General features: G+C 35.4%; 6 protein-coding genes, 1 long non-coding RNA gene and 1 other non-coding gene across 10 annotated transcripts; 4 read left to right on the forward strand and 4 right to left on the reverse strand.

Moving 5' to 3' along the window:
- The first annotated feature begins 6996 nt into the window (after positions 1–6996).
- On the forward strand, positions 6997–7656 carry LOC141691208 (uncharacterized). Its single transcript, XM_074495946.1, has 2 exons — positions 6997–7192; positions 7307–7656. The coding sequence occupies exons 1-2, from the start codon at positions 6997–6999 to the stop codon at positions 7654–7656; spliced, it is 546 nt and encodes a 181-aa protein (XP_074352047.1).
- Positions 7657–13635: 5979 nt separating this feature from the next.
- Positions 13636–59436, reverse strand: LOC141691209 (uncharacterized). Its single transcript, XM_074495947.1, has 5 exons — positions 58917–59436; positions 16045–16233; positions 15870–16001; positions 14632–15176; positions 13636–14382 (listed from the first exon to the last, which is right to left on the reverse strand). Exons 1-5 carry the CDS (start codon positions 59434–59436, stop codon positions 13702–13704), a joined length of 2067 nt encoding a protein of 688 aa, XP_074352048.1. The 3' UTR covers positions 13636–13701.
- A 1909-nt stretch (positions 59437–61345) lies between these two features.
- Positions 61346–63592, forward strand: LOC141691210 (uncharacterized). Its single transcript, XM_074495948.1, has 5 exons — positions 61346–61909; positions 61991–62170; positions 62257–62531; positions 62643–63111; positions 63245–63592. The coding sequence occupies exons 1-5, from the start codon at positions 61346–61348 to the stop codon at positions 63590–63592; spliced, it is 1836 nt and encodes a 611-aa protein (XP_074352049.1).
- Positions 63593–65573: 1981 nt separating this feature from the next.
- Positions 65574–66913, reverse strand: LOC141691212 (target of rapamycin complex 2 subunit AVO2-like). The gene is made up of 3 exons (XM_074495949.1): positions 66520–66913; positions 65729–66276; positions 65574–65609 (listed from the first exon to the last, which is right to left on the reverse strand). The coding sequence occupies exons 1-3, from the start codon at positions 66911–66913 to the stop codon at positions 65574–65576; spliced, it is 978 nt and encodes a 325-aa protein (XP_074352050.1).
- Positions 66914–72751: 5838 nt separating this feature from the next.
- LOC141692839 (putative flavin-containing monooxygenase 1) lies at positions 72752–74083 on the forward strand. 2 transcript variants are annotated; one of them, XM_074497787.1, is made up of 3 exons: positions 72752–73264; positions 73341–73416; positions 73627–74083. In XM_074497787.1, exons 1-3 carry the CDS (start codon positions 72782–72784, stop codon positions 73860–73862), a joined length of 795 nt encoding a protein of 264 aa, XP_074353888.1. In that variant the 5' UTR covers positions 72752–72781; the 3' UTR covers positions 73863–74083. The 2 variants fall into 2 exon arrangements, 1 of the variants encoding a protein (XP_074353888.1); XR_012562925.1 differs by having other exon boundaries at positions 73388–74083.
- Positions 74084–82515: 8432 nt separating this feature from the next.
- Positions 82516–82622, reverse strand: LOC141694703 (small nucleolar RNA R71). The gene has a single exon (XR_012563988.1). It is a non-coding gene; the product is annotated as a small nucleolar RNA R71 (small nucleolar RNA).
- An 18336-nt stretch (positions 82623–100958) lies between these two features.
- LOC141689211 (uncharacterized) lies at positions 100959–112972 on the forward strand. 2 transcript variants are annotated; one of them, XR_012562289.1, is made up of 3 exons: positions 100959–101118; positions 101204–101261; positions 112620–112972. It is a non-coding gene; the product is annotated as an uncharacterized LOC141689211 (long non-coding RNA). The 2 variants fall into 2 exon arrangements; XR_012562288.1 differs by lacking the exon at positions 112620–112972 and adding an exon at positions 104124–104288.
- Positions 112973–130164: 17192 nt separating this feature from the next.
- Positions 130165–132621, reverse strand: LOC141689044 (ABC transporter G family member 6-like). Its single transcript, XM_074493204.1, has one exon. The coding sequence runs from the start codon at positions 132570–132572 to the stop codon at positions 130350–130352; it is 2223 nt and encodes a 740-aa protein (XP_074349305.1). The 5' UTR covers positions 132573–132621; the 3' UTR covers positions 130165–130349.
- Positions 132622–136554: the final 3933 nt, after the last annotated feature.

Raw genomic sequence — 136554 nt, forward strand, 5'->3', positions numbered from 1 at the left:
AAGCTTTGCTTCATAAATGTTACCACGCCTGTATCCTTTCAGAACAACTTTGCCTGTAGATTTACTTACAACTTCACAGTGTTCTTCAAAGAAATCCACATGATAACCTCTGTCACAGATTTGACTTATACTCAGCAGATTGTGTTTAGGTCCTGAGACCAGAGCTACTTCTTTAATGATGACATTCCCAAGTTTGATATTGCCATATCCCAATGTTTTTCCAATGTTGCCATCTCCATAAGAAACACTTGGGCCAGCTTTCTCCACAAAGTCTGATAGTAGGGCTTTATTTCCAGTCATATGTCTTGAACATCCACTGTCCAGAACTAGGATATTTTTCCTGTTGCCCTGCAATCACAAAGACCACTAATGATTAGTTTTAAGGACCCAGACTTGCTTGGATCCTTTGGCCTTATTAAGTTTGTTAACATTTACAGCGGATTTAGCATCAGAGTTTATGTTAACATTTTTCTTATCAGAATTTACACTATCAGACTTTGAATCAGAATTTACACTAGAAGGAACAATGGAAACTTTCTTTAAAGAAGGTTTTATTTGATAATAATTATAGTACAAACTATGATATTCCTTACAAGTATAAATGGAATGCCATAAACTACCACAATGAAAAACAAGGATTTTGTGGCTTATATCTAACAGACTGACTCTTAACTCCTGACTTTGAAGGTAAGGAGTTTATGTTCTTATTCTTCCTGCAAAAAGAAGCCAGATGGTTAGAACTTCCACGGTTATGATACATTTTCCTAGGAGCTTTAGGAACAGGCATATAATCATTGCTTTTATTCACACCTTCCTTTCCATTCCTATTTTTCCTAGGTGATTTTACCTTGTTTGCATTCTTAACATCTTTCAGCTTATGCTTAAGCTGCTTCTTAGTCATTAAGCCTATGTTTACATCACCTGTCTTTTCCTGTTTTAATTTGTCAGAAGTTAATTCCTTTTTAACTTCTGATTTTTCATTATCAGACTTTACAGCTACAAACTTAACAGGTTTTAACTTTGGCTTTTGCTTAACAACAACATGCTTAATTTCTACAGTTCCTTTATTATTCTTCTCCTCTCAATAACCTAAGCCCTCTTTCCAGTTTTCACTACTTAGCAAATTTTGAGTTGTTCTGCCGGAGTTAATCCAAGTGCTAATAACTTCTTTTTCCTTTTCTAACTCAGTTTTTAGAGATTCATTCATTTTTAGCACTTCATCCCTAACATAAAAAGCATAATCTCTATCTTTCTAAGTTTGATGAAACATAACTAACTCATTTTCTAAGAAATCATTTCTTTTCTTAAAAGCAAGATTTTCAGAAGTTAATCTTTCACATGTTAAAGTTTGATCTCTATAACTAACAAACATGGTTTTAAGATATCTTCTCAACTCATTAATATCATCAGTATGAAAAGCATAAGTAGTTTGAGGTACCTTTGATTCAGCAGCTTCAGTACTGCTTTCAACACTTGCCTTATCAGCATTTGCCATCAAGGCATAATTCTCCTCACTTTCAGAATCTGAGGTGTCTATCCAGTTTTTCTTCTTTGTGACAAGAGCCTTACCTTTGTCACTCTTCACTTTCTTGCAATCAGGAGATATATGGCCTTTTTCACCACAGTTGTAGCATTTAACATTTGTATAATCTCCTCTGTCAGACTTTCCTCCTCTGCTCTCAGATCTTCTGAAATTCTTCTTATCAGAGTTTGTGCCTTTCCTGGAAAACTTCTTTCCCTTCCTGAACTTCCTGTATGCAATCTTTCTGATCCCTTTCACCATAAGAGCACACGGCTTCATCATCTCTTCATCAGCATCCATCTCAGGCAGCCTTTCAGATTCTGAGTCATCATCACTTTCAGAACTTGATGACTCAGTATCAGACTTTGTGAAAAGAGCTTTACCCTTATCTTTCCTTGAGGTAGGTGCTTTGGGGGATTCTTCTTCAGCCTTAAGAGCAACTGTCCTTGACTTTCCACCTTTCCTCTTGCTTCTTTGTTCCATCTCAAGTTCATGAGTCTTGAGCATTCCATAAATTTCATCAAGAGTTGTTTCATCAAGATTGTAGTTGTCTCTTATTGTTGTTGCCTTCAAATCCCAGCATTCAGGAAGAGCTAACAGGAATTTAAGGTTTGAATCTTCAAGATCATACTCCTTATTAACCAGTGACAAATCATTCAAGAGTTTGACAAATCTATCATATAAATTAGTCAATGACTCATTAGCCTTTGAGTCAAAGTGTTCATACTCTTGAGTGAGTATTGGCTTCATGTTCTTCTTAATTGTATCAGTTGCCTGACACCTTATTTCCAGAGCATCCCATATCTCCTTTGCAGTCTTGCAGTTAATTACCCTGTTCGACATTACATTATCAATGACACTATGCAGTAAGTGTCGTACCTTAGCATCCTTAGCAATTGATGCGATATCTTCAGCAGTGTAATCACTCTTCTCCTTTGGTACAGTCTTTGCTGCTTCACCTGCAACTGCAACAACGAGCTTGGTTGGTTTGTGAGGTCCTTCCTTGATTCTATCAAGATATTCTGGATCTGTAGCTTCCAGAAGCATGGTCATCCTCACCGTCCATATGGCATATTCAGATGGTCTTAATATGGGAACTCTGATGGTCTCATACCGACTTTGAATTTTGTCTTTGGAGGTTCTTCAATTTTGGTGGGCTTAGTTGGAGTTTCTGTTTCAGACATGATTGTGTTTGGATCTTAAACAGTTTGTGTGTTAACAGACAGGCTCTGCTACCACTTGTTAGGTCACACACACACTGTAGAGGGGGTGAATACAGTGTATAATACAATCAAATCGAACTTTTATAACTCAAGTAACAGAAAACAAACTTTATTGAAACAATAAACTCTGTTACAGTATGGAACTGTTACCTCTCAGTGATGAACAAATATCACGAGAGCTGCTAGGGTTACAATGAATAATCTTCTTGAATATGATAACACTTATAGTGTAAACCCTATGTCTGTGTTTATATACTACACAGTTACAAGATAATCGCTAATTGATATGGAATATAATTCTGCTTCCTAAAATATATCATTCAGATATCTTTTCTTCCAAGTATTCTATTCTTCATAGAATTCCTTCTTCATGCATATCTCTTCTTATGTTTATCTCGATCTTCTTTCCTTTAATCAGCTGCTGTCCTTATCTGAACGTCCTTCAGTACTTAAGTTCTGATATCCATCTTCTGATGATTATCTTCTGATAATATAAGTACTGATATCCTTAAGTCCTGACTTCCAGTAAGTACTGATCTATCCTATTTAAGTAAGATCTGAAAACTAAACATAAATCATATTAGCCATAACATTATCAAATATATCTAACAGTTACCATACATTATCCTTTTCAATTTCATGCCACATTAGGCAACATTTTTTGCGGCAACACCATTTTTGGATGTTGATAAAGACCATTTATGTACTAGCAAGAGTTGGCATAAAGAAATATAGGTTTTGAGGTAGTGCTCATTTACCTTACTAACACACATGATACTTATAAGTGTACAAATGAAGACACATTCAAGAACATGTTCAAGACTATATTTTGGCTGGCGATACCCTTTAAAGACTCAGTTCATAAGAAGTTGAAGTGATTTTTGATTACCCCCCACTCGAGCACTTGGACTAGAGGAAAAAAGCTCCATGTATTTGTTAGAGTATATATATATATATTTATATTATTATTATTATATTATATATATTAGGGGGCATTTTCGGTATTTAACTTATATTAATTTTTCATATAAGTTTAGACTTGTTAATAATTCTATGTTGATTGTAATAAATTTTTTTGTTTGCATTATATCTCTAAAGCTAACATGGTATCAGAGCTCGATTTAAGGAAGGACTCGGGTCCGAGTCCTCTCATCCCCATTTTTTTAATTTAATATTTGTTATTGGTATTGAGTATTCATATTGATTGTATTTATTATTGACAATCGTAATGAAACATATATTAAGATTGAGGCGGGGGTGTTGAAGAATATAATATCCTGTTGGGGCCTTCTTGTAATACCTTACGATTTTAATGGGATCGTACATCCACAACAATTTTTTGTATTTTCGTTGGCGATTCTCTTATTTCATGGAAAATTAAGAAACAAGATGTTGTTTCAAGATCGTCTTCAGAAACTGAGTATCGTGCCATGGCTTTCACTACTTGTGAGATTGTTTGGTTATGTCACTTACTTATAAATTTGGGTGTTAGCCTTCCGAGTTCCACTCTGTTATATTATGACAACAAGAGTGCAATTCATATTGCACGTAATTCGGGGCCTTCCCGTGACACCTTAAGTTTTTAAAGGGATCGTAAATCCATAACAGATTTTCGTATTTTTCTTTATGGTTCTCTTATTTCATGAAAGAGTAAGAAACAAGATGTTGTTTCGAGTTCGTCTTCAGAAACTTAGTATCGTGTCATGGCTTTCACTACTTGTGAGATTGTTTGGTTACGTCGCTTACCTGCAGATTTGGGTGTTAGCCTTCCTAATTCCACTCTGTTATATAGTGATAATAAGGGTGCAATTCATATTACACGTAATTCGGTATTTCATGAGCGCACTAAATATATTGAGATTGATTGTCATCTTACTCACCATAATCTGCTGCAATTTATAAAAGCTCACTTTACTTCACGATTTCCTTTCTTGTCGGACAAACTCTCAAATCTCATTACTGCAATATCGTGAGTTTGAGTGAGAATGTTAGAATATATATATTTTTATTATTATATTATATGTATTAGAGTATTTTCAATATTTAGCTTATATTTATTTTCCATATAATAAGTTTAGACATGTATAATAAACTATATATTGATTGGTTGTAATAAAGTTTTATTTTCTCATCTCTAAAGCTAACAGTATTGCAATTATTGGTCCTCAGAGCAACTCCAACGCAGGTGGATCCTGTTTGGTTTGTTACCGTTTGAGTTGAAAGAAAAAATTGGCCAGGCTCGAGTAGGTGGGTTGGCCAATTCCTGTCTCTTTTTGTTTTTTTGTCCCTTGAATATAGTATTTTATTATTTATCTTATGCTACTTATATATCAATCTTCCACTATAGTGTATTAAAGCTGATAATAATTTTTTTTTTCTAAAAATTAAAATTACCCTTCTGAAAACTGTAACGTTAAAAATATAAACGTTAATCTAAACGTTGAATATTTTAAAAATCCTAACCTTCTAAAATTTTAACACTATAAATATCAACCTTGTGATTTTATTGAGTCCAATTTCACTTCTTCAAATAAGTTTGTATTATCCTATCAAAAATGAATCCAAATTATTATTCACCATCAAACTCACAAAACCCAAACCCCCAAAATTCTCAATTCCCGAATATTCAACACCCATATTTTTCCCGTATAGTCAAAATTCAAATATAAAAAATTCTCAGTTTTCTAACCAACAAAATTCAAATTATAATTCTCAAACTCCAAATTCTCAGTTTTCATTTCCAAATCCGTATTTTCTGTATCCGCAAAATTCTCAATTTCCTTTTTTCCAAAATTTTCAAAATGCACACCCACAATTTGAAATCCAACAAAATTCGATTACTAATGAAAATTCTCCACTATCAATTCTACTAACATTGTTGATCTCAACTATGATGTTATTGAAGTCGAAAATAAGCGAGATGCTATAACCCAATGGAAATGGAGTGAAGATAAATTGTTAATTAGTGCATGGTTGAATGTATCTACTGATCCCATAATCAGTGCAAATCAAAAAATTGAAACTTTTTGGGATCAAATTCGCCAATATTGTGAAGTGGGTAATCTCAGACTTATCAAAAGAGGAGCGATAGCTATAAAAAATTATGGCAATTAATAAATGAAGGGGCTCAAAAATATGGAGCGTGTTCCGAAAAAGCTGAAGAAGTAGTGGGAAGTGGTTCAAACATGGCCAACATAATTGAAGCAGCTCATGATCTCCATAAAACTAGACACAAGAAGAAGTCAGATTTCAAATTAAATTGGAACGAGTTTTGAAGACAACCTAAGTGGAAAACTCCAACGTCAAGTCGTGGAAGTGGGAAGCGCACAAAATTAAGTGATTCTGGAGCTTTTTCAATATTTGGAAATGATGATACACATGAAAATATCGTGGAATCTCCAGTTCGTTCTAAAGGTGAAAAAGCGGCTAAAAAGGGAAAATGGAAGGCCAGAGCAAAAAAAGATATAGAAGCTGAGTATGAAGAGTTGAAGGCCGATACGACTATAAAATTAAATCTAATAGAGAAATTTAATGATGTTCGACAGAAGGACATAGATTTAAGGATTATGATGGTTGATACAACTATAATGAATGTAACTGAACGTGAGATGCACGCCAAGTTGCTTGAAAAGGTGAAATCAAGGATGATGTAGCTGTTGGAAGCTAGTATTTTTTTTCTTGTTGTAATGTAACCGTTGAAATTTAGTGTTTGTTTTATTTCTTCTTATAATGTGACAGTTGGAGTGTAGTATTTGTTTTTTTCTTCTTATAATGTGATCGTTGTAATGTACATGTTGGAATATATTCCTTTTATCAGTATAACATGGTTCTTTTAGTATCATTTTTATAAATCATTATCATACTACACAATCTTCATCAAAATTACAACTCTTTCAAGTATGGATTACAACTGTGCAGAGGCCGAAGAAGTCATTGAACAATTGTTACTTGACAATTCAATGGAAGAACGTCGATTAAAACTCCTGAATCAACTTTACGGAGAAGGCTCATCATCCACGCAAAGGAGGGTGATAAGCAGAGATCGTGAATCAGCTCACGATCGCCTAGTGAAGGATTATTTTGCATAAAATTCAGTATATCCTCTTGAGATAATTCGAAGAAGGTTTCGAATGGGAAGATACATTTTTCTTCGTATTCTGGAAGTGCTTTCAAATTTAGATCCATATTTTCAGCAAAGGGTTAATGCATTGGGAAGAAAGGCTATCACCTTTACAAAAGTGTACGACAGTCATGCGTATGTTGGCATATGGAATATCTGCAGATGGTGTTGATGATTATGTGCGTATTGGTGAGTCCGCTGTAATTAAATGCTTGAAAAGATTTGTCACTAATGTTATTTTGATATTTGAGAGTGAGTACTTACGAAATCCAAACTCAAATGATGTACAACGTCTACTAAAGATGGGTGAAGATTACGGATTTCTCGGTATGATGGGAAACATTGATTGCATGCACTGGAAATGAAAAAATTATCCTAAAGCATGGAAAGGAATGTTTATGAGTGGAAATAAAGGAGTTCTGACAATTTTTCTTGAAGCAGTTGCCTCATCGGATGTATGGATATGGCATGCATTTTTTGGAGTTGCTGGTTCTAACAATGATATAAATGTGTTAGATCAGTCAACGGTATTCGATGAAGCTTTAGAAGGTCGTGCTCCTGAAGTAAAATATAATGTTAATGGTAAAGACTATAATTTGGGATATTATTTAATAGATGGAATATATCCAGAATGGGCAACCTTCGTTAAAACAATTCCTTATCTTCAAGGTGATAAGATAAGATTGTTCTCAAAATATCAAGAAGGACAACGAAAAAATGTAGAACGAGCATTTGGTGTGCTACAATCACGATTCGCAATTGTACGCGGTCCAGTACGATTTTGGGACTGAGAAGATCTTGCTAAAATAATGAGAGCATGTATCATATTACATAATATAATTGTCGAGGATGAAAGAGATAAATATGCTACGCCATTCGGTCCGCTGCCAATTTACGATGATGGAACAAATGGTTTATCACAATCGAACCTTGAGGAAGAAACTTTTGCCCTTTATGAAAGATATATTCAAAATACTGTTTGAATTCGTGATAAGCAGAAGCATCGTCAACTACAAGCTGATTTGATCGAGCATATCTCACAATTTCATAATAATCGTTAATTTATTTCATATAAAATGTTTTTCATTGCACTTTTTCCTTATTCTTGTAATGTGTGTTTTTATTATGTAATTTAATTTAATTATGTCTTTTATTTTTAAATATTTTTTTATCATTTAAATAATATGAGTATAATTATAGGAAAGCAATATTATTTAATCCATAATTTTTATTAAAAATAAAAACATAAAGTAAATAAGTGGGACATATTAAATGGTGGACTTAGGCTTTGCATTGGAGGAAGTTGGATAACTTTTCTTAAAAACCAACTTTCACTTATATGGCATGTAATTGGGTACCAAAAAAGTTGAACTTGGGCTCTTGCATTAAAGATGCTCTCACGGGGAATACATTGAACCATGCAGAGCAGAGATCTTGTTAAAATTCGGTATTTCAGCATATCCATTCACTCGTGCAAATCTGGTGATTTCGGAGACAAAAGACGTTAAGGACCTAAAGTTGGAGATGATGTATAGTCCAACCACTGTTTTTAAAAGAAAAGACGGGTCTCAGGTGAAGTTTTAAAATTTTATGATGCATGTATAGAGCTCTCTTTTGTATACAGTGTTTTTTATATGTCTCTTTTTTCTTCTTTTTTATGCTTCTTCACATTTGGCTTAGTTTCTGATGCACTTCGCCATTACAGGGGCCTTAACATCCCTTATCTTACATTAAACTCTTTACACGTGTAGCGACTATAAGTATTTGGTCTGATATTAGTTGCGTAATTTTATTTTTTATTTTTACTTTTACATGATTGTTTAATTATTATATTTCACTTCGTAGGTTCAATTCTCCCACTCTGTGGGGAAGAAAGTAATTTTCTATTTAGAGAGTGCATATTGGGATGAAGTTGAGAAACCAGCGAGGGTAAACGAACCCCAGTTCCTGAAGATGTTAAAAGAAATGGAGTTCCTAAAGATGTTGAAAGAAAGCTACCTGGATATGAAGGGCACATGTTACGATTTTGAAGTGTCCACAATTACTGCAGTACATCAGATTCATTGAATCTCTTAAATATTTTGGGAAGATAACAACTACAAGTTCATGAATCAATTATATATCAGATACATGTGCTTGAATTAAAGTGTCCTTCCAGAAACATCTAGCTTATACTTCTAACAGCCCCCCTTAAGCTAGATAGCCCATAACACCAAGTTTTGTCTTTAATTCACTGAATACTTCCGACTTTAATGGCTTTGTAAAGATATCGGAAATCTATTTTTGGCTTCTGCAATATATTACTGAAATTTCCCGGTTCTTGATTAAGTCATGGATGAAATGATATTTAATCCGAATATGTTTATTTTTGCCATGAAACACTGGATCTTTACTCAGAGCAGTTGCAGATTTATTATCATAGTATATCTTTGGACAATCTTTAAAAGGTTGCTTTAGTTCCTGCAAGACCCATGCAATCCAAAGAGCTTGACAACCTGTAAGAGCTAGAAAGATATACTCCGCTTCCGCGGTAGAAAGCGCCACAACAACCTATTTCTTTAACATCCATGAGATAGCACTAGATCCAACAAAAAATCATTTCCTAATATGCTTTTACTGTCGTCCTGATCTCCTGCCCAATTGCAATCACAATATCCGATAAGTTTGGGATATTGTACTTTCTTATAAAAAATTCCTTCTGAACATGTTCCTTGAATATACCTTAAAATCCTTTTTCCAACTTCCCAGTGAGATTTTCTTGGACTTTTCATATATCTGCTAATCAAACTAACCCATAAGCAATGTCAGGTCTTGTAGCAGTTAGGTACATTAAACTCCCAACAAGACTCCTAAAAAGTGTTGGATCAATAAGCTCTGATTTAACATCTTTGCTCAATTTTAAACCAACCGCAACACGTGTAAGAACATAATTTGCCTTTTGCATTCTGAACCTTTTTAACAACTCTCGAGTATATTTTTGTTGAGAGATAAAAATTCCAGTACTGCTTTGTTTGATCTCCAGGCCAAGAAAAAAATGCAGCAACCCCAAATCTGTCATCTCGAAATCTTACTTCATATTTTCTTTAAACTCATCAATGTCCTTAACATTATTTCCAGTGATAATTAAGTCATCAATATATAAGGAAATGATAAGCACATCACCTTTCGATCCTTCTCTTACATAAAAAGTGTGTTCAAATGGACATTTTTTGGAAGCCATTCTTCAATAAATAACCCTTGATTCGGATGTACCAAGCTCTTGGAGCTTGTTTCAAGCCGTAAAACGCCTTTTTTAAGCGACAAACTTTGTTTTCTTCTCCCTTTTTGATGAAACCTGGTGGTTGATCTATGTATACTTCCTCTTACAATATACTGTACTATTTAAAAATGCTGACTTGACATCAATTTGGTGAACAACCCAATTATTTTGAGCAGCAAGTGCAAGCACTAACCTAATAGTTTCAAGGCAAGCAGCAGGGGCGAAAACCTATAGATAATCAATTCCAGCATTCTGTTTGTAGCATTTCACCACTAAACGGGCTTTATGCTTTTCAATTTCACCATTTGCATTATGTTTTGTTTTAAACACCCACTTAACTCCAATTGACTTCTTTACGGAAGGTAAATCCATGAAATCCCGGGTTTTATTTCTTTCAATTGCTTCAATTTCTTGTTGCATGGACTCCCTCCATTTTCCTTCTTTGGAAGCATCTTCAAAAGTGACAGGGTCATTTTCCACAAATAAAGCAAAATCCATAAAGTCTTCCTCCAATATACGTCTTGTTTGATCATATATTTCACTTATACTTCTTGTCTTTCGAGGAGGTGAATCTGAACTTTCAGATGATGATGATGGTGCTGGTGTCGGTGGAACAAGCAGAGTGATCTCTTCTTCAAGTGGATCCAACAAATTAATATCAAAAGAAATGGTTGAAATTTCTTTCTCATCTTTCCACACCCATACCTTGTCTTCATTAAATATTACATCCCGACTAATAATAATCTTTTAAGTATCAGGATTATATAACTTATATGCCTTTGGATTCTCAAAATACCCAACAAATATGCATTTTTCAGATTAATATTCGAGTTTACCTCGCTTTTCAAAAGGTATGTATGAATAGCATATGCTGCCAAAAATTCTGAAATGAGAAACACATGGTTTATTGCCACTCCATTCATCTTCAGGAGTCTTTCCTTTGACGCTTTTAGTTCCTGCACGATTTAGGATGTAGCTTGCTGATGCTACAGGCAATTTTTTTATTTTTAACATGCTACGCACCAACTCCATAATAATCTGATTCTTCCATTCTACTACCCTGTTTTGTTGAGGACTGTAACGAACAGTAAGCTGGTGAGAAATTCCATTTTGTTCAAGATATTGTCCAAATTCTTTGGCCATATACTCGCCTCCTCGGTCAAATCGTATTGCCTTCAATTGACAACCACTTTGCTTCTCAACTAAAGCTTTAAAACTCTTGAAATTACTAAATACTTCTGATTTCTCTTTCACAAAGTATATCCATAATTTCCTGATGAAATCATCAATTAAAGTGAGGAAATACCGATTTCCTACGAGAGAAGGAACATGCATTGGACCACACAAGTCAGAATGCACCAGCTCTAACAGCTGATTTGCTCTTCTTGCTTCCCCGCTGAGAAAATTATCACGATGATGTTTTCCAAATATACAATATTCACAGATCTGTTCTTGTCGGTTAATATTAGGAATGCCTCTAACCATATGTTTCTTGCACATTTTAGACAACGTGCTGAAACTTAAATGATTATACCTCAGATGCAATATCCAATATTTGTCTTTGACAATTGTAGCAAAACACGGAAGAGGCTGATCTTGTAATCTCAAAGGAAACATTTTATTTTCTGTCATCTTTACTTTTACAATGAGAACATAATTTTTGTTTCTTATTTCACATTCATCTTGTTTGAAAGATACATGATGTCCTTTTTGTAAAAGTTATCCCACACTCAGCAGATTATGTTTCAATCCAGGAATATAGTAAACATCAGGAACACGCTTCGTACCTTGTTTTGTTTGTATGGATATGTCACCACATCCTACTATCGTTTGTCGTCTCCCTTCTTAACTTCGCGCTGGACAGAATCACCATATGTTATAAAGCTCCCACGATTCCCCGTCATGTGGTTGCTGCAACCACTATCAATATACCAAACTTTTTCTAGAGAATCTTCTTGCACATTGCAAGCAAGAAGAACAAATTCTTCATCTATCGTTTCAGAATTTTCATGTAAGAAATTAGACTCCTGATTTTCTTTTCTAAGTCTCTTATAGCAATCTTTCCTTCCATGGCCAAATTTGTGGCAGTAGTGACACTGAACTTGTGATTGCGTGATGCTTCGTCCTCTTCCGGCTTGTCTTCCACGACCTCTGCCCCTTCTGTGAACATAATTTCCTTTATTTTCATCTCTTGAGTTGGCATGAAAAATCTCAGTTTGGCTTCTTCCTCGTCCTCTTCCACTGCTGACTCTTCTTCCACCTCGACCTCTGTAACCTCCACGATGGAACTCTTGCATATGAAAAGCTTGTTCAGAGGATGAATATTCAAATTTTTAATTCTTAATTCATGAGATTGCAAGGAGCCCAATAGAGATTCAAGAGAGAGTTCACTCAAATTTTTTGATTCTTCAATGGCAACAATATGCTCATATTTCTTGGTCATACTCCGAAGGATTTCCTCTACAATCCGTTTGATCCTTTAGTTCTTCTCCATTGACCCTGAGTTGATTTGAGATAGAAACAACTCTGTTAAAGTACTCTCCCACGGACTCCGTCTCTTTCATCCTTAACAAGTCAAACTCGCCTCTTAAAGCCTGCAACCTAACCATCTTTACTTTATCTTCGCCTTTGTATGCAGTATTGAGAATGTTCCAGGCTTCTTTTGATGTTTCTGCTGCAGAAATCCTTTCAAATATTGCTTCATCAACTGCCTGATATATAAAAAAGAGTGCATTTTTATCCTTCTTGCGATTCTCCTTTAAAGTTGTCAATTGTTGTGGATTGAGTGAAGTCTGATCAGCTGATTCATCATATCCATTTTCGACTATTTCCCAGAGATCCTGAGAACCAAATAATGCCCTCATCATAATATTCCATTGGCTGTAATTCTTTCCATTCAGACGAGGAAGCTGGGGTTGTATTCCATTGCTGTTGGTGGCCATTATTTTGGACTGGTGTTTGGATAATTTATGGGTTGTTTTTAGGACTGTCTAGATGGTTTTAAGGACTGCTTATAACTGGCTCTGATGCTAATTTGTTGGAAAACAATATGCAAATAGAAGAAACTTGTTCTCTGAAATTTTTTCTAATAATATTATAGCTTAGGCTGATAGAATTTATATTACTGCAGTACATCAGATTCATTGAATCTCTTAAACATTATAGGAAGATAAAAACTACAAGTTTATGAATCAATCATATATCAGATACATATACTTGAATTAAAGTGTCCTTCCAGAAACATCTAGCTTATACTTTTAACAAGTCTCCCTTACCAATTTCATCAAGCCTAACTCCCAACTTACCCATTTTTTTAACTAACTGCAGAAGTTCCCTAAAATTTTAAGACAAGGCTTCTTGGTTTCATGAAATCAAAAGAGTGGAGATAAGGAGGTTCAAGTGTAAAGACACATGCAAAGGGAAAAATTAAAACATACTCTGTTGACACCGAAATTTGTATTATTATATGATTCTTACAATGTCCTGGAAATAGATTGAACATCATATCATAAAAAGATTTAAAAATACACCAAACAGTTCAATATAACAATGGGCGATCTAGCTCTCACTTCACACTTCACACTTCATGCATCATTTCTTGTTTACGATCATATCTCCACTTGATCAATAGACCAATAACCACGAGAAGGAAGAAAAAGCAAGAGATGACAATGACAGTATAGGCCAGGGCTCGTGAGTGGGATAACACTACATATGTTCCAGTAATAAAAGTCAACATCATGGCAATAACTGAAACAATGTTGAGGACAGTTGATGCATCATTGAGTTTTGAAACACTGCGGGGATCTTCATACATAGATGCAATGAAGTATAGAAACAAAGAAGATGTCGATAGAAGCAGAGCTAACGCATCTGACACCATAAATGCAATGAAAGATTTCTTTTCGGAAAGTATTACCATTCCTTTCAGGTCTCCATCTTGATTGTATCCTCCTGGCATTGTAAATCCCACTGTAAAAGTTACAGTAGTTATGAGTGCCGTGACTATTATCTGAGTGTTGGTCCTTTGCCTGTACCGATCAAGCTCATCCTTCATCTGTATCAGATTTTCTTTCATCAACAATTTCTTGGCTTTCTTAAATTCATTGTCCTTTGTAGTCCTTTTACTAGGGGGAACTAAACTTTCCAGCATTTTCGATTTCTTCTCCATGCTTCCTCGCCAAAACCTGAAGTACTGCCAAATAATTTTGGGGTGCTGATCCGCTTGGAAATCATCAAGTGCTTTCTTAATTTTAACCTATAAATGGAAGGAAGTAGATTAATTAGATATCAAATACTCACTATCTTGGTTTGAAAACATATAATATGTAGATAATCAGAGGAAAAAAACTTACATTATAGGTTACTTAAAATCAATATCATGAGTTTGTCCAAATAATTCTAATAATTTCTTGCTTAAATATTTTGTTTTCTGAAAGAGAGATGGAATCAGATACTTGATTAGGTGAAGATAAGAATGAAACTATTGATTGATTCAAACACGTACCTGATCGGCAATAATTTGGTCTTTGAAATATAACATGTCGAAAGAAGTCCAATATTGTCCGTTTTTAACCATTCTATCAATCTCCTTATGTTTTATTAGTTCCGGAACAAAACAACCATCACGGATAAGCAGATGAAGTGGTGTATCGCCATTGACGTCCTGCTGATTTAGCATCTTGTCAATATGTTCTTCTGGACACTTCTTTATAACATGCACTATCATCTCTTTTTTGCTTGAAAGTACAGCCAAGTGCAGTATATTTTGATGAGTAATGCTATCAGCAGCAACATATAAGTCAGCCGGTAATAATTCCATAAGTTTAATCAACGTACAAGTGTATCCTTCTTTAGCTGCCACATGAAGTGGTGTTGGTACCCACCATATTTGGTTGGCAGATAGGTATTCTTGGGGTTTATATCCAATATGTGTTGCTTCAAGTATTGAATAAAAATCGTAATATGCGGCATAGTGTAGTGGCGTCCAATATTCAGAATCAGCCTTGCTTACAATCTCGTCGTCTTGTCTCAACAGTCTAAATACAGATTCTGCCAGAAAATTCAAATTTTTCCACATAATAATTTGTCATTATATAGTTAGTAAGATTTCGAACCCTACCCCTTAGTATTTTTCTGTTATTTTCGTTCACTCCTAGAGCTAGGATATTTATTCTTTTAATACATTAGTCAATATCTAAATGATTTGCAAACAAGGGTACGTGCAGTACTTGAGTTCATATATCTCTCTGCGAGGGGTCAATACTTCGACTCCTGGTGTGAATAAGTTAGCAAAAATGAGAAAATTACATTTTGCACCCTTAAATTTGGCCAAAAATCAATTTAATATACCTACTTTTAAAAATTGCAGTTTGCATCCATTTTCTTTGAAATTTGATCCATTTTGTTCCTTTTTTGTCAAATTTTGTCAATATTTTAGCTCAAAATATTATCTTTAACAACATATATAATCTATTCGTGAAGAGAAAAGATGCAAAATATTGTAGGAGACACCAATTAAGGCTAAAAATTTAGGCAAAAAAAGTGCATGTTTAATCGAATTTCAAAATAGGGAGATGCAAACTGCAATTTCTGAAAATAGATATACAAAATTTAGTTTTGGCCAAATTTAAATGGTGCAAAATACAATTCTCTCAAAAAATATATATAAAAGTTTTTACCGTATTTATTTTCTCCAAAATACTTTTGTATTAACTAAGATCCATACAAGTTGGGGTACCTTACCTTCATCGCGCTTTATAATAGCCGTATGCAGAGCAGTTTGATCTGCATGTCCAATGTTCTTGCTGGCTTCGTAACTTTTTATGATGATCTGGTTAATCTTATATGTTAACCCTGTTTCCAGCTTTTCAGCAGCTGGGGAGATAATTAAAGACTTGAGATCTTTACTTTTTCTTACATTTATACGCGGGGTCCTCAGCTAATATTGTCGTCACCGCATCTGGATTATGTTTTCGAACTGATAGACTCAAGACATCGTCATAGTTTTGGTCGGTGATGTCAAATATTGCATCGAAACCGGAATATATTTCCTTATTCTTTCTGCGTGCAGCTATTAAGTATGAAGTCAAATATCCCCATCTTCCTTCTGCAGGAGAAGTGCATGACTTAATTATACTTTGAAACTAAACAGTTGTGTAAGTAAATATAATATAAAATTTATTTATATATCAGTATTTTCTAAATATTTAGTTTACATATAATTTTCATATATTTTAATTTAATTTACTAATACTATGTACATAAATTAGAGTATAATTACAACATATTAACAATCAACTCAAATTTTTATTTAGAAGGTAATTTGATATTTGTAATATTATATACACCACACAACACAAAACCATAATTTGTAATCATAACTTATAGATATATATTAGAATTTTTATATATGAGCATGTATGGGATCGAAATTATATGTCACTTATGACTTATAAGTCCGTAACAACTTATCGACGAATGTTTATCGACTCAATTTATAAGTCGAATTTACAACTTATAAGCTAATAAGTTGCATGTTAATAACGACGTATTTTTTCTTAACTTATTTAGATTTTTATCTTTTTTATTAACTTTAGTTTTAAAATGTATGTTTTTAAATATTAATCTAATTTAAAAGTCATGAATTAAGATGACTATATATTAAAAATTATTTATTTTAGTTCATTTAAATAAAAATATTTTAACTTATAAATATAATTATCCAAACACATTATGTAACTTATACATATTTATCTACTTATCACTTATAAGTCACTTATTCATTTTAAGTTAAGTTACTTATTTTAAGATGTTAGATATATTTGATAATGTCATGGCTAATATGATTTATGTTTAGTTTTCAGATCTTACTTAACAGGACAAATCAATACTTAACAGTGAATCAGTACTTATACTGGAAGTCAGGACTTAAGGATATCAGTACTTATATTATCAGGAGATAATCATCAGACGTTGAATATCAGAACTTAAGTACTGAAGGACGATTAGATAAGGAAAGTAGCTGATTAAAGGAAAGAAGATCGAGATAAATATAAGAAGAGATATGCATGAAGAAGGAGTTCCGTGAAGAATGGAATACTTGGAAGAAAAGATATCTGATTGATATATTTTAGGAAGCAGAATTATATTTCATATCAATTAGCGATTATCTTGTAACTGTGTAATATATAAACACAGACATAGGGTTTACATTATAAGTGTTATCATATTCGAGAAGATTATTCATTGTAACCCTAGCAGCTCTCGTGATATTTGTTCATCACTGAGAGGTAACAATTCCATACTGTAACAAAATTTATTGTTTCAATAAAGTTTGTTTTCTGTTACTTAAGATATTAAAGTTCGATTTGATTGTATTATACACTGTATTCACCCCCTCTACAGTGTGTGTGACCTAACAAGTGGTATCAGAGCCTATTTGTTAACACACATACAGTTAAAGATCCAAACACAATCATGTCTGACACAGAAACTCCAACTAAGCCTACCAAAACTGAAGAACCTCCAAAGACACAAATTCAAAGTCGGTATGAAACCATCAGAGTTCCCATACTGAGACCATCGGAATATGCCATATGGAAGGTGAGGATGACCATGTTTCTGGAAGCTACAGATCCAGAATATTTTGATAGAATCAAGGAAGGGCCTCACAAACCAACCAAGCTCGCTATTGCAGTTGCAGGTGAAGCAGCAAAAACCGTACCAAAGGAAAAAAGTGATTATACTGCTGAAGATATTGCATCAATTGCTAAGGATGCTAAGGTACGACAATTACTGCATAGTGCCATTGATAATGTAATGTCAAACAGGGTAATTAACTGCAAGACTGCTAAGGAGATATGGGATGCTCTGGAAACAAGGTGTCAGGGAACTGATACGATTAAAAAGAACAGGAAGACAATACTCACTCAAGAGTATGAACACTTTGATTCAAAGGCTAATGAATCATTGACTGATTTATACGATAGATTTGTCAAATTCTTGAATGATCTGTCACTTGTTAATAAGGAGTATGATCTTGAAGATTCAAACCTTAAATTCCTGTTAGCTCTTCCTGAATGTTGGGATTTGAAGGCAACAACAATAAGAGACAATTACAATCTTGATGAAACAACTCTTGATGAAATTTATGGAATGATCAAGACTCATGAACTTGAGATGGAACAAAGAAGCAAGAGAAAAGGAGGAAAGTCAAGAACAGTTGCTCTTAAGGCTGAAGAAGAATCCCCCAAGGCAGCTACCTCAAGGAAAGACAAGGATAAAGCTCTTTTCACAAAGTCTGATACTGAGTCATCAAGTTCTGAAAGTGATGATGACTCAGATTCTGAAAGCTTGCCTGAGACTGATGCAGATGAGAAGATGATGAAGCTGTGTGCTCTTATGGTGAAAGGGATTACAAAGATTGCATACAAGAAGTTCAGGAAGGGAAAGAAGTTTTCCAGGAAAGGCATAAGTTCTGATAAGAAGAATTTCAGAAGATCTGAAGGCAGAGGAGGAAAGTCTGATAGAGGAGATTATACCAATGTCAAATGCTATAACTGTGGTGAGAAATGCCACATATCTCCTGATTGCAAGAAGGTAAAGGGTGACAAAGGCAAGGCTCTTGTCACAAAGCAGAAAAGCTGGACAGACACCTCAGACTCTGAAAGTGAGGAGAACTATGCATTGATGGCAAATGCTGATAAAGAAAGTGCTGAGAGCAGTTCTGAAACTGCTGAAACAAAGGTACCTCAGACTACTTATGCTTTTCATAATGATGATATTAATGAGTTGAGAAGATATCTTAAAACCATGTTTGTTAGTTATAGAGATCAAACTTTAACATGTGAAAGATTAACTTCTGAAAATCTTGCTTTTAAGAAAAGAAATGATTTCTTAGAAAAAGAGTTAGTTATGTTCCATCAAACTCAGAAGGATAGAGATGATGCTCTTTATGTTAGGGATGAAGTGCTAAAAATGAATGAATCTCTAAAAACTGAGTTAGAAAAGGAAAGAGAGATAATCAGGACTTGGACTAACTCTGGAAGAACAACTCAAAATTTGCTAAGTAGTGAAAATTGGAAAGAGGGCTTATGTTATGGAGAGGATAAGAATGATAAAGGAACTGTAGAAATTAAGCCTGTTGTTAAGCAAAAGCCAAACTTAAAACCTGTTAAGTTTGTAACTGAAAAGTCTGATAATGATAAATCAGAAGTTAGAGAGGAATTAACTTCTGACAAACTAAAATATGAAAAGACAACTGAAGTAAACATAGGCTTAATGACAAAGAAGCAGCTTAAGAATAAGCTGAAAGAAGTTAAGAATGTAAACAAGGTAAAATCACCTAGGAAAAATAGGAATGGAAAGGAAGGTGTGAATAAAGGCAATGATTATAAACATGTTCCTGATGCTCCTAGGAAAACATGTCATAACTGTGAAAGTTCTAACCATCTGGCTTCTTTTTGCAGGAAGAATAAGAACATTAACTCCTTACCTTCAAAATCAGGAGTTAAGAGTCAGTCTGTTAGATATAAACCACAAAATCCTTATTTTCATTGTGGTAGTTTATGGCATTCCATTTATACTTGTAAGGAATATCATAGTTTGTACTATGATTATTATCAATTAAAACCTTCTTTGAAGAAAGTTTCCATTGTTCCTTCTAGTGTAAATTCTGATTTAAAGTCTGATAGTGTAAGTTCTGATAAGAAAACTGTTAACATAAACTCTGATGCTAAATCCGCTGCAAATGTTAACAAACTTAATAAGGCCAAAGGATCCAAGTAAGTCTGGGTCCTTAAAACTAATAATTAGTGGTCTTTGTGATTGCAGGGCAACAGGAAAAATATTCTAGTTCTGGACAGTGGATGTTCAGGACATATGACTAGAAAAAAGGCCCTGCTATCAGACTTTGTGGAGAAAGCTGGCCCAAGTGTTTCTTATGGAGATGGCAACATTGGAAAAATATTGGGATATGGCAATATCAATCTAGGGAATGTCATCATTAAAGAAGTAGCTATGGTCTCAGGACTTAAACACAATCTGCTGAGTATAAGTCAAATCTGTGACAGAGGTTATCAGTTGATTTCTTTGAAGAACACTGTGAAGTTGTGAGTAAATCTAAAGGCAAAGTTGTTCTGAAAGGATACAGGCGTGGTAACATTTATGAAGCTAAGCTTTCAACAAGTACTGATGGTTCTGCAATCTGTCTGATGAGTAGAGCATCAATTGAAGAAAGCTGGAATTGGCACAAGAAACTCTCTCATTTAAATTTCAACAATATAAATGAACTGGTCAAGAAAGATCCTGTGAGAGGACTGCCAAAGTCAGTATTTGCTCCTGATGGCCTTTGTGATTCTTGTCAGAAGGCCAAACAAAGAAAATCTTCATTCAAGAGCAAGACTGAATCATCAATTCTTGAGCCTTATCATCTACTACATGTTGATCTATTTGGTCCAGTAAATGTCATATCTATTGCAAAGAAGAAATATGCATTGGTCATAGTGGATGAGTTCACTAGATACACATGGGTATATTTCTTGCACACAAAAAGTGAAACTGCATCTATCTTGATTGATCATGTCAAACATCTGGATAAATTGGTCAAAAACTCTGTGAAAACCTTAAGGAGTGATAATGACACTGAGTTCAAGAATTTGATAATGGAAGAGTTCTGCAAAAACCATGGAATAAAGCAGGAATTTTGTGCTCCTGGAACTCCACAGCAAAATGGAGTTGTTGAAAGGAAGAATAGAACTCTCATTGAAGCTGCACATACAATGCTTGAAGAAGCAAAGCTTCCAACCTATTTCTGGGCTGAAGCTGTGCAGACTGCTTGTTTTACTCAAAATGCAACACTCATTAACAAGCAAGGAAAAACACCATATGAGATGGTGAAGAAAAAGAAGCCAAATCTGAAGTACTTTCATGTATTTGGATGCAAGTGTTTTGTTCTCAAGACTCATCCTGAACAGCTATCCAAGTTTGATCTAAAAGTTGATGAAGGAATCTTTGTTGGATATCCACTTTCCACAAAAGCCTTCAGAGTCTATAATTTGAGAACAAAAGTGGTCATGAAATCTATCAATATCTCATTTGATGACAAGAAGATTACTAGTCTTGAAGATTTTATTGATCATGATCAGCTGAGATTTGAAAATAAAGACTCAAATACTGATACTGAAAATCCTGACAGTCTAAGTCCTGATACTGATGGATTAAACTCTGATGTCATTGAAACTGTGGTGACTACGCCAAAGGAAGATGCACCTGTGCAGGGGGGCATACTCAAGATCTTACCACATCTCAAGAAACATCAGAACATACGTCTGGATCTTCAAGTTCTGATTCGTCAAGTTCTGATAAGCCAAGTTCTGATAGTGCTGAAAATCTAAATTCTGAAGAATCCAACTCAGAGAGCATAGTTTCAGGGGGAACATCAGAAAATGAAAATGAAGACAGCATGGATCATGGGGGAGCATCCAGTTCTAGAGAAAACCTTCCATCTGCAAGGAAGTGGACAAAATCACATACACCTGATTTGATAATTGGAAATCCTGATGCATGTGTCAGAACTAGAACAGGTACTTCAAACGAATGTCTTTACAATTCTTTTCTCTCTCAGACTGAACCAAAGAAAGTGGAAGAAGCTCTTCAAGATGCTGATTAGGTGCAAGCAATGCAGGAAGAGTTAAATGAATTTGAAAGAAACAAAGTCTGGACCCTAGTGCCAAGACCAAAGAATAGATCTGTTGTTGATACAAAGTGGGTATTCAGAAACAAAACTGACAGTGATGGCATAATTACAAGGAATAAGGCAAGGTTGGTTGCAAAAGGATATTCTCAACAAGAGGGAATTGATTATGATGAAACATTTGCACCAGTTGCTAGGTTAGAAGCCATAAGGATATTTTTGGTTTATGCTGCTCACAAAAAGTTTACTGTCTTTCAAATGGATGTGAAAAGTGCTTTTCTCAATGGAGAATTGGAGGAGGAAGTATATGTTGAACAACCTCCAGGCTTTGTAGACTCCAAACATCCAGATTATGTCTACAGGCTTGATAAAGCACTTTATGGACTTAAGCAAGCTCCTAGAGCATGGTATGAGACTTTAACTCAGTTTCTTCTGGAAAGTGGATTCAACAGAGGAACAATAGACAAAATACTGTTCTACCTCAACCATGGAAATGACTTACTTCTGGTCCAGATTTATGTTGATGATATCATTTTTGGGTCTACAAATGACAGACTTTGCAAGAAGTTTGCCAAACTGATGCAGTCAAGGTATCAGATGAGTATGATGGGAGAACTTAGCTATTTTCTGGGCCTTCAAGTCAAGCAGAATGAAGAAGACACTTTTATTTGTCAAACTAAGTACACCAGAAATTTGCTGAAGAAATTTGGAATGCAAGATTGTTCAAGTGCATCCACTCCCATGGCCACTGCAACAAAACTGGATAAGGATACTGGTAAATCAGTAGATATTACTGATTACAGAGGTATGATTGGCTCTCTACTCTATCTAACTGCTAGTAGACCTGATATCATGTATGCAACCTGTCTTTGTGCAAGATTTCAAGCAGATCCAAGAGAACCTCATTTAACAGTTGTGAAAAGAATTTTTAAGTATCTTAAAGGAACAGCTGATCTGGGATTGTGGTATCCTAGAGAATCAGATTTTAAACTAATAGGTTACTCAGATGCAGATTTTGCAGGTTGCAAAATTGACAGGAAAAGCACAAGTGGAAGCTGCCAATTTCTTGGAGGCAGATTGGTTTCTTGGTTCAGCAAGAAACAAAAGTCAATTTCCACATCAACTGCAGAAGCAGAGTATATTGCTGCAGAAAGCTGTTGTGCACAGATTCTTTGGATGAAGAATCAATTACTGGATTATGGGTTAACATATTTCAAAATCCCTATTTACTGTGATAATCAAAGTGCTATTGATATGACAGGTAATCCGGTTCAACACTCTATGACAAAGCACATCAGCATCAGGTACCACTTCATAAGGGAACATGTGGATGAAGGTACAGTAGAATTGCACTTTGTTCCAACAGATCAACAACTAGCAGATATCTTCACAAAACCATTGTGTGAAGCCACTTTTACAAGATTGGTAAATGAACTTGGAATGGTTTTAGGTTCTTTCTCTAAATCTGCTTAGTCTTGTTATGTTATATCAGACTTTATGATCAGTATTTACAGAATTTACTCTCTTTGTGTATTCTGTGCTGAATTGACAAATGTGTTTAAGTACTGACTGTTGTCTGATATATGTTTCTAAACTCTGATAAGTGATATGTCTGTTTAAGTAACTATTCAATCCTATGAGGATAACTGTGCTAGATGCTGACCTAGTAGTCTTCAATAAACAAAGGATCCCATATAAGAAGTAATTAATTTTGTGGACATTAAATGACACAAGCAAATTCTGATAATTGAGCTTAGTTAAGTTTACTTTGTCTATCTTATTACTAAGTCACAAACTAGAATCATGCTACTCATCTGTTAAGTTCTGATGCTAGTAAATCTGTTGAATGCACTAAGTGCTGATAAACCTCACTTATCAAAAGAAAAAGCGAAAGGATCAAAGAATAAAATCAGGTACTCCTTTGAAATCTAGAGTAAAAATGTGGAAGGGACGACCCAAGTGCATTGCTGGTATTAAGTAAATATGCATTAGAAAAGCAAAATATTTTCTTGGTGACTTTTCACACTCTATGATTACTGGAGAAATACTCTGATAATAGCATAAATTCTGATAAGCAGTCGTGACTCACTTACACTGAGAAGCCACTGTGAAATGGAATTTAAAAAGATGCATAAAATTAGCACAAAATAGTTGAGGTGGACTCAAGCATGAACTCATTCAACAGTAGGTTTCAGAATAATGACAGCTCTTTAGCAAAGTTTTAGTTATGCCTTATTTCTAAGATGTAGTGAAGTGAATTAGACTTTACTCTTTGTTTGACATTCAGCTTAATGCACACACTAATCACTCCATATGAATGATGAAAATTACTGTGGTGATCTATGTTGTTTTAGATAAACAGTCATTGTGTCACATTGCACAAATTCTGAGGACAAGTTCTGGTTGCATGCTATGATGATTAAGTTCTGAAGAATATAACTCAGAACTTGTAGGAGGACTTACTAAGATAGGCATTCCTTTTTCGAGTTAAGAAATTATGTTCTGATGACTGTTAAGTTCTGATATAAGTCTAAGTTCTGATATTACAGTCTAATTCTTTACTGGACTTATCTGTGGATAAAATTTGATAACAGTCTCGGTTCAAACTAGAATATGTTGAAGTGGAAGATTAATAGTCACTATGGTTAGGGTTAATGGTACTCGTACTTGAACAGTCAATTTTTACTTGCTTCTTGTGCGCATTAAACCATGTTTTCTCTTTCCAATGAATGTTCTTCTTTTTTAAAGTCTGGGGAGACGAGGTAGAATTAATTCTACCTGTCAGCATTAAATTCCTTTGCGTCTCCTGACATTCTCTTGCCTATATAAGCAACCACTTCACATCAACCTTCCCATCAATTTTTTTTTCACAAACTCACCTTACCTTCATACTTTTTCTTTCAAAAACACCATGGTCAGATACAACATGTTTTTGAACTACGAAACCTTCAATATGGAGCTAAGTTGTGCCGATTAGCAGCAGGAATGGCACGTCACTGCCATTACTGATGAGATATGGGACTCTGTCCCACAGGAGGTACTCACCCACCTCCTGTTCTTCTATATGGACTACCATCGCCATCTGGAGCGATTGGAGGAGGAAAGGCTGGAAGCTCTCCGCCAGCAAGAGCGAATCATTCGACTCGCCATTCTGTTTGTCGAGAGTAGGAAGAAGAAATGATTTATTTTCTTCTTCCTGTTTTTCTTCATCATCAGCCTTGCCCTGCTTCTTGAGCTAGGACTAAGGCTGTTGATGTTAGGTTTAGCAGCTTAGGGAAATCTTGTATAAATTCTGATGTAATTTCAATTTCATGAATGTATTCTCTTGATATATTAATGAAATTTGTTTTTGTTTCAAGATTTTGTCTCTGAGATATTTTGTAATGCATTGATAAATCCTGATAAATATTCATATTCTGATGACTATATAAATTCTGTTTTAATTTAAGTTCTGATTTTCCCTTATCAGTACTTACTCATCTGATTTATCCTGGTCATTTTCACTTGATTTATTTTCAGAATATTAATGATGCAGTGAAAAATAATTAAATAAATGGGAACGGTTTCAATTTTAAATTAAAACTGTTTCACCTTGATTAATGGAATATCTGGGTAAGTGGAATGGTTTTTTCCTTGAAAAACGGCAAGTGGGTAAGTAATGATTACTGTTTTCTCGAGCCCAGTAACTATCCGTTATTACTGCATGTCTGACAGGTGTCCAACGGTACCATTTTTTTCAGAGTATAAGTAAGAAAGAGAGAGGATTTTTTTTAATCTTTTATTTCCCTTCATATTTTTTTCTCTCCTTGCTTTTACTCTCTTTCTTCTTCTCACGTTGGTTTTTCATACAGACATTTTACCAAACACCTAACAGGCACTCTTAAATCTCAATTTTTCACATGGCACCTAACGATTTAATCATTGATGGAGCTAAATTTGTTCCAAACAACTATGCTGCAATTCTTGATCATGCTGAAACTCCATCTGAATTGCATTTTATGCAAGATCTTCTTGCACACAGTGAGATTGGGTATGCATTGACCCAGCCTTCAGTCTTTTCGAGCCAACAAGTTCTGACATTTTGGCGGACTGGGCACTTTGATAATGGTGGTATACATGGCACTCCTAGTATTGTTTTCGAAGTGGGTGATTCTTCATATGCAGTTACTCCTGGTACAATACGCAGGGCTCTACATCTCCCAGAAGGATGTACCTTTTCAATTCCAGAGGAATCAGCTCTTTAGGAGTTAATGGCCAATTTGGGGTATGAACAGAGTTTGGCAAAACTTGGGCAGTTGAAACGGGCTCATATCAGAAGAGAATGGAGCTTCTTCTTCGACTTCATCACTAAAGCTTTTGGAAACAAGTGTTCGAATTTTGATGCTATCCCAATTATGAGTCAGCACATCGGGTATGCTGTTATAAACCAAACTCATTTTGATTTTGCAACTGCTATAATTGGTTTTATTGGGGATAGGATGACAGAGGATAGGAATGTTGTTTACTTTACTAGATTCTGTCAACTTATATATACTTTTTGTACTGATGAACCTCAATTAGTCAGTTCCTCAACTCCACCTTTTAAGGTTGCAAAACGCTACTTTAATGACCTAATAAATGCTGATACTAAGAAATCAGTGGTTAGACCTTTACAGATTCCTCAGTCTGTAAAACAGATCTTAGTAAATGCTGATCCTGATACTTATAGATCTGTTTATTCTGATGTCCAACCAACAACAACCACCCAAACATCACAACAACCATCAGCACCTACCACTCATTCTACTCAACCTACCCTCAGGAAATATCTCAAATCCTATCTCTCCACTTCACAGACAGTTCAACCCTCATCCTCAGCACCTACTGTGAAGCCTTCATCTTCCACACCTAAGAGGACAAAGACTGTTCCTCAAACACTTCAGAAGAAAAGGAAGATTACTTTGAGAGATGAATCTGATACTAAGGAACAGATTCCTTCTTCAGAACCTGTTGTTGATGAAGCTGAGAAAGAGACTTCTCAGAAGGATTCTGGAATTGGGGGATCTAGGCTTCTCAAGAGGCTTAGAAGAATGACAGTTCCTGAAACTCCCAAGGAATCCATATCTACAAAGAGATACAAGAAACAGAGGGCAAATAGGCCAGTTTCAGATGATGAAGAGGAAGCAGCTAAGGAAGGGGATCAGGAATCTCTGATCTCACAAGAAAAGAAATTTGCTAAAGTTACTTCTTCTCCATCAACTCCATCTAAGGAAGCTGTTTCTGAAAGGTCAACACACCATCTGTATCTCCTGTTGATCCAGGCACAAGTGCTGATATTGATGTTCTAAACTTGGTTGTGCCTGAAGTAATTCTCTTAGAAGCTCCAACAGCAACTAATCCTTCAACAACACCTGTTATTGATGATGTTCAAACTCCAGAGTTATCTACAACACCTTCTCTAAATCTAGATGCTGATGATCAGACTTTAGGTGAGCATCAGGATATGGCTGTTGATCAGAACTTAGAACCAGATCAGCAATTCGAGGATGCTGAAGCCTCCATTTCTACTCACACTGTTGTTTTATCAGAAGATACTGATTCTGTAAGTTCTGATGCTGCAAATGCTAGAGATACTGGTGATGCTGCTCCAAATGCAGATGCTGATGCAGTAGGTCCTTCAGGACATACTCCTCAACAAACTACTCTTAAGTCTGAACTTGTTAAGAAGTTTGTTACCAGAGAAGCACCAGTGCCTTGGAGTGAAACTCCTGTCGGACAGGAGTGGACTAAGGAATGGAATTCAGTTTCCTGTGTTCCAACTGAAAAGCATCTTGCTGAGCACTTGACTAAAGCTGATGAAATGTTAAATTCTGATGATTTCAAAACCCAGCTTAGAGTCACTGCATTGAGTACTAAACATCTACAAGGTCTTCATTCAACTACTCATGCAGAGCTACACAAGATTCAGGAAGAATTTATCAAACAGGAACAAGTTCAAAAGATTGATAAGAAAAAGTTCTTCCAACCTACCTTTGACAGGATTGCTTATATTGAGAAGACTCAAGATAATCAACAAGCTCAGATTGATGATATTCTGAAAAATCAAGCTTCTCAGCAATCACAACTTAATGAGATCCAAGCCTCAGTGGAATTGCTTGTCTCTCTTCTACTACCTGCTGATGCCAAAAAGGGGGAGAAAGTAATTAAGTCCAAATGCAAGACTGACAAGACACTGAAAGGGAAGGATGATGAAAAGGATGATCTAGGAAACTCTGGAATGGGTAGAGGTCATAGTCAAGGTAGAGGTTTCACATCAAGAAAAGTTAAAATCACAAGTCACAGGACAAGTTCTGATACTGGGAAAAGAATAAGTTCTGCTACTGGTAAAAGGATAAGTTCTGATGAACTTTTAGATCTTGATGAGGAAATGTCAAGACAGTTATTTCTTCAGGAAAATCCAGGAATGGACTTGGAGAGTTTAATGGAAGAAGAAGCCAGATTTAAATCAGAGAAAGTCACATCTAAATCTGAAGTTTCTGGTAAAAAGCCACTTCCAAAACTCAAAGGCATTGTGATCAAAGAAAGGACACATACTGAGACAACATTGGCTAAATCACAACCGCAGATAGATCCAAGATCCAAGGGTAAAGAAAAGGTTGGTGAACCTATCAAGGTTTATGTGCCTCCTGAGGATGAAGAAATTACTGATGAAAAGGATGATCTTGCTCTGACTTCAAGAAAAGTTCTTAAAACAACCTCTGACATGGCTCAAGTTGTTCAGAGTCAAGAAACTGTAAGTTCTGATATTCAGAAGAAGCAAGTAACCTCTGACATAGCTCAAGTTAACTTGATATCAGAAGATAGACCAAAGAAACTCCTACCAGGATTCACTAAAGCAAAACAGACTCAAACTTTGAAGACTACTGCAAGTGGTTTTGAAGCTAGAGTAGTTACTGGAAAGGAAGCAAGAGATAAAACTGGATTGGGAAGTGCTGATGAAAGAAGAATACATAACACTACCAATGATCCAACTTCCTTGAGTGAACCAGGTATTGGAGCAACTCCTGAGAGATTGAATCAACTGGAATCTGTACAAATGGTTTATCATACCTACTTGAAAGAATACATCTTGTTGTATTCATGACAGATGGTAGGGTTTATCATATAAGGCAAAATGTCATTCCATTGAAGTATTTTGAAGAATTGGAGCATTAACTATTCTTACTTCAAGTGGATGATAGATTGATAGGAACTACTGCAAACTATTTGAAGGATCAGATTCAGAGACAGAAAAGACTTTATTCTGTTAAGTCTGACAGCACATATGTTCCAAAGTACAGAGATCACAAGGGTGATATAGTTGAAATGAAGCCCAATTCTGCTCAAATTATAACTACCTTTCTAGGGTACAGGGCTGTGGAATTCAATCTTGAGTCTGATAAAGCTTATTTGATCAGACTGGATCAGGATATAAGAAAAGCAAAGATTAATGATCTCAGGGATGCAATCTTTCAAATTGGTGAAGATACCGCAGAGCTTAAAGATGCCAAAAGGAGAATTATTGATGAACTTAGATATGCTGAGAGATGTGTGTTGAAGAACTATCTCAGAACAACTCCTGACATCAGAGAGATCAGAAGATGAAGCCAAGTCAAAGATCTACAACTGCTTGAATTCTGATATTTGTACAGACTGAAGTTGTTATCAGAAGTTAAATATTGGTAAAGCTTTAAGGACTGTAAGTTGTAGTTATCTAGTCTAATTCTCATGCATTTGTACTTAATGTTTTTGACATCATCAAATATCTGTTAAACTTGTATATTATGCTAATTTACAAGTTGGGGGAGATTGTTAGATATATTTGATAATGTCATGGCTAATATGATTTATGTTTAGTTTTCAGATCTTACTTAACATGACAAATCAGTACTTAACTGGGAATCAGTACTTATACTGGAAGTCAGGACTTAAGGATATCATTACTTATATTATCAGGAGATAATCATCAGACGTTGGATATCAGAACTTAAGTACTGAAGGACGATTAGATAAGGAAAGTAGCTGATTAAAGGAAAGAAGATCGAGATAAACATAAGAAGAGATATGCATGAAGAAGGAGTTTCGTGAAGAATGGAATACTTGGAAGAAAAGATATCTGATTGATATATTTTAGGAAGCAGAATTATATTCCATATCAATTAGCGATTATCTTGTAACTGTGTAGTATATAAACACAGACATAGGGTTTACACTATAAGTGTTATCATATTCGAGAAGATTATTCATTGTAACCCTAGCAGCTCTCGTGATATTTGTTCATCACTGAGAGGTAACAGTTTCATACTGTAACAGAGTTTATTGTTTCAATAAAGTTTGTTTTCTGTTACTTAAGATATTAAAGTTCGATTTGATTGTATTATACACTGTATTCACCCCCTCTACAGTGTGTGTGACCTAACATAAGATTTCTTAAACGGGCACGTTATTATATAACGGTCCGGTTTGATTTAAACGGTTTTAATTTATTGGAAACCATAACCAAACCATTTATGAGTAAACGGTTCGGTTAACCGAATCATTAAAAACGGTTTTAACGGTTTCAGTTTTTTTTGTTCAGATTGCTATAGTTCGGTCCGGATTCACGGTTTGACGGATTTTTTGAACACCCCTAATGTATACCCTTGATTATTGTACTCACTTCGTTTCAAATTACATGTCTTTTTGAAGAAAATCACGCGAGTCCACCTATCTCAAATTATTACTTTCAATATAAGTTTATGGTTCCAAAGTCGACTCTAGTCCACATATCTCAAATTTATGTTTCCAAGATTAATTCATATATTACATTCATTTAATACAATTAATATATTTTTTTATCAACTTCCACTTTTTAATATGTGTGATTTTTAAAGTGCACATGTAATTTAAAATAAAGGGAATATTAAATATTGAGTTAATTAGATGTGTGTGTATTAGTTACGAAGTCAAACATTGAAAATAGAAATATATAGGTAAAAATGAAAAGACCTGATAAAAAGTGTATTGAAACAAAAATGAGACAACTATTCAGGAATAAAATTTTTTTAGAAAGGACGGTAGGAGTAATATTTCCCGGAAGAGGCCAAAGTCTCACGGTGGAATCTTAATATAATTTGACAAAGTAATTTACATTTTAATTAAATCGATCTTAATTTATAAATTATTTAGTTCAGATATTATAACAATGAAAATGAAAAATGATACGACGAGTAAAAAGAAAAAAATATGACACTCAAATTAAAGTAACTTATCCTCGGAAACATTAAATTTTGGTGAGCATACACGGATTTTTTATAATATGTACATGGGTCTTCTGGGTGATACTTTTTTGTTTGAGCTTGTCAAGTTAATAATGATGGGCGCTTATTTACAAAAATTGTCATCAAATCAAAAGTGCATAAAAATTGAGTATTTAGATTGTGTGGCCGCTAGAAAAACCTGCATATAATTGCATACCTGGGTGAAATATGATGATAGCAGCGTGTAAAACAGTTGTAAAACCACGAGGACCATCTAAAGGTACACGACCCCTCCAAGATTCCGACCTACTAACGAGTATTCAATTTCCAAGTTATTATTGTTGAGTGCTAGGTGTAAGGCAGTGTCCTGAAAGCGATTAGGATGCCAAATAAAATTATCTAATAAACTTATTAGATGAGAGGGATGAATATCATCAGCTGAGTCCAGAAAAGCGGAAGATAATTGTTTAGCTGCTTCAACGAGGATCCAAATCACTTGGTAGTGTCCCCGTCTGGCGGCAAGGTGGAGTGCAGTTTCTTCATCACCATTCACCTTGAACAAAATATCTTCGTTTGCAAGCTTACTCTTAATGAATTCATTATGATCAGGATACATGGTAACAATATGATGAAGAGCTTGATAGTAAAGCTCTAGATCAGCATCAGCTAGCTTCTCCCAATCAACTATAGCATCCCTATCTCCGGCAGTAGCAGCTAGAGCCGGCCAAACGGTCGGGCCGACCGTGCCGGGCCGAATTTCCGGCGGTCCGGTTCATCAGCCAGTTAATTCATGAACGGCCCGTAAAGCTACAAGAACCGAGCCGTGCCGTGCCGATTTGACGGAAAGTTAACTCTTGAACGGCTCGCGAATCAGGCAATTTTAGCGGTCCGCCGAGTTTGGCGGTTCGCGAATCAGGCGAATAACCGCGTGATGTGTTGATTTGTGGTTTCTATTTTTATTTTACATTTTTTATATTGAATTTTTTTTGACAGTGATCACACTTCAATTTTTAATTTTTTAACTTTGTATAAACCGACTTAGGCTTTTTCAATTTTTAACATTTTAACATTTCAACATTTTTATTTGATTAAATAAGTGACTAGTTTATTTTTAAAAACATTTTTTTTGTATCTTCAATTTTTCTTTTTAAAATTGTATTTTTTTCGAATTTATAAAACTAACATGTTTATAATGAAAAGAGGACGGTACCTCTATAAATTTAATTAATTAAAAAAATGTTACAATTGATTTGAGAGGACTCCTCTCTAAAAAATGGAACAAACTGTGTTTGCATTTTAAATAAAATACAAAACATATGCATCTAAATATCTCTAAAATATTCACAGCATTCCATATTTTAATATGATTGAACACAAATTAATGTAAAAAAAAAGGTAAAATTGAAATATGATCAAATATTTTATAGTAGTGTAAGTGTGTAACTAGTGTTTACTTATTTATTTAAATACTGAAATGTGCTTTTCTTTCCAGTTTATACTATTCAAATTAATTCACTTTCAACAAACTACATTCTATTATATCAAGTTATCTGAATGTGCCGAATAACGTGCCGAATAACGGGCCGAATAACGACTAATCCGGTTCTTATTCATTTACGAATCACACGGGCCGGTTCGCGTGCCGTGCCGGTCCGTTCGCGGTTTCTGTACTCCTGATTCGTGTTCGGTTCGCCTCTAAAACCGGTTAGTGCCGAATAATTAGCCAGCACGCAACGAGCCGAGTCAAGCGAGTTTTAGGCGAGCCGGTTCACGGGCGGGCTGACTCAAACCGGCCGTTTGGCCACCTCTAGTAGCAGCTGCATACGTCGATTCACCATCATCCATATTATATTATATTATATTATTGTACGGGGACTGGCTAGCTATGAGTATGTGTGTGACTCTGAATGGATCGACTCACTCAAGAAATCAATGAATTGATCAAGCTTTTGATCACTTGCGTGTGTCTAAATGTGTTTATGTAAATGTACAAACGGTTGACTGACACATTATTGTTTGCACAGGAACAGGTTACCTCAGAACTATAAACCAGATCTGTCATCAAAGACAACCTGTGAACTTGCATCTCACCCAAAGAATATCCTCTTCTTTTTTTTTTCTTTTGCTTATTCACCCAAAGAATATCTTTAGAAAAATTATCTTTAAATTTTTTTTTCCGCAAAAATATGATTATTTTAAAATCTTTGCAAAACACTCCACTAACAAAATAGTATCCGATAAGGAGTATTATGCGGGGACTCCATTGAAACTGATGTATCATATTCTATTCAGGACCGCATATTTCAATATGGGTATTCTGGTGAAGGAACCTTCAAAAAAAGTTATTTTGATCATTTTTTATTAAAATATTACTTAATTTTGTCATATTTATGTTGGTGTAAATACATAAATATGACGTGAAATTATAACACAAAACAGAAAATTAATTTTGCATTTTGTCCAGGCCAAATTTGAGGCGTAGGTGACCAATAACAATCACTTTGACAACCGTTATGCTATTTTTTTTACATGACCAATATCAACAAGCGTCTTAATGTCACTTGATTTAACTACGTATTTTTTTTATCGAAAACTCTACCATGACTATAAACTAGCTTGTCATTTAAAATTCATTTACCTGAATTGTGTTAGAAAAATTGGATTTTAGATCATAATTTTATTATGTTATTGATTATAATCCTAAATCTAATGATTGAAAGTTGTTCCATGATATGTGAACTTAAACTTTCAAGTATGGTTTTATAAATTTTTTTTAATGAAATTCATGGAGAACTAGAGTTAAACTTAGTGGTTTGAAAGAGCTTAAAAAATGAGAATGTGTTTTGTCCTACACTGAAAATAAATAAAGGGGGTATTGGCTCTATATAGTATCACACACATAGGTAGTATACAACTACTAAGGTGTGTGATGGTTGTTAGGAATATATGTGCATTAGTTTGATGATATGTTTAACAAAACACTTAAGTAGAAGTTTAGTGTTTGCAGCCTCAACGGATAAGACCATCTTGGCTATCCGTTGATGGTGCAGCTTTACTTAGAAATAAGTCTAGTGTTGTAGCACATTTCAGTCTCTGTATTTAAGATATAATTCTTAGAAGTTGAGAGAAAATATAAGTCATGTTGACTACCAGAAGATATGCAAATAGGAAGGCCAATTGTAAATATTTCATGCCTTGTAATTTTGTATAAATGAAGTGGTATCAACGGATATCTTAAAGACCTTCAACGGATGAGAAACAAAGCTTCAACGGATGTCTCTAAAGCTTCAACGGATAGAGCTTCAACTGCTAACACATCAACGGATAAAGCCATCAACGGATGAAGGCTTCAACGGATGTTCTGTTAAATAGCAGTTGATAAGTGGTAGTTGTAACAGCAGACAGAGGCACATGGGTTGTCAGAGATAACTGAAATGTGGAAGCCTAATTTCAGGAACATCAGAAAAAGCAGCCGTTCTACTCTAGTACAAAGAGGCAATAGTCAACAAAGTACTTGAGTGATATGGAGAAGAAACAAGTGGAGAACTTATTTTATTATTGTATTTTTATCTTTGTCTTTACTTGTACACTTGGTGATATATAAACCAAGTAGCAGCTAGTAATTAGAAGGAAATTTTTTTCCAGTGCTGTTTAGAAAAATCTTGAGAGAAAAATTATCTAGTTTGTACTAGGATGCAGCTGTGATCAACATCCTGAATCACAGATTTTCTGAAATACCATCTCTGGTGGAACAACAATCCACCAGAAAAGTTTTTAAGGCCTGTTGTGTTCTTTACATTAGTGCTTGAATATATATCTATCTGTATTAGCTTAAAGCAATTCACACACTTGTTTATCTTGAACACAAAGCCTTTAAAACTGCTCAAAACTTGAAAAAGTTTTGAGATTTACATTCAACCCCCCTTCTGTAAATCTCATTGTTAGTCCACTAGGAATAACAATTGGTATCAGAGCAAGCTCTTGACACACAAAGAGTTTAAAGATCTTGGAAACTAACAAAGATGAGTAAGAAGGATATTGGAGTAAAAATCCCAGTTCTTGACAAAGACAGTTATCACCATTGGAAGGTGAAAATGCACCTTCATCTACTCTCCCAAGATGAAGGTTATGTAAACTGCATTGAGAATGGTCCTCACATTCCCCACAAAGTAGCCACAGTTGCTACGGCCACAATTGCTGTTGGTCAATCCATTCCAAAACCTAGAGCAGAATGGACAATGGAAGACACAGAAGAAGTCCACAAGGATAAGAAGGCTATGAACATTTTGTTTAATGGTCTTGACAAGGATATGTTTGATAATGTGATAAATTGCACAACTGCCAAAGAGGTTTGGGACACAGTTCAGCTACTGTGTGAAGGTACAGAACAAGTAAAAGAAAACAAAATGCAGCTTCTCATTCAACAGTATGAGTATTTTCATTTTGAAGAAAATGAATCTTTAAATGACACATTCAATAGATTCCAAAAGCTGTTGAATGGACTGAAGCTGTATGGTAGAGTGTACCAGGTGAAGGATTCAAATCTTAAATTTTTAAGATCCTTGTCAAAGGAATGGAAACCCATGACTGTCTCCTTGAGAAACTCTCAAGATTATAAGGACTTCACTCTTGAAAGATTATATAGAATCTTGAAGACTTATGAACTAGAGCTGGAACAGGATGAGGTATTGGAGAAGGGAAGAAAGAAAGGAGGTTCAGTTGCCTTGGTAGCTGAAAATGAGAAAGAATGCAGACAAGAAACTGTGAGATCTACATCAAACTCCAAAGATGGCACAAGCAAATCAGAATCAAGCAAAGGTAAGGAGCAAGTTGCTGAGAATGAAGACAACTCCAGCCAAGATGACTCTGATGGTATTGATGAGCATCTTGCATTTCTGTCCAGGAGATTTGCAAAGATGAAATTTAGGAAAAACACTAGAGCCACTAAACCTCATAAGAACATGGTGGACAAATCCAAGTTCAAGTGTTTCAATTGTGGTATAAGTGGACACTTTACAAGTGAGTACAGAAAGCCAACTTCTGAAAAGAAGAAATTTGACCAAGTAGATTACAAAAAGAAATATTTTGATCTGCTCAAGCAAAAGGAGAGGGCTTTCATTACTCAAGAAAAAGACTGGGCAGCTGATGGAGAAGAAGAGGATGAAGATGTGGAATATGTCAACTTGGCTCTCATGGCTGATTCTGAGGAAAATGAAGTTAGTTCATCAAGCAACCAGGTAATCACTACTGATTTAACACAGCTTACTAAAGAAGAGTGCAATGATGCTTTTAATGACATGTCTACTGAATTGTATCATTTGCGTGTGTCTCTTAAATCACTTGCTAAAGAAAATAGTAGGATTAAAGAGAACAATCTGTTTTTAAGTAATAGAAATGCTGTGTTAGAAGATAAGTTGATTGACCTAGAGAAAACTAAGCTATATTGTATATCTGTTAAAAATGAACTAGCTGAATCTGTCAAGAAAGTAGAAATACTTTCCAATCAATTAGAGAGAGAGCAAGAGGTGATTAAAGCCTGGAAGACATCTAGGGATGTTAGTGCTCAAATTTCCAAAGTCCAAGGAATTGAATCATTCTGTGAGACTGCCTGGGATAAAAACAAAAAGAAACTGGAATTAATTGATGGGCTGTCAACGGATGTGGAATCAACGGATGATGAAAGTTATCCGTTGAAGGAAGAAAAGGAGCATCCGTTGAAGGTTCCTCAATTAAAACAGGCAGATGTTTCTAAAAGTGAAAATTTAAAGAAACTCAACAAAAAGTTTGGTTCACCTTCCAAGAACTTTGTCAAAGGAGAAGCAAGCACATCCAAAGATTTCAGTAAGGTGAATATAGGACACATGACCTTAGAACAGTTAAAGAATAGGCTCAAAGTGGTTGAGGATAAAAAGGAAACTAAAAGGAAATCTAATAGAAATGGGAAGGTAGGGGTTAACAAACATAACAATTACACACCTGATAAGTATGCTCCCAGAAAAAGCTGTGTGCATTGTAGTAGTGTTAATCATCTATCTGCTAATTGCAAATCTATTAAGAAAACTCCCATACCTGTACCCTCTTCCATGCCTAATATGTCTGCATCACCTCTGCATGCTATGCCTGTTATGTCTCAACAGAATCCTTATGCACATTTTGCAAACATGCCATATTTTAACAATCCTTATCTAGCTGCATTTAGTATGCCTCAAATGCCATACAATATGCCAATATGGAATAACATGCTTGCACAATCCATGTCTTATCAAATTCCAAATGTGCTAAATGATTCTGTGACTAACCCTACACCTCAACCAACTACATCTAAGATCAAGGTTGACTCAAAGTTACCTAAGTCTAAAGATGCAGGAGGAATGAAGTCTAGGAGAAAGGCTAACAAGAATGGACCCAAGGAAACTTGGGTACCAAAATCAACTTGATTGATTTTATGGTGTGCAGGGAAAAAGAAGAAATCTATGGTACTTGGACAGTGGCTGTTCAAAACACATGACAGGAGATTTCTCCCTGCTCACTGAGTTTAAGGAGAGAGCTGGCCCTAGCATAACCTTTGGAGATGACAACAAAGGGTTTACTATGGGATATGGATTGATTTCAACAGGGAATGTCATCATTGATGAAGTTGCATTAGTTGATGGTCTCAAGCACAACTTACTGAGTATCAGTCAACTATGTGATAGAGGGAATACAATTTCCTTCAATTCAGAAGCCTGTGTTGTCACCAGCAAGAAAGACAACAAAGTGGTTCTAACTGGAGTTAGAAAAGGGAATGTGTACTTAGCTGACTTCAACTCTACAGATGCAGAATCTATTACTTGTCTCTTCAGCAAAGCGAGTCCAGTTGAAAGTTGGCTATGGCACAAGAAGCTATCCCATTTGAATTTCAAGACAATGAATGATCTAGTCAAAAAGGACTTAGTTAGAGGAATTCCTCTAGTTGAATTCTCAAGGGATGGTTTGTGTGATGCTTGTCAGAAAGGCAAACAAAGGAAAGCATCATTCAAAAAGAAGCTTGAAACAACAATTGATGAACCATTACAGCTGCTGCATATGGATTTGTTTGGACCAGTCAATGTATTGTCAATTGCAAGAAAAAGATATTGCTTAGTGATTGTAGATGATTTCTCAAAGTTTTCATGGGTCTATTTTCTTGGATCAAAGGATGAAGCAAGTGAAATCATTATCAATCACATCAGGCAAGTCAATAATCATCCTGACTTGAAGGTTAGGAATATCAGGAGTGACAATGGAACTGAGTTCAAGAATTTGTCAATAAGGCTGTTCTGTGAAGAAAATGGAATCATGCATGAGTTCTCAGCTCCAAGAACACCTCAGCAAAATGGGGTAGTTGAAAGAAAGAACAGATCTTTGATTGAGGCTGCCAGAACAATGCTTGAAGAATCAAAGTTACCCACATATTTCTGGGCTGAAGCTGTTAATTGTGCCTGCTACACTCAGAATATTTCTTTGATCAATCAAGCTAAAGGCATGACTCCTTATCAGTTGTTCAAGAGAAGAAAACCAACTCTAAACTTTCTTCATGTCTTTGGATGTAAATGCTTTATACTGAGGAATCAATCTGACCATAAAGGAAAGTTTGATGCAAAGGCTGATGAAGGGATATTTGTTGGTTACTCAGCGGGAAAATCTTATAGGGTCTACAATCTAAGAACCAACATAGTTATGGAATCTGTGCATGTTGTGTTTGATGATAAAAAGATTGATGGACTAACAGATGAGGGACACCATGAGAGACTCAAATTTGACAACATTGAGATATATTATGATGATAGTGAAGAGGAGATTGATGGAGATGACACTTCAAAAGGGATTCAATATATGCCCTTGGATAATGCACAAAATTCTGCATCCGTTGATAGAGGCAATGCAGTATCCGTTGAAAGACATAGTGCATCATTCGTTTAAGTACAAAATGAAGCATCTGTTGATCATAGTTCATCAACGGATAATCGATTTACATCATCAGTTGATAGAACTCCAAATTCCCTGCAAAGAACCAACAACTCAGGGGGAGTTTCAACTAATCAACACTCTATCTCACATCATGACAATACTGAGGCCACCTCATCTAGAGCACATCTTCCACCCCAAAGGAAATGGACCAAGAATCATCCCTTTGAACTGATCATTGGTGATGCATCATCTAAAGTGCAAACAAGAAAAGCTACTCAAGATGAATGTCTGTATAGTAGTTTTCTATCTCAGGAGGAACCTAAGAAAGTGGAAGAAGCTTTATTGGATCCAGATTGGATATTAGCTATGCAGGAAGAGCTGAACCAATTTGAGAGAAACAAAGTTTGGAAGCTGGTACCCAAACCAAAGAACAAGAGTCCTATTGACACAAAATGGGTATTCAGAAACAAGATGGATGAAAATGGCATTGTCATAAGGAATAAAGCCAGATTGGTTGCTAAAGGCTATTCTCAACAAGAGGGAATAAATTTTGATGAAACATATGCTCCTGTTGCAAGACTTGAAGCCATCAGAATTTTTCTAGCCTATGCAGCCCATGCCAATTTCAAAGTCTATCAAATGGATGTCAAGAGTGCATTTCTAAATGGGAAATTGGAGGAAGAAGTCTATGTAAGTCAACCTCCAGGGTTTGAAGATCCAAATTTTCCAGACTATGTGTATTATCTGTTGAAAGCACTCTATGGACTGAAGCAAGCACCTAGAGCCTGGTATGAAACCCTATCAAAATTCCTTTTGGAGAATCACTTCACTAGAGGTACTGTTGATAAAACTCTCTTCTTTAGGAATGTTAATGGCTCTAGTATACTTGTTCAAATTTATGTAGATGACATAATATTTGGTTCTAAAGATAATAAACTTTGCAAAAAGTTTGCTAAGCTAATGTAAAGTAATTATGAAATGAGCCTGATGGGAGAACTAACCTATTTTCTTGGTTTACAAGTTAAACAAGTTAGTGATGGAATTTCATTAGTCAAACTAAATATATTCATGATCTTTTAAAGAAGTTTGACTTAATGGAATGTTCATCTGCAAAAACTCCCATGGCCACTATCACCAAACTTGAATTAAATAAGACTGAAAAGTCTGTGGACATTACAAGTTATAGAGGCATGGTTGGTTCACTTTTATATTTAACTGCTAGCAGACCAGATATAATGTTTGCTACATGTCTGTGTGCTAGATTTCAAGCTGATCCTAGGGAGTCTCACTTAATTGCTATCAAGAGGATTTTCAGATATCTCAAGGGTACACCAAATTTAGGTATTTGGTATCCTAGAGAATCTGGCTTTGATCTAATTGGTTATTCAGATGCAGACTATGCAGGTTGCAAAATAGACAGGAAAAGTACAACAGGCTCCTGCCAATTCCTGGGAAACAAGCTTGTATCATGGTTTAGCAAAAAGCAAAATTCAGTCTCTACTTCTACAGCTGAGGCTGAATACATTGCTGCTGGAAGTTGCTGCTCTCAAGTGTTATGGATGAGGAATCAACTCCTTGATTATGGACTTCATGTTGACAAAATTCCTATCTTTTGTGACAACACAAGTGCCATAGCCATAACAGAGAATCTTGTGCAGCACTCAAGGACCAAGCACATTGATATCAAGTACCACTTCATCAGAGAGCATGTCATGAATGGTACAGTGGAACTACATTTTGTTCCAAGTGAACAACAAATTGCAGACATATTTACCAAGCCACTTGATGAATCAACATTCACAAGATTGGTAAGTGAGCTAGGTATGCTTAATTACTCATAAAATTTATGTCCTTATTGCAATTTGAATTGAAGCCTGAAATGTATTAGTTGCTAGAACAAATTTGACTTTTTAACACAGATTATTCCATCAACGGGTATTTCCTATCCGTTGAAAGTCAAAATTGTTCCATCAACGGATGTTCATTATCCGTTGAAAGACATATACATTTCTGGAATTTTTATCCGTCAACGGATAAAACTGTAGTACTTTTCAACGGATGACAATTTACTTTATCCGTTGAAATGTCACATCAGTCGATTCAGGTGTCTTACAGCCGTTGATTCTATTTTCTTAACCGTTGATACTCATACATACAACTGTATGTATTTGTTTTAAAGGTAGTTTTTAGAATACTTACAGTTTATTCTTAAACGGCTGAAACTCACTTACTTATATTAATTGTTTAATCTTTTATTTTATGCTTTTTAATTTGAGAAAGTATAAAAGCCCTTCTGATTTTTCATTTTTACTTTACGCTTTCTTGAAATTTCAAAGCTTTTACCATTTTCTCTCTGCAAATCCTTCAAGTTATTCTCTGCAACTTCTACTTACAACAATGGCACCAGTAGTAAAAATTATGTCTCAATCTGGGTTCATCTATGAGAAGAACAATTTCATAGCTTTGGTAGCAAAGAATGAAGCCCACTCAGATTATCATAAAATGATGGACTTCATCAAAAATTGTAAACTTAGCTATGCAATGCTGGAAGCCCCAACGATTTACTGTGAAGTAGTTGAGGAGATTTGGACAACTGCTGAGTTCAACTCCATAGATATGACCATCTCTTTCACTCTCAAAGGTAAAAATCACTGTGTTAACTGTGATGATTTACTAGCATGTTTTAAATTGCCTGAGAACAATGCCATGACACCACACACTGATAATGATGTATCCAACATGTTAGATTCCATAGGTTATTCTCTTAACTCTGCTAGTTTAGGGAGTATTAAAAGAAAAGGCCTTAGGAAAGAATGGAGTTTTCTTGGGGATGCCTTTATCAAGGTTTTCTCTGGGAAAATTAGTAATTTTGATGTCATAACTTCATCTCTTGTTAATATGCTCTATATGCTTGTTTCTGATAGGTATTTTAACTTTAGCAATTATGTTATGCTAGAATTGGGTACTAGATTAGGTAACAAAGCTAATAGACCTAATAACATCTATTATTCTAGATTCTTTATGTTATTGGCTAACCATGTTGCTGAAGGTTTGGTCATAACCAATGAGAATAATAATCTCAAGTGCTGGGCACAAGAGAAAAGAGTTCTTGCAGATTTATTGAGAATGGATCTCAACAGCAGTGTACCATTGGTATATTTACCAATCATGGATGCACCTCAGGTGAGTGAGGTAATTGTTTCTACAACTCCTACTTCTTTCAACCCCTCTATTTCTTTATCTTCTAGTGTGCCCATGGAATCTATGACATTGCCCCAACAGATTCCTACCAAGGTCACCAAAACTAAACTTTCAAAATCAAAGACAAAGAAAACCACCTCTGTTGTTTCTCAAAAGACAATAGTTGTAACACCTACCCTTAACCCTGAGGGGAGTGAACAGGGTGTGAGTGGTGAGGGGAGGGGTGAACATCAAAGAAACCCCCAGGATAAGGAAGGAGAGATAAGTGCTTCCCAAGCTAGCCAAGCCACAGTTTCTCAAAAAGCTGTGGTGGTTGAAAAGGTCTCTAGCATATCCCTAGCTGCATCCTCCCAAAAGAATGTAACTATTGAAAATAGTTCCCAACCAGGAACACAGAACAAACTAGGGAGGGACACTGAAGCCAAACACTCGCCAACAAAAGCTTTTATTAGAAGAAAGAGGGCTAAAACCCAATCTTCTACACAGGGTGCACACACTGCACAGATACATCCATCTGTATCTATGCCTTCTCAAACTCAGTTTGATGTGGCTCCAACAAATGTGGAGTCACAACCCCATTCTCTCACAATTAACATACATCAATCACCACACACTTCATCACCATCTCTGGATGTGGATATGTTATTCCCATCAATTCCTGATTCTCCCTCTTTACAACTCAGGGAGGAGCCCCACTCAAATACAGGTGATCATCATCTTTTAGATGATTTGTTGGATCACCCGCAAATTCTTTCAGATGTAATTGAAGGATCTGTATCACCAAAACTCAAATCAATCCACACAGATTCAACAGTTATATCACTTTCAATTTCTACTTCTTTTTCTTCTTCAACGGATATCACCCATCCGTTGACAAGTGGTTGTTCTTCAACGGATAAGCTTAACAGCAGTTATCCGTTGATACCATCAGTGTCACCTTCAACGGCTATTTCATATCCGTTGATAGTCTCTACACACACAACTGAAACAATTCCAAGTGTAGAAGACATGATTACTGTACAATCACTTTTAGGATTGAGGGAAGGGAGTGACAATTTGAGTGAGAGGCTGGGTTGCTCCCAGGCAAAAGGAGAGATTGAGAGCTCAAATATGCATGCTATTTCTTCCAGCATGGCAAAAGTAAGTGAGAGGAGTACCACCTTAGTAGGTGAAGGTGAGGAAGTGAGGAGTGTGAGCCAGGGGGAGCCCCTGATGCAAGAATATAGAGAAAAAGAGCGAAAGGCAGGTACTGCAGATATAAGGGTGGATCCAGGCATTGCTAATAAGTCAATGATTGTGGATGATGCTGAAAAGGAAAGACAATTTCAGCAACATTACAAAGCTATAATTGATAACATTTTCTTGGATGCTGACACTTTTACTCATCCTGTGTCAGCCTATCAGTTGTTGGCTGCTCAGGGCAATGAGGAGGCAGAAAAGACACTACATCTAGTACATACAACAGAATCTCTTCAAAGGGATAAAGCTGCTATTAACAAGATGCCTTCTACAGCTGGTGAGTCATCTGAGGAATTTGGAGTAAATTCTGATGATGATGACTCTGTTTCTTTTGATGGAAGCATGAACTTAGGGGGAGATGAAAGCCCTAGTTCTATTCCAAATTTACCTGAATGGGCCTTGACAAAGGAGTCTACACCAGGGCAATTCAATGTCTCCTTAGTCAAACAAATCAGTACTATCCAACAGGCCATTCAGAAAACTTCACATGCTTGTACCAAGGCAATCCTTACAGCTCACCTGGACTCACTGCATCTCATGAAGTTGCAGCAAGTAAGCCAGACTCAGAGTGTGGATGAACTCAAGAAGGATATTGCTGACTTAAAATCCTGTAATTCTGAAAAATTGGATTCAGTCATGCCCTATGGTACAATGAAGGACTTATTGTTGAGATTGAAAAATGATTCAAATACTGAAAAGAGGCTGGCTAAGTTAGAAGACAGAATCCAAGTTATTGAAAATTCTTAGGCCAGCATTCTTCACAACCAATAATCTCAAACAAGTCTACTTATGCAGCTGGCAAAGGCACAAGGCTTGACCCCTCTCCTTGATGATAACAAAAAGGGGGAGAGAAAAAGGGAAGGGGAAGGAGAGCCATCTACAAAAATCCAGATATCTAAAGTGCTAGTTCCTGCCATCACTACTTCTCCAATTATGCAAATCAAAGGAAAGCCTGATGGAATTGACCTAATTCAGCTAGCAGCAGCTGAAATTCAAGTGAAAGAGCAAAGGAGGAGAATTGATGAAAGGGTGCAACAAATGTTTGGCTCAACACAAGATAAATCAATATCTGTGAAACATAGCACAAAGGTTGAACCAATCATTATGGAGCACAAGCCAGAAAGGAGGAATAAGGTGGGAGAGACTTCTTTCCAGAATCTAAAACCTATGGTTCTCAAGCCCAACACTAGATCCAGCAAGGACTCCACAAAGAACCCCCTAGACTTTGCTCAGATGAAAGAAGTGGACTTTCCTCTTCCAAAGCCTGATGAAGACAAAGTTTTGGTTGCTAACATCATAAAGTACAAGGAGACCAAGAACATAGTTGAAAGAATGAAAATGGCCATTATCTTTAGAGAGGGAAAGAGTATCTGTGTGATGCAAGGACATCCCAAATTTCCAAAGGCCAAGAGGGAAGAAACCAAAAGGTTAAAGAAAGAAGCTGAAAAACTCAAGGCTGACAAAAGAGCACAAGCAAAGCTTGAACAACAGCTAAAGTCAAGTCAAGTTGAAGGAGAGAAAGGAATTGAAGTCAGGGGTGAAAACAAAATTGCAAACCTAGATGAGGTCTTTGGGAGTATATTTGGTGAGAGTATGGAGGAAAGAGAGGAATGGCAGAAGGGAAACAGAAGAAAGGCCAAGGCACATAGAAGGAGTGAAGATAACACTGAAGAAACTAAATCAATATCTAAACCACTACCTTCCATACCTGAACCTTGTGTTGCTGATCCCACTATAAACATCCATAGTGAACTAATCATCCCAAAAGAGGAACCTATTGATTGGGACACCATCAAATTGCCTACCTTTTTAACCACTCTTCCACTACCAAAGAAACAGAAAAGAAAATCCAAATCTACACCTCCCCTAACCTCTAAGAAATTCACTCAAAAACAAAAACCTAAGCCTATGCCACCCATTTCTAAAGATGATTATGTTCACATCTGTGACATAAAAGAAATTTCAGACATTGAACTCTATCTGGATGAGCTGGAGGATGTAAGGGGAATAGCTGCCTACAGACAGCTACCAGAGAGATTGGTGTTCAGATACAAAGGAGCTGGGGAAAGAACATGACCTCTCTACAGGATTCTGAATGAAGGCTACTCTACCTTGATCAGAGTCTTTTCAGCCATACAAAAGGATTCTGGCTTTACCAGGACTGCCAAGACTGAAATTCTCAACAAGATTGCCAACATAAGGAAAACTTGGAGGGAGCCCAATGCTTTGCCCAGAACTTTACTCATTCAAGAAAGGGGAATTACAATCCACAAATCACCTCATTGGTTGATGGAATTTAGAGATGATAAAGGAGTCAGAAGATTTTTCAGACTTGAAGACCAACTCAAGATTGCCAGCAATGAAACTCTCAAGGAAATGCAATCTAAGTTGGATATCAGTGATGAAGATGAAGCTGAATTCTACAGACAACTCCAACTCCAAATTGAGGAAAATGACAAAGGGCTAGGAAAGAAAACAAGGGAACAAAGAAGAAAAAGATGATTTGCTCAGACTAGAGGAGCACCCTTGGAAATTCTGTAAATCATCAATTACCTCCTAGTACATACACTTTTGCAGCACTTTTAAATTTCTACTTAGTTTCAATTCATATATTTGTTAAGTGTTTTGTTATCATCAAGTTAACCCTGAATTTATGTCTACAATTCTTATAGACATAAATAGGGGGAGATTGTTAGGAATATATGTGCATTAGTTTGATGATATGTTTAACAAAACACTTAAGTAGAAGTTTAGTGTTTGCAGCCTCAACGGATAAGACCATCTTGGCTATCCGTTGATGGTGCAGCTTTACTTAGAAATAAGTCTAGTGTTGTAGCACATTTCAGTCTCTGTATTTAAGATATAATTCTTAGAAGTTGAGAGAAAATATAAGTCATGTTGACTACCAGAAGATATGCAAATAGGAAGGCCAATTGTAAATATTTCATGCCTTGTAATTTTGTATAAATGAAGTGGTATCAACGGATATCTTAAAGACCTTCAACGGATGAGAAACAAAGCTTCAACGGATGTTTCTAAAGCTTCAACGGATAGAGCTTCAACTGCTAACACATCAACGGATAAAGCCATCAATGGATGAAGGCTTCAACGGATGTTCTAGTTAAATAGCAGTTGATAAGTGGTAGTTGTAACAGCAGACAGAGGCACATGGGTTGTCAGAGATAACTGAAATGTGGAAGCCTAATTTCAGGAACATCAGAAAAAGCAGTCGTTCTACTCTAGTACAAAGAGGCAATAGTCAACAAAGTACTTGAGTGATATGGAGAAGAAACAAGTGGAGAACTTATTTTATTATTGTATTTTTATCTTTGTCTTCACTTGTACACTTGGTGATATATAAACCAAGTAGCAGCTAGTAATTAGAAGGAAATTTTTTTCCAGTGCTGTTTAGAAAAATCTTGAGAGAAAAATTATCTAGTTTGTACTAGGATGCAGCTGTGATCAACATCTTGAATCACAGATTTTCTGAAATACCATCTCTGGTGGAACAACAATCCACCAGAAAAGTTTTTAAGGTCTGTTGTGTTCTTTACATGAGTGCTTGAATATATATCTGTCTGTATTAGCTTAAAGCAATTCACACACTTGTTTATCTTGAACACAAAGCCTTTAAAACTGCTCAAAACTTGAAAAAGTTTTGAGATTTACATTCAACCCCCCTTCTGTAAATCTCATTGTTAGTCCACTAGAAATAACAATGGTGCATTGTGTTCTTGTGTACTTCACGCGCACACACGCGCGCCGCTACGCGAGATGACCCGGGTGAGGATTATATTTATTTGTGATTTAATATTTTAATTAGAATTTATTTATCAGTTTGGGCTGGTTTATTACTGTTGGACTGGGTTCGGTTTCTGAATTGGGCTGAATCACTTTGTAAGTGGGCTTAGTCAGAGCTATTGAACCTGGACATTTGTGAGAGATTAATGAATAAGTTGTTATAATTTTATAATAAATTCAAAATTATAAGTTTCGATTTATCCATTAATTATACAGTTTAATTCTGATATTAAAAGGGGTGGTCAGTTACACTTAGCCTCTACTATAAATAGAGGACTAAGGTGCTGAGTTTTATGCACCACACCCTACATTCTTCTTCTCCTCTCTATACTCTCTGCTCTCCCATATTCAGATAGTGGTTTTTCCAGGGAAGTGAGGTTCCAGTCGAAGTTGAGCTTTCGAGGTGCTGTCAACTCAAAACTCGGAGTTGTTTTATCCTGGAGGAGTTGTTGCAGAGTATCCCAACGCGGCATGTGGGGGCAACTATCTCTTCAAGAGCAGTCAGGGCTTCGAGTAAGGCCTGGCGACTCAGCTGTTTCTTTACATCCTGCATTGTACCTGTTGCACACCACTGCTTTTTGTTCTTTCTTTCCGTGTTAAAGCTATGGTTAGTAGTACGTTCTCTTGTTTTTCTTTGTTCTTACAGTTTCTGATTTACATGCTGTTTACCTCCATGTTTTGTTTTGTTAACTGTTATCTTGGCCTTGGCTTACTAAATACGTTATATAATTGCCTTTATGTTGCTGTAATAGTCCTTATTTCCAACATTCTTGAAGAGATAGTTTGTTATATAGTATTTAGCATAATGGTTAGCGAAACTGAGGTTCCCGTAGATGGTAGTTCGAATACAACTGTTGGGGTTGGACCACTTGTAGCTTTTCACAAGCTGTTGAATTAACTGGTTTACCAGAGAAATTCAACGGTGGCATCGGCTTTTCTCGCTGGCAGAAAAGGATAAAATTGTGGTTGACTATAAAGGGTTTGTGGCCGCTTATGGAATATGAGAACCGGTTGTAGATCAAGAGAAGGCTGACACGGTTAAGGCTTTTGCGAAGTGGGCTGAGAAGGATGGGGTGGCTAGGGCGGCCATTTTGGCTGCTCTAACAAATACTTTGTTTGATGTTTATTCTTCTGATGCCTACTTCGCAAAACTCTTATGGGAGAAGCTGAACCAGACACATAATATTGACTCACAAGGTCTGGAAAAATATTTTGTGGCAAGATTCCTTGAGTTCAAGCTGGTGGATAATAAGTCCATGACTGAGCAAGTGCATGAGTTCGAGATGATAGTGCATGCTCTGAAGGAGTCTGGAATAAACCTCCCTGAGAAGTTCAAGGTTATGAGCGTGATTAAAAAGCTCCCGAAGTGTTGGGAAGAGTTCTGTTTCTCCCTGAAAAGAGAGAAAGGAGAGATCATCTGGACCAACCTTATGATGGACATCTCGGTCCAAGAACAACACAAGTCCAAACAGGGACATGTGATGCCAACTGAGCACGGTACCTTGAAGGTAAACGTAGCAACTGTAGGACAAAAAAGAAGGTTGTTGCTACGAAAATTAATTGTAATAAACCTAAGAGTGACAATAACAAGGCCAAAAAACCCAAGGCAAATAAACCATGTTGGTCTTGTGGGAAGGTTGGGCACTGAAGTAAGGACTGCCCTACAAAAAAAGCGAAGAAAGCCGAGGTGGTAGCGCAAGCGAATGCTGTGCTTGGAACTGCAAGTGGTCCCGTAGTGAATATGGTCGTTGGTGAGGCTACGGCTTCTGAAACCGACGTTGACCGGTATGTATCCTACAACCCTATAATATTTTCTACCTATCTGTCAAATGAATGGTTGATAGATACTGGAGCTAATGTGCATAATTGTGCTGATATTAGTTTATTTGTATCTTATCAACAGAGTCATAGCTTGACTGTGAAAATGGGGAATGCTAGTACCGCTCAAGTACTTGGAATAGGAAACGGGGATCTGAAGTTCCCTTCAGGACATATACCATCTCTAACTAGAGTGCATCATGTTCCCGACATGCATAGAAATATAATAAGTGGAAGTTATTTAGTTTCTAGGGGTTTTGAAATTTCTTTCAAGCGTAATAAAGTAGTTCTTATTCATACTGGTACATTCTTTGGCAAGGGTTACTTGTCAAATGGTTTATTTATTATTAATGCTGAACCCGTTTTGGGGAATTTGAATAATGATATTATTCCTTCTGTTAACTGTATTGAATCATCGAATATATGGCATGCTAGACTAGGTTAATTAAACTTTGGTGCTATTAAGAATATGATGAACTTAGAGTTTCCAAAACATACCATATAAAAGAATTCTAAATATGAAGTATGTGTGTCTGGTAAACAAATAAGGAAACCTTTTCATAACATTGTTAGGGATTCAGACTTGTTAGATTTAGTATACACTGATATTTATGAATTTGGTGGTGTGTTGACCAAGGTCCAGTTTAGATACTTCATTACTTTTATAGATGATAGTAGTAGATATTGTTATGTTTATTTACTTAGACATAAGGATGAAGCACTTAGTAAATTCATTATATATAAAACTGAAGTAGAAAAACAAACTAGTAAGGTACTTAAACGATTGAGATCTGATAGAGGTGGTGAGTATACGAGTAATTCTTTTAATGAATTTTGTGCAAACAATGGTATAGTTCATGAAGTTACTCCACCATACACACCTGAGTCCAATGGGGCTGTTGAGCGAAAGAACAGAACATTTAAAGATATGATTAATAGTATGCTTATTAACTATGGGTTGCCTAAATACATGTGGGGAGAGGCTCTAAATACGGCGTGCCATATTTTGAATAGAGTCCCTCTAAAACACATGGATAAAACACCCTTAGAGTTATGAAAAGGCACGATGACTAGTCTTAAGTATCTTCGTGTGTGGTTGCCTTGCTAAGGTGCTTGTTCCTGAACACAAGAGAAAGAAACTAGGTTCGAAAATTGTTGACTGTATCTTTCTGGGCTATCTTGAAACCACTACAGCTATGAGATTTTTGGTATTAAAATCTGACATAGATGGTAATGTGGCAAACACGATAGTTAAATTTCGAGATGCTACATTCTTTGAGGATATCTACCCTATGAAGACTGGAATACCTGAAATGACTTCTGAGGAAGATCCTACTCACACATCAAGTTCTATTCCTGATCATTTGGAAAAGATCACAAATGCGGGGGTGGAACCTAGTATCAGCTCTATTCCTAAGGAAGTAGAGGAACCAAGTAGAAGTAAGCGTGCAAAGGTAATTAAGGACTTTGGAGGTGATTTTATCACTTACAATGTCGAAGACGAACCTTTAACTTTCCGACAAACTATGGATTCTTTAGAGTATAGGCATTGGAAGGGCGCTGTAAAGAGTGAAATTGACTCTATTATTTCTAATGGAACGTGGGAGTTGGTTGATCTCCCTCCTGGGTGTTCTACTATTAGGTGCAAATGGGTCTTTAAAAGGAAGTTGAACCCTGACGGCTCAATAGATAAGTACAAAGTTAGACTGGTAGTTAAGGGTTTTCACAAGGAAGGAATTGATTACTTTGATACATACTCTCTGGTTGCAAAGATGGTAACAATCCAAATGCTTATAGCATTGGCTTCCGTCCATGGTCTTATCATCCATCAGATGGATGTAAAGATCGTTTTTCTTCATGGTGAACTTGAAGAAGAGATTTATATGGACCAGCCTGAGGGATTTGTTGCATCTGGAAATGAAAGGAAAGTATGTAAGTTGATCAAGTCCATCTATGGCTTGAAACAAGCTCCCAGGGATTGGCATAAAAATTTTGATGAAACTGTATTGCCATTCAGTTATATGGTTAATGAAAGTGACAAGTGTGTCTACACCAAAGTTAAAGGTAGTGAGTGTGTTATCCTGTGCCTATATGTGGATGATATCTTATTATTTGGAACCAATATTGAGATTATTAACGAGACAAAAGAATTCTTGAAAAGGCATTTTGAAATGAAGGATATGGGTGAGGCTAGTGTGATTCTTGGAATCAAACTGATTCAGTCGGCTGAGGGAATAACCTTGACTCAATCTTATTATATAGAGAAATCTATACTTGAGAAATATGGTTATTCACAGTGTAGAATCACTAGTGCACCCTATGATCCTAAAGTTGCCCTTGTCAAGAATACTTCAGGAGTGCCTGTGTCTCAGTTAAGGTATTCTCAGATTATTGGGAGCTTGCAGTATCTTGCTAACTGTACTAGAACAGATATTTCATATTCTGTGTCTAAGTTGGCTAGATATACAAGTTGTCCAAACAGAACTCATTGGGATGCTCTTGATAGAGTACTTAGATATCTAAAAGGCACAATGTACCTTAGTTTACACTACATGAGATTTCCTGGTATGCTTGAAGGGTACAGTGATGCAAGTTGGATAGCTAAGAAGTATGGTTCCAATTGAGTGACTAGATATGTGTTCACCTTGGCAGGTGGAGCAATATCCTGGAAGTCAAGCAGACAGACTATAGTGACTCGGTCTACATTTGAGGCTGAGTTGTGTGCACTAGATGCCATGAGGACGGAGGCTGAATGGTTACACGGACTTATGTATGCGATACCTATAGTAAGCAGACCGCTTCCTGCTATTGCTATTCATTGTGATAGTCGAACAACTATCGATAAGATAAGCAGTAAAAAGCATAATGCTAAAACAAAGAGACACATCCAAGTTAGACTCAAGTCTATAAGGGGTTTAGTGTCTGATAGGATTATAGATATAGAGTTCTGTTAGATATATTTGATAATGTCATGACTAATATGATTTATGTTTAATTTTCAGATCTTACTTAAACAGGACAAATCAGTACTTAACTAAAATCAGTACTTATACTGAAGTCAGAACTTAAGTCATCAGTACTTAAGGTTCAGGAGATATTTATCAGGAGATAATATCAGGACTTAAAGGAAACGTTCAGATAAGGAAGGCGGCTGATTGAAAAGAAAGAAGATCAAGACAAACGTAAGAAGAGATATGCATGAAGAAGGACTTCTATGAAGAATGATATACTTGGAAGAAAAGATATCTGATTGATATATTTTAGGAAGCAGAATAATATTCCATATCAATTAGCGATTATCTTGTAACTGTGTAGTATATAAACACAGACATAGGGTTTACACTATAAGTGTTATCATTATCGAGAATATTATTCATTGTAACCCTAGCAGCTCTCGTGATATTTGTTCATCACTGAGAGAGAACAGTTCCATATTGTAACAGAGTTTATTGTTTGAATAAAGTCTGTTTTCTGTTACTTGTGTTATTTGAATTCGATTTGATTGTGCTATACACTGTATTCAACCCCCTTCTACAGTGTGTGTGACCTAACAAGTTCATAGGAACTCAGAATAATATAGCTGATCCATTGACTAGGGACTGGAACCTGTAGTGGTCCTCAAGTCAAGGTTGGGGATGGGACTGTCAACCCATCATAATTCATCAACAGTGGGAACCCAATACACATGAGAGGAGATCCCTCGAAGTGTATTCAATGTGGTAATAACAAGTTGTAAGGATGAATTAGTAGTACCTTTGCTACATAGATGATACTATTGTATCTGGATCTATCCCTTGTAAACCTAGAAGGTACTGACACTGCTAGAAAAGTAAGAGTGTTAAAAACTCTGAATGGGATCAAGTCATTTGACGAGATAAAGGCAGTATATCTCTGGAGATGCCCAGCTAAGCGAATGTAATTGTGTGGTCGCAATTAGAGGAAAAAGTTATTCCTTGAAGCATTCGACTAACAGGATCGAGACAAGATCATTAATGTCTCAAAGCCGTAGATTGGCATCATAGCCGTTGACTTGTCGTCTATGGAACATGGTTATACTAGACGGATTAAGATTCAAGGTAAAACATTCCATCTGAATCCGGTAGCCATTGAAGTAGAAGACTTAGGAGGGTTCAAACCTGGAAGGGTACCGACTCTGAAAAACAAGTCATGATGAAAAACCTGATCGCATTTCTGTATGGATTTGTGGGGGATTGTTAGAAAAATTGGATTTTAGATCATAGTTTTATTATGTTCTTGATTATAATCCTAAATCTAATAATTGGAAGTTGTTCCATGATATGTGAACTTAAACTTTCATGTATGGTTTTAAGAATTTTTCTTAATGAAATCCATAGAGAATTAGAGTTAAACTTAGTGGCTTGAAAGAGCTTGAAAAATGAGAATGTGTTTTGTCCCACATTAAAAATAAATAATGGGGGTATTGGCTTTATATAGTATCACACACATGGGTAGTGTACAACTACTAAGGTGTGTGATGGTGCATTGTGTTCTTGTGTGCTTCACGGGCGCCGTCACCGCCCCGCCCCGCTCCGCCACGCACCGCACTGCACCGGACCGGACCAGGTCGAAGGGCGATTTGGGCAAATGTCTCGGCGTCTCGCATACGCGAGGAAACCTGGGCGAGGATTTTAATTATTTATGATTTAATATTTTAATTAGAATTTATTTATCAGTTTAGGCTGGGTTATTACTATTGGGCTGGGTTCGGTTTCTAAATTGGGCTGAGTCACTTTGTAAGTGGGTTAGTCAAATTCATTGAACCTGTACATTTGTTATATAACATTGTAACTAATATAAGTGGTTTTTCCGGTGAAGTGAGGTTCCAGTCGAAGTTGAGCTTTCGAGGTGCTATCAACTCAAAGCTCGGAGCTGTTTTTATCCTGGGGGAGTTGTTGCAGAGTATCCCAATGCGGCAGGTGGGGGTAACTATCTCTTCAAGAGCAGTCAGGGCTTGGAGCAAAGCCTGGTGACTCTGCTGTTTCTTTACTTCCTGCATTGTACATGTTGCACACCACTGCTTTCTGTTCTTTCTTTCTGTGTTAAAGCTGTGGTTATTGGTACGCTCTCTTATTTGTTTTTGCTCTTACAGTTTTTGATTTTCATGCTGTTTACCTACATGTTTTGTTTTGTTAACTGTTATCTTGGCCTTGGCTTGCTAAATACGTTATATAATTGCCTCTATTTGTTGTAATAGTCCTTATTTCCAACAAATTATTCCATAGTCGATTGCACTCTCGGTTTAGCCTTGACATGTATGTTGAGTCTTGACACGCCTTCAACTTCTCCTTGACACGTATCTTCTTAAAAATGAATGCAAAATCAAGGTTGTGAGTCCTGGAAAAGGGATGAACAGAATGTTCAAGTGTATACTAGGACGCTGGAAGCACAAATGCTCTGATGTTCTAGTTGAAGTCCCGTACTACTGTAACGATTCTCTAATATTTCAAAATGTGCTCTATTGTCACCCTCAACCAAACTTAAATTAGAATTGGTAAAATGCAAGGGCTTTATCTTATATTTGAGTAGAGTAGTCAAATTTTGTCGCTGCTATTGATTGAGTTTTGGGAATCAGTACCGGAAGGTATGCCTGGTCCTCGAAACTTCCTTGATTATAATATTGGTTAATGTTAGCTGAAGTGTTTTTTTTTAAGTTTACAAACTTGTTTACATATTTTCTTTGAAATGATTATGTTTTCTTACAAGTGATGACAAACATACAAGAAGTCACAGCAAGACAATATAAACGAGACAATCACAGAGATCTTAAAACATAGAAAATGCAGAGATGCTTTAAAGATGCATATGAGAAAATAGTTTCTCTAATATCAAAATAACTGCATAGTCCTTTTAGTACAGAAAGATAGACATATAAAGAAAGTAATGGGACTGCTAGTCATGTGATTGTACTATCAGAACACGTAACCCTATAACGGACTGTTGTGACAGCTGATCATGAAGAGCATGAAAACATTAACTTTTTTGAATCTTCTGAGTATGCTGTTGGTCCCATTAATTTAAGTAAGCTCCCCTTAATACTCCCCCTCAAGCTGGTATGAACTCGAACAGGAAGATGCCATCTTGCGAACATGAGTTTGATGAAGTGGAACTGGTAGGATCTTGGTAAGTGTATCTGCAACTTGATTTATGGAAGCCACTTTCTCAGTGATGATGTGGCCAGCCTTGACTTCATCTCGAACATAATGGCAGTCAATGTCAAAATATTTTATTCTTTCATGTTGAAATAGATTCGCTGCTATGGCCAGGGCAGCTTGATTATCACAATAGAGGATTGTTGGTGGTAGATCTGTTAGTCCTAGATCTTTGAGAAGACTCTTCAACCAAGTAACTTCACAAGTTGTCATTGCCATGGATCGGTACCCAGCTTCTGCAGAACTACGTGCCACAACAGTCTGCTTTTTTGACTTCCAGGAGATGGGTGAATCACCCAGAAAAATGTAGTAGCCAGTGACTGATTTTCTGGTTATGGGACAAGTTCCCCAGTCACTGTCACAGTAAGCTTGTAGTTATGCAGCACTTGTGGAAGCTAGCAATATGCCTTGAGATGTTGTTCAAACAATATATCTTAAAAGCTTCTTTGCTACTTAAAAATTGGTTTTAGTAGGGGATTGCATGAAATGGCTCAGGAGTTGAACAGAAAAAAGCAATGTCTGGCCTGGTTATAGTTAGGTAGATGAGCTTGCCAAGAAGTCTCTGATAAGCAGTTGGGTTGGGAAGAAAGTCGCCTTGATCATTTGTCAGTTTGAGATGAGAGTCGAGAGGCAATTTGAGAGGTTCGGCATCTTGAAGTTTATATTTAGAAATCTTCCCACTGGCTCCACTGTCAATATCACTCGTACGGGTACAGTTACTATCTCAAACACATTGTCTTTGAATGATGTCTTATGTGTTCCAAATTTTAAACACAACTTGCTATCGGTTCAGAAATTGATTAAGCATAGTAAGTGTGAAGTGAAGTTCTTACCTAATCACTGTATTATCTTGGATAGTGCATCTCAAAATGTTATTGCAGTGGGAGAGGCCAAACATGGCCTGTATTATCTTGTTGACACTACTGATCATGTCAAATGGTTGTCTAATATACAAACTCCTAATGCCTGTCTTGCAAACAATGGAGACCCTGTTAGCATTTGGCATCATTGACTTGGTCACATGCCAATGACTAAACTTCATCTTATTCCTGAGATTCCAAAATCTATCAAATCTGATATGTTGTGTGTTACCTGCCCCATGGCTAAATTCACCAAACTGCCCTTTGACTTGAGTGAATCCCATGTTTCTTAAATCTTTGATCTTATTCATCTAAATATCTGGGGACCCTATAAAGTACCCACTAAAGGAAATTTTAGATACTTTATCACTCTAGTGGATGATCATAGTCAATACACTTGGATTACCTTATTGGAATACAAGTCTGATTTTCTATCCGTGTTTCAAACCTTTTAGAACTATGTTCAAACCCACTTCGCTAAACCCATCAAAACCATTCGATCAGACAATGCAATGGAATTCCTGGATACAAAATGCACCGAGTTCTTTTCTCTTCACGGTATAGTCCACCAACAATCATATTCTCATCGACCACAGCAAAATGCTCGTGTCAAACAAAAACATCGATACATTCTTGAAACAGCCAGATCAATCAGATTTCACTCTCACCTGCTGTGGTCTTTTTAGGGGTATTGTGTTGAAATTACGGTGTACCTCATGAATAGGATTCCGAGCTCTGTTCTCAATAACACCACACCTTATGAAAACTTGTTCGGAGAACCACCAAAATACTTTAACCTCAAAATAGTAGGTTTCTTAGCATTTGCAACAAACCCAAATTTTAACCTTAATAAACTGAAAGCCAAGGCATACCCTGCATCCAAGAAAGGCTACCAGTTACTAGACTTAACAACTAAAAATACATTCACCTCAAGAGATGTTCAGTTTCACGAAACCATCTTCCCTTATCATCCTGACTCCATCAACAACTACATGGCTCCATTACCTGTACCTTAAGATACTTTACAACCATATACACCCAATACTTTCTTTGATGACAAGCATACAAGAAGTCACAGCAAGACAATATTATAAACGAGACAATCATAGAGATCTCAAAACATAGAAAATGCATAGATGCTTTAAAGATACAGAGGAGAAAATAGTTTCTCTAATATCAAAATAACTGCATAGTCTTTTTAGTACAGAAAGATAGACATATAGAGAAAGTAATGGGACTACTACTCATGTGATTGTACTATCAGAACATGTGACCCTATAACGGACTGTTGTGACAGCTGATCATGAAGAGCATGAAACCAATAACTTTTTTGAAATCTTCTGAGTATGTCGTTGGTCCCATTTATTTAATTAAGCTCCCCTTAATAACAAGTTATAGGATGTACTGGTGAAATTTTGCCGAAAACTTATTTTGGATGTCTGGAAGCGCTATAACTGTAAGATGTTAAACTTAGCTTGTCACTCTTGATCATGAATCAGAACGATGATCAAGTAGCATGCCTCAGTGCAAGTCGCATCTAGTGTCGTTGTCCAGCGATGCATAAGTTTATTACATATTTCAATTAGCATTAGTTACATGGTCCGGTGTACTTTCTTCTTCAATACCCTCCAACAAAGCTTGTTTTTTAAAAATTAATACAATTATGGTACATTACTATTAATAATTTTTATAAGTTGTGTATGCTTAGTTCATAGAAGACGACTAATGGCCCTGATTTTCTCAGCTGCAACCCGTAGGAGTTATAGGCTAGTACCCGGAGTCATCATCGGAAGATTTTGTTGTGTTGTTATTTGTATCTGAATCCATTTTTCTTTTCTCCTCCCTTTTTATCCATTCTCGGGACACCTCCTGCTTGCATGCCCTCTTACGTGGCAGTATGAGAAGAAGCCTTGTGCTCATTTCGTCACCAGGTAGCTTTCCTTATTATTTAGTTCCAATCCAGTTTACAAATATTTGTAGGTCGTATTTGGACTAGGCTATTTTCGGTCATGGATCTCAATTGTGGGCCTTGGACTAATTAATTTGGTATGGGATATTAGTCAAAATCCGTAGCCATAAGAACTTGTAGACAACAAACTTCATTTTTATGGAGTTGGTGACGCATGACTCATGAGGCTCCTATAGCAGCAGCTGGTTGCTAAGTTTGGAGGCTTTACTTGCTCCACTTTAACATCAATCACTCATATCAGTTATTTAAACCAAAAGGGTTACGGGTATAAGCCATAGCAGTATCAACTGATTTTTAGGTCCATTAACGAGAAATGTTGATCATTAGGGATACGCAAAGATGGTGATACAATAACAAAATAATTTGAAGAGACAAACATCACAGTCACAGGCATTTGCAGTGGCGGGGTTTTGAGGAGTGCTATTTTAACATCACACTACCCTTAAAATAAGTTACTATCTTGAGCATACATTTCTGAAATCCGCGGTATATAGCAAACAGTAATCTAAATCTGTAAAGAACGAACACCAACCAGAAAGGTATGATGTGCTAAGTGCAGAACTTGCCTAAACTTTTAAGATTAAGGCTTCTTAAAAGTTTCCAGAAACCAAAGGAGGTAAGATAAGCAGGTACAAGTGTAATTCTACTTGCAAATTGAAGAAAACACAATCTGTTGACGAAGAAATTATAAAGGCATATGATTCTTACAATATCATATGATCAAAATAAATTGATTTTTACATCACAAAATTTGAAAATACATCAAACAGATCGGCATAACAATGTTCCAACTCACACTACACTTCATGCATCTTTTCCTATTTACGATCATACCTCCACTTGATCCACAGACCAATGACCACGAGAAGGAAGAAAAAGCAAGAGATGGCAATAACGGTGAAGGCCAGGGCTCGTGAGTGGGATACCACTACATATGTCCCTGCCATGAAAGTCAACATCATGGCAATAACTGAAACAATGTTGAGGACAGTTGATGCATCATTGAGTTTTGAAACACTGTGGGGATCTTCATACATTGATGCAATGAAGTAAAGAAACAAAGAAGACGTCGATAGAAGCAGAGCTAATGCATCACATACCATAAATGCAATGAAAGCTTTCTTTTTCAAAAGTATTACCATTCCTTTCAGTTCTCCATCTTGATGCAATCCTCCTGGCATGGTGAATCCAGCGGTAAAAGCTACTGTAGTTATGGGTACCGTAACTATTATCTGAGTGTTGGTCCTTTGCCTGTACCGATCAAGCTCATCCTTCATCTGTATAAGCTTTTCTTTTATGAGCAATTTCTTGGCTTTCATAAATTCTTTGTCCTTGGTCGTCCGTTTACTAGGGGGCACTAAACTTTCTGGCATTTTGGATTTCTTCATTATGCTTCTGCGCCAAAACTTCAAGTGCTACCAAAACTTCTGATTCTGATCAGCTTGAAGATCATCAAGTGCTTTCTTAATTTTAACCTATATATAATTGAAGGGAAATAGATTAGTTACATATAATTCATACTAAGTTAGTTTGAGAACATATTACATGTAGATAACAGAAAAAAGAAACATCCTCTTTAAAGTTAAACATCAAAGTTTTAAATATCTAATTTTGTACCACAGGGGAGATAAAATTCAATACTTGATAATAAACTATAAGTTAAAAAAATTATACTACAATTACCTTTTGTATGTCAAGTACTAAAAGGTCACGAGTTAAAAGCATTTTGTGTACCTGAACTATTGAATATATGCACTTTGTGTACCTGAACTACCATATCTAGCAGAATGCATGCTATACTATCAAATATCCTGCAAAATGCATGCTGCCGTTAGTCTGGGGTTAACACCGTTACCCTGTTTCTAAGCATGGGGTAAGACAGAGGGGTATTTAGGATATTTCATTGAGTTGCTTGTGTGTGTATATGGCGGCAAACAGATACAATAACTATACCCTAATTGATCTTCATTAATACATTCTCCATTTATTTTCCCTCTTTAATGTTCTCTTTTCTTTGTCCTAATGCCTTGGATTTTGAGAGAATCACGCTTTAATGAAGCTTATCTGCCGGCTGAAGGACCCGATTACAAGAGTAAGCTCTGTTTTCATTTTTTTTGTTCAATTTTGTATAGGCTTTGCATGATATATGTTTAAGTGATAACGTTTTTGTGCTTTGTATGTGTATCTATCAGTCATATTTCATGGGTTGTCCATTTTTTGTTTGAAATCATATTTATAGGATTTGTAATCGATTGTGTGCACAGGTGATATGGACTTATTTAGCATAAAGCTTCATGTTGGTGGTCAGTTCAGTGTAGAATCTGGATTATATATTGGTGGCACGTATAGGTATGTTGATAATTGCGATGTTGACGAGATGTCTGTGTTAGAGCTTTGTACCATATTAGAAGAGGCATTTGGCCATCTTGGATATTATGAATTCTCGTATAAATTTCCAAATGTTAGTTATTTAAACTCAACAAATAGGGATGATGATGTACTTACAATGTGTGACAAACTTGATGAATCTCGATTAGTTTATGTGTATGCTTTGATAGTCGATGTAGAACAAACACAAGACTACTGTCCCTCTCAACAAGTAAATTTAGATTTTTTAAATCTTCCTAATCTTGATGGATATGATGAAGAGGAGATAGAAAACATTTTACTTAAGAATCTAGCTCAGAAATATAATAACAATTCACAAAATGAAAATGTTGTAGTGGGAAATGTGTCCGTTTCAAATGATGAGATTGTGGAGGTGCTTAGTGATGTTGATGGACAAAGTTTTCATGATGATTCTTCTAATATAGATAGTACTGATGATGAGGTGTGTGCTTCCAAGGAAAAGAGGAAGCAAGTTAAAGAACAGAAGGAAGCTGGTTGTGACATAGGCCATGATTTTATTGAGGGATGTCTTTCAGAAATTAGTGATAATGAGTACAATATGAGGAGGAGAGGATGGCTGCCAATAGTACTGATGAGGAGACCATTTCTTTTCCTGTATTTGATGAGAAAATATATATGAAGGATCCAAAATTCTGCATTGGCATGTTGTTTTGCAGTGGCAATAGTCTTAGAGTAGCTGTGAAGAAACATGTCATAATGCATAGGAAACAAGTAGTTCAATGTAGAAATTTTGGCAAGGGGATTAGGTTTGTTTGTAAGGGAGAGGGATGTGCATGGAAAATCTATGCAACTCCATTGAAAGACACAAAAACTTTTCAAGTAAAGACCTTTTTAGGCACCCACACATGTCCACCAACATTTAAATAGAAATTTATGACTTCTAAATGGATTACAGAGTACTATGAAAATGATATACGCATGAACCCCACCTGGCCACTTGGTGCATTTAGAAAGAAGGTTGTGAATGATTGGGGATGTGAGGTTAGCATTTATGCTATTGGCAGGGCAAAAAACAAGGCCTTAAAGGTGATAAGGGGAAATAATGAAGCACAATATGGACAACTGTGGGATTATATGGGTGCAATTAAGAAGGCAATGCCAGATAGCACAATTGAACTTATGCTAGATTCTGAAGAAGCTGGACTGCAAGGCAGGAGATTCAAAAGGATATATGTATGTTTGGGCCCTTTGAAAAAAGGCTTTACAGTTGGATGTAGACCTCTTATAAGGTTAGATGGTTGCCACTTGAAAGGTCCATATGGTGGCCAACTTCTAACTGTTGTTGGATGTGATAGTAATGATGGAATGTACCCCATTAGTTGGGCTATTGTTGAAGTTGAAAACACTGAAACTTGGAATTGGTTTTTAGAATTGCTAGTACAAGATGTTAATGTAGTAAACTCTGGTGGTTGGACATTTATATCAAATAGACAAAAGGTAACAAATTACAGTTTATTTAAATATGACATATTAACCAGATTTAATAATCTTTAATATTATTTTATGCTTTTACTGCAGGGGCTTGTAAATGCTCTAACAACACAAGTACCAAATGCAGAGCATAGATTTTGTGTTATGCATCTCTACATGAACATGTACAAAGATCATAAGGGAGTTGGTTGCAGATCATTACTATGGTTGGCAGCTAGAGCTACCACAGACTACATGTTTAACAAACACATGACTGAGCTGCAAAAGGTTAATTTATGGTTTTTAAAATGTTTTTTTATTTTGATGCAATGTATGTTCCTGGAATGTAATTTAATTTTGTGCTTTTTTGTTAGTTGTCCAAGAAATGTCATAGTTGGTTAATGGAAAAACCAATATCCCAATGGACCAGATCAGCTTTTAGGACATCTTCACTGTCTGATATGTTTGTGAACAACCATTGTGAGGTGTTCAACAATAGTATAAGGGAGTATAGGGATCTTCCCATTATTGGTCTACTGCAAGGTTTGCACAAGAGTGCAATGAGAAGAATTCAAACCAGGAGAGACAAGATGGCAATAAGTTATGCTTTAAATCATATATGTCCAAATTTTATGAGAAAAGTGCACAAGTAAGAGAATTAGTCCTAGATCAATTTACTAATTTTTAAGTAAATACAAAATTGTATGAGAAAAGTGCATATGCATGACTATGACTAATGGATTTCCTGTTTTTATTTTAGGGCAATGACTATGAGTAATGGATGTGTTGTTCAATGGTCTGGTAAGAGAAAATACCTAGTTACAATGACAGATGGGGGCCATGAAATTGTTGTTGATCTTGATGCTAGAACATGTGCATGTAGAAAGTTTGATCTAACAGGCCTCCCATGTTATCATGCATGTGCATGTATCAATTGGAAAAACTTGAACATGGTAGACTACATTCACAGGACATATAGCAAGGATATGTACTTGTCTTGCTATGAACACACACTTGAGCCCATTACTAGTGATCAATATTGGGACAAAACAGGCCTTCCTCCTCCGCTGCCACCTGTGCTAAAGGTACAACCTGGGAGGCCAAAAAAATTAAGAAGTAAAAAGAATGATATTCCCCTTGATCCAACTAAACTAACAACGCACAATACCAAGATGTATTGTAGTTATTGCAAGGAAGGAGGTCACAATGCTAGGACATGTGCATCTAAGGTAATTTTTTAACATTATTTATTTTGACTAGTGCATAACTTGTGTCATATTATTTATTTTGTATTTTTTTACAATATATATTTTGACTAGTGCATGACTTGTGAAACATTATTTATTTTATAATTTTTTACAGAAAATTGATCAAGGTAGTAATGCACCTAAGCCTAAGAAAAAGAATAAAGTGCCTACATCAAAGGGGTCAAAGAAAGACAGTGCTAGTGCTAATCCGGGTGCAATAAACACACCTACTACTCCTGCACCTAGTTCAGTTGATATCACTCCTCAACATGTCCAAGGGTATAATCAAGGAGGTGTTTTCACATCTTATACTCAGCCTGCTAGGATGGACAACATAATTTTAGGTATACAACCACAAAAAACTATGGTTAGGGGACAATTTGTGACAACCTTGCAGCAGATAGAAGCAGAAGCTAATTCCAGGAAAGCAGCATTGAGTACAAGGCCTCCATGGAGGTTGTAGTCATTTGTAATAATGCTCATTTGAAGTCATGTGGTAGAAACTGATATATTTTTTATAGTCATTTTGACTAGGCTAGTGCATTACATCTTTTGATTTAGTAAGTGTAATGGCAGGGTATTTTTTGTACAAATTATTGTACACAACTATATTTTTGGTACCCAAAACTGTCAGCTAATGTAACAGTTTCTACTGCATTATTAATATAAATTAAGTGGCATTAATCCACCAGTTTCCATTTATCTCTTCTCTTATTGGCTTTGGTGGTAAACTTCAAACTGCCTTGGTAATGGATCTTTGAATGTCTTGGGACTTATGGCCTTGACTGTTACAGCCAATGCATGTCAAGAGTGTTTGGACCAAATTTATGTTAACTGCACTATTTAAGCACACACTTGTCCACACTATTTCTCACACAAATTCATCCAATTACTCTATACACTCTTAGTTCAATTTGTGCTAGTAATCATCATGGTCGGGTGGAGAAAGCCAACATCTGCAAGGGTTTTCAAGGTGAACTGCAAGGGTGTCGTTGACAGAGCCCAAAGGCAAGGGGTTGTGGCTTGTATCATGAGAAACAATCGAGGTAATTGGGTGAGGGGGAATGCTGGTATAATGGGATTGATGGTGCCACTAGCTGCAGAGTTATGGTCTATTTATTATGGTTTGAAAATGGCATGGGAGAAAGGAGATGTGAAGTCAGTTTTCATTGAATCTGATTGCGAGGAAGCTGTGAACCAGGTGAATAATCCTGACCCCGAGTTTTGGTTCTTTGATTTGGTGCTATTGATTAACAACCTCATGAATGAGGCTTGGGACTCCTGTGCAGTGGTGCATGTGGCTAACTCTGCCAATGAAGCAGCCACAACTTTTGCTATAGCTCAGATTAGTGCTGATTGTGGGCTCAATGAGTTTCATGAGGCACCTTCATTCCTCCGTCCCATCCTTACAGCAGATCTCATGTAGGCACTCTAGTTGAACTAGAGTTTATTGCTTTGATTTTGTCCCTTTCCTATGTTTTTCACTATCCACTGTTATGTTGTTATCCTTTTTAAGCAACTTTGTTATGTTTTTATCTAGTTCAATAAAGAAAGGGACTGATTGAATGAATTTCTATAAGTATGGTTGTGTAATTTGTGAATTTATGTCCATTCTAAGAACCACAATTGCAAATGACAACAAGCAACATCACATAAACTTCATAACTTAGATCAACAAACTTTTTGAAAATGCATTACAAGTGTCAACTGGACAATTACCTAATCCAATCCACATTACATGACATTAACATACTACATCACTTAAACCAGTCAAAACCACAAAAAAAAAATTACATTACATCAATTTGATCCAGTGAGACCAAAGCAAACAACTACAAATAGTACAATGACTACATTCAAACAAACACATGGACTAAGTCCAAATTTGGAGGGGCTTATCTTCTTCTCTTTGTCTTGCAACACCATCAATTTCTCCAATTCCTCTTCATTCCTCTCGATTCTTCTAAGCAACCCCAATATAACAACACGACCACGCTCGCAAACCGGAAAATCAACCCATCGGAAGTACTTACAACCCCTTCGACCATTGACACAACTAACAAACCTTCGTCCAGCATTGTTCTCCGTCCACGCAGTGCGTTCTACCACCAACATACCACACACACATCTTTCATCCATGACAGCAGCAACACAAGGAAGAAAATGATGAAATAAGCTTCTCAATTTTTTTTACTTGGCTTTTAGAATACTCTGCCTTTTATCTTCAGTTTAGAGCCGTTCTATGTATGTTTTTACTTCCAAGCCCTCCACTTTATATACTTTTCCTAAAATACCCTTAAGGAGTTAAACCAAACTGACGGCAACATGTAGGGAAGTTGATAGTATAGGATTCATTCTGCTAGATATGGTAATTCAGGTACACAAAGTACAATGCTTTTAACTCAAAAGGTCACATATGCTTAACATCTATCAACAACCGACTATTAGGCTGTTCTCTCCACCGAGGTTAAGCAACCAAACTAGTTTCCAACAATCAATTTAGTTATACATTCTTGTCTTGTGAACAAGGTTCTGAAAATTTTAGGGCTACAAACGAATTGGAACATAAACAACAATAGCTATTGATTATAACACATACCTGTTCGGCTGTAATTTGGTCTTTAAAGTATAACATGTCGAAAGAAGTCCAATATTGTTTGTTTTTTATCATTTTGTCAATCTTCTCATGTTTTATGACTTCTGGAACGAAAAAACCATTGCGGATAAGCAGATGAAGTGGAGTATCACCATTGACATCTTGTTGATTCAGAATCTTGTCAATTTGTTCTTCTGGACAATTCTTTAAAATGTGCCGTATCATCTCTTTCTTATTTCCAAGCACAGCTAAGTGCAGTATATTTTGACCAGTAAGGCTATCAGCAGCAACATACAAGTCAGCTGGTAATAATTCCATAAGTTTTTTCACCGTAGAAGTGTGTCCTTCTTTGGCTGCAACATGAAGTGGTGTTGGTATCCATTGTGTTCCGTTCATAGAATGATGCTCTTCAGCTTTATAACCAACATGTACTACATCAAGTATTGAATCAAATTCATAATATGAAGCATAGTGAAGGGGTGTCCAATTTTCATTGTCAGCCACGTTAACAAGACATTTGTTTGCGTCTCTCGAGAGATTAATTACGGTTGCTGCAAAAGAACAAATATCACAAGGTAAGTTTGTACCAGGTACACTACAAGAAAAACGCACATTTCTGACCACAAAAAATGGTCAGAAATGTCTAATTTCAGATATTCCTGCATCTAAGTTTGTCGTTAATTTGCTAAGATACTCATATGAGCATTGAGCCTGAGATTACACTGTCATCATTAAAATACTAATAAAAAAGTCCAAAAAAATAGAAATAATTAATATCCATTCACGTAGCATACCTTCATCACGCTTTATAATAGCAGCATGGAGAGCTGTTTGACCTGTGTGACCAATGTCCTTCCTAGCTTCGTAACTTCGAGAGAGTAGTTTGACCATATCTGTATACCCCTTGTCGGCAGCGAGATAAATTAAACGCCTGAGATCACTACTTTTCCTTACACTCCCATTCTGATATGAGGGATCTTCAGCTATTAAACGCTCAACCACGTCCAGTTGATTCTCAAGAACTGACAGGCTTAAGACAGTCTCATAATTTTTGTCAGTTATCTCAAGTAAAGCTTCGTAACCTGAATTTAACATTTCTATATTTCGTTCACGTGAGTTTATTAAGTTGACGACCATTTCTCTGTCTTCTTCTTTTGCTGCAGCCTGCAAGGGAAGTAGTGGATGCATGTTAATCCTAGGAGTTGGACAAATTTTTATCAAATTCTTCTTCTTTTGTAAAATCATTAGAGCATTCACATTGGAAGCCCTACCCCCATCACATTGATAGCATTTCGAGATTTATATAAAATATAGTTTCATAATATATTTTTTTAAATTTTTTTTTGAATAAAAGTTTTATGTAGTATTGAAAAACGTGTCGAAAAGTAACGTAAACAGTAGGATGGAGGGAGTACTAAATATAGTAATTCTTCAAAATTTTCCTCAAATTTATAATGTTTCTAAATAATTATCTTCATCTCATTCCTCGTCTCTATTCCTGTTTCCTTTTTTAATTATTTTCTTGAAATGGGGTTGTCAGATTTGGTAAGAGAAGGGAGGGAAGATGGGTAACATGGCAGCAAACAAGTAAAAATGGGGATCTACAGTAGAACCGCAAATATGGTGATTCAAATACAGTTGCTATCCGTATACCCCATTTTGGAGATCCCGATGGAAGAAGCTTTTCACAGGAAAAGTTAAAATTTTCTGCAAATTATACAGATAGGGCTCCGGATGAGAATGTTCTAGTGATATTGTATTTTGAAATTGTTTGTTTGTATTTGATTTTAATATAACTCATCAATCACATTTTCACGTTAAATGATTTTGATCAAATTTGGGTACAAAAGACTAGTGCATAGCTTTGTGGAGCTTGCTAATGGCAGCATGCAAAACAGTTGAAGAATCATCTGGACCGTCTAAAGATAGAAAATATTTCCAACTTTTACACATCATATTGACTAGTCTGTTGTACCCAAATTTGACTGCGAGATAAACCGGAGTTTTACCCAAATTGTTTCTGAGATCACGTTCGTAAGGTGGAGGGGTGACTTTCAGTAACTGCTCAGCATAAGCAGGGTCATGATTGTTGAGTGCTAAGTGTAATGCAGTGTCCTTATCTTTGTTAGGATGCCAAACAAAATCATCAACATAATTGATTGAACGAGATGCCAAAGTGTCGGTTGCAGCAAAGAGAACGTGAAGCACGAAATGGTCACGATTCTTAATAGCAAGGTGAAGTGCAGTTTCTTCATCAGCATTTGCCTTATACAAAAGTTGTTTATTGTGTACAAGCTTCCGCGTAATGAATTTGTGGTGTTTATTATACCTAGTTATAGTACGTTCTAAAGCTGCATAGTTGAACTCCAAAATCAGCTTGCTTGTCCCAGTCAACTATGGCATCACCATCTCCAACAGTGTCAGCGGCATAGCTGGTTTCAGCAGCGGCATAGCTGGTTTCAGCAGCGCCATAATTAGCTCCCCCGTCCATAATAATATTATCCTTACTGAGTTCAGCTAGCTATACTTGTGTTTCAGTCTGAATGGATCGACTCACTCTACCGATAATCTAGCTTCTAATTACTAGTCTATCTATGTGTTAATCTACCTGTGTACAATACGTTTATGTAGGCCTACCAACAATTGACCAATACATTATTACATATGTATCCAGACAGCGTGTCCCCTGAATAATAAACAATAAGTAATTCGAACCTTGTAAAGCCAGATCCGTCTTAAACGGGCCTCTACAGATAATCAAATATTTTTTAATTTCTTTTGATGGGAACCTGTGGTCTGTGGATTCAAAATTCAAATCAAGCATGTAAATGTCCATCTCTGCATGTTCCTGTAAGCGTTTCTTGTCCATTATACTCATCTAAACTTGATGCTGAAGATCATATCTCGGTAATATGAACATGAACAGTTATGCTTATAAACAGGTACGAAAGGTAGCTTATAATGAAAATAATTTTTTAGTAAAAGGTAAGAATCAATATAATAATTAATAGACATTTAAAAATATTTTTTAATTTATATACTGCGTAAAGACCGGTGTAAAAAAGTGTCTTTTAATTTAGAATTTTCGTTTAATTGTACCTAACATGTAAAACCAATTAGGTTAGCTAAGAAGAAAATATTTTAAAGTAGCAGATATAAGGCTTTTGTCATGGAGCAGTTGGTCAACTGTCACATTAATTTTTTATTTTTTGATAATTAACTGTCACGTTAATTTATTTAGTAGACTTTTGCTCAATTTTACTGTTCTTATTTCTTTAAAAACAAGTAATTTGTTTTTATAAATTACATATATTTCAATATTTTGATTAAAAAATATTTTAACTAAATATTATAAATCATCAATATACTTATGTAAACGAGAAGACGGGACATTTAGGTGGCGCCTCTCCCATCGTGTCATTTTATTTTTCTAATTTTCACAATTTTTTGAGTTCATAAATATCAAAAACTACAACTACCTTATATTCTCCTAAATATATTGTCATTGTTCGTAATATTTTTCTACAAATTCTGCAACATCTTCCATTAAGATTTTTGAAATTAATTTATCATCATAATATTCTTCTAAAGCTTCTACTTTCTCTTTAAATAAACTTATCATCTCGATATTCTCCTAAATTTCCTTTTTAATACTATTTCTTCTCCTCCTAAAATTAACTTACTTTATTATATTTTTCAATTTTTTTTTAATTTTTAGCTTATTAAATATTACAAAAACAAGTATTTATAAATTTTATCATCATTCATAATATTCTCCTAAGATTTTTACAACATCTTCCATTACATTAAGATTTTGAAATCAATTTATCATAATATTCTCCTAAAACTTCTATTTTCTCTTTAAATCAACTTGTCATCTTCATATTCTTCTACATTTCTTTATTTAATACCATTTATTATATTTCTTCTAAACACTACAAGAAAATAAGGTTAAATACAACTAATTTAAATTCGACCTAGATTAAATTTGACCGCAGGTGGTGGAATCCTTTGGACACGGCTAAATTCGACCGGCCTCGGTCGAATTCAAATTGTCGTATTTAAACGGTCGTATGTATAACTCATTTTAACTGAAAATGGTTGAAATTAAAACGGTCGAAATTAAACCCGTCGAATTTAGCCCCTAAATTCGACCAAATTTTTTGGGTCGAATTTAGCCTCAGCAAAAAAGTGGAGGGAATTTGGCACTCCTAAATTCAACCGATTTCGGACAAATTTTATATTTAAAAATGGAAGAAAATTTACCCATACTTTTAAAATTTTCAAAAAAAAATGAGGGAAATTTTTCGCCCTTTTCGAAGTTATATTTCAATGAAATTTAGATGTATTTAGGAATTTTCAGAATTTTAATTTTTTAATAAAAACTTTATTAAAATGTTAGTGAATATTTTGAAATTATGAATATGGGAGAGATAAAGTTTCTTAAATAAAAAAATAGTTCTTAAAAAAAGAAATTATGTGCTATAAGAATTTTCAAATTTCTTTATTTGTTAAAAAAATATGATTGATGTTAGTTAGTTGTACTAGTCAAACTGATGCTTGACTTTTAAAATTGCAAACCTAATAAAATTATTTTGATATGAAGTTTTGGTTATATCACTAATATACATATCTATTGGCAACCATATGATTGGATCATTGAAAAATATTAATAAAAAAATCGAAACACTAATTCATGACTAAACACTAGTTAGTTGTAGTAGTCAAACTGATGTTTGAATGTTAAAATGACAAACCAAATAAAACTATTTTGATTTGAATTTTTTAAAATATATATACATATATATATATATATATATATATATATGTGTGTGTGTGTGTGTGTGTATATATTGACATTCATAAGGTTAGATTGATGAAAAATATTTTTTAAAAAATCGAAACACCAATTCAGGACTAAACACTAGTTAGTTGTACTAGTCAAACTGATGTTTGATTGTTAAAATGGAAAACCAAATAAAATTATTTTGATCTGAAACGTTGGTTATATCACTAATATATGTATCTGTTGACATTCATACGGTTGGATCGATGAAAAATATTTTAAAAAAAATCGGAACACCAATTCAGGATTAACCACTAATTAGTTGTACTAGTCAAACTGATACTTGACTTTTAAAATTGCAAACCAAATAAAACTATTTTGATCTGAAATTTTAGTTATATCACTAATATACAAATCTATTGACAACCATATGGTTGGATCGATGAAAAATATTTATAAAAAAATCGAAACACCAGTTCAGGACTAAACACTATTTAGTTGTAGTAGTCAAACTGATGTTTGAATGTTAAAATGACAAACCAAATAATATTATTTTGATCTGAATTTTTTTAATATATATATATGTGTGTGTGTGTCTATATATTGACATCCATACGGTTGGATCGATGAAAAGTATTTTTTAAAAATTGAAACACCAATTCAGGACTAAACACTAGCTAATTGTACTAGTCAAACTGATGTTTGTCTGTTAAAATGACAAACCAAATAAAACTATTTTGATCTGAAACTTTGGTTATATCACTAATATATGTATCTGTTGACATCCATATTGTTGGATCGATAAAAAATATTTTTAAAAAATCGAAACACCAATTCAAGATTAAACACTAAATAGTTGTACTAGTCAAACTAATGTTTGACTTTTAAAATGGCAAACCAAATAAAATTATTTTGATTTAAAATTTGGGTTATATCACTAATTTATATATATATATAGACATCCATACGGTTGGATCGATAAAAAAATATTTTTACAAAAATCGAAACACCAATTCAGGATTAACCACTAGGTAGTTTCCTAGTCAATTCTGATGTTTGAGTTTTAAAATGGCAAACCAAATTAAAATATTTTGATCTGAAATTTTGGTTATATCACTAATATATATATATATATACATACTGACATCCATATGGTTGGATTGATGAAAAATATTTTAAAAAAAACGAAACACCAATTCAGAACTAAATACTATGTAGTTGTACTAGTCAAACTCATGTTTGTCTTTTAAAATGGAAAACCAAATAAAATTATTTTGATCTGAAAATTTGATTATATCACTAATATATATATATATATATATATATTTATTTATTTATTGACATCCATATGGTTGGATTGATGAAAAATATTTTTAAAAAAAAATTGAAAAACACCAATTCGGGTTTAAACACTAGTTAGTTGTACTAGTCAAACTGATGCTTTGACTTTTAAAATGGCAAACCAAATAAATTTATTTTACTCTGAAATTTTGATTATATCACTAATAAGAATATCTTTATTTTTTTCAATTGAATTAATATTTTAAGTTATATTAAATTTTTGAATTTATATTTATTTTGATTTTTATATGTTATCTAAACTATATCACATGTTTATGTATTATTATATTTACTTAATTTATGATAATATCAATCAAAATTATGCAAAAGTTACAACTGCGCTGAAAGACATATTACATTAAATGAGATCCTAACCCTAGAATGATAATTTAGTTCAGAATAAATATCGAATGATTCAAGTGTACATACATTGAAATGCTTAAAAGAAAATGTTAGATGCAAAACTTCAATATTTTTTAACACAAAACCTAATTATTGAGTATTTTAATAAATATCGTTATCTTCCCTTTTTCTATTTTAACCTAATTATCGAGTATTTTAATATTATTTTAACTTAATATACTATTATTAATATAAAAAATTCCTTGAAAAAATAATATTATAAAATGAAATAAAATATATTTGTATGTTTAGTCTATTCAAATTCATCGTAGAGAATAAATAAATAATATTTTATTCATGATTCACCTACTTTAAAAGCTAAAAACAATTATTTTTGAAACTTAAAAACTTGAACTTGACACTAAAATATTATATAATACTTTTTTAATTTATTAAAAATTTACTATTGATCGACAATTTTTTACTCAATAAGCCAAATTATTAGCCCAAATTTTAGGCCCAATTTTAAAGCCCTACAAACCATGTTCAAAACCCTACAATTCTTATAACTATCTCCTAATGTGGTGATGTACGCCTCAATCTCTTCTATCTCTCCAATTCTCATCTCTCTCTCTCCCCATATTTTTAGCATAGGAGTTGGCATTAGCGGCATAGCTGCCTGCAAGTATTCCAAGTCAAAGGGTTTCATTCCAATTGTGTTCGAGTCTGAGACGAGTGTTGGTGGTGTCTGGAGAAAGACCATTAGTACTACTAGACTCCCGAATCCTAAACAACATTATCAGTTTTCCGATTTTCCATGGCCACCTTCAGTAAAAGAAGAATTTTCATCACAAGTCCAGGTGTTTCAATATCTCGAATCCCATGCTAATCATTTTGATTTGTTGCAACACATCCGCTTTGGATGTCTGGTTGTGAGCATCAGATACGATGGTCCATCAGATGAAAAAATACGAGCATGGTCACTCTGGGGTGGTAAAGGCGATCCTAATTTTAACACTAAAGGGAAATGCCATGTCATTGTGAAAGATCAAAAGGCGCTTTCAACTGAGGTAAAAGATTTAAAATCTCCAGCACTAGATTTATGTTTACTATCTGTTTATTTTTATAACTAATTCCTCGATACAGGTTTACCAAGTGAGCTTTGTGATTCTTTGTTTTGGAAAATTTAGCAGCCTTCCCAACAATCCTGAGTGTCCAAAAGGTAAAGGACCTGATGTGTTTCATGGGAAGGTGATTCACTCTGCAGATTATGCAGCCATGGATCACGCAGACACAACCAATTTGATTAAAGAAAAAAGAGTTGTTGTTGCAGAGCTTCAGAAATCAGCGTGGACCACATTAAAACTACTATGTAAAATCGAGGTAATACTCGTTCTTATCCTACTTAATTTGTCTGTGGTTTGACTCTCAGGGACGGAACATCCATGTACAGTGGTGTACAGGACTGAGCATTGGGGAATCCCATCTTTCCTTCCGATGGGAATTTCTATACCCTTTCCATACGGTAATCGCTTTTCAGAGTTGATGGTTCACAAGCCTGGTGAAAGTTTTGCACTATCTCTCCTGGAATCAACTCTCACCCCGTTGGTAAGGATTGATTACCAAGTGAGCTTTGTGAATCTTTGTTCGCCATTCCCTATAAAGTAGCTCAAGTGGGGGATGATCAGTGGTCGTAACTGAAGAACATTTTTAAGGATTCAAGAGCATGACCGAGGCTGCTTATACGTCCAGAAAGAGGTGCCTTTGAAGATTGAAGCTCAAACCCAGTAGGCTCAGAGGGAGTTAGAAGCAGGATTAATTATAGAAAGTGCTTGTTTGATAATAATTGCCTCTGATCGATTATAAAATTTTGGACCTTCGGTTTTTTCTGTGCGGAGCATCAATTTGCGCTATTTTTTTAAAAAACCGGTTTGTTAAAATTGATTGAACTCGGTTGAATTTACGTTGCAACCAAAAATAATTGAAATTAATTTTCGATTGCATATGGTCAAATTTTAAATTTTGGCAGTATTTTTAAATTTTTTCGAAAAATTTAATTATTTGGGCGGGATTTTAAATTTTTTCATAATTTAATTATTTAGGCGGGATTTTCAAATTTTAGGTGAAAAATTAAATTCGACTGCCCTGAGTTCAATTTCTTCGGTTGAATTTAAGCAGTCTTAAAAATCTGGTCGTAATTAGCCGGTCGAATTTAGTTAAATACGACTGAACTCCTAAATTTGACTCTCTTTATTACAACCAATTCAAAACCGGTCGAATTTAGTTAAATATGACCACGCGCGGTCCAATTAAGCTAAATTCGGCCGATTTTTTCGGTCGAATTTATCCTTTTTTCTTGTAATGAAAATATCTTACCATATTATATTTTTCTAAAAAATTTCTTTAAATTTTTAGCTAATGAAATATTACGAATACAAATATCTATAAATACACATTCTCAATATTTTTTAAAAATTATTTTATTATATTATATTATATTATACTTATGTAAAAGAAAAGACGAGGGCGGTGATGTGATATCTCTCATATCGTTTCAATTTATTTTTATAATTTTCTCAAATTTTTATATTATGACATAAATAAAAATATTAAATTCAATATTGACCAATAAATAAAATAATTTTACGGTATTAGACTTGTGAATAACGAGAGAGTGACTCATTAGCGTAAACATGTTTAATGAGAGAACGGTTTTTTAAAATTCTTGATTTATTATATTTAATAATAAATTTCATGACCAATATCAAATAATAAAATACAAAAAAAAAATGAAAAATTATTTTAGAAGGCCGACGCGAAGCGCTGCTTAATAAATAGTTTAACAATAATACCTTTGTCTCTTCGAAAAATCTTAAGTTATGATGAGGTAGTTATAAGGAAAAAATCGATATTCTTTAGACTTCACTATTAAGCTCACATTTTTATGCTTCAACCCATCCCGGTTCTTGAAATTTCAAGTTCAGTTTGATTTTTTTGCACTTAATTTGTAAAAACTGTTGGAGTATGCGGTGAAAATGAATTAGGGGCTGAGATAGTTAATAAATAGTACTTAATACAAATAATATTAAGATATAAAAACTTTTTAATTTATGTTAAAGAAATCCTTTAACCACGTTATTTTGTGTACTCGGCGTCAAAATTTTCATGCAGATTGATGGTAAAAAACATCTTTTGTAAATACAAGTTAAGTCCACGACTAAATGAAACAATGAAGTGTTTCTTCAATGAAACATTGAGGTAGTTAATATCTTGTGTTTGTATAACTTATTTATCGGGCAAAATCTCAAATTGGTCACTGAAGTAAAACTGTAGTATCAAAAATTTGATTCAACTTAAAGGGGTCTCAAGTGTACTATTTTAATAACCGATAATGATGTATCCGTTAGTTTGACCGGTTGACTAGACGGGAAGGTGACGTGGTCAACATTTCTGGGACAGATTGGCTCGGTAGTGTTACGTGGATTGTGAGTCAGACCCGACAATTAGAAATAAAACAAAAGAAAAATGAAATAACAAAATCACAATTAAAACCCACTATACAGACCCGACACATTCCAAATTAGGGATTAATTTGTTCTATCGGGGTGTGAGAGAAACCCTAAATATCAAATCGAGTGCGGAAACTTGTTCGGGGTTGATTCAAATTGTCTAAAACTGAAGAGGTATGTTCAATCGAATCTTAACAACGCTTATGTATGCATATTGAGCTACGATTGTTGTGTTTTCTGGGTATGTATGTGTGGTATCATTTTGATATTTAATTTACCATGTTCGTATATGTAAGTTATGTTATTGTATTTAATCTGATTATGTATGTTGTAAGTTATGTGTAGTATCATTTTGATTAATCTGAAATTGTGTGTTTCCTTCTTAGTTGTTGTCATTATTTGCATGTTATAGTTACATACACCGTCATGGTGATTTTACGCTTATTCCTTATGTCAAGTATGTGGGTGGTGAAGTTGATGTTCTCAAGGATTTTGACACTGATGTGCTATCTTTTAGACATTTGGATGAGTTTGTTGGTAAATTTAGGTATCACCCTAGTGAGTTAGTATACTTCAAACTGATGGAAAAACATGGGAAAATGGTACAAGGTTGTTGTTTGATGATAATTCAGTGAGAGATATGGTTGAGATACATAGACGTTTAGGTCGAATTGATCTGTATGTGGATCATTATAAGCTAGATGAGGTGATTTATGGTACTGATAATGGGGGAGGAGAAAAACAATATAGTGATGACATTGATTCATCTGATCCTGAATATGATGTAGAAACAGAGAACTTTGAGTCTGATGAAGATAGTCTATATAACAAGTTTGGAGAGAGTGATGATGAACTCAGAACTAATAGAGAGAATTGCAAAAAAAATAAAGAGTCATTAACCATTAACAAATCTAAGTCTGATGTTAGAGTAACCAATCCTAGCAATATGAGTGATGATGATTCTGACTTTGCTTCTGATGAACTAAGATCAGAGTCATCTTCTAGTGAAGATGAGAATGCTAGGATTGATTATGTTGGGCCTTCGAACCCCAAGAAGAGGAAGAAAACTGGGACCACTGTTAGATATGGACAAAAAGATGAGATTATAAGGTGGCGGGTGGGGAAGAAGTTTGGGTCTATGGCATAGTTCAAAGATGATGTGAGACAGTATGGAATTAAGGATAGAAGGGAAATTCAATTTGTGACTAGTGATTCTAAAAGGTGTCAAGTATGTTGTGAGGCTGATTGCAAGTTTTACATATGGTGCAGCAAAGATAAAGATGGTGAGAAGTGTACCATTAAAACCTTGGTGAATGAACATAATTGCACTAAACCCCATTCAAACAGGCTTTCTAGTGTGAAATATCTAACTGAGATCTATGGTGAGAGGGTTAATAGAAACCCACAATGGAAAGTCAAGGAAATGGCAAGGGCAATCAAACAAGAATTAGAGATTGAGGTGCCAAGGATAAAAATATTGAGGATTAGAAAGGCTTCATTAGAAGGTGTGCATGAAGCTTTAAAGGAGCAGTACTTAAGGCTGAGGAGTATGGGGCATGAGATTTTACTTAGTAATCCCAAGAACACAGTGCAGATCATGACTAGTAGGCTTAATGAGGGTGATCCCAATAAGTTTAATAGGATATATATATCTTATCATGCATTGAGGGAAGGCTGGAAGGCTAGGCGTAAATACAAAGATTTGAAACAACAAGTATAAAAAGAACCAAATACAATGGCCTAGCAATCTAGGGTTCTTTTTTTCACTCTAAAGATATATAACTCTTATCAAATGATAATCAATATAAACTAAGAAGCTATAAATGATGGGTGTTATAGATTTGTAAGACTTTAAAAGGTGTGAATCAAATTGGGCAACATTTTTCTCCTTAATTTCAATAAATGAAATTAAATAATTCTCTGAGAAATAAGTTTTCCAGAGCTTCGCTTGAATATTTGATGAAAAGTTATTTTCCAATCTGCTTCTTGATTGATTATATAGCTGGTAGGTTGAGGAGAGAGAGAAAGGACACGTGGTTGATTTACATCCATAGAGTTGTGACGGTTGATCTAGATGCAAGGTCTTGTGATTGCAGGGTCTATGACTTGATTGGTAAACCATGTGAATATGCCATAGCTGTCATCCATGACAGAAGACACCATCCAGTAGATTATGTATCAGATTTCTCCAAGAAAGAGAAATTTTTGGCATCTTATAGCTTCCCACTTGAAGCCTTAAAGGGTGAGAATTTTAGGGAGATACACTCAAGTAAAGAGCTACTTCCACCAGATCTTCCATAAAAATTAAGGGGAAGACCAAAAAGAATGAGGAGAAAGGAAAGATGGGAGGGTGGTAATAGGTCTCAACCATCACAATCAGGGCCTATTCTGCAGAGGTATAACAATAAGAGGATCATGCATTACATCACATGTGGCCAGGAAACACACAGATCTAATTGTTCAAATAAAAATGGAGTGCCACTTGAGGAAACACACACAAGAGAGTCTAACTAAGGTCAACCTTCAGTAAAGAAATCTGCAAATGTTGTGAAGAAGAAGAACACTAAAGAGCTAAGGAATAATCAACTTCAAGTAAGGAACCAAGTCAAAAAAAATAATAAGGGCCAACAATCTCATGCTGAAGATCCTGTAAAAGCTAAAGCTGGCCCAGTGGTCACACAAGAAAACACAAGGTCTGTGAAAGTTGGTATGACTTCTAAGAAAACAAAACATGTCAAGAGGCAGAAGCTTCAATTTAGGAGAAATATAAAGATGGCAGATAAGGGCATAGAGAATGGAGCACCTGTGAAAACTCAAGTAGAAGAACCAGTGGTCACACAAGAAAAACCAATTGAACCAGTAAAAATTTCTAAAAGAAAATTGCCCTTTGTGAAAGATGACAATCCTGCAGGTAAAGCTTTTTTCTTAACTGGGGATAAGTCAAAGAAGTTGGAAGAAAATCTGAGGGGAGCTATGAGTGACAAGGCTCTGCTACTCCCACCACCTGGGGTGTCCCAGTTTAGACCACCAAGAACCTCTCAATCTGCAGCTGGAGTGCCACAAAGGACCTCAACCAGACTTCGAGCAAAGAAGCAGTTCAAGTTCAAGAACAGTAAAGATGATCCACTCATAATTGCATATTAATTGCATCCTTGAATGTCTTTTACTAGTATTTTGAACCCTTTTCACTTTTGGTTAAGTATTTTGGAGATTATGGTTTTACTGTTATGGTATTACTCTTATGGTATGTTACAGACTTTTATTTGGTCATTTGTAGGCTATTTCTAAATGCTTTTGTAAGACATTTTTTATGCAAATTAAAGGGGCTACTACTTTTATATTACACACGTTCTATATTTTTAATTTGCATTTATGATTATACAGGGGGCATATATTCATTAAACTTCATTTTTATTCATCAAAATATTCATTACATACATGACATTTATAGTCATTCATTACATTCATCACATTCATCTACCCGATACCAACCACATCCATTCCATCCACCTACCAGCCATCAACCACATCTTCCATATTTACTACTCTACTTGAACATTAACACCACTCCAATCATTAATACACAAACAATCACATAAATTTTCAAATGTGTGTTCAAGCTATTATTTTTCACCATTAGATCACGCACATCTTCTTTCAAGGACTTCCTTTTTTCACCATTTTCTGCAAGATTTTCTTCCACAAGCTTCAATTTTTCCACCAAAAAATTCTTTTGCGATTTAAATGGATAATCACATCAAATGCCCTTCCACTGAAATCTTGATCAAATAATTCAAAAAATGGCATCCAACACCAACTTCCTAAAAAAATTGAAGTAACAAGAAATCAAAATTTTTAATCAAGTATAAAAACGTCTAAAATCAAGCCACACATGCTACTGTTCCAATTACCTTCACTGTACCACATGTATAAAATCTTCTTCCTGGGTTATTGTGAGTCCATGAGGTATTCACCCTAGCTCGTTTACCACACCAACACCATTTTTTCTCCCTCTTCTGACTCGATTTTATTGTAGAAGTATTCATGATTATTTCAAACTAAAACTTGTGATTTTAGGAAGAAGCAACTATATATATATATATAATGTTAGGAATATGTTGTGAACTTGATGATAAGATGAACAAAACACCTTAGTAGATTTAACTTAGTATTTTGTAGCTCTCGACGGATGTTCTACAATAGTCCCGACGGATGAACTTTATAGTCCCGACGGATGACAACTGAACATCCATCGAGAGTGTAGCTTATGTAATAATAAGTCTTGTAGCACATTCCTGCAAATAACAATGTATTAGTAGATGCTGTAGGATTCTTTAAGTCATGTTGACTATTAGATTGATATGTAGAATGGGTTGGCTATTGTCAATATAAGATGTTTTGTAATTCTGTATAAGTGAAATAGAGTCAAGTGATAGAAAGGCTCCCGATGGATGATCTACAAAGGCTCCCAACAGATAATCAACAAGGCTCCCGACGGATGACTAACATAGTCCCGACGGATGATTTATTCAAAATAGCAGTTGACACTGACAACACACTCACATGCGTCGGGTGTTTGCAAATGGAATGTGGCAGCCTAATTGCAGGATTTAGAGAACAAAGAAGCATTACCATTTCCATGCAATTATGAAGATATTCAAAAATTCTGGATAGAGTAAGGAAGTAGCATGAAATTAGACTAGAAATATTTTTCTGTTTTACTTGTTTGTCTTTTTATCATGTAACTTGGTAGTATATAAACCAAGTGTAGTGATGAGCGTGCAATTTATCTTAATATTGTCCATATATTTTGGTTATTTTGCATTGATTTGGATTTTTATTTAATAAATATTAATGTTTTATTATAGGTATCAAGGAGATAAAATAATGGAAGGCTTGGAGTTTACAAAATCATATTTGGAGTTTAATTTGATTAAAAATCGAATTTTATGGGCCAGCTGCGCAGTCTACACTGTTTGGGCCATATCTGGAGTTCTAGGAGTCTGATTCTGATGATTCAACAACCCATGGAAAGCTTATGAGAAGAGCTTCAATTTAGAATTGGTCTTGAATTTATAATCCACCTGAATCAGCCCAGAATCACAGCCCAAAAATCAACTACGAATTTCCTTTCCTGAAATTCGATTCTAATTGAGAAATCTCTTTGTATTTACTTCAATTCATTAAAAATACTTTTATTAGAGATATTATTATTATTATTCAGACCTAATCTGAATAAGGGGAGAAAGCACAAGAAAAAGAGAGACACGTAATATAGAGAGAGAAAGAAGAAGCCCGAGGAAGGCGACACAGCCATTGAAGACATTCACTTGGATTGTTTTTCTCCCTCTTTGTGATTTGAATTCTCTCCTTCACTTTTTCATTATGAATATGTGTTATCAAATCTTGGATGCTTTTGAGATTTTTATTATGAACTAATTTTATCAAAGTTGGGATTTTTATGGAACCCTAACATGGGATTATTGGTGTTTTGTTAAAGAGTATTGTGTGCAGTCCTACAGTTTATTTGTTCAAATGATTTTCATACTTATACTTGTTATTGTCTGATCAACTGTAGTAGGTTACTGAATTAATTATAATACCGAGAGGGTTATAGTTAATAGACATAAAACTTGAATGATGCATGCTTATATCTTGTCATTATAACATTGTTACGGTATAGACATATATTGTGACCATGCATAGCTTTGTGAATTGGTGCTTAATTTTATTCTGAGAAGTAAATTGGCATAGACATATGTTAATTTATTTGATAGGAATTATACCATGGTAATTCCGAGAGGAACCTATGACCAATGAATTCTAGCTGGTGAACTGTGGATTTGCTATAGTACATCGCAACTCTTTTACCAATTTTCACGTGTTAGGGGATAATAATTTCCTGACTTATCTTCTCATACTTGAATCTCTATCAACTTTTTGTGCTAGTTTAATTTTAGTTATTTAATTCAGTTTTTATTAATTAGTTATAAAAAAATCTTCAACACTTTTGTGCTCGATAACTGAATTGTTAGATATTATTTTCAAAATTAATACAAATATACAGTCCTTGAGGAACGATATCTGGTATTTACTACTATATTACTTATTTGCGATTGTGTACACTTGCATATCAGTATTTTACGTAACAAGTTTTTGGCGCCGCTGCCGGGGACTGTTTTAGTTGTTAATTGTGAAGTTAATTTTCTTGCAGTTTGGTTTTAGTTACTTCTGTACTAACGAGAGTAATTATTGTTTCTTATAAGGTTTCTTTGTGTATGAACGAAGAACCCTCGGGATTAGTTGCTTCTGATCCTGAAATTGAGAGAACTTTTAAAGCACGAAGAAGAGTGCAAAGTAGAGTAAAGGAAGCAAATATCATCATGGGTGAACTGGTTAATAACCAGGATTTGGTACCCAATGGCATGGTGAAGGATGATAGAGATAGTGCTATACGGATGTATGGGAAACCTCGTGTTGATAAGTTGAATTCTGGAATTGTCAAACCAGCTATTCAAGCAACACAGTTTGAGCTAAAACCAGTCATGTTTCAGATGTTGCAAACTATCGGTCAGTTTAGTGGGATGGCTACTGAGGATCCTCATCTTCACCTTCGGTTGTTTGTCGAGGTTTGTGATTCTTTCAAACTTTCTGGAGTCACAGATGATGTTTTGCGGTTGAAGTTGTTTCCTTATTCTGTGAGAGACATGGCAAGAGATTGGTTGAATTCTATTGCACCATCCTCGGTGACTACTTGGAGTGATTTGGCAGAAAAAATTCTGATAAAGTATTTTCCTCCTACCAAAAATATAAAGCACCGTAATGAGATTAATTCTTTTCAGCAGCTGGATGATGAGTCTTTATATGAAGCCTGGGAGAGATTTAAGGCATTACTCAGAAAATGCCCACACCATGGTCTTCTTCATTACATTCAGATGGAGACATTCTATAATGGTCTTAATGCTCAAACAAAATTGGTGGTGAATGCATCTGCAAATGGGGCTTTGTTGGCCAAGTCTTATAATCATGCATATGACATTCTTGAGACAATTGCAACAAATAATAATTAGTGGAAAACTAATAGAGCTCAAGCTGGAAAAAGGGCGGTTGAAATATATGAGGTCGATGTTGTGACCTCAGTGCGAGCTCAAATATCATCTATGGAGAATATGCTCAAGAGCTTGACTATGGGAAGTAACCAATCTATGGGGCATTCAACGAATTCACATGTTAATCATATCAAGAATGTGTCATGTGTGTATTGTGGTGAAGAGCATACTTACGACAATTGTCCTTCAAATCCGGAATCTGTTTTCTATGTTGGGAATCAAAATAAAGGTGGCCCTTATTCAAACACTTACAATCAATCTTGGAGACAACATCATAATTTTTCTTAGAGCAATCAAGGGGCTACGTCTGGAAATTCAGCAAATGCTTTCAGGTCGAATAATCCTCCGGGATTCTCTCAACAAGCTCAATAACAGTTGCCTCAACAAGCATCTCAATCCTCTTCTCTTGAAAATATGTTAAAAGCATACATGGCTAATAATGATGCACTCATCCAAAGTCAAGCGACATCATTGAGAAACTTGGAGAATCAAGTTGGACAGCTAGCTAATGAGCTGAGAAATCGACCACAAGGCACTCTCCCTAGCGACATTGAAAAGCCTAGGAATGAGCACTGCAAAGCCATGACATTGAAGAGCGGAAAAGTCTTGGAGAATACTAAATCTAATTCCAAAGAAGGTGCTTCATCTACAACTGGAATTGGGGAGAAGATTTCTGACAATGGTGGTAATAAAACTTCTGAGGTTGTTCCAACACTTCAACCCCAACCACCATTTCCTCAACGGTTTCAAAAGCAGAAGCAAGATGTTCAGTTCAATAAATTTCTGGATGTTCTGAAACAACTTCACATCAATATTCCACTTGTTGAGGGTCTTGATCAAATGCCTAACTATATGAAATTCATGAAGGACATTCTTACAAAGAAGCGAAGATTGGGAGAATTTGAAACGGTAGCTCTAACACAAGTGTGTAGTTCATTCGTGCAGAATAAAATACCATCAAAGATGAAAGATCAAGGGAGTTTCACTATCCCTTACACTATTGGAAATTCTTATTGTGGTATGGCATTGTGTGATTTGGGAGCTAGCATTAACTTGATGCCTATGTCTGTATTCAGGAAACTGGGAATTAGAGAAGTTCGACCTACAACTGTCACTCTTCAACTCGCAAATAGATCTCTTGCTCATCTTGAAGGAAAGATTGAAGATGTTTTGGTCAAGGTAGATAAATTCATCTTTTCTGCTGATTTTATTGTCTTGGATTATGAAGCATATCGAGAAGTTCCCATTATCTTGGGTAGGCCCTTCCTTGCTACAAGAAGAACATTGATTGATGTGCAAAATGGAGAACTAACAATGAGAGTTCAAGATGATAAAGTGACGTTTAATGTTTTCAAGGCGATGAAATATTCTAATGATGTAGAATCTTGCTCAGCGATCACTTTGGTTGATGACCTACTCTCTGATAACCTAGAGTTCTGTTCTTCACACGACCCTCTAGAGCAACTAATTCTCAATGCATCTGAAGATAAAGTTGATAATGTTGATCTTTTAGCTTGGTTGGAAGCTAATTCACAAGGTATAAGAACTAAAGGCCGCTTTGAATCACTCGAGTTATCTTCGAGGGAATTCAAGATTTCAATGCCATCTATTGATGAAGCACCGAAGTTGGAATTGAAGGCTCTTCCTTCTCATTTGAAGTCTGCGTATTTGGGACCTTCTTCAACATTACCTGTTATTATCTCTACGGAACTTTTTGATGCACGAGAAGAGAAATTGGTGGAGACTCTTAAAAAGCACAAGAAAGCTATTGGGTGGACTATTACAGATATTCGGGGTATTAGCCCTTCTCTTTGTATGCATAAAATTTTATTGGAAGATGGTGCTAAAGGGTCCATTGAAGGACAACGTCGCATAAATCCTATCATGAAAGAGGTGGTGAAGAAAGAGATTATCAAATGGCTTGATGCATGTATCATTTATCTGATTTCTGATAGCTCATGGGTTAGTCCTGTACAATGTGTGCCTAAGAAGGGTGGAGTCACTGTGATAAAGAATGAAAATAATGAGTTAATTCCAACCAGAACAGTCACGGGTTGGAGAATATGTATTGATTATCGAAAGCTGAACAAGGCCACTAAAAAGGATCACTTCCCATTGCCCTTTGTTGAACAAATGCTGGACAGACTTGCGGAAAGAGAGTACTATTGTTTTCTTGATGGGTACTGTGGTTATAATCAGATATTTGTAGCTCCAGAGGATCAACATAAAACTATATTCACATGTCCCTGTGGTACTTTTGCCTTTCGAAGGGTGTCATTCGGCTTATGTAATGCTCCTCCAACTTTTCAAAGATGTATGATGGCTATCTTTTCCGACATGGTTGGTGAATTTCTAGAGGTGTTCATGGATGATTTCTCGGTATTTGGAGACTCTTTTAATGATTGTCTATGTAACTTGGGTAAGGTGTTGGAAAGATGTGAAGAACCCAATATTGTACTTAACTGGGAAAATTGTCACTTTATGGTGAAAGAAGGCATCGTATTGGGTCATAAAATATCAAGAAAAAGAATTGAAGTTGACAGGGCCAAAATTGAGGTTATTGAGAAGCTACCTCCTCCTACTTCAGTCAAGAATATTCGAAGTTTTCTTGGGCATGCAGGTTTTTACAGACGGTTTATCAAGGACTTCTCCAAAATTTCTAAGCCGCTTTATAAGTTATTGGAGAATGACACTCCATTTCAGTTTGATGAAGCATATTTAAAGGCTTTCGAGGAGTTAAAGAAGAGATTAATTTCAGCACCTATCATTATTGCACCAGATTGGAGCTTGCCTTTCAAATTAATGTGTGATGCTAGTGATTATGCAGTGGGAGCAGTGATGGGGCAAAGAAAGAACAAGGTATTTCATCCGATCTACTATGCAAGTCGTGCTTTAATAGGAGCACAGTTGAATTACACAGTGACTGAAAAGGAGCTTCTGGTTGTTGTGTTTGCCTTTGACAAGTTTCGCTTTTATCTTGTGGGCACAAAAGTGGTTGTCTTCACTGACCATTCAGCCATAAAGTACTTAATCACCAAGAAAGATGCAAAGCCACACTTAATTAAGTGGTTTCTTCTGCTTCAAGAGTTTGATATTGAGATACAAGACAGAAAAGGTGTTGAAAATCAAGTAGCCGATCATTTATCAAGAATGGAGTACAACAATGAATCTCACACTATGGTTCCCATCAAATAAACATTTCCAGATGAACGGATGTTTTAGGTACAAATCTCTAATGTTACTCCATGGTTTGCTGATATTGCAAATTACTTAGCTACTGGATTAATGCCACCTGATTCATCAAGTGAACAAAGGAAGAAATACTTGCATGATGTGAAGTCTTATTTTTGGGATGAGCCTTATTTGTTCAAGCAGGGTGCAGACCAAATTATTAGAAGATGTGTTGCTGAATTTGAGATGCAAGATATTCTTTTCCATTGTCATTCTTCTCCTTTTGGTGGACATTTTGGTGGACAACGCACTGCTTCAAAGGTACTACAATCTGGTTTTTTTGGCCTTCTCTATTTAAGGATGCTTATGCATATGTTGTTAGATGTGATCGGTGTCAAAGGGTTGGTAATATCTCAAGAAGAAGTGAGATGTCATCGACAAATATCCTTGAAGTTGAATTGTTTGATGTGTGGGGCATCGACTTCATGAGACCATTCCCTCCTTCTTTTAAAAATGAGTACATCTTAGTGGCTGTTGATTACATCTCTAAATGGGTGGAAGCTGCTGCCTATCCCACTAATATTGCAAACGTTGTCGTCAAGTTCTTAGAAAAACACATCTTGACTCGCTTTGGAACCCCAAGGGCTATAATTAGTGATGAAGGTACACACTTTGTGAATAAATGGTTGGCAAATACTTTGTCTAAGTATAATGTGCGACACAAGGTAGCTATCGTATATCATCCTCAAACTAATGGGCAAGCTGAGTTTTCTAATAGAGAAATCAAGGGTGTTCTTGAGAAAGTTGTGAATCCGAATCGAAAGGATTGGTCTACAAGGTTAGATGAGGCTCTGTGGGCTTATCGCACGGTGTACAAAACTCATTTGGGCATGTCACCATATCATTTAGTTTTTGGAAAGGCGTGTCATCTACCAGTTGAGCTCGAACACAAAGCTTATTGGGCTCTCAAAAATCTAAATTTTGACATGCAACTTGCTGGAGAAAAGAGAATGCTACAACTTGATGAGTTGGAGGAGTTACGATTCTTCTCCTATGAGAATGCTAAACTTTATAAAGAGAAGACAAAAAGTGGCATGATAAAAATATTCAATCTTGAGTGTTTGAAGTGGGGCAACAAGTCTTATTATTCAACTCAAGGCTAAAGTTGTTTCCGGGAAAGCTGAAATCCAGATGGTCCGGTCCCTTTACAATTGTGAGAGTACAACCCTATGGATTCGTGAAACTACGTGATAATCAAGGCAGAGAATTTCAGGTGAACGGACAACGTATAAAACATTATTGGGGAGGTGAGGTTATTCGTAATAAAACTTCACTTGATTTAAAGAGCCCTAATAGAGAATGACGTCCGGCTAAATGAGGTTAACGACAGCGCTTCTTGGGAGGCAACCCTATATGTTGGTATGCAATTTAGTGTAATATTAATATTATTATAGTATTATTATAATCTATTTTTGCATTTTTTTTAGAAGATTAGTTTATTTTTGTATTTATTTTACTCTGCCACAAGGTTCCTTGATGAATTTTGTGTGAAGTGTTACAGGAAAAAAAATTGATGTACATGATCATGCGATACTTGGGCATGATCATGAAATGTTTAGTGTTAGATACTACCTGATTTCTCCTTTCTAACACCATCATGCTACCGGTAGAGCATGTCCATGCACCCTGCTCTAGTAAATGCCATCTTGCCAACACGCACATTGTTGTTGTCACTCTCTGAATGTCAAAACAGTTGCATCCTCTAGATTGTTCATACTCTTAATTCAGCATGGTCATGCACATCAGCCATATGTAAGCATTGAAACAACTGGAATTTTTTGGGGATCTGGCATGCTCATGCTAGTTACTAGCATGCTCATGCGATTCATCCCTCCAGTAACTGCCATTTTTTGATGATTTGGCACGCCCATGCCACCTGCGGCATGTTCATGCTCCTTCAGGCCTTCTTGCGACTGCTATTTTTCTATAAATTGGCATGATCATGCCAAGTACTGAGCGTGTTCATGCACATATCCAGCACTTTCATGCCCTGCACAAGCATGCTCACATCCCCACACGCCATGCAGCATTGTAGTTTATTGACAATCTAGCATGTTCATGTCGATCGCTGCATGATCACGCACACTGTAGCACTCTGATGCAATAACACAGCATGTTAACGCTCGTTCTTGGTGTCTAGCAACTGGAATAATTTGAATAATTGGCATGCACATGCTAATCTTCTGTATGTTCATGCTTGAAATGTGCTAATTCAACTATCCAGATGGCAGGTCTGGAGGTTTGGGATAACAGGCCCATATTGCAAGTGTGCTATTATAAAAAAAATATGTTATTGTTGGGATTTGATCCCATGTCCTACCGCTACTAAACTCTCCGATGACACCTAGAACCAGCTGAGCTACATTTGCAATTGTGTTAATAAAAGGAGCTCCTGGTTTAAAAACAACACTTCTCATTTAGATTGGAGCAACACTTCATGCGACATTGGGGGAGTATTTTTCACCTTTTTTTGTATAATTTTTAGATTAGTTTTTATTTTTTTTATTTTCCTTTTTCATTTGTGTATTCTTTTCGAGTCTTTTTAGTTATATATTATATATATATATGTTGTTCATTGGGGGCAATGAACTACTTTAGTGTGGGGAGGGGTTTTCAACATAAAAAAAATAAAAAAAAATAGAAAATTTAAAAAATTAATTGCCTTGTCAATATAGCATGTTAATAAGGATAAGTACACACCATGTAGACTTATTTTTCGTGTGTCATAAGTATGTCTCCTTAGCATAAAATACATTATGCATGATAATTTCTTGTACGTGCTTGTGAAATTTCCAAAACTTGAATGTACGTCATTGTTAATTTTGACGAGTATAGCATGCTATTACCTGTGAGATCTTGAGCCTAATTTATGATTGATGCATTCTTTTATCAATCTATTTTTTTATGGTGAGTTATTCGTCATTGTGCATGCTGCTCTAGAACTTGCTTTAAACCAGGTCGTGCGCATATTGATATTGTGTATGTGTAAAAATGATAAAGGCACTAGGATTAACCGTATTATCCCAAATAGTACCCTGAAAAGTAATCCTTAGTGAGCCCCTTTGAGCCTACAATCTTTTTCTTCATATATCACCAATTAAATCTTGAGCTTAATTCTTCATTCTTTTCGTGATTGACTAGTAGAGCATGGTGATTTATGTTTGGGATTGGTAAAATTTTAAGTGTGGGGATTTTTTTGTTCAAGTGGGATATTTTGGTGGGAATCACTTACTTGATCTTCGAAAAAAAAGAAAAAGAAACTGGAATACATTGCAACAAAGTATCAAGTACTCCTTTGAGATCAATGGGTGGCAAGTGCAATATCATATGAAAGGAATGATCCATATACATGTGCTAGTATTAAGTATAATGTCTTTGTGACTTTTCACTGCCCATGGTTACCGGAGAATGACTTCACTTTGACAAGAAAAACACAAAAGAAAAAAAAAATTGAGCAATAAGAAGATTAAGTAAGGTTGGTGTTCATTTGTTTGTATAATGTGATAGTGGGAAGGTATGTGATCTACTTTTCATGTTGGGTGCTATAATTAAGAGTGAACACTATGCTCTGCTAGGTATCAAGTTTAGCCACTTGTTAGCTTGTCTCTTTGATATCCTACCCATTACCTAAGCCTCCTTACAACCCTTGACAAAGACCTTTTGATTTATACATGCACGAATTCTAGAGATTTTGGTGAACAAGCAAGCTTATGGTAGCACATGTTTACTTGACTGAAATTGAGTGATACAGTTACACCTAAACACTTGTGTGCTTTGCGTATTTTTGAGGTATTTTTCTATTCATAGCATGTTATTTTCTTGTTGATTGAGACTTTGATGTTATTCATGATTATTTTCGTCTTGTGAGACTATGTGTGCGTGCTTGAATAGTTGTGTTGGTGTGTAAAGTTGAGGAACTGCATTATATGGCATTTATGAGTTACTACATCTCTGTGTTTGCATGTGTGAAGTGCTATGATATATTTCATGTTTGAGACTTGGAAGTCAGGAAAAAATATGGGAATTTTATGGGTACATTCACTATAGGCCCTCACGAGACCTTACTCGTACACTTGGGCTACCTTGGGGTTTAAAGGGTCTGTTGCATATGCCAAATACAATCGTGATCACCTACGGCAGTGGTATAGTGTATGACTTAGACTTTTTCTTTATTCTTTGCCCGAGGACGTTGATTTGGATTTTTATTTAATAAATATTAATGTTTTATTGTAGGTATCAAGGAGATAAAATAAAGGAAGGCTTGGAGTTTACAAAATCATATTTGGAGTTTAATTAAAAATCGAATTTTATGGGCCAGCTGCGCAGTCTACACTGTTTGGGCCATATCTGGAGTTCTAAGAGTCCGATTCCGATAATTCAACAGCCCATGGAAAGCTTATGAGAAGAGCTTCAATTTAGAATTGGTCTTGAATTTATAATCCAGCTGAATCACCCAGAATCACAGCCCAAAAATCAACTACGAATTTCCTTTCCTGAAATTCGATTCTAATTAGGAAATCTCCTTGTATTTACTTTAATTCATTAAAAATACTTTTATTAGAGATATTTTTATTATTATTCAGACCTAATCTGAATAAGGGGAGCAAGCACAAGAAAAAGAGAGACACGCAATATAGAGAGAGAAAGAAGAAGCCCGAGGAAGGAGACACAGCCATTGAAGACATTCACTTGGATTGTTTTTCTCCATCTTTGTGATTTGAATTCTCTCCTTCACTTTTTCATTATGAATATGTGTTATCAAATCTTGGATGATTTTGAGATTTTTATTATGAACTAATTTTATCAAAGTTGGGATTTTTATGGAGCCCTAACATGGGATTATTGGTATTTTGTTAAAGAGTATTGTATGCAGTCCTACAGTTTATTTGTTCAAGTAATTTTCATACTTATACTTTATATTGTGTGATCAACTGTAGTAGGTTACTGAATTAATTATAATACCGAGAGGGTTATAGTTAATAGACATAAAACTTGAATGATGCATACTTATATCTTGTCATTATAACATTGTTAAGGTATAGCCATATATTGTGACCATGCATAGCTTTTTGAATTGATGCTTAGTTTTATTCTGAGAAGTGAAATTGGAATAGACATATGTTAATTTATTTGATAGGAATTATATCATGGTAATTCCGAGAGGAACCTATGACCAATGAATTATAACTGGTGAACTGTGGATTTGCTATAGTACATCGCAACCCTTTTACCAATTTTCACGTGTTAGGGGGAAATAATTATCCTGACTTATCTTCTCATACTTGAATCTCTATCAACTTTTCGTGCTAGTTTAATTTTAGTTATTTAATTGAGTTTTTATTAATTAGTTAGTTATAAAAAAATCTTCAACACTTTTGTGCTCGATAATTGAATTGTTAGATATTATTTTCAAAATTAATACAAATATATAGTCCTTGAGGAACGATATCTGGTATTTACTACTATATTACTTGTTTGCGATTGTGTACACTTGCATATCAGTATTTTACGTAACATGTAGCAAGTAGAACAACTAACTAAGGAAGCATTATTTTTCAGAGAGATAGATAAAGCTGAATCTGTTAAGCATCTCTTTGTAATTCTGTAAGTTCACTTGTAAGCAACTGTGTGTTATTCAAGCATCACAGAGTTCTCATCTTTATATATATATATATATATATATATATATATATATATATCTAGTGGATAAGTTCAAATCCACCAGAAAGTTTTAAAGCATCGTATTTTACTGCTTTGTGTTTTGATTTCTATTTTACTTTCATTCCACACTTTTTGCAAAATCAAACACAGTTATATATTAAGTAAAAACATTCTTAAAATCAGATAAAGGAGCCAGAATTACATTCAACCCCCCTTCTGTAATTCTTGTTGCATTTTTTGGGAATAACAATTGGTATTAGAGTCAGGTTCTTGAAGAACAAAGAGTTTAAAGATCACAACAATTAATAAGATGAACAGAAAAGATGTTGGAGTAAAGATTCAATTTCTAGACAAAGACAACTCTCACCATTGGAAGGTGAAGATGCACCTGCATCCCCTATCTTAAGATGAAGCTTATGTGGACTGTATTGAGAATGGTCCACATGTCCCTATGAGAGCTGCTACAGAAAATGAAGCATTAGTCCCAAAACCACAAGCAGAATGGTCAAATCCAGACAAAGAACAAGTTCAAAAAAAATAAAAAGTCCATGAACATTCTGTTTAATGGTGTTGATAGTCATATGTTTGACAACATCATAAACTACAAGACTGCTAAAGATGTCTGGGATACAATTCAAGTTATATGTGATGGAACTGAGCAAGTAAGGGAGAACAAGATACAACTCTTGATTCAACAATATGAGCATTTCCATAGTGAAGAAGGTGATTCACTCACTGACATTTTCAGTAGATTCCAAAAACTACTGAATGCTCTAAAATTGCATGGAAGGGTCTATCAAACAAAAGACTCAAACATCAAATTCTTTAGATCTCTACCAAAGGAATGGAATCCTATGACATTCTCATTGAGAAATTCTCAAGATTACAAGGAGTTCACCTTGGACAGACTGTATGGTATCCTAAAAACCTATAAGCTTAAAATATAGCAAGATGAGAAGATGGAGAAAGGAAGAAAGAAGGGAGGGTCCATTGCACTAGTTGCTGATCAAAAAAAGGAGAAGGAGATAAAGGTTGAAGTTGTTGAATCTGCAGTAAAATCAAAGGTTTGTGAATGCAAAGGAAAAGGGACTAGTAGCTGAGCTTGAAGACCAGCTTAGTCAAGATGACATGGATGACATAGATGAGCATCTTGATTTTCTATCCAGGAGATCTGCCAAGCTCAAATTCAAGAAGAATTTTGGAGTAGCTAAGCCAAACAGAAACATGGCTGATAAGTCTAAATTCAAGTGTTTCAAATACGGCTTGGCAGGTCATTTTGCTAGTGAATGTAGAAAGCCTGATTCTGGTAAAAAGAAGTTTGAGCATGTTGACTATAAGCAGAAATACTTTGAGTTGCTCAAACAAAAGGAAAGAGCTTTCATCACACAAGAGAATGACTGGGCTGCAGATGGATTAGAAGATGATGAAGATACAAGCTATGTCAATCTAGCACTTATGGCCAAGTCAGATGAAACATGACCAGTTCATTAAGCAATCAGGTAATCACAACAAACCTTTATGTCCATGCTAAATCATCTAGAACAGGAAGAGGAAAGAGGAAATTAACTAACTGAATCCTTAAAGAAAGAGGAAATTTTAGGTAATCAACTAACTGAATCCTTAAAGAGAAAAAGGAAATTTTAAGAAAACAACTTGAATGAGAACATAAAGTGATTAAGACATGGAAATCATCTAGAGATGTCCATGCTCAAATCACTAAAGTTCAAGGTATAGAATCTTTCTGTGATGCAACCTGGAAAAAGAACAAAGAGAAGCTTGATTCCAATCTAGTTGAAGGACTTTTAACTGATGTGGATTCGATGGATGATGAAGATTATCTGTCGAATAATCAAAAGGGTTATCTGTCGAGAGACAATGAGCCACATATGTCGAGTACAAGTAAACCAGTTAGCAAAGCTAGACTAGCTAAGTTAAATGAAAAGTATGGATCAGTTTCTAAGAACTTTGTTCCGGGATAAACAAGTCAAGTGAATAAGAACAAAAGAGTCAATGTAGGTCATCTGTCTATCAAGCAATTGAATGACAGATTGGAGAAAATTGAAGTGAAAGCAGATCCAAAAAGATAAAATAATAGAAATGGGAAAATAGGAATTAACAAACATAACAACTACACACCTAATAAATATGCACCAAGAAAAATATGTGTTAAGTATGGTAGTGTTAATCATTTGTCTATTAATTGCAAACTTAATATACCTACTCATATGTCTGCACCGCCTTCATTTCCCAGCATGCCTACAATGCCTTTTAATGTCATGCCTGCACACAATTTGAATGCACAAAATCCTTATTATGCTGCATTTAGTATGCCACAAATGCCATTTAGCATGTCTTATTGGAATAACATGTTTGCACAATGTATGCCTTTTCATGTTAACTAATCTATGCATGATAATTCTTCAATGATGAATGATTTCAAAGGTCCAACTCAAATGACAAAGGATGAATCTGAAATACCCAAGTCAAATGAGGTCAAACCTAAGAAACCAAAGAAAAAGGCTAACAAGGAAGGACCCAAGGAAACTTAGGTACCAAAATCAACTTGATTTGATTTTGATGTGTACATGGAAACATAAAGAATCTTTGGTATCTGGATAGTGGTTGCTCAAGGCACATGACTGGAGATTCTACCCTGCTCACTGGTTTTAGAGAAAGAGTTGGCCAAGTATTACTTTTGGAGATGACAACAAGGGTTATACTGTGGGATATGGCTTGATTTCAAAAGATAATATCATCGTTGAGGAAGTTGCCCTAGTGAATGGTCTCAAGCATAATTTGTTGAGTATCAGCCAGCTTTATGATAGGGGCAACTCAGTTACCTTTAATGCAGAAGCATGTGTTGTGACTAACAAGAAGAGCAAAAAAGTGGTTCTCACTGGAGTAAGAAAAGGGAATGTGTATCTATCTTACTTCAACTCTACAAATGCAGAATCTGTAACTTGTCTTCTCAGTAAAGCAAGTCAAGATGAAAGTTGGCTATGGCACAAGAAGTTGTCTCATCTAAACTTCAAAACCATGAATGAGCTAGTCAAGAAAGAATTGGTTAGAGGTATTCCTCAAGTGGAGTTTTCAAAGGATGGATTCTGTGATGCCTGCTAGAAAGGAAAACAGATTAAAGCATCATTCAAAAAGAAGCTTGAATCATCTATTGAAGAACCTTTACAGCTACTTCACATGGACTTGTTTGGACCAGTAAATGTGTGTCTATCTCAAAGAAGAGATATTGCCTAGCAATTATGGATGATTTTTGAAAGTTCTCTTGGACATATTTTCTAAAGTCCAAAGATGAGGCTAGTGAAATCATCACCAATCACATAAGGCAAGTTAACAATTATCCTGACTTCAAGGTTAGAAGAATCAGGAGCGACAATAGAACTGAGTTCAAGAATTTTGTGATGAGAGTGTTTTGTGAAGAGTATGGAATCATGCATGAGTTTTCTACAGCAAGAACTCCACAAAAAATGGTGTAGTGGAAAGGAAGAATAGATCACTCATTGAAGTTGCAAGAACTATGCTTGAAGAATCAAGGTTTCCAACTTACTTTTGGGCAGAAGATGTGAACACAGCATGTTATACTCAGAATACCTCCTTGATCAATCAAGCAAAAGGCATGACTTCATATCAGATATTCAAGAATAGGAAGCCAACTCCGAATTTTCTTCATATCTTTGGATGCAAATGCTACATTCTAAGGAATCAAACTAAACATCATGGAAAGTTTGATGCTAAAGCAGATGAAGGAATTTTTATTGGATATGCTATTGGAAAATCATATAGAGTCTACAATATCAGAACAAACATTGTTATGGAATCTGTACATGTTGTGTTTGATGATAAGAAGATTGAAGGACTAAAAGATGAAGGTTTCCATGATAGCCTCAAATTTGATAATGTTGAGATCATTTGTGATGACAGTGATGATGATAGTTATCAAGAAATAGTGGCTAAGGATAATGCAGAAAAGACTATCTCCAATGATGCTCAAAATTCAGCATCAGTCGAGTTACATAATGCATCATCCGTCGGTAGACAATCAGCTTCATCCATCGGGATACAAAGTGCATCATCCGTCGGAACAATGAGAGAAGCTGAGAGTCAAAATAGATCACTTACAGAAAGAACCCCTTCTTCAAATCAAAGATCCACAAACTCAGGGAGAGTTTCTTCTAATCAAAACTCAGTCGCACATCAAGACAATGATGAGGCCTCTTCATCTAGAGCTAATCTACCACAACAGAGAAAATGGACTAGAGATCACCCTTTTGAGTTCATTATTGGTGATGTATCTTCTAGAGTTCAAACAAGAAAAGCAACTCAAGAAGAATGTCTGTATAACAGCTTTCTTTTAAAGGAAGAACCAAAGAAGGTAGAAGAAGCTCTATTGAATCCTGACTGGGTTTTAGCTATGCAAGAGGAGCTAAACCAATTTGAAAGGAACAAGATATGGAAGCTGATACCCAAACGTAAAGGAAAGAATCCAATTGATATCAAGTGGGTATTCAGAAACAAGATGGATGAAAATGGCATGGTTATCAGGAACAAAGCTAGATTGGTTGCTAAGGGATGCGGTCAACAAGAAGGAATAGATTTTGATGAAACTTTTGCTCCTCTTGCAAGACTTGAAGCCATCAGAATTTTCTTAGCCTATGCAGCCCATGCCAATTTCAAAGCCTATCAAATGGATGTCAAAAGTACCTTTCTGAATGGAGATTTGGAGGAGGAAGTCTATGTTAGTCAGCCTCCTGGTTTTGAAGATCCAAATTATCCAGAATATGTCTAATATCTGTTGAAAACACTTTATGGATTGAAGCAAGCACCTAGAGCCTGGTATGATACTTTGTCAAAGTTTCTCTTAGAAAATCACTTCACAAGAGGTACTGTTGACAAAACTTTATTCTTTAGAAATGTTAATGGCTCTAGGATACTTGTTCAAATTTATGTAGATGATATTATATTTGGCTCTACAGATGAAAATTTTTGCAAAAAGTTTGCCAAACTGATGAAAAATAAGTATGAAATGAGCATGATGGGAGAACTAACTTACTTTCTTGGTTTACAAGTTAAGCAAGTTATTGATGGAATTTTCATTAGTCAAACCAAATATATGTATGATGTTTTAAAGAAGTTTGATCTAATAAATTGCTCATCTGCAAAAACTCATATGGCCACTGCAACTAAACTTGAATTAAACACTACTGAAAAGTCTATGAATATTTCAAGCTATAGAGGCATGGTTGGCTTACTTTTGTATTTAAAAGCTAGTAGGCCAGATATAATATTTGCTACTTGTCTTTGTGCTAAATTTCAGGCTGATCTTAGAGAATCTCATTTAATAGCTATTAATAGAATTTTTAGATATCTCAAGAGAACACCAAAACTTGGCATTTGGTACCCTGGAGATTCTGGTTTTGATCTAACTGGTTATTCAGATGCAGACTATGAAGGGTGTAAAATTGATAGAAAAAACACTACAGGAACCTGTCAATTTTTAAGAAACAAGCTAGTATCCTGGTTCAGTAAAAAGTAAATTTTAGTCTCTACTTCTACAGCTGAGGCTGAAGATATTGTTGCTGGCAGTTGCTGTGCACAAATTCTATGGATGAAAAACTAATTGTTGGACTATGATCTGCAAGTGGACAGAATTCCTATTTTCTGTGATAACACAAGTGCAATTGCCATTACTTAAAATCCAGTAAAGCATTCAAGAACAAAGCACAAAGACATCAAGTATCACTTCATTAGGGAACATGTAATGAGTGGTACTGTGGAACTTCATTTTGTTCCAAGTGAGAAGCAACTGCAGATATCTTTATAAAGCCACTTGATGAATCCACCTTCTCAAGGTTGGTAAGTGAGTTAGGTATGCTTAATTATTCTTAAATCATTTTTTGATTATTTTGCAAGTTGACATGCAGCCAGAAACTTAATTGATTTCTATGTTTTGAATATAAATTTGGCTAAGTCAAAATCTACATCTCGACGAATGTTTATTATCCATCGAGTTTGATCATCTGTCGAAGTAGAATAGCCTGGTAAAATTCAATTACTTTTCTGGATTATTTTTAAACCCGACGGATAATTGCTTTATTCCCGTCCGTCGAATGGTCAACATCTTAGCCGTTAAAGTTCTAAACATTATCCATCGCACTTACTTACGGTTTGTAAGTATATCACGACGGATAATTGACAGAATTTTGACAGTTTATTTTTACTTTTAAAACAGCTATTTTGGGCAATTTTCATTGGGTCTTTAATTTTAACCTTTAATTTTTTATCCCATTTTATCTGAGAATACATAAAAGCCTTATTCCGAGTTTATTTTAGCTTTTATCTTTCTCGATTGCAATTAACTGCTATCTTCTTCCTCAAAGCAAACCTCTTTTCTTTCTACAAACTTTCTTGCTTAACAATGGCACCAGTAGTCAAGATCATGTCTCAGACATGATTTATTTATGAAAATGACAACTTTGTGGCTAGGGGTGAGCGCGGTGCGGGCGGTGCGATTTTTTCCTCAAACCGCAAACCAAACCGCACATGCGGTTTGATCAAATTTCCAAACCGCAACTGCACCGCGTACCCTCAAAAACCGCATAAACCACACCACAAAAATGCGGTGCGGTGTGGTGCGGTTCACTGCGGTTTATACATTAAGTTTGAAAATTTTAAATAAATACAAAACTTAAATTTAATTAAATTTATGAATAATATAACAAAGTCGCCAATATTCTTCAATAATACAAATTAGAAATTCCACACTGTAAAGTTTAACGTAGAAGCTTGGCTCGGAAATTAAATGAGTTCACTATTAAATAGGTGGCTTTGTACCATGTGTCTCATTATTTTTGAAAAAACATAAATAGGATGATCACCACGCAACAATTGGTCTTGCAGAAACAAGATGATCACTAAGCAAGCACTCGTAGTATGTTAAACGGAATCAGACTTAATAAATGGAATCATGAAATATAAGTATTATATATATATATATTAAATATTGCGGTGCGGTTTGAACCGCATTTCAGAAATTTAAAACCACAACCCACACCGCACCTCACGGTTTATTAAAAATTCAAACCGCAACCGCACCACGAAAATTAAAAACCACGTTTTGCGGTGCGGATTGGTGCGGTGCGGGCGGTTTTTGCGGTTTGTGTGGTTTTCTGTTCACCCCTATTTGTGGCTCTTGTGAACAAAGAAATTCCAGCCTCTAAAGATTATCACAAAATGATGGATTTTATGAAGGGATGCAAGCTTAACTATGTCATGCTGGAATCACCCACAATTTACTATGAAGTTGTGGAGGAGATGTGGACTGATAATCTCATAATTTTACATTAATTAATACATATTTATTGTTTGCTCCCGAATTTAATAATTTAATTTGTTGCATTTATAGGTATTTTGTACAAAAAGAGAAAAAGAAAAGAAAAATGCAAGAAGGGCAAAAGTGGAAGAAGAAAAAGAAGAAAAGAAAAGAAAGGAAAAGAAAATGGGAGTTGGCTACATTCCAGGGTCAAGATTCTACCAACACACATGGCAAATGTATGGCTTGGATTTAGCCAACACCTCTAGAACCATAATTTTTATCTTATAAATACCCACCCCTTGTCTTGTAAACCACACCCAAATAGCATATAGCCAACCTAGTATTTTTCATTTTTAGTTGTAGCCTCCTTTCCTTAAAAGTTGTAGATCTACTTTTCAAGTTGCAATCATTCTTCATCATTGTAAACACTCCCTTTTTATATTAATGCAAGTTTGTTCAATTTTATTAGCCTCTTTAATCTTTAAGCTATGATATCTTTTTAAATCCAACAAGTAATAAGCTTGGGGATATGAAAGGAGCTAATTTAATTCTTGTTTTTAGATCTACTTTTATTTAGGTAGCATAACTTTAAGATTTAATTTTGTATTAGTTAGCTTATTTATACTTTCAACTAAATTCCTATATTAAATCAATTTATGTTGGGAATTTGGTCGATTAAATAAATTTTAATTCACTGTAGCTTAACCTTTAATTAGTTAATTCTCAGCGTTTAATTAGTTTTAATCTCAAATAATCAGTTTCAATATCATTTTACTTCGTTTATTCCCCTATTGTAAATCAATCCACCTGACAAGCTCAACTTTCTTCTATTTACAGTGTCGTTACTTCTTAAAACACATAGTTCAATTTTTCCAGAACCAAACCCAGCTTCCTCCTCTTTACAAATCTCCGAACAAATCTCATTTTCTGTTCTTTCAAATCGCAAAAGAAAACCCTTAGTCTGAATCTCAATCTATGTTCACCGAGTCAGAACTGAGTTGTCCGAGTTCGAGCTCTCCTGTTTTCATTTTCGGATTTCTGCCATTTGTTTATTGAATTTCGCTTTCTTGTTTTTTCCGAGTTGGAGTCGTTTCGCTTGTTGAGTCACTGCGCTGAGTCGTTTCACTTACTGAGTCGCCGCGCGGAGTTGCTGCAAATTTCAGTCCCCTGTCTTCGATTCCAATTGTTGCGACTTGTTTTTTTAGTTCCGCTTTCGTTTGTTGCCAAGCTGTCACGGCTCGTTGTTTCGCAAGTTTTGTTTTGCTCTGTTACTGCTGCGATTTATTTACGATATTTTGATTTCTTGTTTCGTAGAATTTGTAATAACCCCAATTTTTGGAATTTTTGAAACCCTTATGAATAGTGATTTTGCTGAATAAGAAAAATTTTCATGTCACACTTTGTAGGGGTTCTTTTATTGTTATTCTGAGATCTTATTAGTACTCTATATGGTATATAAGTGTATGTAAAGATCGTCAGAATCCAAATTCGAACACTTTGATTTTTCTCGAAAATCCACCAGATACCGAAAGAATTGAGTATAAGGTAACATGATTAAAAGGATTTAAATTCAAGGATTATAAGAGAGGAACATAAAAGGGATATAAAATATTGAGAAAGATTTAAGGGAACCCAAGTAATAAGATCTCGGATATGATCCCTCAAACGACGAACGAAAACAAAAGATAAACGAACCGTATAACAGATCAGCGGTCATTAGCCAAGTAATTAAGGGATTAATCAAAAAGGTAGTGGATGATGATGTCATCACATGACACAAGCTTGCTTGCATAAGCATGACAAAGGAGTTTTGTTTGTTGGGTGATTTTGGGCCATACAAAATTAACCATGGTAAAAAGGTTAAAACAAATTTCAAGACAAAAAGAAGAATCAACCAAGCAAATAACATAAATCAAAAAGAGAAGAGTTGACTTTGCAAGAAGAAGCTCTCGGCCAAAATAAACACAGCAACTTCAAACTGCCATATCTCCTTCAATACTCACTCAAATATTGTGTTCTATAGCTCGTTGGAAAGGTATTGAGATGGCCTACAACTCTTGTTCACAAGTCTCGTCCAAATAAGCATGGTAAGACCCTCATTTTTACAGTTCTTTCAATCGGACCTTTATAAACTTTAAAGCCTAACTTTATGTTCTTGATTTCTTTGGAAAGATCAAGGTTGTAGGAGGCTCCATAAGGCTTCCTAGCAACTTAACACCTCCCAATGAAGGTATAAACTTCAAACCCTAGCCTTTACTTTGATTATTAGTTAGTTTGATGGTTGGTTTTCTAAATGAGAAGCATGATCTGTGATTACTAGTAGTTGATTTGAATTTGGAGTGATTTGGTGAATGAATCTTGTTATAGTTAATAGAACTTGATTGTGGTTGGTTGAGATGAAGAATCTGGAGAATAAGGACTGATATAATATTATTTAGTTGAGGTTTTGATGTGTTAATAATTGTGGGTTGTTTGGTGAGGTTTTGGTGTAGTGAGAAACTTGGAAAACTCGTAAACATAGCCGTCGTAATGCCCATTTTTCTTAGACTGTTGTACATGAATCTCGGACCAGATAACTCACTGACCAATCTGTAACATTGCCATGATTAGCTAGAGTGTGTCGTAATCTTCGTTTTGATATGTGGATCGCTTGGTTTCGATGTACGGTTTAGGAGAAACGACCGTTTTAAGTAACGGCATTTCGCGAACGAATCTTTACCCCTCGCCTTACTTTAAAACCTTGGTTAAGGCCATTAAATGACTAATTGGAGTATAAAACAATTATGTAAAGTGGATTAGGCAGTTGGGAGGGTACTCGCGAAAGAATCGCCTTAAAACCCTTAATGGTTAATTTATTAAAAATGGTGGAGCCGAGGGTACTCGAGCGACTTAAGTGAATCGTTAAGCGCAAAAGCGAGCGTTAGAGTCTAGTTGGTTAAAGTGTAGATTCTTAAGCGACTTTGGTTTAATTCCAACTTATATGTTGTTTATAGGTTACCAGGCTCGTCCCAGGCCTTTTACCACCCTCAGTCGCTCAGACAAGTTTTCTACCTGTTATACTGTTGTTGTGATGTAAATATATGTAAATGCATTATCTTGTGATAAGTGCATGATTGTTATTAGCAAATTTTGCGATATATTGGAGCATGCTGATATGGTATATATGCATGTCTGTTTCGTAATCTTGATATCTAATTGTTGATTCAATTGCTTATAAGTTGCATAATACCTATGCTAGAGATAAGCAGTAGTTGCGTATACCCTTAGTATAGGGGACCCAAAGGTGAACATTTTCTAAACCGGGAGTCGATGTTCCCGAGTATAATATATATTTATTTATATATATATATATTGATATAGTTTTCAAAACTATTAATCGAATATGGTTTATTCGATAACTTTATTTTGTTAAATGAATATTATTTTGAATATTCATTCGAGGACTTATGACACCGCTTATTTTATTAAATGAATATTATTTTGAATATTCATTCGAGGACTTATGACTCCGCTTATTTTATTAAATGAATATTATTTTGAATATTCATTCGAGGACTTATGACTCCGCTTCTTTTATTAAATAATGTTCTTTATTTTATTAAAGAATAATGTGTCAATAATCAAACTTACTTTTGATTATACAAATAAAGATAGTACTTTCGTATAAGTATATCTTTGGTTATTTAATATTCATTTCAAGTATAAGTTTTAAAACTTCTACTTCGATTATATTTAAAAAGATCATCCTTATGGGAATATTATTTAATTAATAATATTTGGATATTTTCTAATATATCGGGACTGATTTATTTCATTAAATCAGCATTACTCCAAACATTCTTAAAAATGTTTTCGAGTCTTCAAAATGATATTTAAAAAGTTAGGGCGGATCCCAAAACTCATTTTTATATTTAAGATCTTCCTTTCGAAGGGGATTTTAAATACTCGCTCAAAACCTGAGGGATCCGGCTCTGTGGTGTATTTTATATTCGCAACAAGGTTGCTGTTTTGACAAAAGAGTTTTTTTTTATTACTTACCCAACACTCGGGAAGTAAAATTCTTGGAATAAGTTAATCCATTAACAGGCATCGCTTGGGAAATATCGGTGAGTTTTCCTTTCCAACTAGATACGACTTCTTGGTGGAGCCGTATCAACAAGTTTCTACTTGGGGAAAGGGGGGACGAGCTTTACGTTTCAGAGTCATGGATTTCATCTGAACTAGGAGTGGCGTAAGTGGTCGAGTGGTGCCGGCTCAACCTTATTATATTGGCCCAAATGGCCTGGAAGTTCCGCTAAGACGGTCCATTCCTTAGGAGTCCAGTGTTCGGTTGACAAGTAAATCCGACAGGTTCTCCTCTACATGTAGAAAATGGTGGGGTTGCACTACTACGACTGATCATCGTAAGTGGTCTTCTTGGCGCGGCAAACTCCCGTAATGAGTTCATCATCCAATTGGATATTTCTGCAACACTATCCAGAGCACTTCGATAGAAAGGCTACGGTTGGGCGATTGTTGAGTGTTGGCAGGGTCGAGTTTTCAAAATGATGTTTGCATCAAATGAAGTATCTCGTAACTTCATTTTATTTTGATGATATTTTAAAGATTTATTCTATACAAGTTTTGTCTTGTAGCTTAATCTATGGGAGGAACTATTTATACATTGAACGGTGGTAGTTCAAGTAGTATTCGGAAAAGATATAAGTATATTGGAGTATCTTGTAACTTCATCTTTTAAACTTATATCTAGTAAATGATTATCTTGTGCATGTCAAAGTTTTTCAGAAAAACGTTGAGACAAGGTTAGATATATGAGATCACCTTGCAACGATATTTTTATACAGTTATAAACTGGAACTCTGTGTATATTATACATGTAAGAGGATTTCAAAGATTGTGAAAAGTATATATGTATATATATACTGAACATTTTGCGACTTGGTCGCGTTAAGATATCAGTTTGGTTCATTTCTTCTTGACCAAGACTTTCATGAGTACTATGAGAATGCTCATATATTGTTAATTATTATACATATTATTTCGGTGGGCTTGTTGCTCACCCTTGCTTTCTTCTTTCATCACACAACATCAGATAGACAAGATGAACAGGACCAAGCTCCCAATTCGCGAGCGGATAGGAAACGTTCCGCAGTTTCCTATAGGCGTTGATGTCGCTGTAGCTGAGGTAGGAACTACCAATAGGCTAGGCTTTCAACTTTTGATGTACCAGACTTATGTATCTTTATCAATTGTAATAATGGCAAAGAAATGTAAATTTATTCAGAAACCCTTTTAAGGTGTAATGGCATATAATTTTGGAATAAAATGACTCGTGTTATTTTTATATATTCATCTCTGAGACTATAACTTGTGGTGTGTGTGTTTATTGTGGGGTCACAGTACAGAGTAGTTGATTGTTTATTAAGATTGGGTGTTATTAAGGGAAATGGAACTCGTGACAACCCGGATCCCCGACCCCGAATTTGGGGGTGTTACAGAATTGTACTGAGTCGCCTCTCTGTGTTTTCTCCGAGTTCGATTATTAGATGTTGTTCGATGTCTGTTTCGCTTGAATGAGTCACAGCTGTGATTTGTTTTGTTCCCGAGTTTTGCGTTGTTTTACCGAGTTGCTTTACAGAGTTGTTTCTATTTTTCTTTTGGTTTTGCTGGATTAGCCCAGTTCGTTATTTTATTTGTGTTGTTCACATGTATTTGTAGTTCATCTGTTTTGGATTGGTTATTTGAGATACAATTTATTTTTCGTAGTTAGCAAGTGATTGTGTTTTCGGCTAGTTGAATAAACGAACTTGTCATGTCCAAATTTTTGTAGAATTTTCTGTAATTATTAGTTTTGATTTTATTGATAAAAAAATGTTTTAGTGATAATTAATTTAGTTAGAACTATTTAGTAGTTTAAATTAATTTAGGGGTAATTAATTAATTTAGTTAGAGTAAGTTCTCTTTTCGACTTTGTAGATTTTAAATTAATTCTAGAAAAAAATTCTCACCTCCCACTTTAAAAATCTAGCTCGCCTAAATTAATAATTAAGGAATTGCGAGAAATTTATAGTCCTTGAAGAACGAATCTCAAAATATTAAAACAAAAATTGTGCGCTTGCAATTTAAATTATTTATATTTGGCACATCAAGTTTTTGGCGCCGCTGCCGGGGACTATAATTATTTTTCGCGCCTTAATTTTTTAATTTTTCGAATTAGTTGTACTTGCTCTTTGGTTTAATCTTTTTTAGAATATTGAAGATTTAGAAAGCTCGTTGGAACTCCGAAAATTGTCGAGGCTCGAAGGAATTTTTGGAAGCTTGCTTGGATAACCCGTATCTCTCTCTTTTCGTATTTTTCACTAGTTAAAAAAATCACAAAAAAAAATTAAAATTCAAAATATCAAAAATAAAAAAATTAGTTAGTTAAATATGTAATTGTTGCATCATGCATTTGTTCACCTAGGAGCACATCATCTTAGATTTTATTTTCTTGTTTTTAATTTTTCGTACCTTATAAATTGTGGTGATTGCTGGAGGACCCAGGGTACGTTAAATTTCTTCTTTTATTTAGTTAGGACACGTAGTTTAGAGCATCCATAATTGTTTATCGCTTTTATATCTCGTTGTGTGTTGCATCATTTAAATAAACTTTAAGGGCAAAACCACATCACAAGATAAGGGGGTGATTTTATCACTTTTTCCTTGGCCCACAACCATTAAATCCATTATTTTGCATACCATAGTCTTTTTAATAAAATTAAGTAGATATTAGCCCCTAGGACTTCGCACTCAACTAGGAAGAAAACCATAAACAATCAAATCTCTAAGTATTCATTCTTTGGTATCTAGGCTAGCGAAAGCTTACCTGGCCATTTAGATTGGTGACTAAGATGGTGTTTAGCCTCTTGGCAATGCTTGCACATCTACCTGGCCAATCAGAAAGAATAATTTTAGTTTTGTGAATTTTAGTAATTTTTTTTGTTAGGAGCAAGTCAAGAGTTTTTTAGGGAACCATAGATTTAGAATTTTTCTTTCAATTTTGCACCCTTTCTTTTGCGTGTTTAAATTCTTGCACATATTTGCTACTTGATTCATATCGTGTTTATGCATACTACGTGGATTAGAGATAATTCCTCTAGGTTAGCGAGACCAATTGAGCGTACTTCTTCATCGGAATCCGAACCCGTAGAAATTCTTGAACCCATAGTAAACATGGCAGTTTCTCTTATGGATCGTTGTTACCCCGCCCGTTTGGCCCAACCTTCTTGTATTACTCTTCCACCGGTTAATGGTAATAATTTTGAAATTAAAGGTCATCATATTAGCATGTTACCTAAATTTACCGGGAGTGAAGATGAGGATCCGTATCTTTTTATTCATGAATTCGAGGAGGTTTGTGCTTTACAAAAACTCCAACAATTGACCGAGAATTCCATTAGGCTTAGACTAATCAATTTCGCTCTTAAAGAAAATGCTAAAAAATGGTTATATAGCCTACCGGTTAATTCTATTTCAACTTGGGAGGGATTCGTAGTCATTTTTCTATAAAAATATTTTCCAAACCATAAGACTACGAGGCTTACAAATGAGATTAATCAATTTCATCAAAAGGAAAACGAGTCTTTTGGGAAATATTTTGATAGATTTAAAAGTCTTTTGTCCCAATGTCCCCACCACGCAATAGAAAAGTGGAGACTTTGTATGATTGTTTACGAGGTCTTAGATAGTTCTACAACCGTGTTGTTAGAGTCTATGTGTCAAGGCAAATTCATGGAAAAAGACGAGGATCAAGGTTGGGAATTTTTCGAGGAACTAGTAGAAAAGACCATGTTGTGGGAGTCTACTAGGGAGCCGAATAGGGAGCCTAGTAAGCATAATGAAACACTCGGTTCATTAGCTAACAAAGGCTTGCATTTAGTTGGTAATTCTATAGCAACCGAAGCAAAGTTAGCTACTCTCACTAGAAGATTAGAAGCTTTAGAAACCACTAATGACCCTTTCCAAGTGTCTATGTGCGCGAACTATAACTCTAATAGTCATGGACCTCGAAACTTTCAAGAGTTTGAGCAATTGAATGTTATGTTTCAACCTCGACCTAGGAATGACCCTTTTGCACCCACATACAATCCCGGGTGAAAGAACCACCCGAATTTCTCATGGACCCAAGGCCAAAACTACCAATCTCCTCAACCCACATTTCAAAAGCCTAATCCAAACTCTTACCCCACTTCTAGTCAAAATCCTTATCCAAACCCAATTCAAGCACCCTTGAATCTTCCCGGTTTTAATGATTCGGATAAGAGACTTAATTCCTTAGAAAAGAGTATTGAGGCTTTGCTAAAATCTCAAACTAATTTGACACAATCTCAACAAGCCTTCATGCAAACCATGACCCAAAATAGGCAATTATTGAATTCCAATGCCCAATCCATATCTAAGTTAGAGGTTCAAATGAGTCAATTAGCTAACACGATTTGTGAGCGCGAGAAGAACAAGTTTCCAAGTCAACCCGAGGTGAATCCTAAATTTTTGCTTAATCAAAGACCTCATGATGTGAACGCCGTCATCTCTCTACATTCGGGAAATCAAGTGAGAAATTGAGTTGGTGTTGATGCTAAAGAAGAAGAGAATTCGAGTTTGGAACCTAATCCCTCACCTTTGAGTCTGAGTCTAGATCACTCAAAGCAACCCGAGAATTTTGAGTCTAGCGAAACACCTCACTCAATTGCACTACCTTTTAAACCTAGCCCCGATTTATCTAACGAAAGAGTCTTTACGCCAAAAGCTCTGTATCCTCAACGACTTATTTCGAACAAACAATCGGCTCAAGTAGACAAGATCTTAGAAGTTTTCAAGCAAGTCAAGGTCAACATTCCTCTTTTAGATGCCATTTAACAAATTCCTTCGTATGCTAAGTTTCCAAAAGAGCTGTGTACTCATAAATGAACCACTCATGTTCCTAAGAAAGCCTTTTTGACATCTCAAGTTAGTTCTATTCTCTTGAATGAGAATCCCGTGAAATATAAGGACCCCGGTTGTCCTAGTATTTCTTGTGTCATAGGCAACACTTTTATTGACAAAGCTTTACTTGAATTAGGTGCTAGTGTGAATCTTCTTCCATATTCTGTCTACCAAGAACTCGGTCTAGGTGAACTTCAAAAGACCAATGTCACACTTCAATGAGCTGACTGTTCTATCAAAATTCCAAAGGGAATAATTGAAGACGTGTTGATTAAGGTTGGTGATTTTGTTTTTCCCGTTGATTTTGTGGTCTTAGAAACTGAACCGGTCAAAAATCCTAAAAATAAAATTTCGATCATTCTAGGAAGACCTTTTCTAGCCACATCTAATGCCTTGATTAATTGTAGGAACGGTTTAATGAAAATGACATTTGGAAATATGACCATTGATCTCAATATTTTTCATGTCGGGAACCACCCCGATGACTATTTTGACCAACACATGGAAATTAATTTAATTGATAAAATACTTGATCACGAAACCATGAGTGTCGATAATGCTCTTGACTTTTTCTTAAATCATTTTGGTCAAAATTGGGTTGATTCCGATTACACTAATGAGGTCAGTAAGATGTTAGAGTCCATCATTCCTACAACTAACCAAGAGCTTGAACCACTCCTTTTATCCCTTTATCAAGCTAGTGAACCAGTTGAGCCAAGTCCACCAGAATTAGAACTCAAACCTCTTCCTAACACTCTTAAGTACAAGTTTTTTGGTCCTAATAAATCTTTTCCCGTCATAATTGCTTCTAATTTGACCCCATCTCAAGAAGAGAAACTTTTAAGTGTGCTCAAGGAGAATAAGGAAGCCATAGGCTGGAGTATTTCTGATATCAAAGGAATTAGTTCGGCAATTGTCCAACATAGGATTCACTTAGTTGATGATGCTAAACCAGTTAGGGAGCCACACAGAAGGTTGAACCCAACTTTGATGGAAGTTGTTAGGAAGGAAATTCTTAAGTGCCTAGATAATGGGATCATCTTTCCCATATCTGATAGCTCGTGGGTGAGTCCGATTCAAGTAGTACCTAAGAAATCGGGTATTACTGTAGTGACCAACGAGAATGACGAGCAAGTTCCCACTCATGTTCAATCTGGTTGGAGAGTGTGTATAGATTATAGGAAACTCAATTCTGCCACTAGAAAATATCACATTCCTTTACCATTCATCGATCAAATGTTATAAAGGTTAGCGGGTCATTCTTACTATTGCTTCCTAGATAGTTTTTCCGGATATTTTCAAATCCCCATTGCTCCCGAAGATCAAGAAAAGACCACGTTCACATGTCCTTTCAGAACGTTCACTTATCGTCGTCTAGCTTTTGGTTTGACCACGGCCCCTGCTATATTTCAACAATGCATGATGAGCATTTTTTCTGATAAGGTAGGTGAATTCCTAGAAATTTTCATAGATGACTTTTCCATCTTTGGTTCTTCTTTTCATCAGTGTCTAAACCACCTTGACCTAGTTTTGAAAAGGTGTAAAAAAATAAACCTCGTTCTTAATTGGGAAAAATGTCATTTCATGGTTAAAGAAGGAATTGTCCTTGGTCATAAATCTCAGAAAAGGGAATTGAAGTTGATAAAGCTAAAATTCATCTCATTGCTAGTCTCCCTCCACCAAAATCGGTCAAAGCAATTCGCTCATTTTTAGGACATGCGGGTTTTCATAGGTGTTTCATTAAGGATTTTAGTAAAAAGGCAAGACCCTTGACCAATCTTCTTTCCAAAGATGTCAAATTCGAGTTCAATAGTGATTGTTTACAATCTTTTGAACACCTTAAGAAAGAATTGACTTCATCCCCGATAATTAAATCTCCCGATTGGAATGAGCCTTTTGAGTTGATGTGTGATGCCTCCGACTATGTAGTTGGGGCAGTTTTGGGACAACGAATCAATAAGATACCTCATGTCATATACTACTCTAGAAAGACCTTAAATGATGCCCAACTTAATAACTCAACCACCGAAAAAGAGCTTCTAGCCGTAGTATTTGCCCTCGAGAAGTTTAGGTCTTATCTTATTGGTTCGAAAATCATTGTTTACACTGATTATGCCGCCCTTCGATATCTTTTCTCGAAAAAGGACTCAAAAGCTCATTTGATTAGGTGGATCTTGTTGCTCCAAGAATTTGACCTAGAAATTAGGAATAAGAAGGGGTCTGAAATGTCGTTGCCGATCATCTTTCTCGATTGGTAGTAGAGACAACCGTTGACTTGCCTTTGAATGAATTTTTTCCGGATGAACACCTTCTTTCTATCTCTACCCTCCATTGGTTTGCCGATATTGTTAATTACCTTGTCACCGGCAACATTCCGACTCATTGGTCAAGCAAGATAAATCCAAATTCTTTTCACAAGTCAAATACTTCTTTTGGGATGACCCTTATCTCTTCAAATATTGCCCGGACCAAATCATTAGAAGGTGTGTCCCAAATCACGAGTTTAGAAGTGTCCTTTCCTTCTGTCATGATCAAGCTTGTGGAGGTCATTTTAGTGCCAAAAAGACGGCCGCCAAGATACTCCAAAGTGGTTTCTATTGGCCTAGTTTATTTAAGGATTCTGCGGAATTCTGTGCCACTTGTAGTAGGTGTCAACACTTAGGAAAGATCACAAGACGTAATATGATGCCAATGAATCTGATCCTAATTATCGAAATTTTTGATGTTTGGGGGATAGATTTTATGGGCCCATTTCCTTGCTCATTTGGCAACCTCTACATTCTCTTAGCGGTCGATTATGTGTCTAAATGGGTCGAGGCCATTCCAACTAAGTCTAATGATAACAAGGTCATTCTTAAATTCTTAAAAGAGAATATCTTTTCTCGATTTAGTACACCTAGAGCTATCATTAGTGATCAAGGCAAACATTTCAAGAACCATCATTTTGAGTCTCTCTTAAAAAAGTACTCGATCACTTATAAATTGGCCACCCCTTATCATCCTCAAACTAGTTGTCAAGTTGAAGTCTCAAATAGGCAAATCAAACAGATTTTAGAAAAGACTGTCAACTATAATAGGAAGGATTGGTCAACTAAGTTGATAGATGCTTTATGGGCCCATAGGACCGCGTTTAAGACTATCTTCGGTATGTCTCCTTATCGGCTTGTGTTTGGTAAAGTTTGTCATTTGTCGGTTGAACTTGAACATCGAGCCTTGTGGGCCATTAGGGAGTTGAATTTCGATTTACCCACTGTCGGTAGTCATAGGAAGTTGCAATTGTCTGAGATAGAGGAAATGAGAAATGATGCTTATGAAAATGTTAAAATCTATAAAGAGAGAACCAAAGTTTTTCATGATAAATAAATTTTGAGAAAATCCTTTTCTCCCGGTCAAAAGGTTCTTTTGTACAATTCTAGGCTTCATTTATTTCCCGAAAAATTGAGATCTAGATGGGAGGGACCTTACATTGTTAAAGTAGTTTTTCCTTATGGTGCTGTTGAAATTGAAAATCTTAAAAATGGTGAAATATTCAAAGTTAATGGACAACGTCTCAAACCATTTTTAGAGTTACCAGTCGATTCCGAGGAAGAGGTCATCCACCCATTGACCCATGATCAAGTAAGTCTCTTTTAGTAGGTAGTTTTAACTCTCTTCATCCCTTATCAGGTATGTTCTCATCATTCTCCTTACTTATTTCTCTCTTTTGCATACATTGAGGACAATGCATGATTTAGGTATGAGGGAGGGTTTTAGTGTAATTCTTAAAAAAACAAAAAAAATCCAAAAAAAATAATTGAAAAAAATCAAAAAATTCAAAAAAATAGAGACATTTTTAGCTAAGTTGTTTTACCCTCTCTTGAACTTTAATAGTAGTTGGTGTTAACATGTTTTTCAAAAACTTATATATATAGTGCCTTTTAGATTATTTAAACGTAGTTAAGTAATGTCTCTTTTTGAAACTTGTGATTGAACGATTTTCACTCTAGATTTCAGGACGACACTTTTTGCACAAGACCTTTGTTGGAGAGATTGTCTGGGAATGTTATTCGATACTTGAGAGAGAACCCACATGTTGAAACAATGTCGAATCGAATTTTTGCGAAAAGAAAAAAAATAATAGAAAAATGCAAAAAGAAAAAAAAAGGAAAAAAAATTGATGAATAAACTACTTCAATACCCATTGTTCTATAAACAAAAAATCTTTAGATAATGGGCACAAGTAGAATTATCTAGTCTTGTTTTGTGGTCTTTGTTACTCGAGTTATTAAGTTCGTCGAAGGATTCAAAACCTAGTGCCCTAAAACCATCTGGTTTGAGAGTCACTGACCTAAAGCTCGCTACAAGGGTTACATAGAAAGTCTAAGAAAACAGACATCATAAAGTCAATTGAAAAAAAAAGAAAAAAAAGAATAATTTTGTGAAGTTTGGCTAGATACTTGTTTTGATAGAGAATGGGTCAGTTCAATATTAGTTGAAAAAGAGAAAATATTCTTAGACAGTTAAATCCATCAAAGGCCTTAAAGTCACTACACACCTTGGGCATTTGATAATCTCATAATTTTGCATTAATTAATACCTATTTATTGTTTGCTACCAAATTTAATAATTTAATTTATTGCATTTATAGGTATTTTGTACAAAAAGAGAAAAAAAAAGAAAAATGCTAGAAGGGCAAAAGTGGAAGAAGAAAAAGAAGAAAAGAAAAGAAAGGAAAAGAAAATGGGAGTTGGCTACATTCAAGGGTCAAGATTCTACCAACACACATGGCAAATGTATGGCTTGGATTTAGCCAACACCCCTAAAACCCTAATTCTTATCCTATAAATACCCACCCCTTGTCTTGTAAACCACACCCAAGTAGCATATAGCCAACCTAGTATTTTCCATTTTTAGTTGTAGCCTCCTTTCCTAAAAAGTTGTAGATCTACTTTTCAAGTTGCAATCATTCTTCATCATTGTAAACACTCCCTTTTATATTAATGCAAGTTTGTTCAATTTTATTAGCCTCTTTAATCTTTAAGCTATGATATCTTTTTAAATCCAACAAGTAATAAGCTTGGGGATATGAAAGGAGCTAATTTAATTCTTGTTCTTAGATCTACTTTTATTTAGGTATCATAACTTTAAGATTTAATTTTGCATTAGTTAGCTTATTTATACTTTCAACTAAATTCCTACATTAAATCAATTTATGTTTGGAATTTGGTCGATTAAATAAATTTTAATTTACTGTAGCTTAACCTTTAATTAGTTAATTCTCAGTGTTTAATTAGTTTTAATCTCAAATAATCAGTTTTAATATCATTTTACTTCGTTTATTCCCCTGTTGTAAATCAAACCCACCTGCCAAGCCCTACTTTCTTCTATTTCCAGTGTCATAACTTCTTAAAACACATAGTTCAATTTGTCCAGAACCAAACCCAGCTTCCTCCTATTTACAAATCTCCGAACAAACCTCATTTTTTGTTCTTTCAAATCGTAAAAGAAAACCCTTAGTCTAAATCTCAATCTATGTTCACCGAGTCAGAACCGAGTTGTCCGAGTTCGAGCTCTCCTGTTTTCATTTTCGGATTTCTGCCATTTGTTTATTGAATTTCGCTTTCTTGTTTTTTCTGAGTTGGAGTCGTTTCACTTGTTGAGTCACTGCGCCGAGTCGTTTCACTTACTGAGTCACCACGCCGAGTTGCTGCAAATTTCAGTCCCCTGTCTTCGATTCCAATTGTTGCGACTTGTTTTTTAAGTTCCGCTTTCGTTTGTTTCCGAGCTGTCACGGCTCGAGTTATTTCGCGAGTTTTGTTTTGCTCTGTCACTGCTGTGATTCCAATTTATTGTACTGAGTCGCCTCTCTGTGTTTTCTCCGAGTTCGATTATTAGCTGTTGTTCGATATCTGTTTCGCTTGAATGAGTCACAGCTGCGATTTATTTTGTTCCCGAGTTTTGTGTTATTTTACTGAGTTGCTTTACCGAGTTGTTTCTGTTTTTCTTTTGGTTTTGTTGGGTTGGCCCAGCTCGTTGTTTTATTTGTGTTGTTCACATGTATTTATAGTTCATCTGTTTTGGATCGGTTATTTGAGATACAATTTATTTTTCGTAGTTAGCAAGTGATTGTGTTTTCGGCTAGTCGAATAAACGAACTTGTCATGTCCAAATTTTTGTAGAATTTTCTGTAATTATTAGTTTTGATTTTATTGATAAAAAAATGTTTTAGTGATAATTAATTTAATTTGAACTATTTAGTAGTTTAAATTAATTTAGGGGTAATTAATTAGTTTAGTTAGAGTAAATTCTCTTTTCGACTTTGTAGATTTTAAATTAATTTTAGAAAAAAAAAATTCACCTCCCACTTAAAGTTCTAGTTCGCCTAAATTAATAATTAAGGAATTGCGAGAAATTTATAGTCCTTGAGAAACGAATCTCAAAATATTAAAATGAAAATTGTGCGCTTGCAATTTAAAATATTTATATTTGGCACATCATGGACTACTGTTGTGTATCAGGCAACTGACAAAACAATAACTCTCTCCATTAAAGGTAAGGAATTTTGCATTAACATTGATACTATTCAAGCATGCTTTAAAATTCCTTTTAACACAACTACTAAACCACACACAGATGCTGATTTAGTTAGCTTAATTCTATGGGCTATGCACTTCCTACCACTAAGTTAAGTGAGATTAGGAGGCTAGGTCTTAGGAAAGAGTGGAGTTATCTGTGTGTTGTAGTTACCAAGGTGTTTTCTGGTAAGATAAGAAACCTTTATTATATCAATACTATTATGCTTAACATGCTCTACATGCTACTTACTGATAATTACTATAATTTTAGTGATGCTATCATGTTTGAGTTAGGTTACAAGTTAGGGGAGATCAAAAAGAGATCTAGAAATGTTTATTATGCTAGATTCTTTATGATTATTGCTAACCATATTTGTTAGGACCTTGTAATTGAGAACCCAAACCACAAACCGGATTGTTGGGTTCAAGAGAGGAGAATAATTGCATATTTAAACAGAGCTGATCACCACAAGGAGGTGCCCCTTATCTATTTGCCTATCATGGAGGGCCCTCAGGTAAGTGAGGTAAATGCTTTTGTCCCTACTCTTTCTACCTCTCAAGTTTCTTTGCCATTGAATGTGGCTATGGCATCTGTGTCAATGACCCAACAGATGCCTACCCAAATCACAAAATCCAAACCTTCAAAATCTAAATCAAAGAAACCACACTTTGGTGTCTCTCAAAAGATGTCGGTTTCAAAATCTACCAAACACAAAGAGGGGAGTGTGAAGGTGGGTAAGATTGGTGAGGGATAGGATGAACATAAAAGAAACCCTAAGAATAAGGATGGTGAGGTGAGTGTACCCAAACCTAGCCACACCACAGTTTCCCAACAAATTGTGGTGCTTAATAAGGAAATTAGCACATATCTAGTTTCATCCTCTCAAAAGGATGCTATTATTGAAACAAGCTCCCAACCAGGAGCACAGATCAAAAGGGCTAGGGACACAGACTCAACCCAAACTTATACAAGAAAGAAGAAATCTAGAAAACTTGGGGATGCACAGGGATCACACACAGTGCAAACTGCTGCTAAAGACTCAGTCACTGCACCTAAAGACTCAGTCACTGCACCTTCTCAAACTCAGTTTGATGTGACTCCAATAAATGTGGAGTCACAGCCAAAATCTTACACAAAACTCTCCCACCAATTCTCTGGATGTGGATATGATTCACACATCAATCCCTGATTCTCCTTCTTTAACTCTGTTGGAGAAGCCAAAACTCAGTACAAGTGAGCATCATCTTCTAGATGATTTGTTGGCTCACTTGCCAATTCTTTCAGGATCTATTGAGACTTCTGTTCCTAAATTTTCATCAATCTGCACAGAGTCCAAAATAGTTTCTACTCCAAACTCTGTCATTTCTTCTATTCCGATGGATATTGTTCATCCGTCGGCTAGTGATTGTATCCCGACGGATGTGCCTAACAGCAGTCATCCGTCGGCTGTCCCAACTACTACCCCGATGGATGTGTTAGGTCACACACACTGTAGAAGGGGGTTGAATACAGTGTATACTACAATCAAATCGAATTAAGAACACAAGTATGAAACACAGATAATCTTATTAGTAAAACAGTATTACAATGAAACCGTTCTCTCTCAGTGATGAACAAATATCACGAGAGCTGCTAGGGTTACAATGAATAATATTCTCGATTAAGATAACACATATAGTGTAAACCCTATGCTGTATTTATATAGACACACAATTACAAGATAATCTTCTAATTGATATCGAATATAAGTCTGCATCGTAAAATATATCAACTAGTTATCTTTTCCTCCAAGTATTCTATTCTTCATCGGATCCTTCTCCATGCATATCTCTTCTTGTGTTTGTCTTAATCTTCTTTCCTTCAATCAGCCGCCTTCCTTATCTGAATGTCTTCTTAAGTCCTGATATTATCTCCTGATAAATATCTTCTGATATCTTAAGTTCTGATATCTTAAGTTCTGACTTCAGTATAAGTACTGATTTCCAGTTAAGTCCTGATTTATCCTGTTAGTTAAGATCTGAAAACTAAACACAAATCACTATTAGACATGACATCACAAATATAGCTAACAATCTCCCCCAACTTGTAAATTAGCATAATATACAAGTTCAATAGATATTTGATGATGTCAAAAACATGAAGTACAAATGTATATGAGAATTTGACTAAGTAACTACAACTCACAGTCCTTGTAGCTTTTACCATCCTTAAAGTTTGATATCAGCTTTAGCCTGTATATCCTTCAAAATTTAACAATTGTAGTCCTTGACTTGGCTTTAGTGTGTGATCTCTTTAATGTCAGGAGTTGTTCTGAGATAATTCTTCAACAGAGTTCTCTCAGCATATTCAAGTTCATTCTGCATCTTCCTTTTTACATCTTTAAGTTCAATTGTATCTTCACCTGTCTGAAAGATAGCAGCCCTGAGATCATTTATTTTTACTTTCCTTATCTCCTGATCCAGTCTGATGACATAGGCTTTATCAGACTCTAGTTTGAATTCAAGTCCCTTAATACCAAGAAATGTAGTGATTTTGGCGGTATTAGGCTTCATCTCAACAATATCACCATTGTGAGCTCTGTACTTAGGATAGTATGGTTTGTCAGACTTTACAAAGTATAATTTCTTTTGTCTTTCAATATTAGACCTTATGTATCTGGCAGCACCATATGTTGATCTGTTCATCACTTGAAGTAGAAATAGCACATGTTGCAATTCTTCAAAGTACTTCAAATGAATAGCATCTTTTCTTATATGGAATACCCTCTCATCTGTCATGAAATATAACATGATATCTTCTTTTAGCACAGAGTAGTAGACCATTTGTACAGTCTTCAGTTGATTCAATCTTTCAGGAGTTGTTCCCACTCCTGGTTCACTCAAAGAGGTTGGATCAGAGGTAGTATTATTTACTCTCTTTTCTTTAGAACTACCCAATCTTGATTTGTATCTAGCTTCCTTTCCTCGAATAACTCTTGCTTCAAAACCACTTGATGTAGTCTTCAAAGGTTGAGTAGATTGTTGAGCTTTAGTAAACCCAGGTAGTAGGATTTTTGAAGGTTTAACATGAGCAATGTCAGAGGTTTCCTTTCCTTTATCTTCTGATATCAAGACAACTTGAGCTCTGTCAGAGGTTACTTGCTTCATTGTCATATCAGAATTTACTAAGTCCTGATCTTGAACAACATGAGCTATGTCAGAGGTTGTTTGAATATTCTTCTTCTTCTTCAAAATCAGACTAGTATCTTCATCATCCTTTGCTTCCAGATCCATAATTGACAGATAGATTTTTACAGAATCAGCAACCTTAGATTTGCCCTTGAACCTTGGATCTACCTCTACTTGTGATTTGGATTTGGATTCAAATTTGGTTGCCTCAGAGTTTGTCTTCTCTTTAATCACAATGCCCTTAGGCTTTGAAGGTTTCTTTGTAGTAATAGAAGCTTTAGAATTGGATTTGACATTTTCTGCTTTAAGTCTGGCTTCTTCTTTCTTCAGACTTTCAAAGTCCATTCCTGGATTGTCTTTGAGAAATAGTCTTTTTGAAATTTCTTCATCCAGCTTCTGTAACTTGGGGTCTTGATAGTAGACTGTTGTTTCCTTCCCCTTAAGCTTCAGTGTCTGCATAAACTTCTGTGATTCTTGACTTTTACCCTGTATCAGAACATCAGGCTTAGTCAGAACTTGCTTATCATAACTTTTTCGTCTATCAGCATCAAAGCTTGATCTCTGTGTAGAAGTTCCTGTTTTCCTGGATGAAAAGCCTTTGTTTTGACCATGACCTCTACCCCTTTAGAGTTTCCCTGGTCCTCATTTCCATCATCCTTACCCTTCAGTGGTTGATCAGTTTTGCATTTGGACTTAATCACTTTCTCCCCCTTTTTGGCATCATCTGGTAGAAGGAGAGAGACAAGCAATTCCACAGAGTTTTAGATTTCATTGAGTTGATCTTGTTGAGCAGCTTGATTCTTTAAAATATCATATATTTGAGCTTGCTGCTTTTCTTGAGTCTTTTCTATATACCCAATGCGGTCAAAGGCTGGTTTAAAAAACCTGTTCTTTTCCAATTTGACATTCATGTCTTGCTGAATCAGTGTTTGTTGAATTTTGTTCACCTTGGCTTGAGTTGACCTTGAAGGTGCCTTGTACTCAATGCAGTAACTCTGAGCTGTGCTTTAAAGTCATCATTCACCAGCATCTCATCAGCTTTAGCCAGGTGCTCAGCAAGAATATTTGCAGTAGGAACAAAATCAACTTTGTTCCGCTCCTTGATCCATTATGTTCCTCTTGGAGTTTCACTCCAAGATACTGGTGCATCCTCTCTCACAAACTTTTTAATCAAATCAGCTTTATTACCTGTTTGTAAAGGTGCATGTCCTGAAGGACCAGCTGCATCAGCATTTTCATTTGTAGCAGCTTCACCAGTATTTTCAGCATTTGCAGCATCAGAACTTACAAAGTCTGCTGAATCAACATCCTCTGATAAAATGATAGTATGTGAGGCTACAGAGGTTTCAAAATCATCCTCTAAGTTCTTATCAACATCCAAATTCTGATGCTCACCTAATATCTGATCTTCATCATCTAGATTCAGAAGAGGTGTTGTTGGAATATCTGAATTGAAATCAGCATCTAAAATTGGTGTTGTTGGTGGAGTATGTTGAGGAATGGTTGGAGCTTCTAAGTACAGAACCTCAGGCACAACCAAGCTGTGAATATCTATTTCAGCACTTATACCTGGGTCTTCAGCATGTACTTGTTCAATAATAGGAGACACAGGAGGTGTAGGCACTCTGTCTTGAGCAGTTTCTTCAGCTTGAATTGGTGACAGTGGAGGTGTAAATTCAGTGGCTTCAGCAAATTCTTGTTGTGTAGATGGAAGGGATTCAATCACAATTGGCTCCTTTGGGATCAGAGATTCCTGATCCCCTTCCTTAGTTGCTGCTTCCACATCCTCTGAATCTGACTCAACTATATCCCTGTTAGCTCTTTGTTTCTTCACTTTCTTCAAGGGTGGAGAGACTTTGAGAGCTTTGTCATCAGAATTTAGCTTTCTAAGCCTTTTTAGGGGCCTAGAACTCCCAGTTTCATAAGCTTTCTGAGAAGAGACCTTCTCAGCTACTTTTGTAACAGGTTCTGATGTTTGAACCTGTGTCTCATCTTCTGATTCATCTCTCGGAATCATCCTCCTTCTTTTCTGATGTGACTGAGGTACTATCTTAGTCCTCTTTGCTCTAGAAGAAGAAGGCTGCACTGTAGGTGCTGATGGTTGATTGGCATGTTCTGATGTGAGTGTTTGTGGAGTGACAGGAGTAGGTGCTGATGGCTGTTATATATTTATGGGTTGGACATCAGGATATAGCAATGAATATGTAGCAGCATCAGCATTTACAAGAGCTTGCTTTACTAATAAAGGAATTCTAAGGGGTCTTAAAACTCCCTTCTTGTTGTCAACAGTTAAAAGATCAGTAAAAGCCCTTTTTGCTAACCTAAAAGGTTCTATGAGTTCACCTGCTAGTTTTGGTTCATCTGATGTACAGTAGTTGTAAATTAACTGATAGAACCTAGCAAAGTAAACTACATTCCTGTCCTCTTTCATTCTATCTCCTATAAAACATAACACAGTCTTTGCATAATCAAAATGAGACTGGTTTAGGAGTGCATACCCAATTTGCTGACTCAGAATGGGAATAGAATCAAAGTTGGAGCATTTGTTGGCAAACGTCTTTGTGATGCAATCGAAGAAGAAGCTCCATTCCCTTCGAATATATGGGCGTTTGAGTTGACCCAACTTAGTCAAACTCTGTTCATATCCAAGACTTACCATCATTTGTTGTAGCAATGGCTCCTCAAAAGCAGAACTAAATTGACAGGATTCAGGTAGGTGTAGAGCTTTTCGAACTGCTCCCGGAGTAACAACATACTCAACCTCATTTTCTGTAAATACGATGCTTGGAATCCCATTCTTACCACCATCATCATAATGTCCAGTACGCCAGAATTTCGGAACTTGAGTTCCAGATATACTGGTTGGTTGTGTTAATGCGAACCCAATTTCACTATGAGATAAGAAATCTTGGATAAAATGAAGTTTCGAAGGAGCTTCACTCTTAGTGAGAATGGACGCATAGTTGTTGGGGACAAACTTTGCTCCATTAAAGATTATATCCTTGGGTGCCATTAAAAATAGGTAAGAAGTTAGAATGCCTGAAAAGTGTTTGATAAAATGTCTGTCTAGTAAACCGTCAAAAAATATGAGAGAATAAGAAAAAGAGAGAGTAAATAGAATAGAAATGTAAATAAAAGATTTGGAAATCTTTTATCTCTTTTACTTAGACACCCCACGTGACAACAGTTATTGAGAAGTGGAACAGATGTTACACCTGTCAGGCATGCAGCAGTTAAGACAAAAGTTAATGGGCATGGGAAATAAGTAATGATTACTATGTTCATGCAGTTTTTCAAGAAAAACTGTTTCCACTAAATAAATGATTATTACTGTCTTTATCTCACATAAACTAATATTCTGATAAAATATAACCGTTCAAGTATTGACCTAAAAATAAATCAAGGAAATAAATACTGCCACGTCAGCATCAGAACTTGATTATTATCATAATTTAAGTTATCAGAATATGGCTTCTTAACTTAAAAAGTGAATGTTTATTTCTGTAATTCTTCTCACAAATACTGATATGGTTTCAACACAACTTAATCATCAGAACTTCCATCAGAATTTGTCCTCAGAATTTATGCAACTAACACTTAAACTGTTCATCTAAAATAACATTGATCACCACAATAATTTTCATCATTCATATGGAGTGTAAGTTTGTGCTCTAAGCTAAATATCAGACAAAGAGTTAAGTCTGATTCACTTCAGTACATCTTAAAAATAAGGCATAACTAAGAACTTTGCTTCAAATTTGTCATTAGTCTGAAATCTACTATAGAATGAGTTCATGCATGAGTCCACCTCAACTGTTTTGTACTTATTTTATGCATCTTTTGAAATTCCTTTTTACTGTGGCTTCTCAGTGTAAGTGAGTCACGACTGCTTATCATAATTTATGTTATTATCAGAGTATTTCTCCAGTAATCAGAGAATGTGAAAAGTCACCAAGAAAATTTTATTTTGCTTTTCTAATGCATATTACTTAATACCAGTAATGCACTTGGGTCTTCCCTTCCACATATATTTTTCTCTAGATCTCAAAGGAGTACCTGATATCTATTTCTTTTCTTTTCTTTTTCTTTTGATAAGTGAGGCTTATCAACAGTTAGTACATCCATCAGATTTACCAACATCAGAACTTAACAGATAAGAAGCACTATTCTAGTTTTTGACTTAGTAATAAGATACACAAAGTAAACTTAACTAAGCTCAATATCAGAATTTGCTTGTGTTAAAAGATTTCCACATAAACAATTACTTCAAACATGGGATCTTTAGTATATTAAAGACTATTAGGTCAGCATCTATCACAGTTATCCTCATTGGTTTGAATAGTCACAGAAACGTTCCTATCACTATCAGAGTTTAGAAATTCACATCAGCAACAATCAGCACTTAGTAAATTTCAATTTAAGCACAAATTACATAAAGATAGTAATATCTGTAAATACTGATCATAACGTCTGATATATCAGAACATAAACTAAGCAGATTTAGAGAAAGAACCTGAAACCATTCCAAGTTCATTTACCAATCTCGTAAAAGTAGCTTCACATAGTGGTTTTGTGAAGATATCTGCTAGTTGTTGATCTGTTGGAACAAAATGCAATTCCACTGTACCTTCCATCATATGCTCCCTTATGAAGTGGTACCTAATACTGATGTGCTTTGTCATTGAGTGTTGAACTGGATTACCTGTCATAGCAATAGCACTTTGATTATCACAGTAAATAGAGATTTTAAAAAAAATTCTAACCCATAATCCAGTAACTGATTCTTCATCCAAAGAATCTGTGCATAATAGCTTCCTACAGCAATGTACTCTGCCTCTACAGTTGATGTGGAAATTGACTTTTGTTTCGTACTAAACCAAGAAACTAATCTGTCTCCAAGAAATTGGCAGCTTCCACTTGTGCTTTTCTTGTCAATTTTGCACCCTGAAAAATCTGCATCTGAGTAACCTATTAGCTTAAAGTCTGATTCCCTAGGATACCACAATCCCAGATCAGCTGTACCCTTAAGATACTTAAAAATTCTTTTCACAACTATTAAGTGAGGCTCTCTTGGATCTTCTTGAAATCTTGCACAAAGACTGGTAGCATACATAATATCAGGTCTAATTACAGTTAGATAGAGTAATGAGCCAATCATACCTCTGTAATCAGTAATATCTACTGATGTACCGGTATCCTTATCCAATTTTGTTGCAGTTGCCATAGAAGTGGATGCACTTGAACAGTCTTGCATTCCAAATTTCTTCAACAAATTTCTGGTTTACTTAGATTGACAAATAAAAGTTCCTTCTTCATTCTGCTTGACTTGAAGGCCCAGAAAGTAGCTAAGTTCTCCCATCATACTCATTTGATATCTTGACTGCATTAGATTGGCAAACCTTTTACAAAGTCTATCATTTGTAGAACCAAAAATGATATCATCAACATATATCTGCACCAAAAGTAAGTCCTTTCCATGGTTGAGATAGAATAAAGTTTTATCAATTGTCCCTCTGTTAAATCCACTTTCCAGAAGAAACTGAGCTAATGTCTCATACCATGCTCTTGGAGCTTTCTTAAGGCCATAAAGTGTTTTATCAAGTCTGTAGACATGATTAGGAAATTTTGAATCTACAAAACCTGGAGGTTGTTCAACATATACTTCTTCTTCCAATTCTCCATTAAGAAAAGCACTTTTTACATCCATTTGAAAGACTGTAAACTTTTTGTGAGCAGCATAAGCCAAAAATATCCTTATGGATTCCAATCTAGCAACTGGTGCAAATGTTTCATCATAATCAATTCCCTCTTGTTGAGAGTATCCTTTTGCAACCAGCCTTGCTTTATTTCTTGTAATTATGCCATCACTATCAGTTTTGTTTCTGAACACCCATTTTGTACCAACAACTGATATGTTCTTTGGTCTTGGCACTAGGGTCCACACTTTATTTTTTTCAAATTCATTTAACTCTTCCTGCATTGCTTGCACCCAGTCAGCATCTTGAAGAGCTTCTTCCACTTTCTTTGGTTCAGTCTGAGAAAGAAAAGAATGATAGAGACATTCATTTTATGTTGTTGTTCTAGTTCTAATACCTGCTTTAGGATCTCCAATAATCAAGTCAGGTTTATGTGCTTTAGTCCACTTTCTTGCAGATGGAAGATTATCTCTAGAACTGGATGCTCCCCCATGATCCATGCTGTCTCTATCAACATTTTCTGATGCTCCCCCTGAAATCATGCTCTCTGAGTTGGATCCTTCAGAATTTGAGTTTCCATAATTATCAGAACTTGGCCTATCAGAACTTGATAAATTAGAACTTGAAGAGCCTGTTCTAGGTTCTGATGCTTCTTGAGATGTGGTTGGATCTTTAATATGCTCCCCCTGCACAGGTGCATTTTCCTTTGGCGTAGTCACCACAGTTTCAATAACATCAGAGTTTAACCCATCAGAGTTTGCAGTATCAGGATTTAGACTATCAGAATTTACAGAATCAGAATTTAAAGCTTCATTCTCAAATCTCAGCTGATCATGATCATTGAAATCTTCAAGTCCAGTAATCTTCTTATCATCAAAAGATACATTGATAAATTCCATGACAACCCTTGTTCTTAAATTGTAGACTCTGAAGGCTTTTGTGGAAAGTGGATATCCAACAAAAATTCCTTCATCAGCTTTTAGATCAAATTTGGATAGCTGTTCAGGATGAGTCTTAAGAACAAAACACTTGCATCCAAATACATGAAAGTACTTCAGATTTGGCTTCTTTTTCTTCACCATCTCATATGGTGTCTTTCCATGCTTGTTAATAAGTGTTGCATTCTGAGTAAAACAAGCAGTCTGCACAGCTTCAGCCCAAAAGTAGGTTGGTAACTTTGTTTCATCAAGCATAGTTCGTGCAGCTTCAATAAGAGTTCTATTCTTTCTTTCAACAACTCCATTTTGCTGTGGAGTTCCAGGAGCAGAAAATTCTTGCTTTAATTCATGGTCTTTGCAGAACTCTTCCATGATCATATTCTTGAACTCAGTGCCATTATCACTTCTTATGATTTTCACAGAGTCTTTGACCAATTTATCCAGTTGTTTGACATGATCAATCAAGATAGATGCAGTTTCACTTTTTGTGTGCAAGAAATACACCCATGTGTATCTGGTAAACTCATCCACTATGACCATAACATATTTCTTCTTTGCAATAGAAATGACATTCACTGGACCAAATAGATCAACATGTAGTAGGTGATAAGGCTCAAGAATTGAAGATTCAGTCTTGCTCTTGAATGAAGATTTTCTTTGTTTTGCCTTTTGACATGAATCACAAAGGCCATCAGGAGCAAATACTGATTTTGGCAGTCCTCTCACAAGATCTTTCTTGACTAGTTCATTTATATTATTGAAATTTAAATGAGAGAATTTCTTGTGCCAATCCCAGCTTTCTTCAATTGATGATCTGTTTAACAGACAGATTGCAGAACCATCAGAACTTGTTGAAAGCTTGGCTTCATAAATGTTACCATGCATGTATCCCTTTAGAACAACTTTGCCTTTAGATTTGCTTACAACTTCACAGTGTTCTTCAAAGAAATCCACATGATAACCTCTGTCACAGATTTGACTAACACTTAGCAGATTGTGTTTAAGTCCTGAGACTAGAGCTACTTTTTCAATGATGACATTTCCAAGGTTGATATTGCCATATCCCAGATTTTTCCCATGTTGCCATCTCCATAAGAAACTCCTGGGCCAGCTTTCTCCAAAAAGTCTGATAACAGGGCTTTATTTCCATTCATATGTCCTGAACATCCATTTTCCAGAACTTGGATGTTTTTCATGTTGCCCTGCAATCATAAAAACCACTAATTATTAGTTTTAAGGACTCAGACTTGCTTGGATCCTTTGGCCTTATTAAGTTTGTTAACATTTGCAGCGGATTTAACATCAGAGTTTATGTTAACATTTTTCTTATCAATATTTACAGTATCAGACTTTGCATCAGAACTTACACTAGAAGGAATAATGCTAACTTTCTTTAAAGAAGTTTTATTTGATAATAATCATAGTACAAACTATGATATTCCTTACAAGTATAAATAGAATGCCATAAACTACCACAATGAAAATAAGGATTTTGTGGCTTAAACCTAACAGACTGACTCTTAACTCCTGACTTTGAAGGTAAGGAGTTTATATTCTTATTCTTCCTGTAAAAAGAAGCCAGATGGTTAGAATTTCCACAATTATAGCATTTCTTTCTAGGAGCATTAGGAAAAGGCATATAATTAGTGCTTTTATTCACACCTTCCTTTCCATTCCTATTTTTCCTAGGTGGCTTTACCTTGTTTACATTCTTAATCTCTTTCAGCTTATACTTAAGCTGCTTCTTTGTCATTAAGCCTATGTTAACTTCAATTGGCTTATCCTGTTTCAATTTGTAAGAAGTTGACTCTGCCTTAACTTCTGTCTCAGTATTTTTCATCTTTTCAGAATCAGACTTTACAGTTTTAGCTACAAACTTAACAGGATTTACCTTTGGTTTATTAGTCTTTTTAACAATAATTGGCTTAATTTGTTCAGTTCCTGTTTCACTTTTATCATCTCCATAACCAAAGCCCTCTTTCCAGTTTCCACTACTTAGTAAATTCTGAGTTGTTCTGCCAGAGTTAGTCCAAGTCCTGATAATCTCTCTTTCCTTTTATAACTCAGTTTTTAAATATTGATTAATTTTAACACTTCATCTCTAACATAAAAAGCATCATCTCTTTCTTTCTGAGTTTGATGGAACATAACTAACTCTTTTTCTAAATAGTCATTCCTTTTCTTAAAAGCCAGATTTTCAGAAGTTAACCTATCATATGTTAAAGTCTGATCTCTATAGCTAATGAATATGGTTTTAAGATAAGATCTCAACTCAATAATATCACCAGTATGAAAAGCATAAGTTGTTTGAGGTACCTTTAACTCAGCAACATCAGAACTGCTATCAGCATTTGCCATCAAGGCATAATTCACCTCATTTTCAGAATCTGAAGTGTCTGTCCAGCTTTTCTTCTTTGTGACAAGTGCCTTGCCTTTGTCACCTTTTCCTTTCTTGCAATCAGGAGATATGTGGCCTTTCTCACCATAATTGTAGCATTTGACATTTGAGTAATCTCCTTTGTCAGACTTTCCTGCTTTGCCTTCAGATTTTCTGAATATTTTCTGAATCCCTTCTTATCAAGACTTCCACTTTTCCTGGAAAACTTCTTTCCCTTTATGAATTTCCTGTAAGCTATCTTTGTGATGCCCTTCACCATAAGAGCACACAATCTCATCATCTCTTCATCAGCATCCATCTCAGATAGACTTTCAGTTTCTGAATCCTCATCATCATCATCAGAACTTGATGAATCTGAATTAGACTTTGTGATGAGAGCCTTTCCTTTGTCTTTCTTTGAGACATCCACTTTGGGGGATTCCTCCTCAGCCTTAAGAGCAACTGTTCTTAACTTTCTCCCATGCCTCTTGCTTCTTTGATCCATCTCAAGTTCATGAGTTTTGAGTATACCATAAATTTCATCAAGAGTAGTTTCATCAAGAGCATAGTTGTCTCTTATAGTAGTTGCCTTCAAATCCCAACTTTCAGGAAGAGCTAAAAGGAATTTAAGATTAGTATCTTCAAGATCATATTCCTTATCTACCAGTGACAGATCATTCAAGAGTTTGACAAATCTGTCATATAAACCAGTTAATGACTCATCAGGTTTTGAGTCCAAGTGCTCATACTTTTGAGTTAGTATAGTCCTCATGTTCTTCTTAATTGCATCAGTTCCCTGGCATCTTATTTCCAAGGCATCCCATATCTCCTTTGCAGTCTTGCAGTTTATTACCCTATTTGACATGACATTATCAATGGCACTATGCAGCAAATGCCTTACCTTTGCATCATTGGCAATAGATGAGATATCTTCACTTTTCTCCTTTGGTACAGTCATTGCTGGTTGATCTGCAACTACAACAGAGAGCTTGGTTGGCTTATGTGGTCCTTCATTAATTCTATCAAGGTATTCTGGATCTATATCTTCCAGAAACATAGTCATCCTCACTTTCCATATGGGATACTCAGAAGGTTTCAGTATGGGAACCCTAATAGTCTCATATCGATTATGGATTTGAGTTTTTGGAGTTTCTTCAGTTTTGGTGGGCTTGGTTGGAGTTTTCTCTTCTTCGGACATGATTTTTTTGGATCTTTACTGTATATGTGTTAACAGATTGCTCTGATACCACTTGTTAGGTCACACACATTGTAGAAGGGGGTTGAATATAATGTATACTACAATCAAATCGAATTAAGAACACAAGTATGAAACACAGAATAATCTTATTAATAAAATAGTATTACAATGAAACCGTTCTCTCTCAGTGATGAACAAATATCATGAGAGCTGCTAGGGTTACAATGAATAATATTCTCGATTAAGATAACACATATAGTGTAAACCCTATGCTGTGTTTATATAGACACACAGTTACAAGATAATCTTCTAATTGATATCGAATATAAGTCTGCATCCTAAAATATATCAACTAGTTATCTTTTCCTCCAAGTATTCTATTCTTCATAGAATCCTTTTCCATGCATATTTCTTCTTGTATTTGTCTTAATCTTATTTCCTTCAATCAGCCGCCTTCCTTATCTGAATGTCTTATTAAGTCCTGATATTATCTCCTGATAAATATCTTCTGATATCTTAAGTTTTGATAACTTAAGTTCTGATATCTTAAGTTCTGACTTCAGTATAAGTACTTATTTCCAGTTAAGTCCTGATTTGTCCTGTTAGTTAAGATCTGAAAACTAAACACAAATCACTATTAGACAGGACATCACAAATATATCTAACAGGATGTTACTCATCCATCGGTACTCTCTGCACAAGCTGAATTTTCAACAATTGTTACAAGTGTATATGAGCTAGTGGTTGTACAATCACTCCTAGGATTGAGGGAAGGGAGTGAACAGAGTGAGAGGCTGAGTTGCTCTCAGGCAAAAGGAGAGGAAAAGAGAGAAATTATGTAGTCTATTTCTTCTAGCCTGGCAAAAGTGAGTGAGGGGGGTTCTACCTTAGTAGGTGAAGGTGAGGGTGTGAAGGTTGTGAGCCAAGGGGAGCCCTTGATGCAAGAAAATAGATAAAATGAGAGAAATGCAGGTTCAGGAGATATAAGGATGGAAGCCATTGTTAGTGAGTCAATGAATGTCAGTGATGCAGAAAAGGAGAGACTATTTCAGCAAGAATATCAAGTTGTCATAGATTCTATCTCCTTGGATGCTGAGACATTTACTCATCCTATTTCAGCTTAGCAATCTCTAGCTGGACAGGGCAGTGAGGATGCTGAAAGGATGCTCAACTTGGTGCATACTACGGCTTCTATGCAAAGGGCCAAGGATGTCATCACAGCCATACCACCCACAGCTGATGATGATGTTGATTATAGCACTGGTGGTTCTGAAGACATATTTGGGATTGAAGATGATGATGAAGAAGAATTTATGAACATAGGGGGAGAAGCAGGCCCTAGCTCCAGGTCAAACATTCCATCTTGGGTGTTTTCCAAAGAATGTGATGAGCAACACTTCAAGTCTACTCTCTTTCATATCATTCAACAAACTCAGACAGCTCTTCAAGCTATAACAAATGCCAACACCAAGAAGTTTCTTCAAGCACATCTCAATTCTCTTCAACTGCACCAAATTCAATCTCTTCAACACAATATGGATGTCACTGCAATTAAAACAGAAATTGATCAAGTCAAGAAGGATGTTTCTGAAAGACTGGATGCCAAATTTCCCAACACTACCATGCTTGACATCAACAGACAACTAAGGAAAAACTCTAATCTAGCTAGCAAAGTGGACTCCTTGGACACAAGACTCAAAATCTTGGAAGCTTCCATCACTGCAATCCATTTACATCAAGTTCAACAAACTCAGTTGCTTCAAAAGCTAGTGGCTGCACAGACTTCCACCTCCACTCAACTTGATGCTAACAAAAAGGGGGAGAAAGACTCAATTGTTCCAGTTAGCCGAGAGGAGTCAACAAGTGAGGGGGGGGGAATCTGCTAAACATACAAGTCAGTCAAGTAATTGTGCCAGAAATTACTCTTCCTAAGCCACCAGTCTTGGACAACATTAATCAGATCCAGATAGCAACTGCTAAGTTGGAATCGAATGAAAAATTCAAAAAACTTGATGTTGCAGCATTGATCTGATCCAGACAGCATTGATCTGCTCCAGACAGCAACTGCTAAACTAAAATCAAAATTTATCTTATTAAACTAGAAGCAGAGTTCCATCCTAATCCTTTTATTATTTTTATTATAAATTTATAATTATTATATATTTATATAAATATATTAAAATAATATATAATTGGTTAAATTAAAATTTAAAAAATATTTATATATCAACGAAACCCTTACATCGTACGAGATTTAATTTAGTAATACATAATTAATAATATAAATTTCATTATAACATATCCCAAATATCATAATTGCCACGCAACCTTTAAAATTTACAAAAAAAACAAGAAATCAAACAACCCCTCCCCTTCCGAAATACACTTACAAGCTGATTTTTCTTTTTTTTCTTTATCACTTTTTTTTACCTTCTCTTGTTTTTACTTCCCAACAATAAACAGAAGTAAAACAAAATCCTAAAGAAAAAACCCCAAGCCACAGTCACCCACAAGCAATTCCACTTGCTCAAATCTGTGATCCCTTGTTGCTGCAATATATCCGCCCCCGTCGTCAAGCATGTCCGTGCATTGATTGGCATTCCCAAGGTCTTGCTCATGCTCTTCAACAAGTTCAATTTCATGGCATTTGGAACTTGGCCTAATGGCGAATTGTCGAAAATTTGTACACCCTTTACAAAGCATTTTGTAGGATTCTCGAATTCGTTTTGTAGAACGCCTTCGTAAGGGTACTTCACTAGTGAAATGTAGTGGAACCATATCCAGTATGGAGGAATTCTGTCTCGAGTTATGAAGAATCCGCTGAATAGAAGAAAGTAGGCTAATATTGCAACTACAATTGTGTAGCCAAGCATAACATGAGGCACAACTCCGGAGAGGAATGTCACGAATGAACTTCCCGCCCAAAATGCAGCGAAGATCATGAAAAAGTAGAAAATGAAACCTGATAATCCACCGTCTAGGCCAACTGCCCAAAATGTAGTGGCAGAGAAGGCGAAGGAGAGAAATATTAGAGATGGCAAAACGACGAGTGAATGTGACAGAACATACGATGATCGACGATATGCATTGTAAGCTGTTTCTCTCATGAAAATGTAGCGCTCTTGAAGAAAAACAGGCAATGCATCTGCGCAAGTGTAGAATGTTGTGGACATTGCAAATGCGAAAAATCCTAGACGTTCTTGAACTCCTTTTGGCGAATTATCAAGGTTCCAGAACATTGTAGCTAATATGAAGCCAGTCACCATAACTGCTCCTAGTCTGATTCCGAAAAGCTCTGGCATTCTTCGAGAATTAGTGAATGATCTTTTGGATAACACTGCCATTTCAATCCAAGCCGGATTGGCGAATGTAGGAACCATAGAAGCAGGGTTCACATCGTTAGTTGCACCAGAAACAAGTTTACCTCGTGAAATGCTTGCACTTATGGCTTCTTTCAGTGACAAATTACGTGCAGGGCTTGGAGTTTGATCAAAATCTCGACGACTCCTTTTTAGGCTTTGCCATGATTTGTTGAACTCGACTAGGCTCTTTGTGCCACCGGGTGAGCCTTCAAGTTCACGGATCCGGTCCAGTGCAAACTCGGTCCGGTTCTCATTTTCCGGAATCGGATGTCCGAAATCCGAAAAATATAATGGTAGATTCGCAGGAGAACCGCTGTAAACCGTCTGACCTCGCGATAAAAACAGCAATCTGTCCAGTAAGCCAAGAATTCGATAACTCGGTTGGTGCACGGACATCATTACTATACTCCCACTTTGAGCAATTCGTTGCAAAACTTTTACCACCATATATGCTGACGTGGAATCAAGTCCCGAAGTTGGCTCATCTAGAAAGAGCAGAATTGGATCATGAATAATGTCAATCCCAATTGACACCCGGCGACGCTCACCACCCGAGACACCGCGATGGCCTTCATCTCCAATAACTGTGTCGGCAGCGTTACGGAGACCTAATTGATCAATCAGGGCTTGCACTCTGAGCTTCTTCTTCGATTTCGAGAGTGTTCTTGGAAGCCGAAACTCAGCTGCGAACATTAGTGTTTCTTCAACCGTGAGCATTGGAAAAAGTAAATCATCTTGCATTACATATGCCGAGATTACTTTAAGTAATCTCGACTCGAGATGTTCTCCATTGAGCGTAACCTTTCCTTTCAAGCTCCCTTTCGCAATCCTATTCGCTAACGCATCAATCAGAGTCGATTTCCCCGATCCCGAAGCACCAAGAACCGCAAGTATCTCACCATCCCGCGCCTCTCCCGAAATGTCATTAAGGAGAGTCTTAGTATTCGAATACATATTCTCTCCCGCGACAGGATTAGTCTCGGAGCTTCGATTCGAAAACAAGGACGGGAGCTTCATCTTACGACGAACTTTAACACTGTACGTTAAATTATTAAACGCTAGAACAAACGGCATAGCCCGAGAATCCGTACTCATCGAATCCTCGCTCATGTCAAGCGACTGATGCGGCGGTGTTTCATCGCCAACGACATCTTTTCGAACATCTCCGACACATTTCAGTAGCTGGCCAAGTGTGGGCGAGCTTCGGAGCCGTGAAGGCTCGATTTCTTCTCGTAAGTTGAAAAAAGGCATGCTATTTCGTATAGGTGAACTGGTTTGAGTTGCCATTTCTTTAGAACAATCAATGAGATTCGAACATATATATATATATATAAACAATGAGGAAAATTGTGTGTTTATGAATGTTGAGTTTACGTGCGTATATATTGCATGTTATGTGTTGAAGAGGGGAAAAGGAGTGAGGTGACCAACACTTCCTAATATTTGATATCTACACGTCTTCTATATCTGGTAGTGTTTGATTTGACACGTGGATGGTAACTAATTAATTAAGTAAGATTTGAAGTGTATTACGTAGAAAATAAAGAATATTACTTGTTGTTTACTCAACCTCATCAAGGAAGGGGTTTGGAGGGAAATTAGGTTTAGGTGTGTGTGGGTCATCTACTATTTGCCTATAATTTGTGTGAGACGAGTTAATTTTTTTTAATACAAAATATTGAGGTATATAGAAATGTGATTGTAAGCAATTGTAGATGATGAGTCATTGCGGTGCTAGGCTAATTGTAGGTATAACGAAATGAAATACTGGTAGACAACTGGAATCTTTGGGGTTAAAAGCTTTAAACTAATAAAGGCTTTATTCTTTGCAAAGTGTTTCTAGATTAGATGTTTCATTTAATAATACAGTATATGACAATTTTCATTGGTCAATTACTGATCAACGATTATATATCCTGATTAACAACTTTCCAATTTCGGGAATTAGAAAATAGAAATTTTGACATCCTTGGGTAATAATTTCTTTCAGATATGGTTATTGGATGGGATGGGGGCACAAGAGTAAGACTTGAAGATTGAAGAGATACATTGATGGAGAATGATTTGTTAAACGGGGAGGTTGCACGTGATTAAGTTAAATTTGAAAATTGTATGACCGCTCAAAATGTTTCTAAAATATTCAAGCATTTTCAGAAATATAGTATTTTTTTATCCAAGTGATTTTCAGAAATATAGTATTTTTTTTTATCGAAGTGAACAGACTTTATGAGATTCAAACATGTAACCAAGAGAATAATTATCCTTTTTTTAACTAACTGAGTCAACCTTGCGGGCGACATCATTCTTAATATTATTTGTTTGGTTAAGTGGTGGAATGAATATATTTAATTTAAATATACTAATTAGTAACCCGTACGAAGCACGGACCCAAAATTAAAAATAATAGTATCACATTATTATTTGCATAAAACTGAAACTCATAATCCGTGCAAAATACTGATCTAAATATAATATATAAAATGTTGTTAAAATATGTAGTTAAAAAATCGAAATTAAGTGTAACTCTAAAATTTCACTGTATAGTTCTAATTTTGCATGCACCTAATTACTTATATAAATCTGACATGTTAACTTACCAATACGATTATTTTAAATTAAATCGACGCTCGAATGTTCAACAACAAATAAAAATTGAAGGAAAATAAAATTTATAGAGAGTAGAAGTTAATTTTTGTCGGCTGAGATTTATTACTTAAAATTTTAAAAATAGTAGTATAATTTTCTAGTGACTACCAAGATTTGGGACGCTTATTAGTATGGATAGTTGATAACCAGTGCAAAACACGGGTCCGAGACTAAAAATATCGAATTAATATTTGTAGAGAATTATTCATAATCCGTGCGAAACACGAATTAAAATTAATATATTAATATCAAATATTAAATTTTTATTTGCAAAAAATAGTTATGTGGTTAAAAATAATCGAATCAGTTATGAAATTTTCCACTATAATTCTAGTTTCGCATTGTTTTACTTGATATAGAAATCTAACATATTAGTTTTATTTTTGTGAAACGAAATATATATCTATCTTATGAACCAAATATTTGTTCTTTAGATAATGTAATATTAATTAATAAAATTTGATAATTATCTTATAATTGGCCTTTTTAATATAGTTTATTTAATATTACTTAATTATCAATAAAAAAATTACAAATTAAAAGTAAATAGATGTTATTAAAGTTAATTTAATATTACTTAATAAAATCGAAATACAGCCCATAAATTTGTTACTGTTAAAATATGTTTTTTAATTTAAAGTAAATAAACTATGTGATGGACAGTAACAAATACGATCGTTAAATCAATAATTTTCAGTTTAAAAGTTAATAAATGTTATTAAAGTCATTTGATATTACTTAATTATTTTTCAAATAATGTTATAGAATTTAAAATTTACAGAGAATAGAAGTCAATTTGTGTCAATAGTTTAGTTTGTAGTTAGTAGTTTTTCAAAATAAAAGTATATATATATATATGTTATTTTACTTAATTTAACATAACTTAATAAATTTTTAATATAATTTATAAATAAACAAAGTTTACAGAGAATATAAGTCAATTCGTGTTAGTAGTTTACCTAGTAGTTTGTAGTTTTTCTAAAATTAAAAAAATAAATATAAGTTATTTTACTTAATTTAACGTAACTTAATAAATTTTTAATAAAATTTATAAATCATTTAAATAATATTTTTATTTTATGAAGTAAATAGACGATTGGATGAACACTAACTAAAAAGAAAAGAAAATTTACAAAGAATAGAAGTCGATTTGTGTAAAAAAACAAAGTTTATAGAGAATAGAAGTCAACTTGTATAGGTAAGTACCAAAATTTGGTACTTTGGTAGTTTCGTACATTTAGCACCAAATTATACATGATTTCGTTTATTAATAAAGAGTATAGATTTAATTTATTAATTTTTATTAATTCAAAAAATTAATAAAATTCTACTTTTTGTTGTTTTAATCTATTAATTAAATTTTGTGTTAAACATTTATATACAATTGTATACCAAAATGAAAATTGTATTTGATTCCTCGTACACATATTTCATACCCATCTCTCCACTAGGGTATTAGAGATCCATATCTTCTCCACTAGTAGGGTATCAGAGATCCGTATCCTGAGAGTTTGAGGTATGTGTTTGGATAATTAAATTTCAGAACCAAACATGAGGTATGAGTTTGGAATAATCAAAACTCATACATAATACCTAAAATTCCTGAATCAAATGACCCCTTATATATATAAGTAGATTTAACTACTCTTATGGAAATTAAACTTGGGTTGATCGTTTGAATTCCTTCATTCATAATTTCTCGTAACTAGGGGTGTAATCGAGTCGAGCTCAGTCGAATACTGTCATGACCAACTCGAACTCGATTAAAATATTTCGGGTTCGAGCTCGACCGAGCCTTTAAATTCAAGTTCGAAGTCCGGCTCGTAAAAGGTGCGGTAGGCTCGAGTTCAGCTCGAAAACTCGAATTAATTCATTAAATATTAACAAAATTTTGAATATGATCGGTTCGACTCGAGTTCGGCTCGATAAAAATAAATAATATATAAAAACATTAAATATTTACATAAAAAAAATTATAATAAAAAAAATAATAGAGACTCGATAAGGCTCGCGAACCTTACGAGCCGAATAATTTGAAACTCGAGTTCGGCTTAGTTAAAAAATTGAAAATCTCGAGTTTGAGCTCGGCTCGATTATTTCAAGCCGAATTCGAATTTTTAAGAGACGAGTTCGAGTAACTCACGAACAGTTTGACTCGTTTACACCCCTACTCGTAACCTAAAACTTATATCAAAATAGTTAAATGATGTATCATGATCCGTGTCAAAATTTAATTTATGGATATATATAAATTCACACGAGACCCTATATTATTAGAAGGAAAGTTATCATCTATAAATTATTTGGGAAAAAAATTGTAACAATATTTAGGGTCACTATCATTTTTCTTTCTCAAATTTTGATATCCAGTTTGAAATTTCTAATATTAATCCACATTCATTTCACTCATAAATTTTTATTTCAATGTTGCTAATTTATTAAGCTTGAATGTAGCCTCATATATCAAATTTTTAACTAAAATACGTTTACGATCTACATCGCAATAAAACTTTTTTTTTTTAATTTGAAGTGGTTGTAGTTATAAACAACCGATTGATCCTTCTTCGAAGAACTGCATGTTTATCGCCCATGCTGCGTTTAGGAAAATGAAGTGGCTCATGCT

This window comes from Apium graveolens, chromosome 10, assembly GCF_009905375.1.
Source record: "Apium graveolens cultivar Ventura chromosome 10, ASM990537v1, whole genome shotgun sequence".
Lineage (NCBI taxonomy): Eukaryota > Viridiplantae > Streptophyta > Magnoliopsida > Apiales > Apiaceae > Apium > Apium graveolens.

What these genes read in the sequence shown, in the direction of transcription:
- LOC141691210 (XM_074495948.1), top strand. Translation starts at nt 61,346, where the DNA reads ATGACTTCTAAATGGATTACAGAGTACTATGAAAATGATATACGCATG. An exon ending in ACATGACTGAGCTGCAAAAG is followed by an intron (nt 62,171 to 62,256) that starts GTTAATTTATGG and finishes CTTTTTTGTTAG; the next exon opens with TTGTCCAAGAAATGTCATAG. An exon ending in TTTATGAGAAAAGTGCACAA is followed by an intron (nt 62,532 to 62,642) that starts GTAAGAGAATTA and finishes TTTTTATTTTAG; the next exon opens with GGCAATGACTATGAGTAATG.
- LOC141692839 (XM_074497787.1), top strand. Translation starts at nt 72,782, where the DNA reads ATGTACGCCTCAATCTCTTCTATCTCTCCAATTCTCATCTCTCTCTCT. An exon ending in AAAAGGCGCTTTCAACTGAG is followed by an intron (nt 73,265 to 73,340) that starts GTAAAAGATTTA and finishes TCCTCGATACAG; the next exon opens with GTTTACCAAGTGAGCTTTGT. An exon ending in CAATCCTGAGTGTCCAAAAG is followed by an intron (nt 73,417 to 73,626) that starts GTAAAGGACCTG and finishes TTTGACTCTCAG; the next exon opens with GGACGGAACATCCATGTACA.
- LOC141689044 (XM_074493204.1), bottom strand. Translation starts at nt 132,572, where the DNA reads ATGGCAACTCAAACCAGTTCACCTATACGAAATAGCATGCCTTTTTTC.
- LOC141691208 (XM_074495946.1), top strand. Translation starts at nt 6,997, where the DNA reads ATGCGTATGTTGGCATATGGAATATCTGCAGATGGTGTTGATGATTAT. An exon ending in TGAAGATTACGGATTTCTCG is followed by an intron (nt 7,193 to 7,306) that starts GTATGATGGGAA and finishes TTCTTGAAGCAG; the next exon opens with TTGCCTCATCGGATGTATGG.
- LOC141691212 (XM_074495949.1), bottom strand. Translation starts at nt 66,913, where the DNA reads ATGCATCCACTACTTCCCTTGCAGGCTGCAGCAAAAGAAGAAGACAGA. An exon ending in TATTATAAAGCGTGATGAAG is followed by an intron (nt 66,277 to 66,519) that starts GTATGCTACGTG and finishes GTTCTTTTGCAG; the next exon opens with CAACCGTAATTAATCTCTCG. An exon ending in ACCAAATTACAGCCGAACAG is followed by an intron (nt 65,610 to 65,728) that starts GTATGTGTTATA and finishes GTTGGAAACTAG; the next exon opens with TTTGGTTGCTTAACCTCGGT.
- LOC141691209 (XM_074495947.1), bottom strand. Translation starts at nt 59,436, where the DNA reads ATGCCAGAAAGTTTAGTGCCCCCTAGTAAACGGACGACCAAGGACAAA. An exon ending in TGAGGACCCCGCGTATAAAT is followed by an intron (nt 16,002 to 16,044) that starts GTAAGAAAAAGT and finishes TTATCTCCCCAG; the next exon opens with CTGCTGAAAAGCTGGAAACA. An exon ending in TATTATAAAGCGCGATGAAG is followed by an intron (nt 15,177 to 15,869) that starts GTAAGGTACCCC and finishes ATTTTCTGGCAG; the next exon opens with AATCTGTATTTAGACTGTTG.